A 144,179-nucleotide genomic window follows, 5' to 3' on the forward strand; every position below is an offset into this window, starting at 1 on the left:
GCACACCATATAAAGTCAAAGTGAGTCTGATAAACAGACATTGCATTCTCACCAATTAGATAAGCAGCTTGAACTTTGGCTCACTCAAAAAGTGGAAGAAATTACATATACTGTAGCCATCACTTTTTAGCACAGATAGTTGGATGAAATACAAACAAACCTTGCAAACATTTCTAAGCGAGGGCACATATTTCAGCCTTGTGGGAAAAAACGGACAATACAATGACTTCTGACAAATACATCATCAGCAACAGTTTCCCATGCAGCTATCCTACTAGCCACAATAAATACACAAAAGCTCTGGATGTTGAAAACCTATTGCATTGTTCTGTGCTAAGGAGGAACGCATGTATGGACAATTTCATATTGGAAGCGCATGACACATCATGACCGGGGGGGGGTTAGAGTGGCTTCTCAACTATCTCCTGATTGAAGTACCAGCGTGGCATAAATACAATGCTGCATTTCGCAACATAATGTTTCGACAAAATGCCAACAATGTTTTGCTACAAACAAATGTTTCCACCTTTCGATTGGTCCACAAAGTCTCTTTCACAACTGACTTCAAAGATCTCCATAAGCACAGTCAGTTGACTCAAGTCATCCTTAAGCCTGCCGCCAAGCAACGGTTTATCATTAACAAAGACATCAGGGTAAAGCGCAAACGACCACTACCATAAATTTTGCAATCGAGATTCCCACATTTGGAAAATTCACAAGGGGTCAGCACAGCCAGAGTGCAATGGCTGAGCCCCACACTGGGTGAACCACCTTCTTGATCACGGTATCTCTTCTGCTTAGTGGAGGGCAAGTCTCTCCAGTGCCAACATTTTCCGCTAACGGTAACCACTTTGTGTTCTGATAATATCATATCACATCGACCTGCGTTAAATGCCGTTTAGGAATGCACTTGCACACAGAGTGGTGAAAAAGTAGTTTATTTTGTTTACTAGATTATATCAGTGAACCACTAGATTCCCATCATGCAACACTGTCGAAAAAATCACCAATTACTTTTTAATATCTTAACCTATCTGATATCACAAATGTTTGCGATATGACGAAATACAATCACATTCAGACACACACACACACACACAGACAAATGCATGAAACCAATTGATTTATTATCGATAACATCTCAGATTCTCTTGTGCTTTTGATTTACTCCATAAAAGAAGGGTTGTAATTCCAACATGGAAAACACAGGGCCATCAGACACCAGTCCAGTTCCACTCCTCACCAGCATTATTTCCTTTGATCATTTGAACAGGGCGAGGGAGCACAGAGCACACACAAGCTGCATTCAGTAACAATATTCTTATTTGTCTTATAAATAAAAGGCAGTTGCTCCCTGACAACACAAGGAACTTTGATCGTATTAAAAGGGCAGGGGAGACTAGCCCATAGAAGCTGCATTTAGTCAATTCAGCATCAAATGCTTACTACAAGGCAGTGTTGCTGATGAAATAATGCCACACCCCCTAGTGGACAAAAGGCTTACAGCACCTGGTATTCCCAGGCGGTCTCCCATCCAAGTACTAACCAGGCCCGACCCTGCTTAGCTTCCGAGATCAGACGAGATCGGGCGTATTCAGGCTGGTATGGCCGTAAGCGAAGGTACATCTCTTGGTACACCATATAAAGTCAAAGTGAGTCTGATAAACAGACATTGCATTCTCACCAATTAGATAAGCAGCTTGAACTTTGGCTCACTCAAAAAGTGGAAGAAATTACATATACTGTAGCCATCACTTTTTAGCACAGATAGTTGGATGAAATACAAACAAACCTTGCTAACATTTCTAAAGCGAGGGCACATATTTCAGCCTTGTGGGAAAAAACGGACAAATACAATGACTTCTGACAAATACATCATCAGCAACAGTTTCCCATGCAGCTATCCTACTAGCCACAATAAATACACAAAAGCTCTGGATGTTGAAAACCTATTGCATTGTTCTGTGCTAAGGAGGAACGCATGTATGGACAATTTCATATTGGAAGCGCATGACACATCATGACCGGGGGGGGGGTTAGAGTGGCTTCTCAACTATCTCCTTGATTGAAGTACCAGCGTGGCATAAATACAATGCTGCATTTCGCAACATAATGTTTCGACAAAATGCCAACAATAGTTTTGCTACAAACAAATGTTTCCACCTTTCGATTGGTCCACAAAGTCTCTTTCACAACTGACTTCAAAGATCTCCATAAGCACAGTCAGTTGACTCAAGTCATCCTTAAGCCTGCCGCCAAGCAACGGTTTATCATTAACAAAGACATCAGGGTAAAGCGCAAACGACCACTACCATAAATTTTGCAATTCGAGATTCCCACATTTGGAAAATTCAAAAGGGGTCAGCACAGCCAGAGTGGAATGGCTGAGCCTCACACTGGGTGAACCAACTTCTTGATCACGGTATCTCTTCTGCTTAGTGGAGGGCAAGTCTCTCCAGTGCCAACATTTTCCGCTAACGGTAACCACTTTGTGTTCTGATAATATCATATCACATCGACCTGCGTTAAATGCCGTTTAGGAATGCACTTGCACACAGAGTAGGTGAAAAAGTAGTTTATTTTGTTTACTAGATTATATCAGTGAACCACTAGATTCCCATCATGCAACACTGTCGAAAAAATCACCAATTACTTTTTAATATCTTAACCTATCTGATATCACAAATGTTTGCGATATGACGAAATACAATCACATTCAGACACACACACACACACACAGACAAATGCATGAAACCAATTGATTTATTATCGATAACATCTCAGATTCTCTTGTGCTTTTGATTTACTCCATAAAAGAAGGGTTGTAATTCCAACATGGAAAACACAGGGCCATCAGACACCAGTCCAGTTCCACTCCTCACCAGCATTATTTCCTTTGATCATTTGAACAGGGCGAGGGAGCACAGAGCACACACAAGCTGCATTCAGTAACAATATTCTTATTTGTCTTATAAATAAAAGGCAGTTGCTCCCTGACAACACAAGGAACTTTGATCGTATTAAAAGGGCAGGGGAGACTAGCCCATAGAAGCTGCATTTAGTCAATTCAGCATCAAATGCTTACTACAAGGCAGTGTTGCTGATGAAATAATGCCACACCCCCTAGTGGACAAAAGGCTTACAGCACCTGGTATTCCCAGGCGGTCTCCCATCCAAGTACTAACCAGGCCCGACCCTGCTTAGCTTCCGAGATCAGACGAGATCGGGCGTATTCAGGCTGGTATGGCCGTAAGCGAAGGTACATCTCTTGGTACACCATATAAAGTCAAAGTGAGTCTGATAAACAGACATTGCATTCTCACCAATTAGATAAGCAGCTTGAACTTTGGCTCACTCAAAAGTGGAAGAAATTACATATACTGTAGCCATCACTTTTTAGCACAGATAGTTGGATGAAATACAAACAAACCTTGCTAACATTTCAAAGCGAGGGCACATATTTCAGCCTTGTGGGAAAAAACGGACAAATACAATGACTTCTGACAAATACATCATCAGCAACAGTTTCCCATGCAGCTATCCTACTAGCCACAATAAATACACAAAAGCTCTGGATGTTGAAAACCTATTGCATTGTTCTGTGCTAAGGAGGAACGCATGTATGGACAATTTCATATTGGAAGCGCATGGGGCGTATGACACATCATGACCGGGGGGGGGTTAGAGTGGCTTCTCAACTATCTCTTGATTGAAGTACCAGCGTGGCATAAATACAATGCTGCATTTCGCAACATAATGTTTCGACAAAATGCCAACAATGTTTTGCTACAAACAAATGTTTCCACCTTTCGATTGGTCCACAAAGTCTCTTTCACAACTGACTTCAAAGATCTCCATAAGCACAGTCAGTTGACTCAAGTCATCCTTAAGCCTGCCGCCAAGCAACGGTTTATCATTAACAAAGACATCAGGGTAAAGCGCAAACGACCACTACCATAAATTTTGCAATCGAGATTCCCACATTTGGAAAATTCACAAGGGGTCAGCACAGCCAGAGTGCAATGGCTGAGCCCCACACCGGGTGAACCACCTTCTTGATCACGTTTTCTCTTCTGCTTAGTGGAGGAAAAGTCTCTCCAGTGCCAACATTTTCCGCTAACGGTAACCACTTTGTGTTCTGATAATATCATATCACATCGACCTGCGTTAAATGCCGTTTAGGAATGCACTTGCACACAGAGTGGTGAAAAAGTAGTTTATTTTGTTTACTAGATTATATCAGTGAACCACTAGATTCCCATCATGCAACACTGTCGAAAAAATCACCAATTACTTTTTAATATCTTAACCTATCTGATATCACAAATGTTTGCGATATGACGAAATACAATCACATTCAGACACACACACACACACACACAGACAAATGCATGAAACCAATTGATTTATTATCGATAACATCTCACATTCTCTTGTGCTTTTGATTTACTCCATAAAAGAAGGGTTGTAATTCCAACATGGAAAACACAGGGCCATCAGACACCAGTCCAGTTCCACTCCTCACCAGCATTATTTCCTTTGATCATTTGAACAGGGCGAGGGAGCACAGAGCACACACAAGCTGCATTCAGTAACAATATTCTTATTTGTCTTATGAATAAAAGGCAGTTGCTCCCTGACAACACAAGGAACTTTGATCGTATTAAAAGGGCAGGGGAGACTAGCCCATAGAAGCTGCATTTAGTCAATTCAGCATCAAATGCTTACTACAAGGCAGTGTTGCTGATGAAATAATGCCACACCCCCTAGTGGACAAAAGGCTTACAGCACCTGGTATTCCCAGGCGGTCTCCCATCCAAGTACTAACCAGGCCCGACCCTGCTTAGCTTCCGAGATCAGACGAGATCGGGCGTATTCAGGCTGGTATGGCCGTAAGCGAAGGTACATCTCTTGGTACACCATATAAAGTCAAAGTGAGTCTGATAAACAGACATTGCATTCTCACCAATTAGATAAGCAGCTTGAACTTTGGCTCACTCAAAAGTGGAAGAAATTACATATACTGTAGCCATCACTTTTTAGCACAGATAGTTGGATGAAATACAAACAAACCTTGCTAACATTTCAAAGCGAGGGCACATATTTCAGCCTTGTGGGAAAAAACGGACAAATACAATGACTTCTGACAAATACATCATCAGCAACAGTTTCCCATGCAGCTATCCTACTAGCCACAATAAATACACAAAAGCTCTGGATGTTGAAAACCTATTGCATTGTTCTGTGCTAAGGAGGAACGCATGTATGGACAATTTCATATTGGAAGCGCATGGGGCGCGTATGACACATCATGACCGGGGGGGGGTTAGAGTGGCTTCTCAACTATCTCTTGATTGAAGTACCAGCGTGGCATAAATACAATGCTGCATTTCGCAACATAATGTTTCGACAAAATGCCAACAATGTTTTGCTACAAACAAATGTTTCCACCTTTCGATTGGTCCACAAAGTCTCTTTCACAACTGACTTCAAAGATCTCCATAAGCACAGTCATAAGCACAGTCGGTTGACTCAAGTCATCCTTAAGCCTGCCGCCAAGCAACGGTTTATCATTAACAAAGACATCAGGGTAAAGCGCAAACGACCACTACCATAAATTTTGCATTCGAGATTCCCACATTTGGAAAATTCAAAAGGGGTCAGCCCAGCCAGAGTGGAATGGCTGAGCCCCACACTGGGTCAACCACCTTCTTGATCACGGTATCTCTTCTGCTTAGTGGAGGGCAAGTCTCTCCAGTGCCAACATTTTCCGCTAACGGTAACCACTTTGTGTTGCTGATAATATCATATCACATCGACCTGCGTTAAATGCCGTTTAGGAATGCACTTGCACACAGAGTGGTGAAAAAGTAGTTTATTTTGTTTACTAGATTATATCAGTGAACCACTAGATTCCCATCATGCAACACTGTCGAAAAAATCACCAATTACTTTTTAATATCTTAACCTATCTGATATCACAAATGTTTGCGATATGACGAAATACAATCACATTCAGACACACACACACACACACACAGACAAATGCATGAAACCAATTGATTTATTATCGATAACATCTCACATTCTCTTGTGCTTTTGATTTACTCCATAAAAGAAGGGTTGTAATTCCAACATGGAAAACACAGGGCCATCAGACACCAGTCCAGTTCCACTCCTCACCAGCATTATTTCCTTTGATCATTTGAACAGGGCGAGGGAGCACAGAGCACACACAAGCTGCATTCAGTAACAATATTCTTATTTGTCTTATGCATAAAAGGCAGTTGCTCCCTGACAACACAAGGAACTTTGATCGTATTAAAAGGGCAGGGGAGACTAGCCCATAGAAGCTGCATTTAGTCAATTCAGCATCAAATGCTTACTACAAGGCAGTGTTGCTGATGAAATAATGCCACACCCCCTAGTGGACAAAAGGCTTACAGCACCTGGTATTCCCAGGCGGTCTCCCATCCAAGTACTAACCAGGCCCGACCCTGCTTAGCTTCCGAGATCAGACGAGATCGGGCGTATTCAGGCTGGTATGGCCGTAAGCGAAGGTACATCTCTTGGTACACCATATAAAGTCAAAGTGAGTCTGATAAACAGACATTGCATTCTCACCAATTAGATAAGCAGCTTGAACTTTGGCTCACTCAAAAAGTGGAAGAAATTACATATACTGTAGCCATCACTTTTTAGCACAGATAGTTGGATGAAATACAAACAAACCTTGCTAACATTTCAAAGCGAGGGCACATATTTCAGCCTTGTGGGAAAAAACGGACAAATACAATGACTTCTGACAAATACATCATCAGCAACAGTTTCCCATGCAGCTATCCTACTAGCCACAATAAATACACAAAAGCTCTGGATGTTGAAAACCTATTGCATTGTTCTGTGCTAAGGAGGAACGCATGTATGGACAATTTCATATTGGAAGCGCATGGGCGCGTATGACACATCATGACCGGGGGGGTTAGAGTGGCTTCTCAACTATCTCTTGATTGAAGTACCAGCGTGGCATAAATACAATGCTGCATTTCGCAACATAATGTTTCGACAAAATGCCAACAATGTTTTGCTACAAACAAATGTTTCCACCTTTCGATTGGTCCACAAAGTCTCCTTTCACAACTGACTTCAAAGATCTCCATAAGCACAGTCAGTTGACTCAAGTCATCCTTAAGCCTGCCGCCAAGCAACGGTTTATCATTAACAAAGACATCAGGGTAAAGCGCAAACGAGCACTACCATAAATTTTGCAATCGAGATTCCCACATTTGGAAAATTCACAAGGGGTCAGCACAGCCAGAGTGCAATGGCTGAGCCCCACACCGGGTGAACCACCTTCTTGATCACGGTATCTCTTCTGCTTAGTGGAGGAAAAGTCTCTCCAGTGCCAACATTTTCCGCTAACGGTAACCACTTTGTGTTCTGATAATATCATATCACATCGACCTGCGTTAAATGCCGTTTAGGAATGCACTTGCACACAGAGTGGTGAAAAAGTAGTTTATTTTGTTTACTAGATTATATCAGTGAACCACTAGATTCCCATCATGCAACACTGTCGAAAAAATCACCAATTACTTTTTAATATCTTAACCTATCTGATATCACAAATGTTTGCGATATGACGAAATACAATCACATTCAGACACACACACACACACACAGACAAATGCATGAAACCAATTGATTTATTATCGATAACATCTCAGATTCTCTTGTGCTTTTGATTTACTCCATAAAAGAAGGGTTGTAATTCCAACATGGAAAACACAGGGCCATCAGACACCAGTCCAGTTCCACTCCTCACCAGCATTATTTCCTTTGATCATTTGAACAGGGCGAGGGAGCACAGAGCACACACAAGCTGCATTCAGTAACAATATTCTTATTTGTCTTATGCATAAAAGGCAGTTGCTCCCTGACAACACAAGGAACTTTGATCGTATTAAAAGGGCAGGGGAGACTAGCCCATAGAAGCTGCATTTAGTCAATTCAGCATCAAATGCTTACTACAAGGCAGTGTTGCTGATGAAATAATGCCACACCCCCTAGTGGACAAAAGGCTTACAGCACCTGGTATTCCCAGGCGGTCTCCCATCCAAGTACTAACCAGGCCCGACCCTGCTTAGCTTCCGAGATCAGACGAGATCGGGCGTATTCAGGCTGGTATGGCCGTAAGCGAAGGTACATCTCTTGGTACACCATATAAAGTCAAAGTGAGTCTGATAAACAGACATTGCATTCTCACCAATTAGATAAGCAGCTTGAACTTTGGCTCACTCAAAAAGTGGAAGAAATTACATATACTGTAGCCATCACTTTTTAGCACAGATAGTTGGATGAAATACAAACAAACCTTGCTAACATTTCTAAAGCGAGGGCACATATTTCAGCCTTGTGGGAAAAAACGGACAAATACAATGACTTCTGACAAATACATCATCAGCAACAGTTTCCCATGCAGCTATCCTACTAGCCACAATAAATACACAAAAGCTCTGGATGTTGAAAACCTATTGCATTGTTCTGTGCTAAGGAGGAACGCATGTATGGACAATTTCATATTGGAAGCGCATGGGCGCGTATGACACATCATGACCGGGGGGGGTTAGAGTGGCTTCTCAACTATCTCTTGATTGAAGTACCAGCGTGGCATAAATACAATGCTGCATTTCGCAACATAATGTTTCGACAAAATGCCAACAATGTTTTGCTACAAACAAATGTTTCCACCTTTCGATTGGTCCACAAAGTCTCTTTCACAACTGACTTCAAAGATCTCCATAAGCACAGTCAGTTGACTCAAGTCATCCTTAAGCCTGCCGCCAAGCAACGGTTTATCATTAACAAAGACATCAGGGTAAAGCGCAAACGAGCACTACCATAAATTTTGCAATTCGAGATTCCCACATTTGGAAAATTCACAAGGGGTCAGCACAGCCAGAGTGGAATGGCTGAGCCCCACACTGGGTGAACCACCTTCTTGATCACAGGTATCTCTTCTGCTTAGTGGAGGGCAAGTCTCTCCAGTGCCAACATTTTCCGCTAACGGTAACCACTTTGTGTTCTGATAATATCATATCACATCGACCTGCGTTAAATGCCGTTTAGGAATGCACTTGCACACAGAGTAGGTGAAAAAGTAGTTTATTTTGTTTACTAGATTATATCAGTGAACCACTAGATTCCCATCATGCAACACTGTCGAAAAAATCACCAATTACTTTTTAATATCTTAACCTATCTGATATCACAAATGTTTGCGATATGACGAAATACAATCACATTCAGACACACACACACACACACACAGACAAATGCATGAAACCAATTGATTTATTATCGATAACATCTCAGATTCTCTTGTGCTTTTGATTTACTCCATAAAAGAAGGGTTGTAATTCCAACATGGAAAACACAGGGCCATCAGACACCAGTCCAGTTCCACTCCTCACCAGCATTATTTCCTTTGATCATTTGAACAGGGCGAGGGAGCACAGAGCACACACAAGCTGCATTCAGTAACAATATTCTTATTTGTCTTATGCATAAAAGGCAGTTGCTCCCTGACAACACAAGGAACTTTGATCGTATTAAAAGGGCAGGGGAGACTAGCCCATAGAAGCTGCATTTAGTCAATTCAGCATCAAATGCTTACTACAAGGCAGTGTTGCTGATGAAATAATGCCACACCCCCTAGTGGACAAAAGGCTTACAGCACCTGGTATTCCCAGGCGGTCTCCCATCCAAGTACTAACCAGGCCCGACCCTGCTTAGCTTCCGAGATCAGACGAGATCGGGCATATTCAGGCTGGTATGGCCGTAAGCGAAGGTACATCTCTTGGTACACCATATAAAGTCAAAGTGAGTCTGATAAACAGACATTGCATTCTCACCAATTAGATAAGCAGCTTGAACTTTGGCTCACTCAAAAAGTGGAAGAAATTACATATACTGTAGCCATCACTTTTTAGCACAGATAGTTGGATGAAATACAAACAAACCTTGCTAACATTTCTAAGCGAGGGCACATATTTCAGCCTTGTGGGAAAAAACGGACAAATACAATGACTTCTGACAAATACATCATCAGCAACAGTTTCCCATGCAGCTATCCTACTAGCCACAATAAATACACAAAAGCTCTGGATGTTGAAAACCTATTGCATTGTTCTGTGCTAAGGAGGAACGCATGTATGGACAATTTCATATTGGAAGCGCATGGGCGTATGACACATCATGACCGGGGGGGGGTTAGAGTGGCTTCTCAACTATCTCCTGATTGAAGTACCAGCGTGGCATAAATACAATGCTGCATTTCGCAACATAATGTTTCGACAAAATGCCAACAATATTTTGCTACAAACAAATGTTTCCACCTTTCGATTGGTCCACAAAGTCTCCTTCACAACTGACTTCAAAGATCTCCATAAGCACAGTCAGTTGACTCAAGTCATCCTTAAGCCTGCCGCCAAGCAACAGGTTTATCATTAACAAAGACATCAGGGTAAAGCGCAAACGAGCACTACCATAAATTTTGCAATCGAGATTCCCACATTTGGAAAATTCGCAAGGGGTCAGCACAGCCAGAGTGCAATGGCTGAGCCCCACACCTGGGTGAACCACCTTCTTGATCACGGTATCTCTTCTGCTTAGTGGAGGAAAGTCTCTCCAGTGCCAACATTTTCCGCTAACGGTAACCACTTTGTGTTCTGATAATATCATATCACATCGACCTGCGTTAAATGCCGTTTAGGAATGCACTTGCACACAGAGTAGTGAAAAAGTAGTTTATTTTGTTTACTAGATTATATCAGTGAACCACTAGATTCCCATCATGCAACACTGTCGAAAAAATCACCAATTACTTTTTAATATCTTAACCTATCTGATATCACAAATGTTTGCGATATGACGAAATACAATCACATTCAGACACACACACACACACACACAGACAAATGCATGAAACCAATTGATTTATTATCGATAACATCTCAGATTCTCTTGTGCTTTTGATTTACTCCATAAAAGAAGGGTTGTAATTCCAACATGGAAAACACAGGGCCATCAGACACCAGTCCAGTTCCACTCCTCACCAGCATTATTTCCTTTGATCATTTGAACAGGGCGAGGGAGCACAGAGCACACACAAGCTGCATTCAGTAACAATATTCTTATTTGTCTTATGCAATAAAAGGCAGTTGCTCCCTGACAACACAAGGAACTTTGATCGTATTAAAAGGGCAGGGGAGACTAGCCCATAGAAGCTGCATTTAGTCAATTCAGCATCAAATGCTTACTACAAGGCAGTGTTGCTGATGAAATAATGCCACACCCCCTAGTGGACAAAAGGCTTACAGCACCTGGTATTCCCAGGCGGTCTCCCATCCAAGTACTAACCAGGCCCGACCCTGCTTAGCTTCCGAGATCAGACGAGATCGGGCGTATTCAGGCTGGTATGGCCGTAAGCGAAGGTACATCTCTTGGTACACCATATAAAGTCAAAGTGAGTCTGATAAACAGACATTGCATTCTCACCAATTAGATAAGCAGCTTGAACTTTGGCTCACTCAAAAAGTGGAAGAAATTACATATACTGTAGCCATCACTTTTTAGCACAGATAGTTGGATGAAATACAAACAAACCTTGCTAACATTTCTAAGCGAGGGCACATATTTCAGCCTTGTGGGAAAAAACGGACAAATACAATGACTTCTGACAAATACATCATCAGCAACAGTTTCCCATGCAGCTATCCTACTAGCCACAATAAATACACAAAAGCTCTGGATGTTGAAAACCTATTGCATTGTTCTGTGCTAAGGAGGAACGCATGTATGGACAATTTCATATTGGAAGCGCATGACACATCATGACCGGGGGGGGGGTTAGAGTGGCTTCTCAACTATCTCCTGATTGAAGTACCAGCGTGGCATAAATACAATGCTGCATTTCGCAACATAATGTTTCGACAAAATGCCAACAATATTTTGCTACAAACAAATGTTTCCACCTTTCGATTGGTCCACAAAGTCTCCTTCACAACTGACTTCAAAGATCTCCATAAGCACAGTCAGTTGACTCAAGTCATCCTTAAGCCTGCCGCCAAGCAACAGGTTTATCATTAACAAAGACATCAGGGTAAAGCGCAAACGAGCACTACCATAAATTTTGCAATTCGAGATTCCCACATTTGGAAAATTCGCAAGGGGTCAGCACAGCCAGAGTGGCAATGGCTGAGCCCCACACCGGGTGAACCACCTTCTTGATCACGGTATCTCTTCTGCTTAGTGGAGGGCAAAGTCTCTCCAGTGCCAACATTTTCCGCTAACGGTAACCACTTTGTGTTCTGATAATATCATATCACATCGACCTGCGTTAAATGCCGTTTAGGAATGCACTTGCACACAGAGTAGTGAAAAAGTAGTTTATTTTGTTTACTAGATTATATCAGTGAACCACTAGATTCCCATCATGCAACACTGTCGAAAAAATCACCAATTACTTTTTAATATCTTAACCTATCTGATATCACAAATGTTTGCGATATGACGAAATACAATCACATTCAGACACACACACACACACACACAGACAAATGCATGAAACCAATTGATTTATTATCGATAACATCTCAGATTCTCTTGTGCTTTTGATTTACTCCATAAAAGAAGGGTTGTAATTCCAACATGGAAAACACAGGGCCATCAGACACCAGTCCAGTTCCACTCCTCACCAGCATTATTTCCTTTGATCATTTGAACAGGGCGAGGGAGCACAGAGCACACACAAGCTGCATTCAGTAACAATATTCTTATTTGTCTTATGCAATAAAAGGCAGTTGCTCCCTGACAACACAAGGAACTTTGATCGTATTAAAAGGGCAGGGGAGACTAGCCCATAGAAGCTGCATTTAGTCAATTCAGCATCAAATGCTTACTACAAGGCAGTGTTGCTGATGAAATAATGCCACACCCCCTAGTGGACAAAAGGCTTACAGCACCTGGTATTCCCAGGCGGTCTCCCATCCAAGTACTAACCAGGCCCGACCCTGCTTAGCTTCCGAGATCAGACGAGATCGGGCGTATTCAGGCTGGTATGGCCGTAAGCGAAGGTACATCTCTTGGTACACCATATAAAGTCAAAGTGAGTCTGATAAACAGACATTGCATTCTCACCAATTAGATAAGCAGCTTGAACTTTGGCTCACTCAAAAAGTGGAAGAAATTACATATACTGTAGCCATCACTTTTTAGCACAGATAGTTGGATGAAATACAAACAAACCTTGCTAACATTTCAAAGCGAGGGCACATATTTCAGCCTTGTGGGAAAAAACGGACAAATACAATGACTTCTGACAAATACATCATCAGCAACAGTTTCCCATGCAGCTATCCTACTAGCCACAATAAATACACAAAAGCTCTGGATGTTGAAAACCTATTGCATTGTTCTGTGCTAAGGAGGAACGCATGTATGGACAATTTCATATTGGAAGCGCATGGACACATCATGACCGGGGGGGGGGTTAGAGTGGCTTCTCAACTATCTCCTTGATTGAAGTACCAGCGTGGCATAAATACAATGCTGCATTTCGCAACATAATGTTTCGACAAAATGCCAACAATATTTTGCTACAAACAAATGTTTCCACCTTTCGATTGGTCCACAAAGTCTCCTTCACAACTGACTTCAAAGATCTCCATAAGCACAGTCAGTTGACTCAAGTCATCCTTAAGCCTGCCGCCAAGCAACGGTTTATCATTAACAAAGACATCAGGGTAAAGCGCAAACGAGCACTACCATAAATTTTGCAATTCGAGATTCCCACATTTGGAAAATTCAAAAGGGGTCAGCACAGCCAGAGTGGAATGGCTGAGCCTCACACTGGGTGAACCAACTTCTTGATCACGGTATCTCTTCTGCTTAGTGGAGGGCAAGTCTCTCCAGTGCCAACATTTTCCGCTAACGGTAACCACTTTGTGTTCTGATAATATCATATCACATCGACCTGCGTTAAATGCCGTTTAGGAATGCACTTGCACACAGAGTAGTGAAAAAGTAGTTTATTTTGTTTACTAGATTATATCAGTGAACCACTAGATTCCCATCATGCAACACTGTCGAAAAAATCACCAATTACTTTTTAATATCTTAACCTATCTGATATCACAAATGTTTGCGATATGACGAAATACAATCACATTCAGACACACACACACACACACACAGACAAATGCATGAAACCAATTGATTTATTATCGATAACATCTCAGATTCTCTTGTGCTTTTGATTTACTCCATAAAAGAAGGGTTGTAATTCCAACATGGAAAACACAGGGCCATCAGACACCAGTCCAGTTCCACTCCTCACCAGCATTATTTCCTTTGATCATTTGAACAGGGCGAGGGAGCACAGAGCACACACAAGCTGCATTCAGTAACAATATTCTTATTTGTCTTATAAATAAAAGGCAGTTGCTCCCTGACAACACAAGGAACTTTGATCGTATTAAAAGGGCAGGGGAGACTAGCCCATAGAAGCTGCATTTAGTCAATTCAGCATCAAATGCTTACTACAAGGCAGTGTTGCTGATGAAATAATGCCACACCCCCTAGTGGACAAAAGGCTTACAGCACCTGGTATTCCCAGGCGGTCTCCCATCCAAGTACTAACCAGGCCCGACCCTGCTTAGCTTCCGAGATCAGACGAGATCGGGCGTATTTTTTTTTTTTTCTCTTTTATTATGAAGAAACACATAACATTTACAACATTCAATCAACAATCAAAAGGTTGAACAATTCATCCTTTTACAAAATCAAAAAAAGAAAAGAAAATAAAACCTATTAGAAACACAATCATCCACCAAAACCAATTAATAATTAAAAACAAGTTTTCCATTCGACTCAATTTCAATAAAATTGCTCCCCCACACAAACAATTTTTCAAAATTACATCCACCATATTTATATATTACTTCTATATCTTTCTCTAACATACTTCTAAATAAAACCTCTACACTCACAATTTTCCCTTCATAATGTCCCAAATTCCTTCTTAGTCTTACAGCGTATCTGGCATGACTAAGAACAAAATTCATCAAATTAAAATTAATAACTTTGCTTTTCCCAGTTAAACCAAAAAGAAACAACCTCCTCCACTCAACCCCAGCAACAATCTCTTCTCCCCACTGTTGTACTAAAATCCCCTTTAAAAACTTATGAAACTCATCTAATCTACTACATTCAACAAAAAAGTGCATAAAATTTTCCACCCCCGTACCACAAATATCACATTCTCTTTTAATATCTCTATTTATTTGATGTAAAACCACGTTCGTAAAAATTCTATTATGTTTCATTTTAAAATCATTGTCTTCACATTCTATAGAATTATATTTTACATTTACATTCTTCCATATTGATTTTACATCTATATTTGCAAACACCCTAGACCACACTTTTTCCGAAGCAGGAGTTTTTATCTCTCTTAAAATACATTTTTCATAAACTTTTTTAACTTTCAAACCTGACAAATCATGCTTCTTCCCATTACCTTCATAATATAAAACCGGTAAACCCCTAGCTCTTGTTGCCACCTCTTTATTTATTAAAACACCCCACTCCCCAGGAAGACATCCTAATATTCTCTTATACATGTTCTCCACAGTAGTTCTACTTATTTCATCATTTTCTTCAACCACATTATCAAATATTGCCTGACTTGGAAGGAACCCCGGAATTACCTCATATAAGATGTCCCCAATCTGTCTCATCCCAGCCCTCATAAAATATTTACAAAACAACATCTTATTATTATACTGTATCTTGGGATTTAAAAAAATTGGCTGATTTAAAATATTGTCTAAAATGGTACACTCATAATAAATATTTGGTAAAAACTCCCCCCAAGCCTCAAACACTTCTCTATAAAACAAAGGTATATTACCTAACATTTCCTTTTTCATACACATCAATAAACCATTGTCCCCCATCCTCCCAACCTCCTGCAAATACTCCTTAAAAAATCTTTTCCATCCATAATCTAATTCCCCATATAAATATTTACGTACCATTTTGACTCTAATTGCTGTTTTCCTCACATTTAAATCCACCAACTTCAAGCCCCCCTCCTCATAACCTGCAATCAAAGTTTTAAAAGCTATTTTCACCCCCTTCCCTTCCCATAAAAAATCAACTACAATTTTATTCATTTCAGATAAAACCCATTCTGGCATATCCAAAACATTCATTACATAAATAAAAATTGACATCAACAATGAATTTATGACAATTACTTTCCCTTTTAATTTCAAAGACCTCCCCCTCCACATATTTACCACCTTCCTAACTTTGTTTATAACCCCACTCCATGTCATATCCCTAGCTTCCTGTTCCTTCACCCCTAAAAACACACCTAACACCTTAAAATAATCATTTACCATTTTAAAAGGAAAAATCTCCTCATTAATCTTCCCAACATACATTATTACTGACTTCTCCATATTCACTTTTGCTCCTGAGGCTTTCTCATATACTTTAAAACACTCCATCACCCTTTTAACACTTTCCTCATCTCTAACTGTTATTGTGGTATCGTCTGCATATTGATGAATTAAACTAAAACCTCCTTGCGGAGTCTCTACACAATTTATAAAATGATCTTTTTTAAGGTATGCCGCTAAGGGTTCTACCGATAAAACATACAAGTAATGCTGATAAAGGGCACCCCTGTCTCACTGATCTCTCAAGAATAAAAGAATCTGTTAAAACCCCATTACATTTTACCCTACTTTTTGCCTTTCTATATAATAATTTTATCCATCCTATTATTCTATTTCCAAACCCATATTTTTCCAGTACCCTAAACATAAAATCATGTTCCACCCTGTCAAAAGCTTTATTAAAATCTATACTTAAAACAATTCCCCCTCTCTTATCGCTATTCATTTTATTTATCACATCTCTAAGTGTAATGATGGTATCAGCTATGTCTCTTCCAGGCACACTATAATTTTGTGTAGGTGCTATAATATCATTTAAAACCATCTTCATCCTATTCGCCAATATCTTAGCTAAAATCTTATAATCTGAATTTAATAAACTAATTGGCCTATAATTTTCTAATTTCATTTTGCTCCCCTTATTTTTATATAAAACCGATATCAGTCCTGTCACCATGGAGTCTGAAACAGTATTATTATCTTCCATATATTGATACACTTCCATTAAAATCGGTGCTAAAAAACTTTCATACATTTTGTAAAACTCTGCAATTAGTCCATCTACTCCAGGACTTTTATTTATTTGTAATCCCTTAATTGCATCTTTCACTTCATCCACTGTTATCTTCCTATCACATATTTGCTTTTCCTCAACACCAATTTGCACATCCACACTACCTAAAATCTCCTTTACACACTCTTCATCCACCTCCCCTTTCTTAAATAAATCCTTATAAAAATTCTGTACAGTTTCTAATATCTCAACATAATCATTTACCACTTCACCCTTTACATTTTCTATCTCACTAATATATGATTTCGTCTGTTTAGTTTTCTCTAAACCAAGAAAAAAAGACGTACATTTCTCCCCTTCTAAAACATACTTTGCCCTACTTCTAATAGATGCCCCCTTACATTTATCTATTTCACATTTGCTCAATTGTGCCTTTAAATCTAAAAACCTTTCAATATTATAAATAGGATCAATATCACATTTCCTCATTTCTTCATTCAATTTTGCTCTTAAATAATTTTCTTCTCTTGTCATCCTACTCCTTTTCTTCCTTGCATATCTAATACTAAAATCTTTTATTTTTTTCTTAACATTTTCCCACCACTGGCACTTATCATTCCCTTTTTGCTTATCCTCCATTTCATGTTCTATCAAAGATTTAAGTTGTATTCCATATTCCTCATCACCTAGATACCTTGCATTCATACACCACACTCCCCCCCCTTTCCCCTCCCTATCTAACCCCACCGAAAATGTTAACCCAGCATGATCACTAAAAGTTGTAAAAATATACTTAATATCCTTCATAAAATTCCTTAACCCTTCATTTACTAAAACCAGATCTATCCGTGTCTGTTTCAACTCCCCTAAAACCACCTGCCTTCTAGAAAATTCTCTCTTGTACGGATTCTCATCCCTCCATATATCAATCATTCCTTTTTCTATCATCATCTTCTTTAAAACCCCCCTAGATACATCACTTCTAAAAATAGCTCCTCTTGTCATATCCAGTCTATCCATTTTAACATTAAAATCCCCAACTACAATACAGTTTCCCTCACACCATTTTCCTATTTCTAAAAATAAATCTTTGCGCTCTATTTCAGTATTAGGCGCATAAATATTTATAATTCTAAAAACCCTACTCATATATTCAAAATCTACAATTAAAATCCTCCCATTATTATCATTATATATCTGTTTCACATTATCCACCACATCCTTCCTCAATAAAATAGCAACCCCACTTGAATTCCCCCTGCCATTGTTAACAAAAATAAAATCTCTCCATATTTTTTTTACTTCTAAAATACATACATTGTCCCAATGTGTTTCTTGCAGGCATAAAATATCCGAATTCTTCATTTTAACTATTCTTTGAAATTTTTCCATTGTTCTTAAACCATTCGCATTGATTGACATACAATTAACCATTCCAATAAATAATAATAAGAAAATATATTTTCTCATTTTCCTCTACCTTTTGTCATGTTTTCTTCCTTTTTCGTCCTTTTTCACCTCCAACGCCACTTTCCTCTTCCTGTAGCTTACCCTTGCTCTATCAATCTTTTCCATGTCTTCTGAATCTGAAATTGCCTCTAAATCCATCTCTTCCAACCAACTCGAATTCATCTTTCCTGTGCCTGTTGTGCTGCTTGTATCCATTTGCGTCTCCTGTATAGTTGTCAGCATCCCACTCCCCTCCACTTCACCTCCTTCCGAAGCACCCACATAGCCCGAGGCCCCCCCCAAAAACTGTGAGTCCCCAGTGCCTCCACCCATCCCACTCCCGTCCTCCTCCTGAAAACTCCCTCTTCTTATCTCTGAATCCATACTGCCTCCTATTTCCTCCGTCTTCTGTTCCATCTTTCCCCTCTTCTTTTCTCCGTCTCTCCTCCCTCCACCACGTCTTCTCCTCCATCGTCTTCTTCTACTCGGGGTGATACATCAGCCTCCACAAAAAGATCCTGGCTCCCCTCCTCATTCACAACCTCTCCACATTTGCACTCGTCAGCTCTCATGCGACATCCTTCGCAAAATGCCCTTTCCTTTCCACCTACACATTCTCTTGCATAATGCCCTTGCTTCCCGCACTTATAACATTTAAATTCAGGGCAGTCCTTCACAATATGCCCAGGCTGAATACAAAGCCTACAAACTCTGACCTGCTTATCATGCATGACTCTAAAGTACTCTCCACCTTCAAGCGTATCAAACTTTGTAGAGTACGGCAGTGATTTCACAGTATCAGTGAATTTGACTTTGCAGTATCTCGTGCCATCTGCTATATCCGTGCCTGGCCAAACTCTCCTCCTGATTTCAGAGACTGCTGATACACCCCAGCTACATAGCTTGCCCAATATAGCACTGTCTTCCATGTATACAGGCAGATTCATGAACGACACCACCACTTCCTTCACATTAATATCTCTCGCCAGTATCTTGGTGTCCTTTATTCGTATTCCATCCATTAGCCGTTCTTTTCCTTTTTCATTCCTCATCGTAACTTCATACTTCTTTTCTCCTTTCATTCGGCATCCCACCACCTCTCCACACACCTCCTTAATTGCTCTTAGTAGTTCCATTGTCGTCACTTTGTCTTCTCCTTCCAACTCAATTGCCACCGTGTATTCTTTTCCATATTTCATTCCTTCTTTATCTTCATTTTTCTTCCGTTGCGCATTTTCGTTGTCCTTTTCCATTCCGTTTGTCGTTGCCATGTTGTCCGTCATAATATATCAAAAAATGGGTCCAAAAAAGGCTCTCCCCCAAGCAGAAAACCTGCAAGGGGGAAGACTAACCAAACTTTAAACTATTCAACTGAAGAAAATAATAAATTATATTGCAAAAACCAATTAATTAACAAAAATAGCTCTCGAGCAAACACTCTCCAGCAAACACTCACTCACAGCTCAAAACTCGCACCTGTCGTCACTTCTCCAATCAGGATGGGCGTATTCAGGCTGGTATGGCCGTAAGCAAAGGTGCATCTCTTGGCACACCATATAAAGTCAAAGTGAGTCTGATAAACAGACATTGCATTCTCACCAATTAGATAAGCAGCTTGAACTTTGGCTCACTCAAAAAGTGGAAGAAATTACATATACTGTAGCCATCACTTTTTAGCACAGATAGTTGGATGAAATACAAACAAACCTTGCAAACATTTCTAAGCGAGGGCACATATTTCAGCCTTGTGGGAAAAAACGGACAAATACAATGACTTCTGACAAATACATCATCAGCAACAGTTTCCCATGCAGCTATCCTACTAGCCACAATAAATACACAAAAGCTCTGGATGTTGAAAACCTATTGCATTGTTCTGTGCTAAGGAGGAACGCATGTATGGACAATTTCATATTGGAAGCGCATGACACATCATGACCGGGGTGGGGGGGGTTAGAGTGGCTTCTCAACTATCTCCTGATTGAAGTACCAGCGTGGCATAAATACAATGCTGCATTTCTCAACATAATGTTTTGACAAAATGCCAACAATATTTTGCTACAAACAAATGTTTCCACCTTTCGATTGGTCCACAAAGTCTCCTTCACAACTGACTTCAAAGATCTCCATAAGCACAGTCAGTTGACTCAAGTCATCCTTAAGCCTGCTGCCAAGCAACGGTTTATCATTAACAAAGACATCAGGGTAAAGCGCAAACGAGCACTACCATAAATTTTGCAATTGAGATTCCCACATTTAGAAAATTCACAAGGGGTCAGCACAGCCAGAGTGGAATGGCTGAGCCCCACACCGGGTGAACCACCTTCTTGATCACAGCATCTCTTCTGCTTAGTGGAGGAAAAGTCTCTCCAGTGCCAACATTTTCCGCTAACGGTAACCACTTTGTGTTCTGATAATATCATATCACATCGACCTGCGTTAACTTCTTGCAACTATAGGGGGTGCTGTTCCGCATTAGCATATTTTGGTCTCCAAATTAAACGGCCTATTGCTCAATTCTTGATCGTACAATATGCATATCCTTACTAATATTGGATAGAAAACACTGTCTAGTTTCTAAAACCGTTTTAATTATGTCTGTGGGTGACCCAGAACTCCCTCTACAGCAAAAATCCTGACATGACTTGCGAAGGTCTGAGAATTATCCTCTGATCTGGGTTCAGTTTTAAAGCCTGTGTATATCCTATGGCTGGAATTGAACTGCACCCGCCTTCCCCTGGATGTCAGTAACCAATGAGAAGTGGAATGGTCTGTCTGCGTAGCTGTCCGAGGTTATAAAGCCGGATGGAACGAGAGTACCTTTCTTTGTCTCGTTCGTCATGGCGCCTGGCAAGAAGTCAGGATGAAATTTTGGAACGCTCAGTTATCGACCAGAGATGTATCCGTCTGTAATTTAATTAAATATAGGTGTTAGAAACATCATAACGATGTTATTTGAAACCGATTTATATCAGTTTATGCGAGTATAGTGCTATTTTTCTGAATTTCCTTTGTATCTAGTTTGAGGATTTGGACATGTGTGTGCGACATAGCTAATGGTAGCAGCTAGTTCCAAAGGTGAAGAGGACGTTTTACAACAAAGCAACTATTCTTTTGAAGAAAAGACACATTGCCCAAGATACTGATGGAAGCTCGTCCAAAAGTAGGAACTATTTATGATGTTATTATGTATTTATGTGGAAAAATGTCATAGTGTTTGCGCGCCACTTTTGCAGGCACTGGTCTGGCTGCAACGCACACTATATGTCTAGTAACGTTAATTTTAAAAATCTAACATAGCGATTGCATTAAGAACTAATTTATCTTTCGATTGTTGTCCAACTTATATTTTTTTGTCAAGTTTATGAATAGTATTTTTATAAGAATAGGCGCTAATCCAAAATGGCGCCGGCCAGAATACATGCAATGTTTGTAGTGATTACATAGTATAACCACGATTTGTGCTGCTAAATATGCACATTTTCGAACAAAAGCTATATGCATTGTGTAATATGATGTTACAGGTCTGTCATCTGATGAAGTATATCAAGGTTAGTCAAATTATATATCTTTTGTTGGGTTGTTACGATCGCTAACATTTACAGCTGGTAAATGCGGTTGTGATTCTGGCTATTGTGGTACGCTCATATAATGCTATATTGTGTTTTCGCTGTAAAACACTTAGAAAATCTGAAATATTCTCTGGATTCACAAGATCTGTGTCTTTCGATTGCTGTAGGCTGTCTATTTTTCTGAAGTGTTTTAGGATGATTCTTTTGGTAATTGACGTCGGTCTCAGTAATTATTCCGGCTGCTTCCAACGCTATTTCAGATTGCAGCTGCAATGTAGAACTGTGATTTCTACCTGAAATATGCACTTTTTTCTAACAAAAACTATCCTATACCATGAATATGTTATCAGACTGTCATCTGAAGAGGTTTTTTCTTGGTTAGTGGCTATCAATATCTTAGTTTAGCCGAATTGGTGATAGCACCTGAAGTAGTAAGAAACTGATGGAGTTAGAAAAGTGGTGTATTTTGCTAACGTGTTTAGCTAATAGATTTACATATTGTGTCTTCCCTGTAAAACATTTTAAAAAACAGAAATGATGGGGTTATTCACAAGATCTGTATCTTTCATCTGGTGTCTTGGACTTGTGATTTAATGATATTTAGATGCTACTATTTAATTGTGACGCTATGCTAGCTATGCTAATCAGTGTGGGGGGGGTGGGGGGTGATCCCGGATCCGGGATTGAGGTTCGGTAAAGGTTAAATGCCGTTTAGGAATGCACTTGCACACAGAGTAGTGAAAAAGTAGTTTATTTTGTTTACTAGATTATATCAGTGAACCACTATATTCCCATCATGCAACACTGTCGAAAAAATCACCAATTACTTTTTAATATCTTAACCTATCTGATATCACAAATGTTTGCGATATGACGAAATACAATCACATTCAGACACACACACACACACACACACACAGACAAATGCATGAAACCAATTGATTTATTATCGATAACATCTCAGATTCTCTTGTGCTTTTGATTTACTCCATAAAAGAAGGGTTGTAATTCCAACATGGAAAACACAGGGCCATCAGACACCAGTCCAGTTCTACTCCTCACCAGCATTATTTCCTTTGATCATTTGAACAGGGCGAGGGAGCACAGAGCACACACAAGCTGCATTCAGTAACAATATTCTTATTTGTCTTATAAATAAAAGGCAGTTGCTCCCTGACAACACAAGGAACTTTGATCGTATTAAAAGGGCAGGGGAGACTAGCCCATAGAAGCTGCATTTAGTCAATTCATCATCAAATGCTTACTACAAGGCAGTGTTGCTGATGAAATAATGCCACACCCCCTAGTGGACAAAAGGCTTACAGCACCTGGTATTCCCAGGCGGTCTCCCATCCAAGTACTAACCAGGCCTGACCCTGCTTAGCTTCCGAGATCAGACGAGATCGGGCGTATTCAGGCTGGTATGGCCGTAAGCAAAGGTGCATCTCTTGGCACACCATATAAAGTCAAAGTGAGTCTGATAAACAGACATTGCATTCTCACCAATTAGATAAGCAGCTTGAACTTTGGCTCACTCAAAAAGTGGAAGAAATTACATATACTGTAGCCATCACTTTTTAGCACAGATAGTTGGATGAAATACAAACAAACCTTGCAAACATTTCTAAGCGAGGGCACATATTTCAGCCTTGTGGGAAAAAACGGACAAATACAATGACTTCTGACAAATACATCATCAGCAACAGTTTCCCATGCAGCTATCCTACTAGCCACAATAAATACACAAAAGCTCTGGATGTTGAAAACCTATTGCATTGTTCTGTGCTAAGGAGGAACGCATGTATGGACAATTTCATATTGGAAGCGCATGACACATCATGACCGGGGGGGGGTTAGAGTGGCTTCTCAACTATCTCCTGATTGAAGTACCAGCGTGGCATAAATACAATGCTGCATTTCGCAACATAATGTTTTGACAAAATGCCAACAATATTTTGCTACAAACAAATGTTTCCACCTTTCGATTGGTCCACAAAGTCTCCTTCACAACTGACTTCAAAGATCTCCATAAGCACAGTCAGTTGACTCAAGTCATCCTTAAGCCTGCTGCCAAGCAACGGTTTATCATTAACAAAGACATCAGGGTAAAGCGCAAACGAGCACTACCATAAATTTTGCAATTGAGATTCCCACATTTGGAAAATTCGCAAGGGGTCAGCACAGCCAGAGTGGAATGGCTGAGCCCCACACCGGGTGAACCAGCTTCTTGATCACGGTATCTCTTCTGCTTAGTGGAGGGCAAGTCTCTCCAGTGCCAACATTTTCCGCTAACGGTAACCACTTTGTGTTCTGATAATATCATATCACATCGACCTGCGTTAAATGCCGTTTAGGAATGCACTTGCACACAGAGTAGTGAAAAAGTAGTTTATTTTGTTTACTAGATTATATCAGTGAACCACTAGATTCCCATCATGCAACACTGTCGAAAAAATCACCAATTACTTTTTAATATCTTAACCTATCTGATATCACAAATGTTTGCGATATGACGAAATACAATCACATTCAGACACACACACACACACACACACAGACAAATGCATGAAACCAATTGATTTATTATCGATAACATCTCAGATTCTCTTGTGCTTTTGATTTACTCCATAAAAGAAGGGTTGTAATTCCAACATGGAAAACACAGGGCCATCAGACACCAGTCCAGTTCCACTCCTCACCAGCATTATTTCCTTTGATCATTTGAACAGGGCGAGGGAGCACAGAGCACACACAAGCTGCATTCAGTAACAATATTCTTATTTGTCTTATAAATAAAAGGCAGTTGCTCCCTGACAACACAAGGAACTTTGATCGTATTAAAAGGGCAGGGGAGACTAGCCCATAGAAGCTGCATTTAGTCAATTCAGCATCAAATGCTTACTACAAGGCAGTGTTGCTGATGAAATAATGCCACACCCCCTAGTGGACAAAAGGCTTACAGCACCTGGTATTCCCAGGCGGTCTCCCATCCAAGTACTAACCAGGCCCGACCCTGCTTAGCTTCCGAGATCAGGCGAGATCGGGCGTATTCAGGCTGGTATGGCCGTAAGCAAAGGTGCATCTCTTGGCACACCATATAAAGTCAAAGTGAGTCTGATAAACAGACATTGCATTCTCACCAATTAGATAAGCAGCTTGAACTTTGGCTCACTCAAAAAGTGGAAGAAATTACATATACTGTAGCCATCACTTTTTAGCACAGATAGTTGGATGAAATACAAACAAACCTTGCAAACATTTCTAAGCGAGGGCACATATTTCAGCCTTGTGGGAAAAAACGGACAAATACAATGACTTCTGACAAATACATCATCAGCAACAGTTTCCCATGCAGCTATCCTACTAGCCACAATAAATACACAAAAGCTCTGGATGTTGAAAACCTATTGCATTGTTCTGTGCTAAGGAGGAACGCATGTATGGACAATTTCATATTGGAAGCGCATGACACATGTAAGAAATTGTAATAGATACTGGAAACTTGTTATAACAACTTCTCAACATAAGCTATCCTTTGTACAAAATGCACCCACCCCCTCTTTTCTCTCAGACTCATTCTGCTTTCATCAGATACCAACCACAGACACACACACACGCAGAACAGGCCCCTGCAACAACAACACGCATACACATTCTTTTCAAGGTTGGGAATCGAAGACAAAGAACAATGTTAAGAGCCAATGGAACGTCGACACCAGGCCCGAACAGGACTACCCACGACCCAGATCGACCAATCCGACGAACAGACTCCCAGAATATACATACGTCATATACTGTATAAATGAACTGTACAACATGTTTCGGGCCTCCCTTCCGACGGTTCCATACGAGCTAGACGAACGGGGCCGTGCAGCATGCTTTGCCAGATATCTTTACCTTTGAATAAACTGCCTTTACTATACCTTATCCACCTCGTCCAATGTCTCAACTTGGCCTCCTGTGTCCAATAACGATTTATCAACAAACTTGGTAGCAGAGGATGGTTTGTTAAAACCTTTGAATTCGGTCCATAGAAAGTTGATAAGAGAAGAGACAAGTTGGAGAAAGATTCCAGAAGGAGGGGTGACCTGTAATCAGGAGCCATCGGGGATTCAACTCGCCTCAGGAAACTGATCAAAGAGCTCGACAATTAAAGGTAAGCAGAGCCTGTTAAATCAAAATCTGCATATTATATTATAGTCAATACCCAAATTAAGATCAGTGTTACTGAGCGTGAGTATGAATTGCTGTTAAATGAATGTGAAATTGTTATAAACCTAAGGCATTGTGTAAAGATATATGTGAAGTATAAGATCAAGTCGAATTAGTAATCTGGAACTAGTTGAATTGTTGTTCAACTAGGAGTATCGGTGAGAAATCTAAGCTTGATGAAGTGTTGAAATGTAATGTAATGTGTTCAAGTCGTATTAGTAATCTGGGGCTAGTGGAAATGGCACCCCACTAGGAGCATCGGTGAGAAATCTAAGCTTGACATTTCGGGATTCAAGTCGCATTAGTAATCTGGGACTAGTCGAACTATTCTTCGACTAGGAGCATCGGTGAGAAATCTAAGCTTGAGCTAGGAGTAATGGTATTAAACCTGAACTCGCCAAATTAATGTGAGTGATTGAACATTCCACGAGACTGATTGTTACTAATTACTGATATTCTAAATTGAGGCTGTGTTAAAAGTGACCGCCGAGTCAAAAAGTTTAGGCCGTTTTGCAGCCGCCGGGCTGGGTGATGACTTGATTTTTCCCTCTTGTGGTGTTGGTAATTCCTTAAGGGCTAGAATTAATTTGACAATTATTATAGAAGCGCTAGAGTTTATTACTATATTGTCCCAAAAGGACATTTCTGAAATATTTTGGCAAAATATTTAATTAATCGAATAAGTGAAAAACAATAATAACTTTTGGGAAAAAGTTCCTAAAATTATTATTCTAATTATTTTAGAAGCGCTAGAGTTTATTACTATATTGTTCCAAAAGGACATTTCTGAAATATTTTGGCAAAATATTTAATTAATCGAATAAGTGAAAAACAATAATAACTTTTGGGAAAAAGTTCCTAAAATTATTATTCCAATTATTTTAGGAGCGCTTGAATATACTAATATATTGTTCCAAAAAGATATAGCTGAAATATTGTTGGAAAACGGAAAAATAATTCATTGAATATACGGCAATAAAATTCTTTGTGTACGAGGGTGGGACACAAGAGATAGGTCTGTGTCAGCACCAAGGATACTTCGCTGGTTTCGACCAGTGACGGGCTAAGTATACTAAGATAGTAATAGACCCAGACATAGCTTAACGACAAAATGGCCACGACCACCGTCCCCAAACACAAATTCAATGAATACTTAGATCAGAGAATAAAGGACAGAGCAGGGGGAAAAATACAGTATAAAACAATAAAGAAGGTGTGGGAGGAAGTGAGGCTAAAATGGACACAGGCAGGTTACCTTAGTGGAGCTGCCCCATCAAAAGGGCAACTCCTCACTATGGAGAAAGAACTAGAGGAAGCAGTGAAGGAAGGGATAGAAAGTGAAGTTGAAAGGAATAAGAACCACTTATTCAAAAAGGAAGGTACAAAACATAGGGAAAGAGCAGAGGCAGAACTAAGAATAGGAACGTGGGCAATTGAAGAAACAAGAAGAGCACTCCCATACAAAAAACCTGACATGATGGGGGTGGTCACTGGAGCCCCAACTGACACCAAAGAGGGTATGTCCAACAATAATGACACCTCACCTGCCACCACAGCCGCCCCATCGGCCCCAACCCATCTATACCCGGAACTGCCACAGGGAGAGAAAACAACACCACCTCCCTATTCCCAAATACCATTCACCCACCTCCCTCAAAACCCTTTTCTGACCCCTGCTGTGGTACAGGCACCGGTGTTTGTGGTGCATGGAGGACACCTAAAAGGTAACATGACTTTGGGGATCCAAGAAGGGCAACTCATGTGTGAAGAGAGAACTGATCATCGAGAAAGGGAGGAAAGGGATAGATCTCACACACAAGGACGTGGTGAGGGTTCGAAACCAGCCTCACTACAGGGACATGGTGGCTCTCTACCAACCTACCCACAAGGACGGGGTGGTGGGTCTCAATCAGGCCCTTTGAAGAGAGAAGACAAAGATCTGATTCAGTTTTCTTCCACTCCAAACCCAGACTGGTTTAGAAGCAGAACACGGGGGGATAGTCAAACAGTCACTGAAGGGTCATGGTCGCCACCAGGACAATGTTCCTCTGGGGCCTCATTAAGAGGAATCCCCAGCAAGGACGATGAAGGTGAGAACAGATCAGGACAAGATGAAGAGGAGGTGGAGCGAGACATCAGGGACTCAGTGGCACTGGCCAAATCTATGTTAGAAGATGCTGAACGTGGAGGGGGCTCGTTCCATATAGAAGGAGTAATGATGGGGAAGGTGACGGATTTGATCGAACCTATCAGACGGTCCGTACGTCTCAGGGAACAGAGCAGCAGGGGTGTCTCGTCCAGGGCAGACTGGGATCCCCAACATGGAGGACGGGGAGGGTCAGAGATGCAGATGCCGTTGAGACCCACTCCCACTCCGCATGAAGAATACCAACCCTGGAAAATGACAGACCTTACCACTTTGATGGGACAACTACCCAGCCTGCATGGGGGTGCCTCTGCATGGCTCCTCCAACTGCAAACACTGACTTCAGGTCTACGGCTCTGTCTAGGTGACATGAGGGCCCTTCTGGCTAGAGCAACAGACCATACCACCATGACTGCTCTGATAAGAGATGCAGATCTTGCCACAGCCCCGGCAGCACTGGCCCAGGGAGTCTTCCGAACACAATTGTGGGCAGTGTTGAGAAGGGCATATCCCACAGAACGAAACCATGCAACCCTTTCATCATTCACCATCAATCCTGGGGAACAACCGGCAGCCTACCTCGACAGAGCAAAAACCACATGGAGAACTGTCCACGAAGAACCATATGACCACACTGCCACCACGGTCAGCATGTGGAAGGAGATGGTGGTGAGCGGAGCTCCAAACGAGGTCCGTACTAAACTCAGGGGCACTGTGGGGTTAATGGCACTTCCCCAGGCTCAGTTCAACTCCCATGTGCATCACCACATCACCCAATACAACAAGGATAAGGGAGGGGCTGAAACACAAGTCCAGTCCCTACAGGTACAACTTTTGAAACTACAACTGAAAGAGGCCCAGAAAGGGGAAAAACCCAAGAAACAGATGGTGGCTGAAGATCAACCAGACATCTCACAAATCATTGAAAAAACGGTTTCACAAATGATACAGCAACAACAACCACCCATGTCAACCCCACAGGGACCTCCCCTACCATCACAACTCCTGGATCAGCCGCTACCCATGGTCGCCCCACCATACTATCAACCAACACAACAAGGCTATCCTTCAACATGGGGACAACAACCACGTTACCCATCACCCTGGGGGACAGGTCAAGCACGACCAATGGACTGCTACAATTGTAAACAAACTGGACATATGGCACGTCAGTGCCCATACCCATTGACACCGACCCAACATTACTGGATGACCAATCGGGCACGACAAACCACCCCAAGAGGACGTGGAGGAGTCCGGCCACAGATGTACCAACCACGTGCGGGCCCTCAACCTGCATACAATCACCCAAACCCAGACCCAAATCAGCAACCTCCTCCTCCTTTCCAGGGCATGTCTGACGAATATGCCCCATGGCCCTGAAGTTGCCCACCACCACCAGACGGGAGAGGGGGGCAGCATTTTCCTCTCCACACAGAGCCAACAGTCCTGTGTGAGGTGGAAGGAGTGACCCACCAATTTCTAGTAGACACAGGGTGTACATACTCTGCTATCAGATCCCGTCAACAACTCTCTTCGGAATCCATACAGGTGGTGGGGGTATCAGGAACACCCGAAGCACAAAAGAAAACCATTCCGTTACTCTTCTCTTGGGGCCCATCTAATCTGAAGCATCAGTTCCTATACTGCCCCAACTGTCCTATCAATCTTCTTGGAAGGGATCTCCTGTGTAAACTGCAATGTTCGATATACCTTACAGAAAATGGCGTTGAGGTCTCCATTGATCCTATTCCCTCAACACCAGTTCATCCCGTCAAAATACTGATGTTACCTATCATCCCAACCCCTGTGTTGTCAGCAACACAAGAAATCTATTGGCTAAAATGCATTGAGACAGGTCCTGGGACCCCGGAGGTCCAGTTTAAGTTCAATCAACTGAAGCCACAGATCTATGCATTACACTCATACAAAACCCCGCAAGCTGAAATCCACTGTACACTGAATGTGACAGACAATGACGTGAACACATACACCGATGACTGGGATGAGAACATGATGCACCTAACGCCATCCGTCAGGTGTTGCACCATTGTGTGTGGACAAGAGGGGGTGGCAGCACCAGTCATCCTACCACCTCATCTGAAATCCTGGTACCTACTAGGGGAGGAGTCAGCTCCCCATGTTACACTGGCAGTGGGAAACGGTTTCGAAGCAAGGAGCCTGGGCCCTATGATCAGACGAGCATCCAAACTTCAGTGGGAACCCACCCAAACACCGGGAATACACAAGGCCACCACTGAAAACATGTGGAGGTTCATGACTGTTGACACGGAAGAACACTGTCTTCCAGAACGACTGACCCTGCCAAGACACCATGGTAAGCCATACACCGACCACCCATCTACCAAAGCATTGATCTCCACCATAGATGAAAGTATATGGACTCACACCCCTTTTGATGTGGGCCAACTACAGGTGGCACCGGTCACCATCACCCTACTGAACCCAGATCAAATACCTGTTTACCGAACTCAATACCGTTTGAAACCCGAACAGACCATGGGGATCAAACTGACCATTGATGGGTTACTGAGAGCACAGGTTATCTATCGAACTGTATCTCCATGGAACACGCCGATCCTACCAGTGCTGAAAGCTGGAGGAGAAACATACCGGATGGTTCAAGACTTCCGAGCAGTAAATGACGTTACTGCACCTATAGACCTACCTGTCCCTGACCCTCACATCACTCTGAGCAATCTGTCACCAAAACACCAATACTTCACGGTGGTGGATCTGGCTAATGCTTTCTTCAGCATCCCACTTGATGAAGCCTCTCAGCCACTCTTTGCTTTCACATACGAACATCAACAGTACACTTATTCGGTTCTCCCACAGGGTTACAGGTGTTCTCCCGGAATTTTCAACCACATCCTTAAAACACACCTGGCAGAGTTGAAAATCCCAGAAGGTGTGATACTGATCCAATATGTAGATGACCTTTTGCTGGGGGCTCCCACTTCTGATCTCTGCCTACAGATGACAAAAACATTACTGGACTTCCTGGCCGTCAAAGGATACAAAGTCAAAATGAGCAAAGTCCAGTCCTGTCGCAGAACTGTCCTTTTCCTTGGCAGAGAAATCTCGGGAGAAGGAGCAGGACTCTCCAAAACCCACAGAGACTCTATACTTCATCATCCACGCCCCATCACTGTGTCGGGAATGTTGTCTTTCCTTGGCTTGACAGGGTACAGCCGAACACACATCCCAGACTACACTGCCAGAACTGAGCCACTGAGAGAAATAGTGCGAGAGGCGGGACCAAGGAACCTACACTCGTCATTGACATGGACCACTGAAGCATCAAAGGCTTTTGCACTCTTGAAAACAGATCTCTCAGTGGCAGCAGCCTTGACATCACCTGACTACAAAAACAAATTCCATCTGGATGTTTCTGAAAAAGAAGGATTCACATCATCCATCCTTTTTCAGAAACAAGAGGGGGAGAGAAGAGTGTTGATGTATCACTCCTCCAAATTGGACCATATCGAAGTAGGACAAACCACATGTTCCAGGTATGTAGCTGCAGTGGCAAAAGCTATTGAAAAAACAGCCCACCTGGTAATGTGCCATCCATTGGAAATCCACACCCACCATGGGGTTGCAGCATATCTGATGAGCAAAGAATTCACGTTCAGCGCTGAAAGAAAAACGAAAATCCAGAATAAATGCACACAATCACACATCACATTTGTCAACACTGACAAAAACATGGCAGACGCACTCAATGCTGAAGAAGGTCTACCCCACTCCTGTGCAGAAAGAGCTGCACAAGAACTGAAACTGAGACCTGACTTGGGGAACGAACCACTCACCAACCCAGACTTATGGTTATACACAGATGGATGCTGCTATAGAGGAGAGGAAGGGAACATAGCAGCATACTCAGTGGTACAACAGCTTCCAGACGGGTCACACGTGACCTTGGAATCTGCCATCATCCCACAACCTGCATCGGCCCAACTGGCAGAAATCATAGGTTTAACACAAGCTTTGGAAAAGGCTGAAGGAAAGACTGTAAACATCTACACCGACTCAGCGTATGCTCATGGAGCAGTCCATACTGATGGACCACAATGGGTTAGACGCAACTTCACCACCACAGGAAACCTTCCAATCAAACACAAGACACAGATGGAAAAATTGATTAAATCAGTCTCACTACCTAAGAAGGTGGCCATCATGAAGTGTAAAGGACATCAACAACTGAAAAACAGAGTCAGCGAGGGAAATGATGCAGCTGACAAAGCAGCCAAGAAAGCTGGTGGATACACCCCGAGACAAATGATACTACAGACCCAACCAGCTCGGACTGAGCTCACAGAGCAACACATAAAATAACTCCAGTTCTCTGCAGGACCCTATGAACACTCAGTATGGGGACAGAAAGGTGCCACCAAGGGACCTGATGAATTGTGGAGATGCCATGATGGCAGACTAGTGGCCCCTGCAAACCTCTGTCCAGAACTAATACGAGAGGCTCATGGGCCCACACATGAAGGCAAACTAAAGACTTTACAGAAGGTGTCCCACATCTGGTGGCACCCCCATATGAAAGACATGACAGATTTGTTTTGTGACGAGTGTAGCATTTGTGGTAGCCACAATCCAAAGAAACCATATCAAACACCCATGGGTTCATACCCAGTCCCTAACGCTTGTTTTCAGGACATCAGCATAGATTACACAGATATGGGGCCAGACAATGTGACAAATGGAAAAAGGTACCTGTTAGTTATGGTAGACAGGTTCTCTAAATGGGTTGAGGCAATACCAACAGCAAGGGAGGATGCAAAATCGGTCATTAAGTGGCTGCAAACCGAACTCATACCAAGGTATGGAGTCCCCAGGCAAATCCGATCCGACAACGGATCCCATTTCAGTAACAAACACCTGAGACAGGTGGAGGAAAGATTTGGCATTGTACACAAATTTGGGTCAGTGTACAAGCCCCAATCTCAGGGCCTCGTGGAACGCTCAAATCAGACCCTTAAGGCTAAGATAGCTAAGGTATGTGCAGGTTCGAAGTTGACATGGGTCGAAGCCCTGCCCCTGGCGTTGATGGCCATGAGAGCCTCGCCAGGTGCAGGCACCCATCTCTCTCCTCATGAGATAATGACTGGTAGAGTCATGCCTGGTCCACCAAGGGAGGGAGGTCATATGCCCGCCCTTGATGTACAACAAATTGTAATGTCTGAATATGTGAGAAAACTGACGGAACTTTCTGCAGCTCTCTCCAAACAGATTCACAAGGTCCAAGAGGGGGAGCTGACGGGAGATCCGCCGCAATTGAAGGTAAAAGTTGGGGACTGGGTGAGGGTTAAGGTCCACAAGAGAAAGTGGCAGGAACCCAGGTGGACTGGACCGTACGAAGTGAAGGAGGTTACTTCACACTCAGTCCAGGTCAAAGGTAAATCGGGCGCACCTTGGCATCACCTTACACATTGCACACCAGCCCCAACGCCTTCCAGAACTCTGACTGAAGTCAGGGCTGATTTGGCCAATCTCAATTCGACTCCAACCAAACAAACCTTAGTCGGTGAAAATGGGACGCCAGCCCCAGTTTCCACGAACTAAGGCTACTCGCCTAGGACCGGGATATCTCAATCCCTGGGAGAAACTGGGAATTTCAGGTCCCTTGTTTGTTATTTTCATAATCATTACTGGAGTGTCACTAGGAACTTTCACATGGCTTATACAACAGCTCACACATCCACCCCTCTCACATCATACAACTACTAATGTCACGTCTAACATTACCCTCGATCTCACCAGTCCCGCCATACACAAACGTAGCACTACAACCACAGACCAACCATGCACTCCAACAAAGGTCAGAAGCACCACCTTATGTGTACCCGCTAATGTGACCACCACCATTACACTGCCTTGGGGGGTATTGGGAAAAGCTAGGAATGGCCTGGGAGGGCATGCTCTGGAGTACACCAGATTTAACTGGTATATGACAAAAGGGGGGTTTCAGGAGTGGTCATGGAAGAGCCTGGTCGCTGAGACTGGTCCTGACTGGTCCAGTTATTCATCAGGGCAAGCAGTTCTTGTCTGGCGACAAAGATTGTCACTGACTAGGACTGGATTGCATAATTGGGGACTATCACTAATTATCCGACCAGGTACTGGGACGGGTTGTCAGGATTTTATACTAGCACCACATGTAGATTCTAGCAAGGATCTACTCTACTGGCCATTAAAAATCTGCATTACACAACAGGCTCAGCCCTCTGCTATTTCTGACCGGTTTACTGTTTTAACATCTAAGGGGAAGGGTGATTGGGGTCCTATTATTATGGTCACCACTCCTACCACCCCTGATGATACCATTCTTACTGCCACCGGAATCTCAGGTTTCTCTAACAATTGGCTCCTATTGACCGAACAAGCAGCTAACACGACCCTGCAAAGCTGCGTCGTTTGCATGGGAGCTAGACCATTGCTCCGCATAGTCCCAGCCGCTATTAGCGGAGACTGTCTAATGCCCCTTATGGACAAAGACAACCCACCTGAGAAGTGTTCACAGTGGGACGCTGTTTATCCGGTAGTCATCACGGTGGTCAAGAAACCGATATTCTCCTCCAGTGTGGCTAGAGCTAACTTCACATGCATAACCATGACAGGTGGAGGGACATTGTTGGGTAAGCTCCCTGTTAGTTGGTGCTTGTACACTCACATGCTCACAGCAATCTTTAAACCAGTGTCTAGAGCTGATGTGTGGTGGTGGTGTGGGGGAACTAGTCTGTTTGACAGACTTCCCCACAATGCCACTGGTACCTGTGCACTTGTAACTCTTCTGTTGCCCATCTCTGTTTACCCCATAGGCATCCAAGATCTGCTCACCCGTATACAAGCCCTGGGTCCTGAATATTGGCCTAACAGGACCAAGCGCACGGTGGGCCCTTCTGCTGGGGACTCAACTTACATTGATGCAATTGGCGTCCCCAGGGGGGTACCAGATGAGTATAAATTGGTTGACCAAGTAGCCGCGGGGTTTGAATCATCATTTTGCTGGTGGTGTACAGTTAATAAAAATGTGGACAGAATTAATTACATTCATTTTAATGTCCAGAAACTGGGCAATTGGACTCAACAATGCTTCGAGGCGGTCCATGGACAATTGGCAGCTACATCCCTGATGGCATTTCAAAATAGAATCGCGGTTGATATGTTATTGGCTGAACGGGGGGGGTCTGTGCCATGTTTGGTGAGCAGTGTTGTACTTTCATTCCCAACAACACAGCTACGGATGGGAGTCTGACTGTAGCATTGGAGGGACTTCGTACCCTTAATGGTAAGATGAAACAACATTCTGGAGTGGACACTTCTATGTGGGACTCATGGATGGATGCTTTTGGTAAATATAAGACGCTGGTTTCCTCTATCCTAGTATCTATTTCCGTTTTTGCGGGCATTCTTGTACTTTGTGGATGCTGTTGCATTCCATGTGCGCGCACGCTTGCTAGCCGTGTTATCACTGCCGCCATAGACCCTAATCAGGAAAGGGCCCAAATGTTCCCATTGCTTGCTGATGGGGAAGCTGGACCTGTCTATCTATTTGATGACTAAGAAACTTTTATGTCACGTCTCTTGTGAGACGTGAAGAGGGGGAATCAAAAATTTGTCTTCTGACAAATTTTACCCAATTGCCTTTTTACTTTTATGTCACGTCTCTTGTGAGACGTGAAGAGGGGGAATTAAAAATTTGTCTTCTGACAAATTTTACCCATTTGCCTTTTTACTTTTATGTCACGTCTCTTGTGAGACGTGAAGAGGGGGAATCAAAAATTTGACTTCTGACAAATTTTACCCAATTGCCTTTTTACTTTTATGTCACGTCTCTTGTGAGACGTGAAGAGGGGGAATTAAAAATGTGTCTTCTGACAAATTTTACCCATTTGCCTTTTTACTTTTATGTCACGTCTCTTGTGAGACGTGAAGATGGGGAATTAAAATTTGTCTTCTGACAAATTTTATCTAGTTTATTCACGTCTATAAGACGTGAAGAGGGGGATTTGTAAGAAATTGTAATAGATACTGGAAACTTGTTATAACAACTTCTCAACATAAGCTATCCTTTGTACAAAATGCACCCACCCCCTCTTTTCTCTCAGACACATTCTGCTCTCATCAGATACCAACCACAGACACACACACACACACACGCAGAACAGGCCCCTGCAACAACAACACGCATACACATTCTTTTCAAGGTTGGGAAACGAAGACAAAGAACAATGTTAAGAGCCAATGGAATGTCGACACCAGGCCCGAACAGGACTACCCACGACCCAGATCGAGCAATCCGACGAACAGACTCCCAGAATATACATACGTCATATACTGCATAAATGAACTGCACAATATGTTTCGGGCCTCTCTTCCGACGGTTCCATACGAGCTAGGCGAACGGGGCCGTGCAGCACGATTTGCCAGATATCTTTACCTTTGAATAAACTGCCTTTACTATACCTTATCCACCTCGTCCAATGTCTCAACTTGGCCTCCTGTCTCCAATAACGTTTTATCAACATTATCTTCAGCGGAAAATGTTGGCACTGGAGAGACTTGCCCTCCACTAAGCAGAAGAGATACCGTGATCAAGAAGGAGGTTCACCCAGTGTGGGGCTCAGCCATTGCACTCTGGCTGTGCTGACCCCTTGCGAATTTTCCAAATGTGGGAATCTCGATTGCATAATTTATGGTAGTGGTCGTTTGCGCTTCACCCTGATGTCTTTGTTAATGATAAACCGTTGCTTGGCGGCAGGCGTAAGGATGACTTGAGTCAACTGACTGTGCTTATGGAGATCTTTGAAGTCAGTTGTGAAAGAGACTTTGTGGACCAATCGAAAGGTGGAAACATTTGTTTGTAGCAAAACATTGTTGGCACTTTGTCGAAACATTATGTTGCGAAATGCAGCATTGTATTTATGCCACGCTGGTACTTCAATCAAGAGATAGTTGAGAAGCCACTCTAACCCCCTCCCCCCGGTCATGATGTGTCATACGCGCCCCATGCGCTTCCAATATGAAGTTGTCCATACATGCGTTCCTCCTTAGCACAGAACAATGCAATAGGTTTTCAACATCCAGAGCTTTTGTGTATTTATTGTGGCTAGTAGGATAGCTGCATGGGAAACTGTTGCTGATGATGTATTTGTCAGAAGTCATTGTATTTGTCCGTTTTTTCCCACAAGGCTGAAATATGTGCCCTCGCTTTGAAATGTTAGCAAGGTTTGTTTGTATTTCATCCAACTATCTGTGCTAAAAAGTGATGGCTACAGTATATGTAATTTCTTCCACTTTTTGAGTGAGCCAAAGTTCAAGCTGCTTATCTAATTGGTGAGAATGCAATGTCTGTTTATCAGACTCACTTTGACTTTATATGGTGTACCAAGAGATGTGCCTTCGCTTACGGCCATACCAGCCTGAATACGCCTTTCCTGATTGGAGAAGTGACGACAGGTGCGAGTTTTGAGCTGTGAGTGAGTGTTTGCTGGAGAGTGTTTGCTCGAGAGCTATTTTTGTTAATTAATTGGATTTCGCAATATAATTTATTATTTTCTTCAGTTGAATAGTTTTAAGTTTGGTTAGTCTTCCCCCTTGCAGTTTTGCTGCTTGGGGGAGAGCTTTTTTGGATTCATTTTTTTACTATGACGGACAACATGGAAAAGACAAACGGAATGGACAAAGACAACGAAAAGGCGCAACGGAAGAAAAATGAAGATAAAGAAGGAATGAAATATGGCAAAGAATACACGGTGGCAATTGAGTTGGAAGGAGAAGACAAGGTGACGACAATGGAACTACTACGAGCAATTAAGGAGGTGTGTGGAGAGGTGGTGGGATGCCGAATGAAAGGGGATAAGAAGTATGAAGTTACGATGAGAAACGAAAAAGGAAAAGAACGTCTAATGGATGGAATACGGATAAAGGACACCAGGATTCTGGCGAGAGATATTAATGTGAAGGAATTGGTGGTGTCTTTCATGAATCTCCCAGTATACGTAGAAGATGGTGTGATACTGGGCAAGCTGAGTAGCTGGGGAGTGGCGGCCGTCTCGGAGATAAGGAGGAGAGTTTGGCCAGGAACAGAGGTGGTTGACGGGACACGTTTCTGCAAGGTCAAGTTCATAGAAAAAGTGACATCATTGCCTTATTCTACAAGAATTGAGACGTTGGAGGGAGCAGAATATTTCAGGGTCATTCATGACAAACAGGTCAGAGTGTGTTGTTTGTGTATTCAACCCGGGCACATAGTTAAAGACTGCCCGGAATTTAAGTGTTTCAAGTGTGGCAATCAAGGACACTATGCGAGAGAATGTGTCGGAGAGAAGGAAAGGAATTTTTGTGGTGGATGCAGAAAGAGATTGGCGGAGTGCAACTGTGGAGAGGTTAGGGCTGAAGAGGGGAGTCAAACACTATTCGAGGAAGCAGTTGTATTGTCGCAAGAAGGAGAAGAAGATGGAGGAGAGGACGTGGCAGAAGGTGGAGAGACGGAGGAAGGAAGAAGGGAGAAGGACCAGAAGATGAATGAAATTGGGAGCAGTGTATGGACTCAGAAATAAGAAGAGGGAGTTTTCAGGAGGAGGGGGGGAGTAGACTGGGGGGAAGCACGGGGGACTCACAGGTTTTGGGGGAAAGCACAGCACTAACAAGTACCACGGGGGGTGAAGAAATGGAGGGGGTTGTGGATTTGATGACAATAACAGAAACGGAGATGAACACGGGGAGCACAACGACGACAATACCAGAGACGGCGATGAGCACGGGGAGCACAACGACTATACCAGAAACGGAGATGAATACGGGGAGCACAACGGATGTGGGTGACAAGAAGTTGAGTTGGCTGGATAACATGGACTTGGAGGAGATATCGGACACGGATGATGGGGAAAAGATTGAAAGAACGAGGGAAGGATACAGGAAGAGGAAAGCGGGGGGAAGAGGGGGAGAGAAAGGGTGGAAGAGGAAAGAAACTGGATAACAGGTAGAGGATAATGAAATTATATTTTATTATTTTATTATTTATTAGAATGGTAAATATAATGTCAATAAATGCAAATGGTTTGAGAACAATGGGAAAATTTAATAGAATAGTACAAATGAAGAATTCAGATATTTTATGTATTCAAGAGACGCACTGGGATAATGCATGTGTTTTAGAAGTAAAACAAATATGGAGGGATTTTATTTATGTTAACAATGGCAGGGGAAATTCAAGTGGGGTTGCAATTTTATTAACTTCTTATGGCTGCAAGGCAAAGTGTTGAGTAGCCAGTGAAATCGTGCCCATTTCAAACGGCCTCCTACTCAAATCTTGCTTGTACAATATGAATATTATTATTCTTTTTGGATAGAAAACACTTTCTAGTTTCTAAAACAGTTGGAATTATTTCTCTGAGTGAAACACAAGTCCTTCTGCAGCACTTTTCCTGACCAGGAAGTGAAATGTCAGAAATCTATGCTCTTTTCAATCTGATGCCTATACATGGTCTTAACACCTACGAGTCTGCTGACAGTCTATACGCCTTCCTATTGGTGTAAAGAGGATGTCAGAGAAGAAATTTTTTTGCTCCTCTTGGTCTGTGGTGGAAAAAAACCTATTTCTTTGACCTGAGCGCCAACTTCCGGTATTCTGAAGGAAGTGGGATGGACTTCTGTTTTGCCTTCCTAACGAACGGCTAACGTCTCCGGCTCGAATTTTTTTGGATATATGTGACCATATCATCGTAATGTATGTTTTTTCAATATAGTTTAACTTCTTGCGACTACAGGGGGTGCTGTTCCGAATTAGCATTTTGTTGTCTCCAAATTAAACTGCCTAGTACTCAATTCTTGCTCGTACAATATGCATATTATTAATTATATTGGATAGAAAACACCTTCTAGTTTCATACAACGTTGAAATTATGTCTGTGGGTGACCCAGAACTCTTTCTACAGCGAAATCCATGACAGACAGTGAAAGGTCTGAGAGCGAAGCTCTGGTTTCAGATCAGTTTTTAAGGTCTCTGTCTATCCTATGGAACGACACGAACTGCACCCGCCTTCCCCTGGATGTCAGTAACCAATGAGAAGTGGAATGGGCCTTCTCCGTAGCTCTCAGAGGTTATAAAAGACCAAGGAGTGAGAGTAGCCCCCCTTTCGACGCTCGCCCTTACGCAGGAAGGGACCTCCGGACGCCATTTTCACAGGCTCGGTTATCAACTTGAAATGTATCCGTCTGTAATTTAATTCGATATAGGACTTAGAAACATCATAAGGTAGTTAATTTAAACCGTTTTATAGCAATTTATATCCGTTTAGTGCGATTTTGAGGAATTTCTTTGTTGTGCACTCTGAAACTTTGGACACGTTTTGGGGTCCCGTTCGATCGTTAGTGGATATTTCGAAGGACAGAGGACATCTATCGACCAAAAGACGTTTATAACATAGAAAGGATACATTGCCCAAGAATATGATGGAAGAACAGCTCAAAGTAAGCAATATTTAATATGATAAATTGTTGTTCTGTCGAAATATTTTAAACGCATATTTCGCCATTTTGTTTGGTATAGCTTCACTTGGCGAACCCTGTATTGAAAAGTAAGGATAATTTTACAAATGTAAATCAGCGGTTGCATTAAGAACTAATTTGTCTTTCGATTCCTGTCAACCCTGTATTTTTTAGTCAAGTATATGATTAGCTTTCAATTAAACTAGATCACTCTGATAGATGACGTCAGACATATTGAGGCTTGATTTCCTAGTATTTTTATTGTGTAACCACGGTTTTGTATGGCTAAATATGCACCTTTTCGAACAAACTGTATATGTATGTTGTAAAATGATGTTACAGGAGTGTCATCGGAAGAATTCTGAGAAGGTTAGTGAAAAAATTAATATCTTTTGGCGGTGATTACGTTATAGCGCTCTTTGGCTGGAATCGATGCTCTGGTAACGTTTGCACATGTAGTATGCTAACTTATCGATTTATTGTGTTTTCGCTGAAAAACGCTTAGAAAATCTGAAATATGGTCTGAAATCACAAGAACTGGGTCTTTCCATTGCTATGCTTTGTCTATTTTTATGAAATGTTTTATGATGAGTAAATTGGTCATACACGTTGCTCTATCTAGTAATTCTAGTCGATTTGTGATGGTCGGTGCAATTGTAAACTGTGATTTCTACCTGAAATATGCACTTTTTTCTAACAAAAACTATCCTATACCATGAATATGTTATCAGACTGTCATCTGATGGGTTTTTTTATAGGTTATTGGCTATCAATATCTTAGTTGAGCCGAATTGGTGATAGCACCTGAAGGAGTAAGAAACTGATGGAGTTAGAATAGTGGTGTATTTTGCTAACGTGTTTAGCTAATAGATTTACATATTTTGTCTTCCCTGTAAAACATTTTAAAAATCTGAAATGGTGGCTTTATTCACAAGATCTGTATCTTTCATCTGGTGTCTTGGACTTGTGATTTAATGATATTTAGATGCTACTATCTACTTGTGAAGCTATGCTAGCTATGCTAATCAGTGTGTGGGGGGTGGGGGGTGATCCCGGATACGGGGTTGAGGTTCGGTAAAGGTTAATCAGATTATTGAAACTTTATTCGGGAGTTTTGCCGTGTTCCGTCGTATGACTGTGTTTACGTTGGGCCACGGCTACTGGAAATGGTAAATTAACAGGGATATTTCTCATTCTGAAACGAAACAACGACTCATCTGGACAGAGGACGCCTGTTTCAACATTCTGATGAAAGATCAGCCAAAGTAAGACTCATTTTATGATGTTATTTCATATATCTGTCGTGCATGTGAACGGGTCGTGGGCGCCCAAATGTGTCTCTCTATTGTGGCTACGCTAATATAGCGATACATTTTGTTTTCGCTGTAAAACATTTAATAAATCGGAAATATTGTTTGGAATCACAAGTTGCCTATCTTTCAATTGCTGCAAACTATATATTTTTCGGAAATGTTTTATGATGAGTAATAAGCTATTTGACGTTGGTGTCTGTTGGTGTCTGTAAATATTATGGCTGCTTTCGGTGCACTTTCTGATTTGTAGCTGAAATGTAAAATATGATTTATACCTGAAATATGCACATTTTTCGAAAAAAAATATGCTATACAATAAATATGTTATCAGACTGTCATCTGATGAATTTGTTTCTTGGTTAGTGGCTATTTATATCTTTATTTGGTCGAATTTGTGATAGCACCTGATGGAGTAAGAAACTGATGCAGTTAGAAAAGTGGTGTCATTTGCTAACGTGGTTAGCTAATAGATTTACATATTTTGTCTTCCCTGTAAAACATTTTAAAAATCGGACATGTTGGTTTGATTCACAAGAAGTTTATCTTTCATCTGGTGTCTTGGACTTGTTAATGTGTGAAAGTTAAATATTTTTAAAAACTAGCTTTTGAATGTCGCGCCCTGCACTTTGAGCTGGATGTTGTCATAGTGTGGGCGGTGTCGGGCTTGCAGCCCAAACAGGTTAAGGAAGGATGTAGTAGAAAATGTGAAGAAGATATATAATGATAATAATGGGAGGATTTTAATTTTGGATTTTGAATATATGAATAGGGTTTTTAGGATTATAAATATTTATGCGCCGAATAATGAGATAGAGCGAAAGAATTTATTTTTAGAATTAGGGAAATGGTGCAAGGGTAACTGTATTTTAGTAGGGGATTTTAATGTTAAAATGAATAGACTAGATATGAAAAGGGGAGCTATTTTTAGAAATGACGTATCTAGGGGGGTCTTAAGGAAGATTATGTTTGAAAACAGTTTGATTGATATATGGAGGGATGAGAATCCGAACAAGAGAGGAATTTCTAGAAGGCAGGTGGTTTTAGGGGAGTTGAAACAGACACGAATAGATCTGGTTTTAGTAAATGAAGGTTTAAGGGATTTTATGAAAGAAATTAAGTATGTTTTTACAACTTTTAGTGATCATGCTGCGTTGGTATTTTCTTGTGGAGTAAGGACACCTACTAAATCTGGTGGGCTGTGGTGTTTAAATAATAGCTTGCTAGAGGAGGAAAATTATATTGAGATGATATCAGAATGTATTGGGAAGGCCAAAAGACAACAGTTAATGGAGGAGAATATGGGGTTGTGGTGGGAGGAGCTGAAAACCAAATGTAAGGAATTGACTATAAAATATGCTGTTAAGAGGAATTATTTTTTGAAAAAGAAGGAGAGGGAACTACGTAAGAAGGTTCAACATGAACTTGAGTGTATAGAAAAGGATGAAGGTCATGGGGTGGAGGATTATTTACTGGCTAAGGATGCACTTGATGAATATGAGAAGAAGAAATGTTATGCGGCGATTGTAAGGAGTAGAGTGCAATATGCGATAGAGGGGGAAAGGTGTACTTCATTTTTCTTGAATTTAGAAAAAAGAAGACAAGAGAAGATTTATATTACGGAGTTAATTAATGATAAAGGGGAAAAGGTAAATGATTTGGTGGGGATTCTGGATACGGTCGAGAGATATTATGAATGCTTATTTAAAAAAGAAGAGGTTAATGATTCCTGTATGGATAAGGTGCTTGAACATGTGGATACTAAGTTAACGGAAGGGGAAAAAAACATGTGTGACGAAGATATGAGTCTAACTGACATTAAGGAGGCCATATTAGCTGCTAATTGCAATAGGAGTCCGGGGTCTGATGGTCTAACTGCGGAATTTTATAAATCTTTTGCAGATTTGTTGGCTCCAATTTTAAGAAAACTGTATGAATATATTGAAAAGACTCAAGTGGTGCCAGATTCGCTGGCCACAGGAGTTGTAACCATACTGTATAAAAATAAAGGGAGTCGTGTAAATTTGGATAATTATTGACCGTTGACACTTTTAAATTGTGATTATAAGATCTTAGCCAAGGTCTTAGCTAATAGAGTTAAAAAAGTTATGGGAGAAGTAATAGCAGAGACACAAGGATATAGTGTACCAGGGAGGGATATTTCTGACACAGTGGGAACAATAAGGGATGTGATAAAGCATATGGGGGAGGAAGGGGGGTTTGTGATGAGTTTGGATCTAAATAAGGCTTTTGATAGAGTTGATCATTCCTTTTTATTGCGTACACTTGGGAAATTTGGTTTTGGTGAAAGAATGATAGGTTGGATTAGATTACTGAATGGATCTGCAAGGAGCAGAGTAAAATGTAATGGGATTTTAACAGATTCTTTTCCTCTGGAGAGATCTGTTAGGCAGGGATGTCCGTTATCAGCTGCTCTTTATAGTTTATCGGTGGAGCCGCTTGCAGCAATGATTAAAGCAAACAAATTAATTAGAGGTATACGGATACCGGATGGGGGGGAGAGTGTTATACAGCAATATGCGGATGATACTACATGTACTGTGATAGATGTTGAAAGTGTGAAGAATGTAATGGAGTGTTTTGAGGTATATGGCAAGGCATCAGGGGCAAAACTTAATGTTGAAAAATCTGAAATAATGTATATGGGGATAGATGAAAAAGTGGACTGTGGATTCCCTTTCAAAAAGGCTGAAGGTTATATAAAGACTTTAGGGGTGGTTTTGGGGGTGGATAAAGAAGGGACGAGAGATGAGACATGGACTGGGGTTTTGAATAAAATAAAACATACTCTATCCTATTGGAAGGCAAGAAAACTGTTTTTGAGGGGGAAAGTGGTGGTGATTAATTCATTGGTGGCATCCAAATGTATCTATGTTTTAGGTTCGTTGGATATGCCACAATGGGTGTTAAAAGAATTCAATGGTTTGGTTACAGATTTCCTATGGGAGGGGAAGGGGACTAGGATTGCAAGGGCAACTCTTATCTCGGATTTAAAGGATGGGGGGTTGAAATTGGTGGATTTGGATGTGAAGAGAAAAGCAATGAGAATAAAAACTGTGCAAAAATACTTATATGGGGAGGTAGATTATGGATGGAAAAGGTTTTTAAAAAAAAATTTGTACAGAAGTGGGGGTTGTGAAGAAAGTGGATTATTGATGTCATGGAAGAAGGATATGTTGGAGGGTTTGCCTGAGTTCTATAAAGAGGTGTTCTTGGCATGGGGGGAATTTCTTCCTCAGATTGAGTACACATGTACAAATAAGGACAACATATTTAATCAGCCTGTGTTTTTGAATCCGAAAATAGAGAGTGGTGGGAAGGTGCTGTACAACAAAATGTTTATGAAGGCTGGGTTAATATTGGTAAAAGATTTTCTTTACGAGGTTATACCGGGTTTTTTAAGGGGGCAGGCAATTCTGGATACTGTGTGGGAGTTTGATGATACAGTGGAGAGAAAATTAGTATTACAGATATACGAAAGAATTAAATTATGCATTACGGGTGAGTGGATAAAAGTGATAAATGGGGAGGGGGAATATGAGGACTTGTATGTGCTGCCAAGTCTCTATGTGGGTAAAGGATCGGGGAAACAATTATTATCAAAAGTAACACAGAAAAGATTGTACAAGTGTATGTTGAAGTCTGTGTGTGTGAGGCCTGCGGCTGAGAGGATGTGGAGAAAAATGTTTATTGATTTGGATGTTTCTTTGATGTGGGAGAATTTGGTTTTGTTTGGGAATAAACGAAATTGTAAGAACATGGATTTTATGTTACGGCATAATCGTATATACACAAATATTATTTTACATCAGATAAACCGCGATGTACGGCGGGAATGTGATGTGTGTATGATGAAGCGAGTCTTTGTTGCATTTATTTGTTGAATGTCCATGTCTGACAGATTTTTTCAATGAAGTAAAACTTTTGTTGTGGAGGCACTGGAGAAAAGAGTTTTTAGAAAGTTTTGCATGGGATAGGTTAATATTATTTGGAGTGGTGGGGAAATGTTTGGGTGTGAATGTGTACCTGTTGAATATTGTTTTGAGTTTTGTGAGGTATGCAATTTACTGTAGAAGGAATATGAAACATTTTGAAGGGAAAAAGGTGAATGTCTGGGTAATCTTTAAAGCAGGTTTAAGAAAGCAGGTGGAATTAATGTATAATGCAAAACTAGAGAAATTTGAAAGTATGTTTATAAAGGGGAGTACTTTAGTGTCTATGGAGGAGGGAGGAGAGGGAGTTAGGGTTAACTTCTGAAATGGTGTATGTCTAATGTCTATATTAGATTATGTATTTTATGTTGATTAGTGAATAAGGATGGTGTAATTATGTTTTATTTGTTGTATTGTTTTGTTGATTTTTTTTTTTGTTATTTGGGTTGTTGGTGTTTTGGAAAATGTTTTTTTTTTTGCTGATGTACAAGGATTGTTAGTATTAATGTGAATTGGTTGTAAATTACTTTGACATTATTATAATTAAAAAAATAAAATAAAAAAAAAATTAAAAAAATACGCCCATTCTCGTCTGATCTCGGAAGCTAAGCAGGCTCGGGCCTGGTTAGTACTTGGATGGGAGACCGCCTGGGAATACCAGGTGCTGTAAGCCTTTTGTCCACTAGGGGGTGTGGCATTATTTCATCAGCAACACTGCCTTGTAGTAAGCATTTGATGCTGAATTGACTAAATGCAGCTTCTATGGGCTAGTCTCCCCTGCCCTTTTAATACGATCAAAGTTCCTTGTGTTGTCAGGGAGCAACTGCCTTTTATTTACAAGACAAATAAGAATATTGTTACTGAATGCAGCTTGTGTGTGCTTTGTGCTCCCTCGCCCTGTTCAAATGATCAAAGGAAATAATGCTGGTGAGGAGTGGAACTGGACTGGTGTCTGATGGCCCTGTGTTTTCCATGTTGGAATTACAACCCTTCTTTTATGGAGTAAATCAAAAGCACAAGAGAATCTGAGATGTTATCGATAATAAATCAATTGGTTTCATGCATTTGTCTGTGTGTGTGTGTGTGTGTCTGAATGTGATTGTATTTCGTCATATCGCAAACATTTGTGATATCAGATAGGTTAAGATATTAAAAAGTAATTGGTGATTTTTTCGACAGTGTTGCATGATGGGAATCTAGTGGTTCACTGATATAATCTAGTAAACAAAATAAACTACTTTTTCACCACTCTGTGTGCAAGTGCATTCCTAAACGGCATTTAACGCAGGTCGATGTGATATGATATTATCAGAACACAAAGTGGTTCCCGTTAGCGGAAAATGTTGGCACTGGAGAGACTTGCCCTCCACTAAGCAGAAGAGATACTGTGATCAAGAAGTTGGTTCACCCAGTGTGGGGCTCAGCTATTCCACTCTGGCTGGGCTGACCCCTTGCGAATTTTCCAAATGTGGGAATCTCGATTGCAAAATTTATGGTAGTGGTTGTTTGCGCTTTACCCTGATTTCTTTGTTAATGATAAACCGTTGCTTGGCGGCAGGCTTAAGGATGACTTGAGTCAACTGACTGTGCTTATGGAGATCTTTGAAGTCAGTTGTGAAAGAGACTTTGTGGACCAATCGCAAGGTGGAAACATTTGTTTGTAGCAAAACCTTGTTGGCATTTTGTCGAAACATTATGTTGCGAAATGCAGCATTGTATTTATGCCACGCTGGTACTTCAATCAAGAGATAGTTGAGAAGCCACTCTAACCCCCCCGGTCATGATGTGTCATACGCGCCCCATGCGCTTCCAATATGAAATTGTCCATACATGCGTTCCTCCTTAGCACAGAACAATGCAATAGGTTTTCAACATCCAGAGCTTTTGTGTATTTATTGTGGCTAGTAGGATAGCTGCATGGGAAACTGTTGCTGATGATGTATTTGTCAGAAGTCATTGTATTTGTCCGTTTTTTCCCACAAGGCTGAAATATGTGCCCTCGCTTTGAAATGTTAGCAAGGTTTGTTTGTATTTCATCCAACTATCTGTGCTAAAAAGTGATGGCTACAGTATATGTAATTTCTTCCACTTTTTGAGTGAGCCAAAGTTCAAGCTGCTTATCTAATTGGTGAGAATGCAATGTCTGTTTATTTTACATTTACATTTAAGTCATTTAGCAGACGCTCTTATCCAGAGCGACTTACAAATTGGTGCATTCACCTTATGATATCCAGTGGAACAGCCACTTTACAATAGTGCATCTAAATCTTTTAAGGGGGGGGGGGGTTAGAAGGATTACTTCATCCTATCCTAGGTATTCCTTAAAGAGGTGGGGTTTCAGGTGTCTCCGGAAGGTGGTGATTGACTCCGCTGTCCTGGCGTCGTGAGGGAGTTTGTTCCACCATTGGGGTGCCAGAGCAGCGAACAGTTTTGACTGGGCTGAGCGGGAACTGTACTTCCTCAGAGGTAGGGAGGCGAGCAGGCCAGAGGTGGATGAACGCAGTGCCCTTGTTTGGGTGTAGGGCCTGATCAGAGCCTGAAGGTACGGAGGTGCCGTTCCCCTCACAGCTCCGTAAGCAAGCACCATGGTCTTGTAGCGGATGCGAGCTTCAACTGGAAGCCAGTGGAGAGAGCGGAGGAGCGGGGTGACGTGAGAGAACTTGGGAAGGTTGAACACCAGACGGGCTGCGGCGTTCTGGATGAGTTGTAGGGGTTTAATGGCACAGGCAGGGAGCCCAGCCAACAGCGAGTTGCAGTAATCCAGACGGGAGATGACAAGTGCCTGGATTAGGACCTGCGCCGCTTCCTGTGTGAGGCAGGGTCGTACTCTGCGAATGTTGTAGAGCATGAACCTACAGGAACGGGTCACCGCCTTGATGTTGGTTGAGAACGACAGGGTGTTGTCCAGGATCACGCCAAGGTTCTTAGCGCTCTGGGAGGAGGACAAAATGGAGTTGTCAACCGTGATGGCGAGATCATGGAACGGGCAGTCCTTCCCCGGGAGGAAGAGCAGCTCCGTCTTGCCGAGGTTCAGCTTGAGGTGGTGATCCGTCATCCACACTGATATGTCTGCCAGACATGCAGAGATGCGATTCGCCACCTGGTTATCAGAAGGGGGAAAGGAGAAGATTAATTGTGTGTCGTCTGCATAGCAATGATAGGAGAGACCATGTGAGGTTATGACAGAGCCAAGTGACTTGGTGTATAGCGAGAATAGGAGAGGGCCTAGAACAGAGCCCTGGGGGACACCAGTGGTGAGAGCACGTGGTGAGGAGACAGATTCTCGCCACGCCACCTGGTAGGAGCGACCTGTCAGGTAGGACGCAACCAAGCGTGGGCCGCGCCGGAGATGCCCAACTCGGAGAGGGTGGAGAGGAGGATCTGATGGTTCACAGTATCAAAGGCAGCCGATAGGTCTAGAAGGATGAGAGCAGAGGAGAGAGAGTTAGCTTTAGCAGTGCGGAGCGCCTCCGTGACACAGAGAAGAGCAGTCTCAGTTGAATGACTAGTCTTGAAACCTGACTGATTTGGATCAAGAAGGTCATTCTGAGAGAGATAGCAGGAGAGCTGGCCAAGGACGGCACGTTCAAGAGTTTTGGAGAGAAAAGAAAGAAGGGATACTGGTCTGTAGTTGTTGACATCGGAGGGATCGAGTGTAGGTTTTTTCAGAAGGGGTGCAACTCTCGCTCTCTTGAAGACGGAAGGGACGTAGCCAGTGGTCAGGGATGAGTTGATGAGCGAGGTGAGGTAAGGGAGAAGGTCTCCGGAAATGGTCTGGAGAAGAGAGGAGGGGATAGGGTCAAGCGGGCAGGTTGTTGGGCGGCCGGCCGTCACAAGACGCGAGATTTCATCTGGGGAGAGAGGGGAGAAAGAGGTCAAAGCACAGGGTAGGGCAGTGTGAGCAGAACCAGCGGTGTCGTTTGACTTAGCAAACGAGGATCGGATGTCGTCAACCTTCTTTTCAAAATGGTTGACGAAGTCATCCGCAGAGAGGGAGGAGGGGGGGGAGGGGGAGGAGGATTCAGGAGGGAGGAGAAGGTGGCAAAGAGCTTCCTAGGGTTAGAGGCAGATGCTTGGAATTTAGAGTGGTAGAAAGTGGCTTTAGCAGCAGAGACAGAAGAGGAAAATGTAGAGAGGAGGGAGTGAAAGGATGCCAGGTCCGCAGGGAGGCGAGTTCTCCTCCATTTCCGCTCGGCTGCCCGGAGCCCTGTTCTGTGAGCTCGCAATGAGTCGTCGAGCCACGGGACAGGAGGGGAGGACCGAGCCGGCCTGGAGGATAGGGGACATAGAGAGTCAAAGGATGCAGAAAGGGAGGAGAGGAGGGTTGAGGAGGCAGAATCAGGAGATAGGTTGGAGAAGGTTTGAGCAGAGGGAAGAGATGATAGGATGGAAGAGGAGAGAGAAGCGGGGGAGAGAGAGCGAAGGTTTGGACGGCGCGATACCATCCGAGTAGGGGCAGAGTGGGAAGTGTTGGATGAGAGCGAGAGGGAAAAGGATACAAGGTAGTGGTCGGAGACTTGGAGGGGAGTTGCAATGAGATTAGTGGAAGAACAGCATCTAGTAAAGATGAGGTCAAGCGTATTGCCTGCCTTGTGAGTAGGGGGGGAAGGTGAGAGGGTGAGGTCAAAAGAGGAGAGGAGTGGAAAGAGGGAGGCAGAGAGGAATGAGTCAAAGGTAGACGTGGGGAGGTTAAAGTCACCCAGAACTGTGAGAGGTGAGCCATCCTCAGGGAAGGAACTTATCAAGGCGTCAAGCTCATTGATGAACTCTCCAAGGGAACCTGGAGGGCGATAAATGATAAGGATTTTAAGCTTGAAAGGGCTGGTAACTGTGACAGCATGGAATTCAAAGGAGGCGATAGACAGATGGGTCAGGGGAGAAAGAGAGAATGTCCACTTGGGAGAGATGAGGATCCCAGTGCCACCACCCCGCTGACCAGAAGGTCTCGGGGTGTGCAAGAACACGTGGGCAGACGAGGAGAGAGCAGTAGGAGTAGCAGTGTTATCTGTGGTAATCCATGTTTCCGTCAGTGCCAAGAAGTCGAGGGACTGGAGGGAAGCATAGGCTGAGATGAACTCTGCCTTGTTGGCCGCAGATCGGCAGTTCCAGAGGCTGCCGGAGACCTGGAACTCCACGTGGGTCGTGCGCGCTGGGACCACCAGGTTAGGGTGGCAGCGGCCACGCGGTGTGAAGCGTTTGTATGGTCTGTGCAGAGAGGAGAGAACAGGGATAGACAGACACATAGTTGACAGGCTACAGAAGAGGCTACGCTAATGCAAAGGAGATTGGAATGACAAGTGGACTACACGTCTCGAATGTTCAGAAAGTTAAGCTTACGTAGCAAAAATCTTATTGACTAAAATGATTAAAATGATGCAGTACTGCTGACTGGTGAAGTAGGCTAGCTAGCAGTGGCTGCGTTGTTGACTATGTTTGAAAGTGTTGCTGGCTAGGTAGCCTCGATAACTGGCTAGGTAACCTCGATAACTGGCTAGATAATTACTCTAAACTACACAATTATCTTAGATACAAGGACAGCAAAGACAACTATGTATCTAGCTAACACTACACTAATCAAATCGTTCCGTTGTACTGTTTCGGTAGAAGTTGGCTGGCTGGCTAGCTAGCAGTGTTGACAACGTTAGGACGGCGAAAATAGCTGGCTAGCTGACTTTGTTTAAAAGTGGAGCTGGCTAGGTAACCTCGATAACTGGCTAGGTAATTACTCTAAACTACACAATTATCTTAGATACAAAGACAGCGAAGACAACTATGTAGCTAGCTAACACTACACTAATCAAATCGTTCCGTTGTACTGTTTCGGTAGAAGTTGGCTAGCTGGCTAGCTAGCAGTGTAGCACTTGCTAGCTAGCAGTGTTGACAGCGAAAATAGCTGGCTAGCTGACTTTGTTAAAAAGTGGAACTGGCTAGGTAACCTCGATAACTGGCTAGATGATTACTCTAAACTACACAATTATCTTAGATGCAAAGACAACTATGTAGCTAGCTAACACTACACTAATCAAATCGTTCCGTTGTAATGATTCGGTAGAAGTTGGCTAGCTGGCTAGCTAGCAGTGTTGACAAGACTCACTTTATCAGACTCACTTTGACTTTATATGGTGTACCAAGAGATGTGCCTTCGCTTACGGCCATACCAGCCTGAATGCGCATTTCCTGATTGGAGAAGTGACGACAGGTGCGAGTGTCTGAGCTGTGAGTGAGTGTTTGCTGGAGAGTGTTTGCTCGAGAGCTATTTTTGTTAATTAATTGGTTTTTGCAATATAATTTATTATTTTCTTCAGTTGAATAGTTTTAAGTTTGGTTAGTCTTCCCCCTTGCAGTTTTTCTGCTTGGGGGAGAGTTTTTTTGGATTCATTTTTTACTATGATGGACAACATGGAAAAGACAAACGGAATGGACAAAGACAACGAAAAGGCGCAACGGAAGAAAAATGAAGATAAAGAAGGAATGAAATATGGAAAAGAATACACGGTGGCAATTGAGTTGGAAGGAGAAGACAAAGTGACGACAATGGAACTACTACGAGCAATTAAGGAGGTGTGTGGAGAGGTGGTGGGATGCCGAATGAAAGGAGAAAAGAAGTATGAAGTTACGATGAGGAATGAAAAAGGAAAAGAACGGCTAATGGATGGAATACGGATAAAGGACACCAAGATACTGGCGAGAGATATTAATGTGAAGGAAGTGGTGGTGTCGTTCATGAATCTCCCAGTATATGTAGAAGATGGTGTGATACTGGGCAAGCTGAGTAGCTGGGGAGTGGCGGCTGTCTCGGAGATAAGGAGGAGAGTTTGGCCAGGAACGGAGGTGGTTGACGGGACACGTTTCTGCAAGGTCAAGTTCACAGAAAAAGTGACATCATTACCTTATTCTACAAGAATTGAGACGCTGGAGGGAGCAGAATATTTCAGGGTCATTCATGACAAACAGGTCAGAGTGTGTCGTATGTGTATTCAACCCGGGCACATAGTTAAAGACTGCCCGGAATTTAAGTGTTTTAAGTGTGGCAATCAAGGACACTATGCGAGAGAATGTGATGGAGAGAAGGAAAGGAATTTTTGTGGTGGATGCAGAAAGAGATTGGCGGAGTGCAACTGTGGAGAGGTTAGGGCTGAAGAGGGGAGTCAAACAATATTCGAGGAAGCAGTGGTATTGTCGCAAGAAGGAGAAGAAGATGGAGGAGAGGACGTGGTGGAAGGTGGAGAGACGGAGGAAGGAAGAAGGAAGAAGGACCAGAAGATAAATGAAATTGGGAGCAGTATGGACTCAGAAATAAGAAGAGGGAGTTTTCAGGAGGAGGGGGGGAGTGGACTGGGGGGAAGCACGGGGGACTCACAGGTTTTGGGGGAAAGCACAGCACTAACAAGTAGCTCGGGGGGTGAAGAAATGGAGGGGGTTATGGAGTTGATGACAATACCAGAGACGGCGATGAGCACGGGGAGCACAACGGATGTGGAGGTCAAGAAGGGGAGTTGGCTGGAAAACATGGACTTGGAAGAGATATCGGATACGGATGATGGAGAAAAGATTGAAAGAACGAGGGAAGGATACAGGAAGAGGAAAGCGGGGGGAAGAGGGGGAGAGAAAGGGTGGAAGAGGAAAGAAACTGGATAACAGGTAGAGGATAATGAAATTATATTTTTTTATTTTTTTATTTATTAGAATGGTTAATATAATGTCAATAAATGCAAATGGTTTGAGGACAATGGGGAAATTTAATAGAATAGTAAAAATGAAGAATTCAGATATTTTATGTATTCAAGAGACGCTTTGGGATAATGTATGTGTTTTAGAAGTAAAAAAAATATGGAGGGATTTTATTTATGTAAACAATGGCAGAGGGAATTCAAGTGGGGTTGCTATTTTATTGAGGAAGGATGTGGTGGATAATGTGAAACAGATATATAATGATAATAATGGGAGGATTTTAATTGTAGATTTTGAATATATTAGTATGGTTTTTAGAATTATAAATATTTATGCGCCTAATACTGAAATAGAGCGCAAAGATTTATTTTTAGAAATAGGGAAATGGTGTGAGGGAAACTGTATTGTAGTTGGGGATTTTAATGTTAAAATGGATAGACTGGATATGACAAGAGGAGCTATTTTTAGAAGTGATGTATCTAGGGGGGTTTTAAAGAAGATGATGTTAGAAAAAGGAATAATTGATATATGGAGAGAGGAAAATCCAGAAAAAATAGAATTTTCTAGAAGGCAGGTGGTTTTAGGGGATTTGAAACAAACAAGGATAGATCTGGTTTTAGTAAAAGAAGGTTTAAGGAATTTTATGAAAGATATTAAGTATGTTTTTACAACTTTTAGTGATCATGCAGGTTTAACATTTTCAGTGGGATTAGATAAGGAAAGAACAGGGGGTGGAATATGGTGTATGAATGCAGGGTATTTGGGAGATGAGGAATATGGGAAACAACTTAAATCTTTGATAGCATGTGAAATGGAGGATAAGCAGAAAGAGAATGATAAGTGTTCATGGTGGGATAAGGTTAAGGAAAAAATAAAAGTTTTTAGTATAGGATATGCAAGGAAAAAGAGAGGTAGGATGAAAAGAGAAGGAAATGAGTTGAGAGCTAAATTGGATAAAGAAATGAGGAAGTGTGACAGTGAACCTAATTATAATATAGGAAAGTTTTTGGAATTAAAAGCACAATTGACTAAATATGAAATAGATAAGTGTAAGGGTGCAATTATAAGAAGTAAGGCAAAGTATGTTTTGGAGGGGGAGAAATGTACTTCATTTTTTCTTGGTTTAGAGAAGAATAAACAGAGGAGAACATATATTAGAGAGATCGAAAATATAAAGGGTGAAGTTGTCAATGATTATGTAGAGGTTTTAGAAACAGTGCAGAATTTTTATAAGGATTTATTTAAGAAAGGGGAGGTGGATGAGGGTTGTGTAAAGGAGATATTGGATAGTGTGGATGTGCAAATTAATGTAGAGGATAAACAAATGTGTGATGGGAAGATAACATTGACTGAAGTTAAAGATGCGATTAAGGGTTTACAAGTAAATAAGAGTCCTGGAGTAGATGGAATAATTGCAGAGTTTTATAAAATATATGCCAGTTTTTTAGCACCTATTTTATTGGAAGTTTATCAATATATGGAGGATAATGATAGTATTTCTGAATCTATGGTGACAGGGCTGATAACGATTTTATATAAAAATAAGGGGAGTAAATTAAAATTGGAGAATTATAGGCCAATTAGTTTATTAAATTCAGATTATAAGATTTTAGCAAAGATACTGGCAAATAGAATGAAGCAAGTTTTAAATGATATTATAGCACCTACACAGAATTATAGTGTGCCTGGTAGAGATATTGCGGATACAATTAATACAATTAGAGATGTGATAAATAAAATGAATCATGATAAGATGGGGGGAATTGTTTTAAGCATAGATTTAAATAAAGCTTTTGATAGGGTGGAACATGATTTTATGTTTAGGGTAATGGATAAATATGGTTTTGGTAATAGAATAATAGGATGGATAAAATTATTATATAAGAAGGCAAAAAGTAGGGTGAAATGTAATGGGGTTTTAACCGATTCTTTTATTCTTGAGAGATCTGTGAGACAGGGGTGTCCTTTATCAGCTTTATTATTCGTTTTATCGGTAGAACTTTTAGCAGCATTTCTTAAAAGAGATAATCTTATAAATTGTGTAGAGACTCCGCAAGGAGGTTTTAGTTTGATACATCAATACGCAGATGATACCACTATAACAGTTAGAGATGAGGGTAGTGTAAAAAGGGTGATGGAGTGTTTTAAAGTATATGGACAAGCATCGGGTGCAAAGGTTAACATGGAGAAGTAAGTAGTAATGTATATTGGGAAGATTAATGAGGGGAATTTTCCTTTTAAAGTGGTTAAAGATTATTTTAAGGTATTAGGAGTGTTTTTAGGGGTGAAAGAAATGGAAGCTAGGGATTTGACATGGAGTGGTGTAATAAATAAAGTTAGAAAGGTGGTAAATATGTGGAGGGGGAGGTCTTTGAAATTAAAAGGGAAAGTAATTGTCATAAATTCATTGTTGATGTCAATTTTTATTTATGTAATGAATGTTTTGGATATGCCAGAATGGGTTTTATCTGAAATGAATAAAATTGTAGTTGATTTTTTATGGGAAGGGAAGGGGGTGAAAATAGCTTTTAAAACTTTGATTGCAGGTTATGAGGAGGGGGGTTTGAAGTTGGTAGATTTAAGTGTAAGGAAAACAGCAATTAGAGTAAAAATGGTACGGAAATATTTATTTGGTGAATTGGATTATGGGTGGAAAAGGTTTTTTAAAGAGTATTTGCAGGAGGTTGGGAGGATGGGGGACAATGGTTTATTGATGAGTATGAAGAAGGAAATGTTAGGTAATATACCTTTGTTTTACAGAGAAGTGTTTGAGGCTTGGTGGCGGTTTTTACCAAATATTTATTATGAATGTACCAGTTTAGAAAATATTTTAAATCAGCCGATATTTTTAAATCCAAAGATAAAGTGCAATAATATGATGTTGTTTTGTAAATATTTTATGAGGGCTGGGATGAGGCAGATAGGTGACATAGCATATGAGGTAATTCCTGGGTTTCTTCCATTTCAGGCTATATATGACAATGTGGTTGAAGTAGATGAAGAAATAAGTAAAACTACTGTGGAGAATATGTACAAGAAAATATTAGGATGTATTCCCGGGGAGTGGGTGATTTTAATAAACAAGAGGTGGTCAAAAGATCTAGGGCTTTACCAGTTTTATATTATGAAAGTAATGGGGAGAAACATGATTTATCAGGTCTAAAAGTTAAAATGGTTTATAGAAAATGTATTTTAAAAGAGATAAAAAGTCCTGCTGCGGAGAAAGTGTGGTCTAGGGTGTTTCCAAACATGGATGTAAAATCAATATGGAAGAATGTAAATGTAAAATATAATTTTATAGAATGTGAAGACAATGATTTTAAATTGAAACATAATAGGATTTTTACAAATGTGGTTTTGCATCAAATAAATAGGGATATTAAAGAGAATGTGATATTTGTGGTACGGGGGTGGAACATTTGATGCACTTTTTTATTGAATGTAGTAGGTTGAAAGATTTTCACGAGTTTTTTAAAAGGACTTTTAGTAAAACATTGGGGAGAAGAGATTTTTACTGGGGTGGAGTGGAGGAGGTTGTTTCTTTTTGGTTTAAATGGGAAAAGTAAAGTTTTAAATATTAATTTGGTGAATTTTGTAATAAGTCATGCTAGATATGCGATAAGATTAAGAAGGAATTTAGGTCATTATGAAGGGAAAATTGTGAGTGTGGAAGTTTTTTTTTAGGAGCATATTAGAGAGAGATATAGAGATAATATATAGATACGGTGGAGGAAATTTTGAAAAATTGTTTGTGTGGGGGAGTACTCTTATTGAAATTCTGTCAAATGGGAAACTTGTATTTCATTATTAAATGGATTTAGTGGATGATTGTGTTTTTTTAATAGGTTTTATTTTATTTATTTTTGATTTTTTGATTTTGTAAAATGATGAATTGTTCATCCTTTTTTATTATTGATTGAATGTTGTAAATATTATGTGTTTCTTTCATAATAAAAGATAAAAAAAAAAAAAATACACCCGATCTCGTCTGATCTCGGAAGCTAAGCAGGGCTCGGGCTTGGTTAGTACTTGGATGGGAGACCGCCTTGGAATACCAGGTGCTGTAAGCCTTTTGTCCACTAGGGGGTGTGGCATTATTTCATCAGCAACACTGCCTTGTAGTAAGCATTTGATGCTGAATTGACTAAATGCAGCTTCTATGGGCTAGTCTCCCCTGCCCTTTTAATACGATCAAAGTTCCTTGTGTTGTCAGGGAGCAACTGCCTTTTATTTATAAGACAAATAAGAATATTGTACTGAATGCAGCTTGTGTGTGCTTTGTGCTCCCTCGCCCTGTTCAAATGATCAAAGGAAATAATGCTGGTGAGGAGTGGAACTGGACTGGTGTCTGATGGCCCTGTGTTTTCCATGTTGGAATTACAACCCTTCTTTTATGGAGTAAATCAAAAGCACAAGAGAATGTGAGATGTTATCGATAATAAATCAATTGGTTTCATGCATTTGTCTGTGTGTGTGTTGTGTGTCTGAATGTGATTGTATTTCGTCATATCGCAAACATTTGTGATATCAGATAGGTTAAGATATTAAAAGTAATTGGTGATTTTTTCGACAGTGTTGCATGATGGGAATCTAGTGGTTCACTGATATAATCTAGTAAACAAAATAAACTACTTTTTCACCCACTCCAAGTGCAAGTGCATTCCTAAACGGCATTTAACGCAGGTCGATGTGATATGATATTATCAGAACACAAAGTGGTTCCCGTTAGCGGAAAATGTTGGCACTGGAGAGACTTGCCCTCCACTAAGCAGACGAGATACTGTGATCAAGAAGTTGGTTCACCCAAGTGTGGGGCTTAGCCATTCCACTCTGGCTTCCAAATGTGGGAATCTCGATTGCAAAATTTATGGTACTGGTCGTTTGCGCTTTACCCTGATTTCTTTGTTAATGATAAACCGTTGCTTGGCGGCAGGCTTAAGGATGACTTGAGTCAACCGACTGTGCTTATGGAGATCTTTGAAGTCAGTTTTGAAAGAGACTTTGTGGACCAATCGAAAGGTGGAAACATTTGTTTGTAGAAAAACATTGTTGGCATTTTGTCGAAACATTATGTTGCGAAATGCAGCATTGTATTTATGCCACACTGGTACTTCAATCAAGAGATAGTTGAGAAGCCACTCTAACCCCCCCGGTCATGATGTGTCATACGCGCCCCATGCGCTTCCAATATGAAATTGTCCATACATGCGTTCCTCCTTAGCACAGAACAATGCAATAGGTTTTCAAACATCCAGAGCTTTTGTGTATTTATTGTGGCTAGTAGGATAGCTGCATGGGAAACTGTTGCTGATGATGTATTTGTCAGAAGTCATTGTATTTGTCCGTTTTTTTCCCACAAGGCTGAAATATGTGCCCTCGCTTTGAAATGTTAGCAAGGTTTGTTTGTATTTCATCCAACTATCTGTGCTAAAAAGTGATGGCTACAGTATATGTAATTTCTTCCACTTTTTGAGTGAGCCAAAGTTCAAGCTGCTTATCTAATTGGTGAGAATGCAATGTCTGTTTATCAGACTCACTTTGACTTTATATGGTGTACCAAGAGATGTGCCTTCGCTTACGGCCATACCAGCCTGAATACGCCTTTCCTGATTGGAGAAGTGACGACAGGTGCGAGTTTTGAGCTGTGAGTGAGTGTTTGCTGGAGGAGTGTTTGCTCGAGAAGCTATTTTTGTTAATTAATTGGATTTTGCAATATAATTTATTATTTTCTTCAGTTGAATAGTTTTAAGTTTGGTTAGTCTTCCCCCTTGCAGTTTTCTGCTTGGGGGAGAGTTTTTTGGATTCATTTTTTTACTATGACGGACAACATGGAAAAGACAAACGGAATGGACAAAGACAACGAAAAGGCGCAACGGAAGAAAAATGAAGATAAAGAAGGAATGAAATATGGCAAGAATACACGGTGGCAATTGAGTTGGAAGGAGAAGACAAGGTGACGACAATGGAACTACTAAGAGCAATTAAGGAGGTGTGTGGAGAGGTGGTGGGATGCCGAATGAAAGGGGAAAGAAGTACGAAATTACGATGAGAAATGAAAAAGGAAAAGAACGTCTAATGGATGGATAGAATAAAGGACAAGATTCTGGCGAGAGATATTAATGTGAAGGAAGTGGTGGTGTCTTTCATGAATCTCCCAGTATATGTAGAAGATGGTGTGATACTGGGCAAGCTGAGTAGCTGGGGAGTGGCGGCGTCTCGGAGATAAGGAGGAGAGTTTGGCCAGGAACAGAGGTGGTTGACGGGACACGTTTCTGCAAGGTCAAGTTCACAGAAAAAGTGACATCATTACCTTATTCTACAAGAATTGAGACGTTGGAGGGAGCAGAATATTTCAGGTCATTCATGACAAACAGGTCAGAGTGTGTCGTTGTGTATTCAACCCGGGCACATAGTTAAAGACTGCCCGGAATTTAAGTGTTTTAAGTGTGGCAATCAAGGACACTATGCGAGAGAATGTGTGGAGAGAAGGAAAGGAATTTTTGTGGTGGATGCAGAAAGAGATTGGCGGAGTGCAACTGTGGAGAGGTTAGGGCTGAAGAGGGGAGTCAAACACTATTCGAGGAAGCAGTTGTTTTGTCGCAAGAAGGAGAAGAAGATGGAGGAGAGGACGTGGAGAAGGTGGAGAGACGGAGGAAGGAAGAAGGAAGAAGGACCAGAAGAATGAAATTGGGAGCAGTATGGACTCAGAAATAAGAAGAGGGAGTTTTCAGGAGGAGGGGGGGAGTGGACTGGGGGGAAGCACGGGGGACTCACAGGTTTTGGGGGAAAGCACAGCACTAACAAGTACCTCGGGGGGTGAAGAAATGGAGGGGGTTTGGATTGATGACAATAACAGAAACGGAGATGACACGGGGAGCACAACGACGACAATACAGAAACGGAGATGAACACGGGGAGCACAACGACTATACCAGAAACGGAGATGAATACGGGGAGCACAACGGATGTGGGTGACAAGAAGTTGAGTTGGCTGGATAACATGGACTTGGAGGAGATATCGGACACGGATGATGGGGAAAAGATTGAAAGAACGAGGGAAGGATACAGGAAGAGGAAAGCGGGGGGAAGAGGGGGAGAGAAAGGGTGGAAGAGGAAAGAAACTGGATAACAGGTAGAGGATAATGAAATTATATTTTATTATTTTATTATTTATTAGAATGGTAAATATAATGTCAATAAATGCAAATGGTTTGAGAACAATGGGAAAATTTAATAGAATAGTACAAATGAAGAATTCAGATATTTTATGTATTCAAGAGACGCACTGGGATAATGCATGTGTTTTAGAAGAAAAAAAATATGGAGGGATTTTATTTATGTAACAATGGCAGGGGAAATTCAAGTGGGGTTGCAATTTTATTAAGGAAGGATGTAGTAGAAAATGTGAAGAAGATATATAATGATAATAATGGGAGGATTTTAATTTTGGATTTTGAATATATGAATAGGGTTTTTAGGATTATAAATATTTATGCGCCGAATAATGAGAGAGAGCGAAAATTTATTTTTAGAATTAGGGAAATGTGCAAGGGTAACTGTATTTTAGTAGGGGATTTTAATGTTAAAATGAATAGACTAGATATGAAAAGGGGAGCTATTTTTAGAAATGACGTATCTAGGGGGGTCTTAAGGAAGATTATGTTTGAAAACAGTTTGATTGATATATGGAGGGATGAGAATCCGAACAAGAGAGGAATTTCTAGAAGGCAGGTGGTTTTAGGGGAGTTGAAACAGACACGAATAGATCTGGTTTTAGTAAATGAAGGTTTAAGGGATTTTATGAAAGAAATTAAGTATGTTTTTACAACTTTTAGTGATCATGCTGCGTTGGTATTTTCTTGTGGAGTAAGGACACCTACTAAATCTGGTGGGCTGTGGTGTTTAAATAATAGCTTGCTAGAGGAGGAAACTTATATTGAGATGATATCAGAATGTATTGGGAAGGCCAAAAGACAACAGTTAATGGAGGAGAATATGGGGTTGTGGTGGGGGAGGCTGAAAACCAAATGTAAGGAATTGACTATAAAATATGCTGTTAAGAGGAATTATTTTTGAAAAAGAAGGAGAGGGAACTACGTAAGAAGGTTCAACATGAACTGAGTGTATAGAAAGGATGAAGGTCATGGGGTGGAGGATTTATTACTGGCTAAGGATGCACTTGATGAATAGTGAGAAGCAAGAAAATTGTTATGCGGCGATTGTAAGGAGGTAAGAGTGCAATATGCGATAGAGGGGGAAAGGTGTACTTCATTTTTCTTGAATTTAGAAAAAGAAGACAAAGAAGATTTATATGTACGGAGTTAATTAATGATAAAGGGGAAAAGGTAAATGATTTGGTGGGATTCTGGATACGGTCGAGAGATATTATTGATGCTTATTTAAAAAGAAGAGGTTTAATGATTCCTGTATGGATAAGGTGCTTGAACATGTGGATACTAAGTTAACGGAAGGGGAAAAAAACATGTGTGACGAAGATATGAGTCTAACTGACATTAAGGAGGCCATATTAGCTGCTAATTGCAATAGGAGTCCGGGGTCTGATGGTCTAACTGCGGAATTTTATAAATCTTTGCAGATTTGTTGGCTCCAATTTTAAGAAAACTGTATGAATATATTGAAAGACTCAAGTGGTGCCAGATTCGCTGGCCACAGGAGTTGTAACCATACTGTATAAAATAAAGGGAGTCGTGTAAATTTGGATAATTATTGACCGTTGACACTTTTAAATTGTGATTATAAGATCTTAGCCAAGGTCTTAGCTAATAGAGTTAAAAAAGTTATGGGAGAAGTAATAGCAGAGACACAAGGATATAGTGTACCAGGGAGGGATATTTCTGACACAGTGGGAACAATAAGGATGTGATAAAGCATATGGGGGAGGAAGGGGGGTTTGTGATGAGTTTGGATCTAAATAAGGCTTTTGATAGAGTTGATCATTCCTTTTTATTGCGTACACTTGGGAAATTTGGTTTTGGTGAAAGAATGATAGGTTGGATTAGATTACTGAATGGATCTGCAAGGAGCAGAGTAAAATGTAATGGGATTTTAACAGATTCTTTTCCTCTGGAGAGATCTGTTAGGCAGGGATGTCCGTTATCAGCTGCTCTTTATAGTTTATCGGTGGAGCCGCTTGCAGCAATGATTAAAGCAAACAAATTAATTAGAGGTATACGGATACCGGATGGGGGGGAGAGTGTTATACAGCAATATGCGGATGATACTACATGTACTGTGATAGATGTTGAAAGTGTGAAGAATGTAATGGAGTGTTTTGAGGTATATGGCAAGGCATCAGGGGCAAAACTTAATGTTGAAAAAATCTGAAATAATGTATATGGGGATAGATGAAAAAAGTGGACTGTGGATTCCCTTTCAAAAAGGCTGAAGGTTATATAAAGACTTTAGGGGTGGGTTTGGGGGTGGATAAAGAAGGGACGAGAGATGAGACATGGACTGGGGTTTTGAATAAAATAAAACATACTCTATCCTATTGGAAGGCAAGAAAAACTGTTTTTGAGGGGGAAAGTGGTGGTGATTAATTCATTGGTGGCATCCAAATGTATCTATGTTTTAGGTTCGTTGGATATGCCACAATGGGTGTTAAAGAATTCAATGGTTTGGTTACAGATTTCCTATGGGAGGGGAAGGGGACTAGGATTGCAAGGGCAACTCTTATCTCGGATTTAAAGGATGGGGGTTGAAATTGGTGGATTTGGATGTGAAGAGAAAAGCAATGAGAATAAAAACTGTGCAAAAATACTTATATGGGGAGGTAGATTATGGATGGAAAAGGTTTTTAAAAAATTTTTGTACAGAAGTGGGGGTTGTGAAGAAAGTGGATTATTGATGTCATGGAAGAAGGATATGTTGGAGGGTTTGCCTGAGTTCTATAAAGAGGTGTTCTTGGCATGGGGGAATTTCTTCCTCAGATTGAGTACACATGTACAAATAAGGACAACATATTTAATCAGCCTGTGTTTTTGAATCCGAAATAGAGAGTGGTGGGAAGGTGCTGTACAACAAAATGTTTATGAAGGCTGGGTTATATTGGTAAAGATTTTCTTTACGAGGTTATACCGGGTTTTTTAAGGGGGCAGGCAATTCTGGATACTGTGTGGGAGTTTGATGATACAGTGGAGAGAAATTAGTATTACAGATATACGAAAGAATTAAATTATGCATTACGGGTGAGTGGATAAAAGTGATAAATGGGGAGGGGGAATATGAGGACTTGTATGTGCTGCCAAGTCTCTATGTGGGTAAAGGATCGGGGAAACAATTATTATCAAAAGTAACACAGAAAAGATTGTACAAGTGTATGTTGAAGTCTGTGTGTGTGAGGCCTGCGGCTGAGAGGATGTGGAGAAAAATGTTTATTGATTTGGATGTTTCTTTGATGTGGGAGAATTTGGTTTTGTTTGGGAATAAACGAAATTGTGAGAACATGGATTTTATGTTACGGCATAATCGTATATACACAAATATTATTTTACATCAGATAAACCGCGATGTACGGCGGGAATGTGATGTGTGTATGATGAAGCGAGTCTTTGTTGCATTTATTTGTTGAATGTCCATGTCTGACAGATTTTTTCAATGAAGTAAAACTTTTGTTGTGGAGGCACTGGAGAAAAGAGTTTTTAGAAAGTTTTGCATGGGATAGGTTAATATTATTTGGAGTGGTGGGGAAATGTTTGGGTGTGAATGTGTACCTGTTGAATATTGTTTTGAGTTTTGTGAGGTATGCAATTTACTGTAGAAGGAATATGAAACATTTTGAAGGGAAAAAGGTGAATGTCTGGGTAATCTTTAAAGCAGGTTTAAGAAAGCAGGTGGAATTAATGTATAATGCAAAACTAGAGAAATTTGAAAGTATGTTTATAAAGGGGAGTACTTTAGTGTCTATGGAGGAGGGAGGAGAGGAGTTAGGGTTAACTTCTGAAATGGTGTATGTCTAGATGTCTATATTAGATTATGTATTTATGTTGATTAGTGAATAAGGATGGTGTAATTATGTTTTATTTGTTGTATTGTTTTGTTGATTTTTTTTTTGTTATTTGGGTTGTTGGTGTTTTGGAAAATGTTTTTTTGTTTTGCTGATGTACAAGGATTGTTAGTATTAATGTGAATTGGTTGTAAATTACTTTGACATTATTATAATTAAAAAAATAAAATAAAAAAAAAATTAAAAAAATACGCCCATTCTCGTCTGATCTCGGAAAGCTAAGCAGGCTCGCGGCCTGGTTAGTACTTGGATTGGGAGACCGCCTGGGAATACCAGGTGCTGTAAGCCTTTTTGTCCACTAGGGGGTGTGTACATTATTTCATCAGCAACACTGCCTTGTAGTAAGCATTTGATGCTAGAATTGACTAAATGCAGCTTCTATGGGCTAGTCTCCCCTGCCCTTTTTAATACGATCAAGTTCCTTGTGTTGTTCAGGGAGCAACTGCCTTTTATTTACAAGACAAATAAGAATATTGTTACTGAATGCAGCTTGTGTGTGCTTTGTGCTCCCTCGCCCTGTTCAAATGATCAAAGGAAATAATGCTGGTGAGGAGTGGAACTGGACTGGTGTCTGATGGCCCTGTGTTTTCCATGTTGGAATTACAACCCTTCTTTTATGGAGTAAATCAAAAGCACAAGAGAATCTGAGATGTTATCGATAATAAATCAATTGGTTTCATGCATTTGTCTGTGTTGTGTGTGTGTGTCTGAATGTGATTGTATTTCGTCATATCGCAAACATTTGTGATATCAGATAGGTTAAGATATTAAAAAGTAATTGGTGATTTTTTCGACAGTGTTGCATGATGGGAATCTAGTGGTTCACTGATATAATCTAGTAAACAAAATAAACTACTTTTTCACCACTCTGTGTGCAAGTGCATTCCTAAACGGCATTTAACGCAGGTCGATGTGATATGATATTATCAGAACACAAAGTGGTTCCCGTTAGCGGAAAATGTTGGCACTGGAGAGACTTGCCCTCCACTAAGCAGAAGAGATACTGTGATCAAGAAGTTGGTTCACCCAGTGTGGGGCTCAGCTATTCCACTCTGGCTGGGCTGACCCCTTGCGATTTTCCAAATGTGGGAATCTCGATTGCAAAATTTATGGTAGTGGTTGTTTGCGCTTTACCCTGATTTCTTTGTTAATGATAAACCGTTGCTTGGCGGCAGGCTTAAGGATGACTTGAGTCAACTGACTGTGCTTATGGAGATCTTTGAAGTCAGTTGTGAAAGAGACTTTGTGGACCAATCGCAAGGTGGAAACATTTGTTTGTAGCAAAACCTTGTTGGCATTTTGTCGAAACATTATGTTGCGAAATGCAGCATTGTAATTTATGCCACGCTGGTACTTCAATCAAGAGATAGTTGAGAAGCCACTCTAACCCCCCCGGTCATGATGTGTCATACGCGCCCCATGCGCTTCCAATATGAAATTGTCCATACATGCGTTCCTCCTTAGCACAGAACAATGCAATAGGTTTTCAACATCCAGAGCTTTTGTGTATTTATTGTGGCTAGTAGGATAGCTGCATGGGAAACTGTTGCTGATGATGTATTTGTCAGAAGTCATTGTATTGTCCGTTTTTTCCCACAAGGCTGAAATATGTGCCCTCGCTTTGAAATGTTAGCAAGGTTTGTTTGTATTTCATCCAACTATCTGTGCTAAAAAGTGATGGCTACAGTATATGTAATTTCTTCCACTTTTTGAGTGAGCCAAAGTTCAAGCTGCTTATCTAATTGGTGAGAATGCAATGTCTGTTTATTTTACATTTACATTTAAGTCATTTAGCAGACGCTCTTATCCAGAGCGACTTACAAATTGGTGCATTCACCTTATGATATCCAGTGGAACAGCCACTTTACAATAGTGCAATCTAAATCTTTTAAGGGGGGGGGGGTTAGAAGGATTACTTCATCCTATCCTAGGTATTCCTTAAAGAGGTGGGGTTTCAGGTGTCTCCGGAAGGTGGTGATTGACTCCGCTGTCCTGGCGTCGTGAGGGAGTTTGTTCCACCATTGGGGTGCCAGAGGCAGCGAACAGTTTTGACTGGCTGAGCGGGAACTGTACTTCCTCAGAGGTAGGGAGGCGAGCAGGCCAGAGGTGGATGAACGCAGTGCCCTTGTTTGGGTGTAGGGGCCTGATCAGAGCCTGAAGGTACGGAGGTGCCGTTCCCCTCACAGCTCCGTAAGCAAGCACCATGGTCTTGTAGCGGATGCGAGCTTCAACTGGAAGCCAGTGGAGAGAGCGGAGGAGCGGGGTGACGTGAGAGAACTTGGGAAGGTTGAACACCAGACGGGCTGCGGCGTTCTGGATGAGTTGTAGGGGGTTTAATGGCACAGGCAGGAGCCCAGCCAACAGCGAGTTGCAGTAATCCAGACGGGAGATGACAAGTGCCTGGATTAGGACCTGCGCCGCTTCCTGTGTGAGGCAGGGTCGTACTCTGCGAATGTTGTAGAGCATGAACCTACAGGAACGGGTCACCGCCTTGATGTTGGTTGAGAACGACAGGGTGTTGTCCAGGATCACGCCAAGGTTCTTAGCGCTCTGGGAGGAGGACAAAATGGAGTTGTCAACCGTGATGGCGAGATCATGGAACGGGCAGTCCTTCCCCGGGAGGAAGAGCAGCTCCGTCTTGCCGAGGTTCAGCTTGAGGTGGTGATCCGTCATCCACACTGATATGTCTGCCAGACATGCAGAGATGCGATTCGCCACCTGGTTATCAGAAGGGGGAAAGGAGAAGATTAATTGTGTGTCGTCTGCATAGCAATGATAGGAGAGACCATGTGAGGTTATGACAGAGCCAAGTGACTTGGTGTATAGCGAGAATAGGAGAGGGCCTAGAACAGAGCCCTGGGGACACCAGTGGTGAGAGCACGTGGTGAGGAGACAGATTCTCGCCACGCCACCTGGTAGGAGCGACCTGTCAGGTAGGACGCAACCAAGCGTGGGCCGCGCCGGAGATGCCCAACTCGGAGAGGGTGGAGAGGAGGATCTGATGGTTCACAGTATCAAAGGCAGCCGATAGGTCTAGAAGGATGAGAGCAGAGGAGAGAGAGTTAGCTTTAGCAGTGCGGAGCGCCTCCGTGACACAGAGAAGAGCAGTCTCAGTTGAATGACTAGTCTTGAAACCTGACTGATTTGGATCAAGAAGGTCATTCTGAGAGAGATAGCAGGAGAGCTGGCCAAGGACGGCACGTTCAAGAGTTTTGGAGAGAAAAGAAAGAAGGGATACTGGTCTGTAGTTGTTGACATCGGAGGGATCGAGTGTAGGTTTTTTCAGAAGGGGTGCAACTCTCGCTCTCTTGAAGACGGAAGGGACGTAGCCAGTGGTCAGGGATGAGTTGATGAGCGAGGTGAGGTAAGGGAGAAGGTCTCCGGAAATGGTCTGGAGAAGAGAGGAGGGGATAGGGTCAAGCGGGCAGGTTGTTGGGCGGCCGGCCGTCACAAGACGCGAGATTTCATCTGGGGAGAGAGGGGAGAAAGAGGTCAAAGCACAGGGTAGGGCAGTGTGAGCAGAACCAGCGGTGTCGTTTGACTTAGCAAACGAGGATCGGATGTCGTCAACCTTCTTTCAAAATGGTTGACGAAGTCATCCGCAGAGAGGGAGGAGGGGGGGGGGGGGGGGGGGGGGGGGGGGGGGGGGGGGGGGGGGGGGGGGGGGGGGGGGGGGGGAGGGGGGGGGGGGGGGGGGGGGGGGGGGGAGGGGGGGGGGGGGGTTGGGGGGGGGGGGGGGGGGGGGGGGGGGGGAGGGGGGGGCGAGGGGGAGAGGATTCAGGAGGGAGAGAAGGTGGCAAAGAGCTTCCTAGGGGTTAGAGGCAGATGCTTGGAATTTAGAGTGGTAGAAAGTGGCTTTAGCAGCAGAGACAGAAGAGGAAATGTAGAGAGGAGGGAGTGAAAGGATGCCAGGTCCGCAGGGAGGCGAGTTCTCCTCCATTTCCGCTCGGCTGCCCGGAGCCCTGTTCTGTGAGCATCGCAATGAGTCGTCGAGCCACGGGACAGGAGGGGAGGACCGAGCCGGCCTGGAGGATAGGGGACATAGAGAGTCAAAGGATGCAGAAAGGGAGGAGAGGAGGGTTGAGGAGGCAGAATCAGGAGATAGGTTGGAGAAGGTTTGAGCAGAGGGAAGAGATGATAGGATGGAAGAGGAGAGAGTAAGCGGGGGAGAGAGAGCGAAGGTTTGGACGGCGCGATAACCATCCGAGTAGGGGCAGAGTGGGAAGTGTTGGATGAGAGCGGAGAGGGAAAGGATACAAGGTAGTGGTCGGAGACTTGGAGGGGGAGTTGCAATGAGATTAGTGGAAGAACAGCATCTAGTAAAGATGAGGTCAAGCGTATTGCCTGCCTTGTGAGTAGGGGGGGAAGGTGATAGGGTGAGGTCAAAAGAGGAGAGGAGTGGAAAGAGGGAGGCAGAGAGGAATGAGTCAAAGGTAGACGTGGGGAGGTTAAAGTCACCCAGAACTGTGAGAGGTGAGCCATCCTCAGGGAAGGAACTTATCAAGGCGTCAAGCTCATTGATGAACTCTCCAAGGGAACCGGAGGGCGATAAATGATAAGGATTTTAAGCTTGAAAGGGCTGGTAACTGTGACAGCATGGAATTCAAAGGAGCGATAGACAGATGGGTCAGGGGAGAAGAGAGAATGTCCACTTGGGAGAGATGAGGATCCCAGTGCCACCACCCCGCTGACCAGAAGGTCTCGGGTGTGCAAGAACACGTGGGCAGACGAGGAGAGAGCAGTAGGAGTAGCAGTGTTATCTGTGGTAATCCATGTTTCCGTCAGTGCCAAGAAGTCGAGGGACTGGAGGAAGCATAGGCTGAGATGAACTCTGCCTTGTTGGCCGCAGATCGGCAGTTCCAGAGCTGCCGGAGACCTGGAACTCCACGTGGGTCGTGCGCGCTGGGACCACCAGGTTAGGGTGGCAGCGGCCACGCGGTGTGAAGCGTTTGTATGGTCTGTGCAGAGGAGAGAACAGGGATAGACACACATAGTTGACAGGCTACAGAAGAGGCTACGCTAATGCAAAGGAGATTGGAATGACAAGTGGACTACACGTCTCGAATGTTCAGAAAGTTAAGCTTACGTAGCAAAAATCTTATTGACTAAAATGATTAAAATGATGCAGTACTGCTGACTGGTGAAGTAGGCTAGCTAGCAGTGGCTTGCGTTGTTGACTATGTTTGAAAAGTGTTGCTGGCTAGGTAGCCTCGATAACTGGCTAGGTAACCTCGATAACTGGCTAGATAATTACTCTAAACTACACAATTATCTTAGATACAAGGACAGCAAAGACAACTATGTATCTAGCTAACACTACACTAATCAAATCGTTCCGTTGTACTGTTTCGGTAGAAGTTGGCTGGCTGGCTAGCTAGCAGTGTTGACAACGTTAGGACGGCGAAAATAGCTGGCTAGCTGACTTTGTTTAAAAGTGGAGCTGGCTAGGTAACCTCGATAACTGGCTAGGTAATTACTCTAAACTACACAATTATCTTAGATACAAAGACAGCGAAGACAACTATGTAGCTAGCTAACACTACACTAATCAAATCGTTCCGTTGTACTGTTTCGGTAGAAGTTGGCTAGCTGGCTAGCTAGCAGTGTAGCACTTGCTAGCTAGCAGTGTTGACAGCGAAAATAGCTGGCTAGCTGACTTTGTTAAAAAGTGGAACTGGCTAGGTAACCTCGATAACTGGCTAGATGATTACTCTAAACTACACAATTATCTTAGATGCAAAGACAACTATGTAGCTAGCTAACACTACACTAATCAAATCGTTCCGTTGTAATGATTCGGTAGAAGTTGGCTAGCTGGCTAGCTAGCAGTGTTGACAAGACTCACTTTATCAGACTCACTTTGACTTATATGGTGTACCAAGAGATGTGCCTTCGCTTACGGCCATACCAGCCTGAATGCGCATTTCCTGATTGGAGAAGTGACGACAGGTGCGAGTGTCTGAGCTGTGAGTGAGTGTTTGCTGGAGAGTGTTTGCTCGAGAGCTATTTTTGTTAATTAATTGGTTTTTGCAATATAATTTATTATTTTCTTCAGTTGAATAGTTTTAAGTTTGGTTAGTCTCCCCCTTGCAGTTTTTCTGCTTGGGGGAGAGAGTTTTTTTTGGATTCATTTTTTACTATGATGGACAACATGGAAAAGACAAACGGAATGGACAAAGACAACGAAAAGGCGCAACGGAAGAAAAATGAAGATAAAGAAGGAATGAAATATGGAAAAGAATACACGGTGGCAATTGAGTTGGAAGGAGAAGACAAAGTGACGACAATGGAACTACTACGAGCAATTAAGGAGGTGTGTGGAGAGGTGGTGGGATGCCGAATGAAAGGAGAAAAGAAGTATGAAGTTACGATGAGGAATGAAAAAGGAAAAGAACGGCTAATGGATGGAATACGGATAAAGGACACCAAGATACTGGCGAGAGATATTAATGTGAAGGAAGTGGTGGTGTCGTTCATGAATCTCCCAGTATATGTAGAAGATGGTGTGATACTGGGCAAGCTGAGTAGCTGGGGGAGTGGCGGCTGTCTCGGAGAATAAGGAGGAGAGTTTGGCCAGGAACGGAGGTGGTTGACGGGACACTTTTCTGCAAGGTCAAGTTCACAGAAAAAGTGACATCATTACCTTATTCTACAAGAATTGAGACGCTGGAGGGAGCAGAATATTTCAGGGTCATTCATGACAAACAGGTCAGAGTGTGTCGTATGTGTATTCAACCCGGGCACATAGTTAAAGGACTGCCCGGAATTTAAGTGTTTTAAGTGTGGCAATCAAGGACACTATGCGAGAGAATGTGATGGAGAGAAGGAAAGGAATTTTTGTGGTGGATGCAGAAAGAGATTGGCGGAGTGCAACTGTGGAGAGGTTAGGGCTGAAGAGGGGAGTCAAACAATATTCGAGGAAGCAGTGGTATTGTCGCAAGAAGGAGAAGAAGATGGAGGAGAGGACGTGGTGGAAGGTGGAGAGACGGAGGAAGGAAGAAGGAAGAAGGACCAGAAGATAAATGAAATTGGGGAGCAGTATGGACTCAGAAATAAGAAGAGGGAGTTTTCAGGAGGAGGGGGGGAGTGGACTGGGGGGAAGCACGGGGGAACTCACAGGTTTTGGGGGAAAGCACAGCACTAACAAGTAGCTCGGGGGGTGAAGAAATGGAGGGGGTTATGGAGTTGATGACAATACCAGAGACGGCGATGAGCACGGGGAGCACAACGGATGTGGAGGTCAAGAAGGGGAGTTGGCTGGAAAACATGGACTTGGAAGAGATATCGGATACGGATGATGGAGAAAAGATTGAAAGAACGAGGGAAGGATACAGGAAGAGGAAAGCGGGGGAAGAGGGGGAGAGAAAGGGTGGAAGAGGAAAGAAACTGGATAACAGGTAGAGGATAATGAAATTATATTTTTTATTTTTTATTTATTAGAATGGTTAATATAATGTCAATAAATGCAAATGGTTTGAGGACAATGGGAAAATTTAATAGAATAGTAAAAATGAAGAATTCAGATATTTTATGTATTCAAGAGGACGCTTTGGGATAATGTATGTGTTTTAGAAGTAAAAAAATATGGAGGGATTTTATTTATGTAAACAATGGCAGAGGGAATTCAAGTGGGGTTGCTATTTTATTGAGGAAGGATGTGGTGGATAATGTGAAACAGATATATAATGATAATAATGGGAGGATTTTAATTGTAGATTTTGAATATATTAGTATGGTTTTTAGAATTATAAATATTTATGCGCCTAATACTGAAATAGAGCGCAAAGATTTATTTTTAGAAATAGGGAAATGGTGTGAGGGAAACTGTATTGTAGTTGGGGATTTTAATGTTAAAATGGATAGACTGGATATGACAAGAGGAGCTATTTTTAGAAGTGATGTATCTAGGGGGGTTTTAAAGAAGATGATGTTAGAAAAAGGAATAATTGATATATGGAGAGAGGAAAATCCAGAAAAAATAGAATTTTCTAGAAGGCAGGTGGTTTTAGGGGATTTGAAACAACAAGGATAGATCTGGTTTTAGTAAAAGAAGGTTTAAGGAATTTTATGAAAGATATTAAGTATGTTTTTACAACTTTTAGTGATCATGCAGGTTTAACATTTTCAGTGGGATTAGATAAGGAAAGAACAGGGGGTGGAATATGGTGTATGAATGCAGGGTATTTGGGAGATGAGAATATGGGAAACAACTTAAATCTTTGATAGCATGTGAAATGGAGGATAAGCAGAAAGAGAATGATAAGTGTTCATGGTGGGATAAGGTTAAGGAAAAAAATAAAAGTTTTTAGTATAGGATATGCAAGGAAAAAGAGAGGTAGGATGAAAGAGAAGGAAATGAGTTGAGAGCTAAATTGGATAAAGAAATGAGGAAGTGTGACAGTGAACCTAATTATAATATAGGAAAGTTTTTGGAATTAAAAGCACAATTGACTAAATATGAAATAGATAAGTGTAAGGGTGCAATTATAAGAAGTAAGGCAAAGTATGTTTTGGAGGGGGAGAAATGTACTTCATTTTTTCTTGGTTTAGAGAAGAATAAACAGAGGAGAACATATATTAGAGAGATCGAAAATATAAAGGGTGAAGTTGTCAATGATTATGTAGAGGTTTTAGAAACAGTGCAGAATTTTTATAAGGATTTATTTAAGAAAGGGGAGGTGGATGAGGGTTGTGTAAAGGAGATATTGGATAGTGTGGATGTGCAAATTAATGTAGAGGATAAACAAATGTGTGATGGGAAGATAACATTGACTGAAGTTAAAGATGCGATTAAGGGTTTACAAGTAAATAAGAGTCCTGGAGTAGATGGAATAATTGCAGAGTTTTATAAAATATATGCCAGTTTTTTAGCACCTATTTTATTGGAAGTTTATCAATATATGGAGGATAATGATAGTATTTCTGAATCTATGGTGACAGGGCTGATAACGATTTTATATAAAAATAAGGGGAGTAAATTAAAATTGGAGAATTATAGGCCAATTAGTTTATTAAATTCAGATTATAAGATTTTAGCAAAGATACTGGCAAATAGAATGAAGCAAGTTTTAAATGATATTATAGCACCTACACAGAATTATAGTGTGCCTGGTAGAGATATTGCGGATACAATTAATACAATTAGAGATGTGATAAATAAAATGAATCATGATAAGATGGGGGAATTGTTTTAAGCATAGATTTAAATAAAGCTTTTGATAGGGTGGAACATGATTTTATGTTTAGGGTAATGGATAAATATGGTTTTGGTAATAGAATAATAGGATGGATAAAATTATTATATAAGAAGGCAAAAAGTAGGGTGAAATGTAATGGGGTTTTAACCGATTCTTTTATTCTTGAGAGATCTGTGAGACAGGGGTGTCCTTTATCAGCTTTATTATTCGTTTTATCGGTAGAACCTTTTAGCAGCATTTCTTAAAAGAGATAATCTTATAAATTGTGTAGAGACTCCGCAAGGAGGTTTTAGTTTGATACATCAATACGCAGATGATACCACTATAACAGTTAGAGATGAGGGTAGTGTAAAAAGGGTGATGGAGTGTTTTAAAGTATATGGACAAGCATCGGGTGCAAAGGTTAACATGGAGAAGTCAGTAGTAATGTATATTGGGAAGATTAATGAGGGGAATTTTCCTTTTAAAGTGGTTAAAGATTATTTTAAGGTATTAGGAGTGTTTTTAGGGGTGAAAGAAATGGAAGCTAGGGATTTGACATGGAGTGGTGTAATAAATAAAGTTAGAAAGGTGGTAAATATGTGGAGGGGGAGGTCTTTGAAATTAAAAGGGAAAGTAATTGTCATAAATTCATTGTTGATGTCAATATTTATTTATGTAATGAATGTTTTGGATATGCCAGAATGGGTTTTATCTGAAATGAATAAAATTGTAGTTGATTTTTTATGGGAAGGGAAGGGGGTGAAATAGCTTTTAAAACTTTGATTGCAGGTTATGAGGAGGGGGGTTTGAAGTTGGTAGATTTAAGTGTAAGGAAAACAGCAATTAGAGTAAAAATGGTACGGAAATATTTATTTGGTGAATTGGATTATGGGTGGAAAAGGTTTTTTAAAGAGTATTTGCAGGAGGTTGGGAGGATGGGGGACAATGGTTTATTGATGAGTATGAAGAAGGAAATGTTAGGTAATATACCTTTGTTTTACAGAGAAGTGTTTGAGGCTTGGTGGCGGTTTTTACCAAATATTTATTATGAATGTACCAGTTTAGAAAATATTTTAAATCAGCCGATATTTTTAAATCCAAAGATAAAGTGCAATAATATGATGTTGTTTTGTAAATATTTTATGAGGGCTGGGATGAGGCAGATAGGTGACATAGCATATGAGGTAATTCCTGGGTTTCTTCCATTTCAGGCTATATATGACAATGTGGTTGAAGTAGATGAAGAAATAAGTAAAACTACTGTGGAGAATATGTACAAGAAAATATTAGGATGTATTCCCGGGGAGTGGGTGATTTTAATAAACAAAGAGGTGGTCAAAAGATCTAGGGCTTTACCAGTTTTATATTATGAAAGTAATGGGGAGAAACATGATTTATCAGGTCTAAAGTTAAAATGGTTTATAGAAATGTATTTTAAAAGAGATAAAAAGTCCTGCTGCGGAGAAAGTGTGGTCTAGGGTGTTTCCAAACATGGATGTAAAATCAATATGGAAGAATGTAAATGTAAAATATAATTTTATAGAATGTGAAGACAATGATTTTAAATTGAAACATAATAGGATTTTTACAAATGTGGTTTTGCATCAAATAAATAGGGATATTAAAAGAGAATGTGATATTTGTGGTACGGGGGTGGAACATTTGATGCACTTTTTTATTGAATGTAGTAGGTTGAAAGATTTTCACGAGTTTTTAAAAGGACTTTAGTAAAACATTGGGGAGAAGAGATTTTTACTGGGGTGGAGTGGAGGAGGTTGTTTCTTTTTGGTTTAAATGGGAAAAGTAAAGTTTTAAATATTAATTTGGTGAATTTTGTAATAAGTCATGCTAGATATGCGATAAGATTAAGAAGGAATTTAGGTCATTATGAAGGGAAAATTGTGAGTGTGGAAGTTTTTTTTAGGAGCATATTAGAGAGAGATATAGAGATAATATATAGATACGGTGGAGGAAATTTTGAAAAATTGTTTGTGTGGGGGAGTACTCTTATTGAAATTCTGTCAAATGGGAAACTTGTATTTCATTATTAAATGGATTTAGTGGATGATTGTGTTTTTTTTAATAGGTTTTATTTTATTTATTTTTGATTTTTTTGATTTTGTAAAATGATGAATTGTTCATCCTTTTTTATTATTGATTGAATGTTGTAAATATTATGTGTTTCTTTCATAATAAAAGATAAAAAAAAAAAATACACCCGATCTCGTCTGATCTCGGAAGCTAAGCAGGCTCGGGCTTGGTTAGTGCTTGGATGGGAGACTGCCTGGGAATACCAGGTGCTGTAAGCCTTTTGTCCACTAGGGGGTGTGGCATTATTTCATCAGCAACACTGCCTTGTAGTAAGCATTTGATGCTGAATTGACTAAATGCAGCTTCTATGGGCTAGTCTCCCCTGCCCTTTTAATACGATCAAAGTTCCTTGTGTTGTCAGGGAGCAACTGCCTTTTATTTATAAGACAAATAAGAATATTGTTACTGAATGCAGCTTGTGTGTGCTTTGTGCTCCCTCGCCCTGTTCAAATGATCAAAGGAAATAATGCTGGTGAGGAGTGGAACTGGACTGGTGTCTGATGGCCCTGTGTTTTCCATGTTGGAATTACAACCCTTCTTTTATGGAGTAAATCAAAAGCACAAGAGAATGTGAGATGTTATCGATAATAAATCAATTGGTTTCATGCATTTGTCTGTGTGTGTGTGTGTGTCTGAATGTGATTGTATTTCGTCATATCGCAAACATTTGTGATATCAGATAGGTTAAGATATTAAAAAGTAATTGGTGATTTTTTCGACAGTGTTGCATGATGGGAATCTAGTGGTTCACTGATATAATCTAGTAAACAAAATAAACTACTTTTTCACCACTCCAAGTGCAAGTGCATTCCTAAACGGCATTTAACGCAGGTCGATGTGATATGATATTATCAGAACACAAAGTGGTTCCCGTTAGCGGAAAATGTTGGCACTGGAGAGACTTGCCCTCCACTAAGCAGACGAGATACTGTGATCAAGAAGTTGGTTCACCCAAGTGTGGGGCTTAGCCATTCCACTCTGGCTTCCAAATGTGGGAATCTCGATTGCAAAATTTATGGTACTGGTCGTTTGCGCTTTACCCTGATTTCTTTGTTAATGATAAACCGTTGCTTGGCGGCAGGCTTAAGGATGACTTGAGTCAACCGACTGTGCTTATGGAGATCTTTGAAGTCAGTTTTGAAAGAGACTTTGTGGACCAATCGAAAGGTGGAAACATTTGTTTGTAGAAAAACATTGTTGGCATTTTGTCGAAACATTATGTTGCGAAATGCAGCATTGTATTTATGCCACACTGGTACTTCAATCAAGAGATAGTTGAGAAGCCACTCTAACCCCCCCGGTCATGATGTGTCATACGCGCCCCATGCGCTTCCAATATGAAATTGTCCATACATGCGTTCCTCCTTAGCACAGAACAATGCAATAGGTTTTCAACATCCAGAGCTTTTGTGTATTTATTGTGGCTAGTAGGATAGCTGCATGGGAAACTGTTGCTGATGATGTATTTGTCAGAAGTCATTGTATTTGTCCGTTTTTTCCCACAAGGCTGAAATATGTGCCCTCGCTTTGAAATGTTAGCAAGGTTTGTTTGTATTTCATCCAACTATCTGTGCTAAAAAGTGATGGCTACAGTATATGTAATTTCTTCCACTTTTTGAGTGAGCCAAAGTTCAAGCTGCTTATCTAATTGGTGAGAATGCAATGTCTGTTTATCAGACTCACTTTGACTTTATATGGTGTACCAAGAGATGTGCCTTCGCTTACGGCCATACCAGCCTGAATACGCCTTTCCTGATTGGAGAAGTGACGACAGGTGCGAGTTTTGAGCTGTGAGTGAGTGTTTGCTGGAGAGTGTTTGCTCGAGAGCTATTTTTGTTAATTAATTGGATTTCGCAATATAATTTATTATTTTCTTCAGTTGAATAGTTTTAAGTTTGGTTAGTCTTCCCCCTTGCAGTTTTGCTGCTTGGGGGAGAGCTTTTTTGGATTCATTTTTTTACTATGACGGACAACATGGAAAAGACAAACGGAATGGACAAAGACAACGAAAAGGCGCAACGGAAGAAAAATGAAGATAAAGAAGGAATGAAATATGGCAAAGAATACACGGTGGCAATTGAGTTGGAAGGAGAAGACAAGGTGACGACAATGGAACTACTACGAGCAATTAAGGAGGTGTGTGGAGAGGTGGTGGGATGCCGAATGAAAGGGGATAAGAAGTATGAAGTTACGATGAGAAACGAAAAAGGAAAAGAACGTCTAATGGATGGAATACGGATAAAGGACACCAGGATTCTGGCGAGAGATATTAATGTGAAGGAATTGGTGGTGTCTTTCATGAATCTCCCAGTATACGTAGAAGATGGTGTGATACTGGGCAAGCTGAGTAGCTGGGGAGTGGCGGCCGTCTCGGAGATAAGGAGGAGAGTTTGGCCAGGAACAGAGGTGGTTGACGGGACACGTTTCTGCAAGGTCAAGTTCACAGAAAAAGTGACATCATTGCCTTATTCTACAAGAATTGAGACGTTGGAGGGAGCAGAATATTTCAGGGTCATTCATGACAAACAGGTCAGAGTGTGTTGTTTGTGTATTCAACCCGGGCACATAGTTAAAGACTGCCCGGAATTTAAGTGTTTCAAGTGTGGCAATCAAGGACACTATGCGAGAGAATGTGTCGGAGAGAAGGAAAGGAATTTTTGTGGTGGATGCAGAAAGAGATTGGCGGAGTGCAACTGTGGAGAGGTTAGGGCTGAAGAGGGGAGTCAAACACTATTCGAGGAAGCAGTTGTATTGTCGCAAGAAGGAGAAGAAGATGGAGGAGAGGACGTGGCAGAAGGTGGAGAGACGGAGGAAGGAAGAAGGGAGAAGGACCAGAAGATGAATGAAATTGGGAGCAGTATGGACTCAGAAATAAGAAGAGGGAGTTTTCAGGAGAAGGGGGGGAGTAGACTGGGGGGAAGCACGGGGGACTCACAGGTTTTGGGGGAAAGCACAGCACTAACAAGTACCACGGGGGGTGAAGAAATGGAGGGGGTTGTGGATTTGATGACAATAACAGAAACGGAGATGAACACGGGGAGCACAACGACGACAATACCAGAGACGGCGATGAGCACGGGGAGCACAACGACTATACCAGAAACGGAGATGAATACGGGGAGCACAACGGATGTGGGTGACAAGAAGTTGAGTTGGCTGGATAACATGGACTTGGAGGAGATATCGGACACGGATGATGGGGAAAAGATTGAAAGAACGAGGGAAGGATACAGGAAGAGGAAAGCGGGGGGAAGAGGGGGAGAGAAAGGGTGGAAGAGGAAAGAAACTGGATAACAGGTAGAGGATAATGAAATTATATTTTATTATTTTATTATTTATTAGAATGGTAAATATAATGTCAATAAATGCAAATGGTTTGAGAACAATGGGAAAATTTAATAGAATAGTACAAATGAAGAATTCAGATATTTTATGTATTCAAGAGACGCACTGGGATAATGCATGTGTTTTAGAAGTAAAAAAAAATATGGAGGGATTTTATTTATGTTAACAATGGCAGGGGAAATTCAAGTGGGGTTGCAATTTTATTAAGGAAGGATGTAGTAGAAAATGTGAAGAAGATATATAATGATAATAATGGGAGGATTTTAATTTTGGATTTTGAATATATGAATAGGGTTTTTAGGATTATAAATATTTATGCGCCGAATAATGAGAGAGAGCGAAATAATTTATTTTTAGAATTAGGGAAATGATGCAAGGGTAACTGTATTTTAGTAGGGGATTTTAATGTTAAAATGAATAGACTAGATATGAAAAGGGGAGCTATTTTTAGAAATGACGTATCTAGGGGGGTCTTAAGGAAGATTATGTTTGAAAACAGTTTGATTGATATATGGAGGGATGAGAATCCGAACAAGAGAGGAATTTCTAGAAGGCAGGTGGTTTTAGGGGAGTTGAAACAGACACGAATAGATCTGGTTTTAGTAAATGAAGGTTTAAGGGATTTTATGAAAGAAATTAAGTATGTTTTTACAACTTTTAGTGATCATGCTGCGTTGGTATTTTCTTGTGGAGTAAGGACACCTACTAAATCTGGTGGGCTGTGGTGTTTAAATAATAGCTTGCTAGAGGAGGAAAATTATATTGAGATGATATCAGAATGTATTGGGAAGGCCAAAAGACAACAGTTAATGGAGGAGAATATGGGGTTGTGGTGGGAGGAGCTGAAAACCAAATGTAAGGAATTGACTATAAAATATGCTGTTAAGAGGAATTATTTTTTGAAAAAGAAGGAGAGGGAACTACGTAAGAAGGTTCAACATGAACTTGAGTGTATAGAAAAGGATGAAGGTCATGGGGTGGAGGATTATTTACTGGCTAAGGATGCACTTGATGAATATGAGAAGAAGAAATGTTATGCGGCGATTGTAAGGAGTAGAGTGCAATATGCGATAGAGGGGGAAAGGTGTACTTCATTTTTCTTGAATTTAGAAAAAAGAAGACAAGAGAAGATTTATATTACGGAGTTAATTAATGATAAAGGGGAAAAGGTAAATGATTTGGTGGGGATTCTGGATATGGTCGAGAGATATTATGAATGCTTATTTAAAAAATAAGAGGTTAATGATTCCTGTATGGATAAGGTGCTTGAACATGTGGATACTAAGTTAACGGAAGGGGAAAAAAACATGTGTGACGAAGATATGAGTCTAACTGACATTAAGGAGGCCATATTAGCTGCTAATTGCAATAGGAGTCCGGGGTCTGATGGTCTAACTGCGGAATTTTATAAATCTTTTGCAGATTTGTTGGCTCCAATTTTAAGAAAACTGTATGAATATATTGAAAAGACTCAAGTGGTGCCAGATTCGCTGGCCACAGGAGTTTTAACCATACTGTATAAAAATAAAGGGAGTCGTGTAAATTTGGATAATTATCGACCGTTGACACTTTTAAATTGTGATTATAAGATCTTAGCCAAGGTCTTAGCTAATAGAGTTAAAAAAGTTATGGGAGAAGTAATAGCAGAGACACAAGGATATAGTGTACCAGGGAGGGATATTTCTGACACAGTGGGAACAATAAGGGATGTGATAAAGCATATGGGGGAGGAAGGGGGGTTTGTGATGAGTTTGGATCTAAATAAGGCTTTTGATAGAGTTGATCATTCCTTTTTATTGCGTACACTTGGGAAATTTGGTTTTGGTGAAAGAATGATAGGTTGGATTAGATTACTGAATGGATCTGCAAGGAGCAGAGTAAAATGTAATGGGATTTTAACAGATTCTTTTCCTCTGGAGAGATCTGTTAGGCAGGGATGTCCGTTATCAGCTGCTCTTTATAGTTTATCGGTGGAGCCGCTTGCAGCAATGATTAAAGCAAACAAATTAATTAGAGGTATACGGATACCGGATGGGGGGGAGAGTGTTATACAGCAATATGCGGATGATACTACATGTACTGTGATAGATGTTGAAAGTGTGAAGAATGTAATGGAGTGTTTTGAGGTATATGGCAAGGCATCAGGGGCAAAACTTAATGTTGAAAAATCTGAAATAATGTATGTGGGGATAGATGAAAAAGTGGACTGTGGATTCCCTTTCAAAAAGGCTGAAGGTTATATAAAGACTTTAGGGGTGGTTTTGGGGGTGGATAAAGAAGGGACGAGAGATGAGACATGGACTGGGGTTTTGAATAAAATAAAACATACTCTATCCTATTGGAAGGCAAGAAAACTGTTTTTGAGGGGGAAAGTGGTGGTGATTAATTCATTGGTGGCATCCAAATGTATCTATGTTTTAGGTTCGTTGGATATGCCACAATGGGTGTTAAAATAATTCAATGGTTTGGTTACAGATTTCCTATGGGAGGGGAAGGGGACTAGGATTGCAAGGGCAACTCTTATCTCGGATTTAAAGGATGGGGGGTTGAAATTGGTGGATTTGGATGTGAAGAGAAAAGCAATGAGAATAAAAACTGTGCAAAAATACTTATATGGGGAGGTAGATTATGGATGGAAAAGGTTTTTTAAACATTTTTTGTACAGAAGTGGGGGTTGTGAAGAAAGTGGATTATTGATGTCATGGAAGAAGGATATGTTGGAGGGTTTGCCTGAGTTCTATAAAGAGGTGTTCTTGGCATGGGGGGAATTTCTTCCTCAGATTGAGTACACATGTACAAATAAGGACAACATATTTAATCAGCCTGTGTTTTTGAATCCGAAAATAGAGAGTGGTGGGAAGGTGCTGTACAACAAAATGTTTATGAAGGCTGGGTTAATATTGGTAAAAGATTTTCTTTACGAGGTTATACCGGGTTTTTTAAGGGGGCAGGCAATTCTGGATACTGTGTGGGAGTTTGATGATACAGTGGAGAGAAAATTAGTATTACAGATATACGAAAGAATTAAATTATGCATTACGGGTGAGTGGATAAAAGTGATAAATGGGGAGGGGGAATATGAGGACTTGTATGTGCTGCCAAGTCTCTATGTGGGTAAAGGATCGGGGAAACAATTATTATCAAAAGTAACACAGAAAAGATTGTACAAGTGTATGTTGAAGTCTGTGTGTGTGAGGCCTGCGGCTGAGAGGATGTGGAGAAAAATGTTTATTGATTTGGATGTTTCTTTGATGTGGGAGAATTTGGTTTTGTTTGGGAATAAACGAAATTGTGAGAACATGGATTTTATGTTACGGCATAATCGTATATACACAAATATTATTTTACATCAGATAAACCGCGATGTACGGCGGGAATGTGATGTGTGTATGATGAAGCCAGAGTCTTTGTTGCATTTATTTGTTGAATGTCCATGTCTGACAGATTTTTTCAATGAAGTAAAACTTTTGTTGTGGAGGCACTGGAGAAAAGAGTTTTTAGAAAGTTTTGCATGGGATAGGTTAATATTATTTGGAGTGGTGGGGAAATGTTTGGGTGTGAATGTGTACCTGTTGAATATTGTTTTGAGTTTTGTGAGGTATGCAATTTACTGTAGAAGGAATATGAAACATTTTGAAGGGAAAAAGGTGAATGTCTGGGTAATCTTTAAAGCAGGTTTAAGAAAGCAGGTGGAATTAATGTATAATGCAAAACTAGAGAAATTTGAAAGTATGTTTATAAAGGGGAGTACTTTAGTGTCTATGGAGGAGGGAGGAGAGGGAGTTAGGGTTAACTTCTGAAATGGTGTATGTCTAATGTCTATATTAGATTATGTATTTTATGTTGATTAGTGAATAAGGATGGTGTAATTATGTTTTATTTGTTGTATTGTTTTGTTGATTTTGTTTTTTGTTATTTGGGTTGTTGGTGTTTTGGAAAATGTTTTTTTTTTTGCTGATGTACAAGGATTGTTAGTATTAATGTGAATTGGTTGTAAATTACTTTGACATTATTATAATTTAAAAATTAAAAAAAAAAAAAAATTAAAAAAATACGCCCATTCTCGTCTGATCTCGGAAGCTAAGCAGGCTCGGGCCTGGTTAGTACTTGGATGGGAGACCGCCTGGGAATACCAGGTGCTGTAAGCCTTTTGTCCACTAGGGGGTGTGGCATTATTTCATCAGCGTGGCGTGGCGAGAATCTGTCTCCGCACCACGTGCTCTCACCACTGGTGTCCCCCAGGGCTCTGTTCTAGGCCCTCTCCTATTCTCGCTATACACCAAGTCACTTGGCTCTGTCATATCCTCACATGGTCTCTCCTATCATTGCTATGCAGACGACACACAATTAATCTTCTCCTTTCCCCCCTCTGATAACCAGGTGGTGAATCGCATCTCTGCATGTCTGGCAGACATATCAGTGTGGATGACGGATCACCACCTCAAGCTGAACCTCGGCAAGACGGAGCTGCTCTTCCTCCCGGGGAAGGACTGCCCGTTCCATGATCTCGCCATCACGGTTGACAACTCCATTGTGTCCTCCTCCCAGAGTGCTAAGAACCTTGGCGTGATCCTGGACAACACCCTGTCGTTCTCAACTAACATCAAGGCGGTGACCCGTTCCTGTAGGTTCATGCTCTACAACATTCGCAGAGTACGACCCTGCCTCACGCAGGAAGCGGCGCAGGTCCTAATCCAGGCACTTGTCATCTCCCGTCTGGATTACTGCAACTCGCTGTTGGCTGGGCTCCCTGCCTGTGCCATTAAACCCCTACAACTCATCCAGAACGCCGCAGCCCGTCTGGTGTTCAACTTTCCCAAGTTCTCTCACGTCACCCCGCTCCTCCGCTCTCTCCACTGGCTTCCAGTTGAAGCTCGCATCCGCTACAAGACCATGGTGCTTGCCTACGGAGCTGTGAGGGGAACGGCACCTCCGTACCTTCAGGCTCTGATCAGGCCCTACACCCAAACAAGGGCACTGCGTTCATCCACCTCTGGCCTGCTCGCCTCCCTACCTCTGAGGAAGTACAGTTCCCGCTCAGCCCAGTCAAAACTGTTCGCTGCTCTGGCACCCCAATGGTGGAACAAACTCCCTCACGACGCCAGGTCAGCGGAGTCAATCACCACCTTCCGGAGACACCTGAAACCCCACCTCTTTAAGGAATACCTAGGATAGGATAAAGTAATCCTTCTAACCCCCCCCTCCCCCCCCTTAAAAGAGTTAGATGCACTATTGTAAAGTGGTTGTTCCACTGGATATCATAAGGTGAATGCACCAATTTGTAAGTCGCTCTGGATAAGAGCGTCTGCTAAATGACTTAAATGTAAATGTAAATGTAATCAGCAACACTGCCTTGTAGTAAGCATTTGATGCTGAATTGACTAAATGCAGCTTCTATGGGCTAGTCTCCCCTGCCCTTTTAATACGATCAAAGTTCCTTGTGTTGTCAGGGAGCAACTGCCTTTTATTTACAAGACAAATAAGAATATTGTTACTGAATGCAGCTTGTGTGTGCTTTGTGCTCCCTCGCCCTGTTCAAATGATCAAAGGAAATAATGCTGGTGAGGAGTGGAACTGGACTGGTGTCTGATGGCCCTGTGTTTTCCATGTTGGAATTACAACCCTTCTTTTATGGAGTAAATCAAAAGCACAAGAGAATGTGAGATGTTATCGATAATAAATCAATTGGTTTCATGCATTTGTCTGTGTGTGTGTGTGTGTGTCTGAATGTGATTGTATTTCGTCATATCGCAAACATTTGTGATATCAGATAGGTTAAGATATTAAAAAGTAATTGGTGATTTTTTCGACAGTGTTGCATGATGGGAATCTAGTGGTTCACTGATATAATCTAGTAAACAAAATAAACTACTTTTTCACCACTCTGTGTGCAAGTGCATTCCTAAACGGCATTTAACGCAGGTCGATGTGATATGATATTATCAGAACACAAAGTGGTTCCCGTTAGCGGAAAATGTTGGCACTGGAGAGACTTGCCCTCCACTAAGCAGAAGAGATACTGTGATCAAGAAGTTGGTTCACCCAGTGTGGGGCTTAGCCATTCCACTCTGGCTGGGCTGACCCCTTGCGAATTTTCCAAATGTGGGAATCTCGATTGCAAAATTTATGGTAGTGGTCGTTTGCGCTTTAGCCTGATTTCTTTGTTAATGATAAACCGTTGCTTGGTGGCAGGCTTAAGGATGACTTGAGTCAACCGACTGTGCTTATGGAGATCTTTGAAGTCAGTTGTGAAAGAGACTTTGTGGACCAATCGAAAGGTGGAAACATTTGTTCGTAGCAAAACCTTGTTGGCATTTTGTCGAAACATTATGTTGCGAAATGCAGCATTGTATTTATGCCACGCTGGTACTTCAATCAAGAGATAGTTGAGAAGCCACTCTAACCCCCCCGGTCATGATGTGTCATACGCGCTTCCAATATGAAATTGTCCATACATGCGTTCCTCCTTAGCACAGAACAATGCAATAGGTTTTCAACATCCAGAGCTTTTGTGTATTTATTGTGGCTAGTAGGATAGCTGCATGGGAAACTGTTGCTGATGATGTATTTGTCAGAAGTCATTGTATTTGTCCGTTTTTTCCCACAAGGCTGAAATATGTCAGATCATTGAAGTCAGAGTCAGAGCCTGCTTAGCTTCCGAGATCAGACGAGATTGGGCGTATTCAGGCTGGTATGGCCGTAAGCGAAGGCACATCTCTTGGTACACCATATAAAGTCAAAATGAGTCTGATAAACAGACATTGCATTCTCACCAATTAGATAAGCAGCTTGAACTTTGGCTCACTCAAAAAGTGGAAGAAATTACATATTCTGTAGCCATCACTTTTTAGCACAGATAGTTGGATGAAATACAAACAAACCTTGTATACATTTCAAAGCGAAGGCATATATTTCGGCCTTGTGGGAAAAAACGGACAAATACAATGACTTCTGACAAATACATCATCAGCAACAGTTTCCCATGCAGCTATCCTACTAGCCACAATAAATACACAAAAGCTCTGGATGTTGAAAACGTATTGCATTGTTCTGTGCTAAGAAGGAACGCATGTATGGACAATTTCATATTGGAAGCGCATGGGGCGCGGGGGGGGGGGGGGGGGGGATTAGAGTGGCTTCTCAACTATCTCCTGATTGAAGTACCAGCGTGGCATAAATACAATGCTGCATTTCGCAACATAATGCTTCGACAAAATGCCAACAATATTTTGCTACAAACAAATGTTTCCACCTTTCGATTGGTCCACAAAGTCTCTTTCACCACTGACTTCAAAGATCTCCATAAGCACAGTGAGTTGACTAAAGTCATCCTTAAGCCTGCCGCCAAGCAACGGCTTATCATTAACAAAGACATCAGGGTAAAGCGCAATCGAGATTCCCAAATTTGGAACATTCGCAAGGGGTCAGCACAGCCAGAGTGCAATGGCTGAGCCCCACACTGGGTGAACCAACTTCTTGATCACAGTGTCTCTTCTGCTTAGTGGAGGGCAAGTCTCTCCAGTGCCAACATTTTCCGCTAACGGGAACCACTTTGTGTTCTGATAATATCATATCACATCGACCTGCGTTAAATGCCGTTTAGGAATGCACTTGCACACAGAGTGGTGAAAAAGTAGTTTATTTTGTTTACTAGATTATATCAGTGAACCACTAGATTCCCATCATGCAACACTGTCGAAAAAATCACCAATTACTTTTTAATATCTTAACCTATCTGATATCACAAATGTTTGCGATATGACGAAATACAATCACATTCAGACACACACACACACACAGACAAATGCATGAAACCAATTGATTTATTATCGATAACATCTCACATTCTCTTGTGCTGTGGATTTACTCCATAAAAGAAGGGTTGTAATTCCAACATGGAAAACACAGGGCCATCAGACACCAGTCCAGTTCCACTCCTCACCAGCATTATTTCCTTTGATCATTTGAACAGGGCGAGGGAGCACAAAGCACACACAAGCTGCATTCAGTAACAATATTCTTATTTGTCTTATAAATAAAAGGCAGTTGCTCCCTGACAACACAAGGAACTTTGATCGTATTAAAAGGGCAGGGGAGACTAGCCCATAGAAGCTGCATTTAGTCAATTCAGCATCAAATGCTTACTACAAGGCAGTGTTGCTGATGAAATAATGCCACACCCCCTAGTGGACAAAAGGCTTACAGCACCTGGTATTCCCAGGCGGTCTCCCATCCAAGTACTAACCAGGCCCGAGCCTGCTTAGCTTCCGAGATCAGATGAGATCAGCCGTATTTTTTTTTTTTCTCTTTTATTATGAAAAAACACATAATATTTACAACATTCAATCAATAATCAAAAAGGATGAACAATTCATCCTTTTACAAAATCAAAAAAAAAGAAAAGAAAATAAAACCCATTAAAAAAACACAATCATCCACCAAAACCAATTAATAATTAAAAACAAGTTTTCCATTCGACTCAATTTCAATAAAAGTACTCCCCCACACAAACAATTTTTCAAAATTACATCCACCATATTTATATATTACTTCTATATCTTTCTCTAAAATACTTCTAAATAAAACCTCCACACTCACAATTTTCCCTTCATAATGTCCCAAATTCCGTCTTAGTCTTACAGCGTATCTGGCATGACTAAGAACAAAATTCATCAAATTAAAATTAAAAACTTTGCTTTTCCCAGTTAACCCAAAAAGAAACAACCTCCTCCACTCAACCCCATCAACAATCTCTTCTCCCCAATGTTGTACTAAAATCCCCTTTAAAAACTTATGAAACTCTTCTAATCTACTACATTCAACGAAAAAGTGCATAAAATTTTCCACCCCCGTATCACAAATATCACATTCTCTTTTAATATCTCTATTTATTTGATGTAAAACCACGTTCGTAAAAATCCTATTATGTTTCAATTTAAAATCATTGTCTTCACATTCTATAGAATTATATTTTACATTTACATTCTTCCATATTGATTTCACATCTATATTTGCAAACACCCTAGACCACACTTTTTCCGAAGCAGGAGTTTTTATCTCTCTTAAAATACATTTTTCATAAACTTTTTTAACTTTCAAACCTGACAAATCATACTTCTTCCCATTACCTTCATAATATAAAACCGGTAAACCCCTAGCTCTTGTTGCCACCTCTTTATTTATTAAAACACCCCACTCCCCAGGAAGACATCCTAATATTCTCTTATACATGTTCTCCACAGTAGTTCTACTTATTTCATCATTTTCTTCAACCACATTATCAAATATTGCCTGACATGGAAGGAACCCCGGAATGACCTCATATAAGATGTCCCCAATCTGTCTCATCCCAGCCCTCATAAAATATTTACAAAACAACATCTTATTATTATACTGTATCTTGGGATTTAAAAAAATTGGCTGATTTAAAATATTGTCTAAAATGGTACACTCATAATAAATCTTTGGTAAAAACTCCCCCCAAGCCTCAAACACTTCTCTATAAAACAAAGGTATATTACCTAACATTTCCTTTTTCATACACATCAATAAACCATTGTCCCCCATCCTCCCAACCTCCTGCAAATACTCCTTAAAAAATCTTTTCCATCCATAATCTAATTCCCCATATAAATATTTACGTACCATTTTGACTCTAATTGCTGTTTTCCTCACATTTAAATCCACCAACTTCAAACCCCCCTCCTCATAACCTGCAATCAAAGTTTTAAAAGCTATTTTCACCCCCTTCCCTTCCCATAAAAAATCAACTACAATTTTATTCATTTCAGATAAAACCCATTCTGGCATATCCAAAACATTCATTACATAAATAAAAATTGACATCAACAATGAATTTATGACAATTACTTTCCCTTTTAATTTCAAAGACCTCCCCCTCCACATATTTACCACCTTCCTAACTTTGTTTATCACTCCACTCCATGTCATATCCCTAGCTTCCTGTTCCTTCACCCCTAAAAACACACCTAACACCTTAAAATAGTCATTTACCATTTTAAAAGGAAAAATCTCCTCATTAATCTTTCCAACGTACATTATTACTGACTTCTCCATATTCACTTTTGCTCCTGAGGCTTTCTCATATACTTTAAAACACTCCATCACCCTTTTAACACTTTCCTCATCTCTAACTGTTATTGTGGTATCGTCTGCATATTGATGAATTAGACTAAAACCTCCTTGCGGAGTCTCTACACAATTTATAAAATGATCTTTTTTAAGGTATGCCGCTAAGGGTTCTACCGATAAAACAAACAATAATGCTGATAAAGGGCACCCCTGTCTCACTGATCTCTCAAGAATAAAAGAATCTGTTAAAACCCCATTACATTTTACCCTACTTTTTGCCTTTCTATATAATAATTTTATCCATCCTATTATTCTATTTCCAAACCCATATTTTTCCAGTACCCTAAACATAAAATCATGTTCCACCCTGTCAAAAGCTTTATTAAAATCTATACTTAAAACAATTCCCCCTCTCTTATCGCTATTCATTTTATTTATCACATCTCTAAGTGTAATGATGGTATCAGCTATGTCTCTTCCAGGCACACTATAATTTTGTGTAGGTGCTATAATATCATTTAAAACCATCTTCATCCTATTCGCCAATATCTTAGCTAAAATCTTATAATCTGAGTTTAATAAACTAATTGGCCTATAATTTTCTAATTTCATTTTGCTCCCCTTATTTTTATATAAAACCGATATCAGTCCTGTCACCATGGAGTCTGAAACAGTATTATTATCTTCCATGTATTGATACACTTCCATTAAAATCGGTGCTAAAAAACTTTCATACATTTTGTAAAACTCTGCAATTAGTCCATCTACTCCAGGACTTTTATTTATTTGTAATCCCTTAATTGCATCTTTCACTTCATCCACTGTTATCTTCCTATCACACATTTGCTTATCCTCAACACCAATTTGCACATCCACACTACCTAAAATCTCCTTTACACACTCTTCATCCACCTCCCCTTTCTTAAATAAATCCTTATAAAAATTCTGTACAGTTTCTAATATCTCAACATAATCATTTACCACTTCACCCTTTACATTTTCTATCTCACTAATATATGATTTCGTCTGTTTAGTTTTCTCTAAACCAAGAAAAAAAGACGTACATTTCTCCCCTTCTAAAACATACTTTGCCCTACTTCTAATAGATGCCCCCTTACATTTATCTATTTCCCATTTGCTCAATTGTGCCTTTAAATCTAAAAACCTTTCAATATTATAAATAGGATCAATATCACATTTCCTCATTTCTTTATTCAATTTTGCTCTTAAATAATTTTCTTCTCTTGTCATCCTACTCCTCTTCTTCCTTGCATATCTAATACTAAAATCTTTTATTTTTTTCTTAACATTTTCCCACCACTGGCACTTATCATTCCCTTTTTGCTTATCCTCCATTTCATGTTCTATCAAAGATTTAAGTTGTATTCCATATTCCTCATCACCTAGATACCTTGCATTCATACACCACACTCCCCCCCCTTTCCCCTCCCTATCTAACCCCACCGAAAATGTTAACCCAGCATGATCACTAAAAGTTGTAAAAATATACTTAATATCCTTCATAAAATTCCTTAACCCTTCATTTACTAAAACCAGATCTATCCGTGTCTGTTTCAACTCCCCTAAAACCACCTGCCTTCTAGAAAATTCTCTCTTGTTCGGATTCTCATCCCTCCATATATCAATCAAATTTTTTTCCAACATAATCTTCCTTAAAACCCCCCTAGATACGTCACTTCTAAAAATAGCTCCCCTTGTCATATCTAGTCTTTTCATTTTAACATTAAAATCCCCAACTAAAATACAGTTACCCTTGCACCATTTCCCTAATTCTAAAAATAAATCCCTCCGCTCTATCTCATTATTCGGCGCATAAATATTTATAATCCTAAAAACCCTATTCATATATTCAAAATCTACAATTAAAATCCTCCCATTATTATCATTATATATGTGTTTCACATTATCCACCACATCCTTCCTCAATAAAATAGCAACCCCACTTGAATTCCCTCTGCCATTGTTTACATAAATAAAATCCCTCCATATTTTTTTTACTTCTAAAACACATACATTATCCCAGTGCGTCTCTTGAATACATAAAATATCTGAATTCTTCATTTGTACTATTCTATTAAATTTTCCCATTGTTCTCAAACCATTTGCATTTATTGACATTATATTGACCATTCTAATAAATAAAAAAATAAATAAATATAATTTCATTATCCTCTACCTGTTATCCAGTTTCTTTCCTCTTCCACCCTTTCTCTCCTCCTTTTCCCGCCGCTTTCCTCTTCCTGTATCCTTCCCTCGTTCTTTCAATCTTTTCCCCATCATCCGTATCCGATATCTCCTCCAAGTCCATGTTATCCATCCAACTCACACTCTTGACATCCACTTCCGTTGTGCTCCCCGTGCTCATCTCCGTCTCTGGTATTGTCGTCGTTGTGCTCCCCGTGTTCATTTCCGTTTCTGTTATTGTCATCAAATCCCCAACCCCCTCCATTTCTTCACCCCCCGTGGTACTTGTTAGTGCTGTGCTTTCCCCCAAAACCTGTGAGTCCCCCGTGCTTCCCCCCAGTCTACTTCCCCCCTCCTCCTGAAAACTCCCTCTTCTTATTTCTGCGTCCATACTGCTCCCAATTTCATTCATCTTCTGGTCCTTCTCCCTTCTTCCTTCCTCCGTCTCTCCACCTTCTGCCACGTCCTCTCCTCCATCTTCTTCTCCTTCTTTCGACAATACACCTTCTTCCTCGAATAGTGTTTTACTCCCCTCTTCAACCCTAACCTCTCCACAGTTGCACTCCGCCAATCTCTTTCTGCATCCACCACAAAAATTCTTCTCTCCGACACATTCTCTCGCGTAGTGTCCTTGATTGCCACACTTGAAACACTTAAATTCCGGGCAGTCTTTAACTATGTGCCCGGGTTGAATACACAAACGACACACTCTGACCTGTTTGTCATGAATGACCCTAAAATATTCTGCTCCCTCCAACGTCTGAATTCTTGTAGAGTAAGGCAATGATGTCACTTTTTCTGTGAACTTGACTTTGCAAAAACGTGTCCCGTCAACCACCTCCGTTCCTGGCCAAACTCTCCTCCTTATCTCCGAGACGGCCGCCACTCCCCAGCTACTCAGCTTGCCCAGTATCACACCATCTTCTACGTATACTGGGAGATTCATAAAAGATACCACCAATTCCTTCACATTAATATCTCTCGCCAGAATCCTGGTGTCCTTTATCCGTATTCCATCCATTAAACGTTCTTTTCCTTTTTCGTTTCTCATCGTAACTTCATACTTCTTTTCTCCTTTCATTCGGCATCCCACCACCTCTCCACACACCTCCTTAATTGCTCGTAGTAGTTCCATTGTCGTCACTTTGTCTTCTCCTTCCAACTCAATTGCCACCGTGTATTCTTTGCCATATTTCATTCCTTCTTTATCTTCATTTTTCTTCCGTTGCGCCTTTTCGTTGTCTTTGTCCATTCCGTTTGTCTTTTCCATGTTGTCCGTCATAGTAAAAAATGAATCCAAAAAAACTCTCCCCCAAGCAGCAAAACTGCAAGGGGGAAGACTAACCAAACTTAAAACTATTCAACTGAAGAAAAAAATTAATTATATTGCGAAATCAACATACTTAACAAAAATAGCTCTCGAGCAAACACTCTCCAGCAAACACTCACTCAGCTCAGACACTCGCACCTGTCGTCACTTCTCCAATCAGGAAAGGCGTATTCAGGCTGGTATGGCCGTAAGCAAATGACTAACTCTTGGTACACCATATAAAGTCAAAGTGAGTCTGATAAACAGACATTTTCACCAATTAGATAAGCAGCCTGAACTTTGGGTCACTCAGTAAGTGGAAGAAATTACATATACTGTCGCCATCACTTTTTAGCACAGATAGTTGGATGAAATACAAACCAACCTTGCTAACATTTCAAAGCGAGGGCACATATTTCAGCCTTGTGGGAAAAAACGGACAAATACAATGACTTCTGACAAATACATCATTAGCAACAGTTTCCCATGCAGCTATCCTACTAGCCAGAATAAATACACAAAATCTCTGAATGTTGAAAACCTATTGCATTGTTCTGTGCCAAGGAGGAGCGCATGTATGGACAATTTCATATTGTAAGCGCATGGGCGTATGACACATCATGACCATGGGGGTTAGAGCGGCTTCTCAACTATCTCTTGATTGAAGTACCAGCGTGGCATAAATACCATGCTGCATTTCGCAACATGATGTTTCCACAAAATGTCAACAATGTTTGGCTACAAACAAATGTTTCTACCTTTCAATTGGTCCACAAAGTGTCTTTCACAACTGACTTCAAAGATCTCCATAAGCACGGGCAATTGACTCAAGTCATCCTCAAGCTTGCCGCCAAGCAACGGTTTGTCATTAAACAAGACATCAGGGGAGAGCGCGGACGCAGTCCCCCACTAGCATAAATTATGCAATCGAGATTTCCACATTTGGGAAATTCACAGGGGTCAGCATAGCTGGCGTGCAATGGCTAAGCCTCGCCCTGTGTGAACCGCCTTTCTTGACCACGGTATCTCCCTTACCAGGTAAGTATGAGTTATACTCATCGGTGGAGGGCAAGTGTCTCCAGTGCCAACATTTTCGGCTAATGGTAACCACTTTGTGTTCCGATAATATCACATCACATCGACCTGCGTTAAATGCCGTTTAGGAATGCACTTGCAGACAGAGTGGTGAAAAAGTAGTTCATTTTGTTTACTAGATTATATCAGTGAACCACTAGATTCCCATCATGCAACACTGTAGAAAAATCACCAATGACTTTTTAATATCTTAACCTGTCTGATATCACAAATGTATGCGATATGACGAAATAAAATCACATTCAGACACACACACACACACACACACACAGACAAATGCATGAAAGCAATTGATTTATTATCGATAACATCTCACATTCTCTTGTACTTTTGATTTACGCCGTAAAAGAAGGGTTGTAATTCCACCATGGAAAACACAGGGCCATCAGACACCAGTCCAGTTCCACTCCTCACCAGCATTATTTCCTTTGATCATTTGAACAGGGCGAGGGAGCACAAAGCACACACAAAATGCATTCAGTAACAATATTCTTATTTGTCTTATGCATAAAAGGCAGTTGCTCCCTGACAACACAAGGAACTTTGATTGTATTAAAAGGGCAGGGGAGACTAGCCCATAGAAGCGGCATTTAGTCAATTCAGCATCAAATGCTTACTACAAGGCAGTGTTGCTGATGAAATAATGTCAGAGCACACCCTAGTGGACAAAATGCTTACAGCACCTGGTATTCCCAGGCAGTCTCCCATCCAAATACTAACCAGGCCCTACCCTGCTTAGATTCCGAGATTGGGCGTATTCAGGCTGGTATGGCCGTAAGCAAATGACTAACTCTTGGTACACCATATAAAGTCAAAGTGAGTCTGATAAACAGACATTTTCACCAATTAGATAAGCAGCCTGAACTTTGGGTCACTCAGTAAGTGGAAGAAATTACATATACTGTAGCCATCACTTTTTAGCACAGATAGTTGGATGAAATACAAACCAACCTTGCTAACATTTCAAAGCGAGGGCACATATTTCAGCCTTGTGGGAAAAAACGGACAAATACAATGACTTCTGACAAATACATCATTAGCAACAGTTTCCCATGCAGCTATCCTACTAGCCAGAATAAATACACAAAATCTCTGAATGTTGAAAACCTATTGCATTGTTCTGTGCCAAGGAGGAGCGCATGTATGGACAATTTCATATTGTAAGCGCATGGGCGTATGACACATCATGACCATGGGGGTTAGAGCGGCTTCTCAACTATCTCTTGATTGAAGTACCAGCGTGGCATAAATACCATGCTGCATTTCGCAACATGATGTTTCCACAAAATGTCAACAATGTTTGGCTACAAACAAATGTTTCTACCTTTCAATTGGTCCACAAAGTGTCTTTCACAACTGATTTCAAAGATCTCCATAAGCACGGGCAATTGACTCAAGTCATCCTCAAGCTTGCCGCCAAGCAACGGTTTGTCATTAAACAAGACATCAGGGGAGAGCGCGGACGCAGTCCCCCACTCCCATAAATTATGCAATCGAGATTTCCACATTTGGGAAATTCACAGGGGTCAGCATAGCTGGCGTGCAATGGCTAAGCCTCGCCCTGTGTGAACCGCCTTTCTTGATCACGGTATCTCCCTTACCAGGTAAGTATGAGTTTTACTCATCGGTGGAGGGCAAGTGTCTCCAGTGCCAACATTTTCGGCTAATGGTAACCACTTTGTGTTCCGATAATATCACATCACATCGACCTGCGTTAAATGCCGTTTAGGAATGCACTTGCAGACAGAGTGGTGAAAAAGTAGTTCATTTTGTTTACTAGATTATATCAGTGAACCACTAGATTCCCATCATGCAACACTGTAGAAAAATCACCAATGACGTTTTAATATCTTAACCTGTCTGATATCCCAAATGTATGCGATATGACGAAATAAAATCACATTCAGACACACACACACAGACAAATGCATGAAAGCAATTGATTTATTATCGATAACATCTCACATTCTCTTGTACTTTTGATTTACGCCGTAAAAGAAGGGTTGTAATTCCACCATGGAAAACATAGGGCCATCAGACACCAGTCCAGTTCCACTCCTCACCAGCATTATTTCCTTTGATCATTTGAACAGGGCGTGGGAGCACAAAGCACACACAAGCTGCATTCAGTAACAATATTCTTATTTGTCTTATGCATAAAAGGCAGTTGCTCCCTGACAACACAAGGAACTTTGATTGTATTAAAAGGGCAGGGGAGACTAGCCCATAGAAGCGGCATTTAGTCAATTCAGCATCAAATGCTTACTACAAGGCAGTGTTGCTGATGAAATAATGCCAGAGCACACCCTAGTGGACAAAATGCTTACAGCACCTGGTATTCCCAGGCAGTCTCCCATCCAAGTACTAACCAGGCCCGACCCTGCTTAGCTTCCGAGATCAGACGAGATCGGGCATATTTTTTTTTTTTTTTTTTTTATCTTTTATTATGAAAAAACACATAATATTTACAACATTCAATCAATAATAAAAAAGGATGAACAATTCATCCTTTTACAAAATAAAAAAAAATAAAAAATAAAACCTATTAAAAAACACAATCATCCACTAAATCCACTTAATAATGAAATACAAGTTTCCCATTTGACAGAATTTCAATAAGAGTACTCCCCCACAAAAACAATTTTTCAAAATTTCCTCCACCGTATCTATATATTATCTCTATATCTCTCTCTAAAATACTTCTAAATAAAACCTCCACACTCACAATTTTCCCTTCATAATGTCCCAAATTCCGTCTTAGTCTTACAGCGTATCTGGCATGACTAAGAACAAAATTCATCAAATTAAAATTAAAAACTTTGCTTTTCCCAGTTAACCCAAAAAGAAACAACCTCCTCCACTCAACCCCATTAACAATCTCTTCTCCCCAATGTTGTACTAAAATCCCCTTTAAAAACTTATGAAACTCTTCTAATCTACTACATTCAACAAAAAAGTGCATAAAATTTTCCACCCCCGTATCACAAATATCACATTCTCTTTTAATATCTCTATTTATTTGATGTAAAACCACGTTCGTAAAAATCCTATTATGTTTCAATTTAAAATCATTGTCTTCACATTCTATAAAATTATATTTTACATTTACATTCTTCCATATTGATTTCACATCTATATTTGCAAACACCCTAGACCACACTTTTTCCGAAGCAGGAGTTTTTATCTCTCTTAAAATACATTTTTCATAAACCTTTTTAACTTTCAAACCTGACAAATCATACTTCTTCCCATTACTTTCATAATATAAAACCGGTAAACCCCTAGCTCTTGTAGCCACCTCTTTATTTATTAAAACACCCCACTCCCCAGGAAGACATCCTAATATTCTCTTATACATGTTCTCCACAGTAGTTCTACTTATTTCATCATTTTCTTCAACCACATTATCAAATATTGCCTGACATGGAAGGAACTCCGGAATGACCTCATATAAGATGTCCCCAATCTGTCTCATCCCAGCCCTCATAAAATATTTACAAAACAACATCTTATTATTATACTGTATCTTGGGATTTAAAAAAATTGGCTGATTTAAAATATTGTCTAAAATGGTACACTCATAATAAATCTTTGGTAAAAACTCCCCCCAAGCCTCAAACACTTCTCTATAAAACAAAGGTATATTACCTAACATTTCCTTTTTTATACACATCAATAAACCATTGTCCCCCATCCTCCCAACCTCCTGCAAATACTCCTTAAAAAATCTTTTCCATCCATAATCTAATTCCCCATATAAATATTTACGTACCATTTTGACTCTAATTGCTGTTTTCCTCACATTTAAATCCACCAACTTCAAACCCCCCTCCTCATAACCTGCAATCAAAGTTTTAAAAGCTATTTTCACCCCCTTCCCGTCGAATAAAAAATCAACTACAATTTTATTCATTTCAGATGAAACCCATTCTGGCATATCCAAAACATTCATTACATAAATAAAAATTGACATCAACAATGAATTTATGACAATTACTTTCCCTTTTAATTTCAAAGACCTCCCCCTCCACATATTTACCACCTTCCTAACTTTGTTTATAACTCCACTCCATGTCATATCCCTAGCTTCCTGTACCTTCACCCCTAAAAACACACCTAACACCTTAAAATAATCATTTACCATTTTAAAAGGAAAAATCTCCTCATTAATCTTCCCAACGTACATTATTACTGACTTCTCCATATTCACTTTTGCTCCTGAGGCTTTCTCATATACTTTAAAACACTCCATCACCCTTTTAACACTTTCCTCATCTCTAACTGTTATTGTGGTATCGTCTGCGTATTGATGAATTAAACTAAAACCTCCTTGCGGAGTCTCTACACAATTTATAAAATGATCTTTTTTAAGGTATGCCGCTAAGGGTTCTACCGATAAAACAAACAATAATGCTGATAAAGGGCACCCCTGTCTCACTGATCTCTCAAGAATAAAAGAATCTGTTAAAACCCCATTACATTTTACCCTACTTTTTGCCTTTCTATATAATAATTTTATCCATCCTATTATTCTATTTCCAAACCCATATTTTTCCAGTACCCTAAACATAAAATCATGTTCCACCCTGTCAAAAGCTTTATTAAAATCTATACTTAAAACAATTCCCCCTCTCTTATCGCTATTCATTTTATTTATCACATCTCTAAGTGTAATGATGGTATCAGCTATGTCTCTTCCAGGCACACTATAATTTTGTGTAGGTGCTATAATATCATTTAAAACCATCTTCATCCTATTCGCCAATATCTTAGCTAAAATCTTATAATCTGAGTTTAATAAACTAATTGGCCTATAATTTTCTAATTTCATTTTGCTCCCCTTATTTTTATATAAAACCGATATCAGTCCTGTCACCATGGAGTCTGAAACAGTATTATTATCTTCCATATATTGATACACTTCCATTAAAATCGGTGCTAAAAAACTTTCATACATTTTATAAAACTCTGCAATTAGTCCATCTACTCCAGGACTTTTATTTATTTGTAATCCCTTAATTGCATCTTTCACTTCATCCACTTATCTTCCTATCACATATTTGCTTATCCTCAACACCAATTTGCACATCCACACTACCTAAAATCTCCTTTACACACTCTTCATCCACCTCCCCTTTCTTAAATAAATCCTTATAAAAATTCTGTACAGTTTCTAATATCTCAACATAATCATTTACCACTTCACCCTTTACATTTTCTATCTCACTAATATATGATTTCGTCTGTTTAGTTTTCTCTAAACCAAGAAAAAAAGACGTACATTTCTCCCCTTCTAAAACATACTTTGCCCTACTTCTAATAGATGCCCCCTTACATTTATCTATTTCACATTTGCTCAATTGTGCCTTTAAATCTAAAAACCTTTCAATATTATAAATAGGATCAATATCACATATCCTCATTTCTTCATTCAATTTTGCTCTTAAATAATTTTCTTTTCTTGTCATCCTACTCCTCTTCTTCCTTGCATATCTAATACTAAAATCTTTTATTTTTTTCTTAACATTTTCCCACCACTGGCACTTATCATTCCCTTTTTGCTTATCCTCCATTTCATGTTCTATCAAAGATTTAAGTTGTATTCCATATTCCTCATCACCTAGATACCTTGCATTCATACACCACACTCCCCCCCCCTTTCCCCTCCCTATCTAACCCCACCGAAAATGTTAACCCAGCATGATCACTAAAAGTTGTAAAAATATACTTAATATCCTTCATAAAATTCCTTAACCCTTCATTTACTAAAACCAGATCTATCCGTGTCTGTTTCAACTCCCCTAAAACCACCTGCCTTCTAGAAAATTCTCTCTTGTTCGGATTCTCATCCCTCCATATATCAATCAAATTATTTTCAAACATAATCTTCCTTAAAACCCCCCTAGATACGTCACTTCTAAAAATAGCTCCCCTTGTCATATCTAATCTATTCATTGTAACATTAAAATCCCCAACTAAAATACAGTTACCCTTGCACCATTTCCCTAATTCTAAAAATAAATCCCTCCGCTCTATCTCATTATTCAGCGCATAAATATTTATAATCCTAAAAACCCTATTCATATATTCAAAGTCCAAAATTAAAATCCTCCCATTATTATCATTATATATCTTCTTCACATTTTCTACTACATCCTTCCTTAATAAAATTGCAACCCCACTTGAATTCCCTCTGCCATTGTTTCCATAAATAAAATCCCTCCATATTTTTTTTACTTCTAAAACACATACATTATCCCAGTGCGTCTCTTGAATACATAAAATATCTGAATTCTTCATTTGTACTATTCTATTAAATTTTCCCATTGTTCTCAAACCATTTGCATTTATTGACATTATATTGACCATTCTAATAAATAAAAAAATAAAAAAATATAATTTCATTATCCTCTACCTGTTATCCAGTTTCTTTCCTCTTCCACCCTTTCTCTCCTCCTTTTCCCGCCGCTTTCCTCTTCCTGTATCCTTCCCTCGTTCTTTCAATCTTTTCCCCATCATCCGTATCCGATATCTCCTCCAAGTCCATGTTATCCATCCAACTCACACTCTTGACATCCACTTCCGTTGTGCTCCCCGTGCTCATCTCCGTCTCTGGTATTGTCGTCGTTGTGCTCCCCGTGTTCATCTCCGTTTCTGTTATTGTCATCAAATCCCCAACCCCCTCCATTTCTTCACCCCCCGTGGTACTTGTTAGTGCTGTGCTTTCCCCCAAAACCTGTGAGTCCCCCGTGCTTCCCCCCAGTCTACTCCCCCCCTCCTCCTGAAAACTCCCTCTTCTTATTTCTGCGTCCATACTGCTCCCAATTTCATTCATCTTCTGGTCCTTCTCCCTTCTTCCTTCCTCCGTCTCTCCACCTTCTGCCACGTCCTCTCCTCCATCTTCTTCTCCTTCTTTCGACAATACACCTTCTTCCTCGAATAGTGTTTTACTCCCCTCTTCAACCCTAACCTCTCCACAGTTGCACTCCGCCAATCTCTTTCTGCATCCACCACAAAAAATCTTCTCTCCGACACATTCTCTCGCGTAGTGTCCTTGATTGCCACACTTGAAACACTTAAATTCCGGGCAGTCTTTAACTATGTGCCCGGGTTGAATACACAAACGACACACTCTGACCTGTTTGTCATGAATGACCCTAAAATATTCTGCTCCCTCCAACGTCTCAATTCTTGTAGAGTAAGGCAATGATGTCACTTTTTCTGTGAACTTGACTTTGCAAAAACGTGTCCCGTCAACCACCTCCGTTCCTGGCCAAACTCTCCTCCTTATCTCCGAGACGGCCGCCACTCCCCAGCTACTCAGCTTGCCCAGTATCACACCATCTTCTACGTATACTGGGAGATTCATAAAAGACACCACCAATTCCTTCACATTAATATCTCTCGCCAGAATCCTTGTGTCCTTTATTCGTAATCCATCCATTAGACGTTCTTTTCCTTTTTCATTTCTCATCGTAATTTCGTACTTCTTCTCCCCTTTCATTCGGCATCCCACCACCTCTCCACACACCTCCTTAATTGCTCGTAGTATTTCCATTGTCGTCACCTTGCCTTCTCCTTCCAACTCAATTGCCACCGTGTATTCTTTGCCATATTTCATTCCTTCTTTATCTTCATTTTTCTTCCGTTGCGCCTTTTCGTTGTCTTTGTCCATTCCGTTTGTCTTTTCCATGTTGTCCGTCATAGTAAAAAAAATGAATCCAAAAAAACTCTCCCCCAAGCAGCAAAACTGCAAGGGGGAAGACTAACCAAACTTAAAACTATTCAACTGAAGAAAAAAATAAATTATATTGCGAAATCCAATTAATTAACAAAAATAGCTCTCGAGCAAACACTCTCCAGCAAACACTCACTCACAGCTCAGACACTCGCACCTGTCGTCACTTCTCCAATCAGGAAAGGCGTATTCAGGCTGGTATGGCCGTAAGCGAAGAAGCTACTCCTGGTACACCATATAAAGTCAAAGTGAGTCTGATAAACAGACATTGCATTTTCACCAATTAGATAAGCAGCTTGAACTTTGGGTCACTCAAAAAGTGGAAGATATTACATGTACTTTATACATTGCTTACCACAAGGCAATGTTGCTGATGAAATAATGCAAGAGCACACCCTAGTGGACAAAATGCTTACAGCCCCTGGTATTCCCAGGTGGTCTCCCATCCAAGTACTAACCAGGCCCGACCCTGCTTAGCTTCCAAGATCAGACGAGATTGGGAGTATTTTTTTATTTTTTATCTTTTATTATGAAAAAACACATAATATTTACAACATTCAATCAATAATAAAAAAGGTTGAACAATTCATCCTTTTACAAAATCAAAAAAAAAAATAATAATAAAATAAAACCTATTAAAAACACAATCATCCACCAAAACCAAATAATAATTATAACAAGTTTTCCATTCGACTCAATTTCAATAAAAGTGCTCCCCCACACAAACAATTTTTCAAAATTACATCCAGCATATTTATATATTACTTCTATATCTTTCTCTAAAATACTTCTAAATAAAACCTCTACACTCACAATTTTCCCTTCATAATGTCCCAAATTCCTTCTTAGTCTTACAGCGTATCTGGCATGACTAAGAACAAAATTCATCAAATTAAAATTAAAAACTTTGCTTTTCCCAGTTAACCTGTTTGGGCTGCAAGCCCGACACCGCCCACAATATGACAACATCCAGCTCAAAGTGCAGGGCGCGAAATTCAAAAGCTAGTTTTTAAAAATATTTAACTTTCACACATTAACAAGTCCAAGACACCAGATGAAAGATAAACTTCTTGTGATTCAAACCAACATGTCCGATTTTTAAAATGTTTTACAGGGAAGACAAAATATGTACATCTATTAGCTAACCACGTTAGCAAATGACACCACTTTTCTAACTCCATCAGTTTCTTACTCCATCAGGTGCTATCACAAATTCGACCAAATAAAGATATAAATAGCCACTAACCAAGAAACAAATTCATCAGATGACAGTCTGATAACATATTTATTGTATAGCATATTTTTTTTCGAAAAATGTGCATATTTCAGGTATAAATCATATTTTACATTTCAGCTACAAATCAGAAAGTGCACCGAAAGCAGCCATAATATTTACAGACACCAACAGACACCAACGTCAAATAGCTTATTACTCATCATAAAACATTTCCGAAAAATATATAGTTTGCAGCAATTGAAAGATAGGCAACTTGTGATTCCAAACAATATTTCCGATTTATTAAATGTTTTACAGCGAAAACAAAATGTATCGCTATATTAGCGTAGCCACAATAGAGACACACATTTGGGCGCCCACGACCCGTTCACATGCACGACAGATATATGAAATAACATCATAAAATGAGTCTTACTTTGGCTGATCTTTCATCAGAATGTTGAAACAGGCGTCCTCTGTCCAGATGAGTCGTTGTTTCGTTTCAGAATGAGAAATATCCCTGTTCATTTAGCATTTCCAGTAGCCGTGGTCCAACGTAAACACAGTCATACGACGGAACACGGCAAAACTCCCGAATAAAGTTTCAATAATCTGATTAAACTATATTGAAAAAACATACATTACGATGATATGGTCACATATATCCAAAAAAAATCGAGCCGGAGACGTTAGCCGTTCGTTAGGAAGGCAAAACAGAAGTCCATCCCACTTCCTTCAGAATACCGGAAGTGGGCGCTCAGGTCAAAGAAATAGGTTTTTTTCCACCACAGACCAAGAGGAGCAAAAAAATTTCTTCTCTGACATCCTCTTTACACCAATAGGAAGGCGTATAGACTGTCAGCAGACTCCTAGGTGTTAAGACCATATATAGGCATCAGATTGAAAAGAGCATAGATTTCTGACATTTCACTTCCTGGTCAGGAAAAGTGCTGCAGAAGGACTTGTGTTTCACTCAGAGAAATAATTCCAACTGTTTTAGAAACTAGAAAGTGTTTTCTATCCAAAAAGAATAATAATATTCATATTGTACGAGCAAGATTTGAGTAGGAGGCCGTTTGAAATGGGCACGATTTCACTGGCTACTCAACACTTTGCCTTGCAGCCATAAGAAGTTAAACCAAAAAGAAACAAGCTCCTCCACTCAACCCCAGCAACAATCTCTTCTCCCCACTGTTGTACTAAAATCCCCTTTAAAACTTATGAAACTCTTCTAATCTACTACATTCAACAAAAAAGTGCATAAAATTTTCCACCCCCGTACCACAAATATCACATTCTCTTTTAATATCTCTATTTATTTGATGTAAAACCACGTTCGTAAAAATCCTATTATGTTTCAATTTAAAATCATTGTCTTCACATTCTATAGAATTATATTTTACATTTACATTCTTCCATATTGATTTCACATCTATATTTGCAAACACCCTAGACCACACTTTTTCCGAAGCAGGAGTTTTTATCTCTCTTAAAATACATTTTTCATAAACCTTTTTAACTTTCAAACCTGACAAATCATACTTCTTCCCATTACTTTCATAATATAAAACCGGTAAACCCCTAGCTCTTGTAGCCACCTCTTTATTTATTAAAACACCCCACTCACTAGGAAGACATCCTAATATTCTCTTATACATGTTCTCTACAGTAGTTCTACTTATTTCATCATTTTCTTCAACCACATTATCAAATATTGCCTGACATGGAAGGAACCCCGGAATGACCTCATATAAGATCTCCCCAATCTGTCTCATCCCAGCCCTCATAAAATATTTACAAAACAACATCTTATTATTATACTGTATCTTGGGATTTAAAAAAATTGGCTGATTTAAAATATTGTCTAAAATGGTACACTCATAATAAATATTTGGTAAAAACTCCCCCCAAGCCTCAAACACTTCTCTATAAAACAAAGGTATATTACCTAACATTTCCTTTTTCATACACATCAATAAACCATTGTCGCCCATCCTCCCAACCTCCTGCAAATACTCCTTAAAAAATATTTTCCATCCATAATCTAATTCACCATATAAATATTTACGTACCATTTTGACTCTAATTGCTGTTTTCCTCACATTTAAATCCACCAACTTCAAACCCCCCTCCTCATAGCCTGCAAACAAAGTTTTAAAAGCTATTTTCACCCCCTTCCCTTCCCATAAAAAATCAACTACAATTTTATTCATTTCAGATAAAACCCATTCTGGCATATCCAAAACATTCATTACATAAATAAAAATTGACATCAACAATGAATTTATGACAATTACTTTCCCTTTTAATTTCAAAGACCTCCCCCTCCACATATTTACCACCTTCCTAACTTTGTTTATAACTCCACTCCATGTCATATCCCTAGCTTCCTGTTCCTTCACCCCTAAAAACACACCTAACACCTTAAAATAATCATTTACCATTTTAAAAGGAAAAATCTCCTCATTAATCTTCCCAACATACATTATTACTGACTTCTCCATATTCACTTTTGCTCCTGAGGCTTTCTCATATACTTTAAAACACTCCATCACCCTTTTAACACTTTCCTCATCTCTAACTGTTATTGTGGTATCATCTGCATATTGATGAATTAAACTAAAACCTCCTTGCGGAGTCTCTACACAATTTATAAGATTATCTCTTTTAAGAAATGCTGCTAAAGGTTCTACCGATAAAACAAACAATAATGCTGATAAAGGGCACCCCTGTCTCACAGATCTCTCAAGAATAAAAGAATCGGTTAAAACCCCATTACATTTCACCCTACTTTTTGCCTTCTTATATAATAATTTTATCCATCCTATTATTCTATTACCAAACCCATATTTTTCCAGTACCCTAAACATAAAATCATGTTCCACCCTGTCAAAAGCTTTATTAAAATCTATACTTAAAACAATTCCCCCTCTCTTATCGCTATTCATTTTATTTATCACATCTCTAAGTGTAATGATGGTATCAGCTATGTCTCTTCCAGGCACACTATAATTTTGTGTAGGTGCTATAATATCATTTAAAACCATCTTCATCCTATTCGCCAATATCTTAGCTAAAATCTTATAATCTGAGTTTAATAAACTAATTGGCCTATAATTTTCTAATTTCATTTTGCTCCCCTTATTTTTATATAAAACCGATATCAGTCCTGTCACCATGGAGTCTGAAACACTATTATTATCTTCCATATATTGATACACTTCCATTAAAATCGGTGCTAAAAAACTTTCATACATTTTGTAAAACTCTGCAATTAGTCCATCTACTCCAGGACTTTTATTTATTTGTAATCCCTTAATTGCATCTTTCACTTCATCCACTGTTATCTTCCTATCACATATTTGCTTATCCTCAACACCAATTTGCACATCCACACTACCTAAAATCTCCTTTACACACTCTTCATCCACCTCCCCTTTCTTAAATAAATCCTTATAAAAATTCTGTACAGTTTCTAATATCTCAACATAATCATTTACCACTTCACCCTTTACATTTTCTATCTCACTAATATATGATTTCGTCTGTTTAGTTTTCTCTAAACCAAGAAAAAAAGACGTACATTTCTCCCCTTCTAAAACATACTTTGCCCTACTTCTAATAGATGCCCCCTTACATTTATCTATTTCACATTTGCTCAATTGTGCCTTTAAATCTAAAAATCTTTCAATATTATAAATAGGATCAATATCACATTTCCTCATTTCTTCATTCAATTTTGCTCTTAAATAATTTTCTTCTCTTGTCATCCTACTCCTCTTCTTCCTTGCATATCTAATACTAAAATATTTTATTTTTTTCTTAACATTTTCCCACCACTGGCACTTATCATTCCCTTTTTGCTTATCCTCCATTTCATGTTCTATCAAAGATTTAAGTTGTATTCCATATTCCTCATCACCTAGATACCTTGCATTCAACACCACACTCCCCCCCCTTTCCCCTCCCTATCTAACCCCACCGAAAATGTTAACCCAGCATGATCACTAAAAGTTGTAAAAATATACTTAATATCCTTCATAAAATTCCTTAACCCTTCATTTACTAAAACCAGATCTATCCGTGTCTGTTTCAACTCCCCTAAAACCACCTGCCTTCTAGAAAATTCTCTCTTGTTCGGATTCTCATCCCTCCATATATCAATCAAATTATTTTCAAACATAATCTTCCTTAAAACCCCCCTAGATACGTCACTTCTAAAAATAGCTCCCCTTGTCATATCTAATCTATTCATTTTAACATTAAAATCCCCAACTAAAATACAGCACCATTTCCCTAATTCTAAAAATAAATCCCTCCGCTCTATCTCATTATTCGGCGCATAAATATTTATAATCCTAAAAACCCTATTCATATATTCAAAGTCCAAAATTAAAATCCTCCCATTATTATCATTATATATCTTCTTCACATTTTCTACTACATCCTTCCTTAATAAAATTGCAACCCCACTTGAATTCCCTCTGCCATTGTTTCCATAAATAAAATCCCTCCATATTTTTTTTACTTCTAAAACACATACATTATCCCAGTGCGTCTCTTGAATACATAAAATATCTGAATTCTTCATTTGTACTATTCTATTAAATTTTCCCATTGTTCGCAAACCATTTGCATTTATTGACATTATATTGACCATTCTAATAAATAAAAAAATAAAAAAATATAATTTCATTATCCTCTACCTGTTATCCAGTTTCTTTCCTCTTCCACCCTTTCTCTCCTCCTTTTCCCGCCGCTTTCCTCTTCCTGTATCCTTCCCTCGTTCTTTCAATCTTTTCCCCATCATCCGTATCCGATATCTCCTCCAAGTCCATGTTATCCATCCAACTCACACTCTTGACATCCACTTCCGTTGTGCTCCCCGTGCTCATCTCCCTCTCTGGTATTGTCGTCGTTGTGCTCCCCGTGTTCATCTCCGTTTCTGTTATTGTCATCAAATCCCCAACCCCCTCCATTTCTTCACCCCCCGTGGTACTTGTTAGTGCTGTGCTTTCCCCCAAAACCTGTGAGTCCCCCGTGCTTCCCCCCAGTCTACTCCCCCCCTCCTCCTGAAAACTCCCTCTTCTTATTTCTGCGTCCATACTGCTCCCAATTTCATTCATCTTCTGGTCCTTCTCCCTTCTTCCTTCCTCCGTCTCTCCACCTTCTGCCACGTCCTCTCCTCCATCTTCTTCTCCTTCTTTCGACAAGACAACTTCTTCCTCGAATAGTGTTTTACTCCCCTCTTCAACCCTAACCTCTCCACAGTTGCACTCCGCCAATCTCTTTCTGCATCCACCACAAAAATTCCTTTCCTTCTCTCCGACACATTCTCTCGCGTAGTGTCCTTGATTGCCACACTTGAAACACTTAAATTCCGGGCAGTCTTTAACTATGTGCCCGGGTTGAATACACAAACGACACACTCTGACCTGTTTGTCATGAATGACCCTAAAATATTCTGCTCCCTCCAACGTCTCAATTCTTGTAGAGTAAGGCAATGATGTCACTTTTTCTGTGAACTTGACTTTGCAAAAACGTGTCCCGTCAACCACCTCCGTTCCTGGCCAAACTCTCCTCCTTATCTCCGAGACGGCCGCCACTCCCCAGCTACTCAGCTTGCCCAGTATCACACCATCTTCTACGTATACTGGGAGATTCATAAAAGACACCACCAATTCCTTCACATTAATATCTCTCGCCAGAATCCTGGTGTCCTTTATCCGTATTCCATCCATTAAACGTTCTTTTCCTTTTTCGTTTCTCATCGTAACTTCATACTTCTTTTCTCCTTTCATTCGGCATCCCACCACCTCTCCACACACCTCCTTAATTGCTCGTAGTAGTTCCATTGTCGTCACTTTGTCTTCTCCTTCCAACTCAATTGCCACCGTGTATTCTTTGCCATATTTCATTCCTTCTTTATCTTCATTTTTCTTCCGTTGCGCCTTTTCGTTGTCTTTGTCCATTCCGTTTGTCTTTTCCATGTTGTCCGTCATAGTAAAAAATGAATCCAAAAAAACTCTCCCCCAAGCAGCAAAACTGCAAGGGGGAAGACTAACCAAACTTAAAACTATTCAACTGAAGAAAAAAATTAATTATATTGCGAAATCCAATTAATTAACAAAAATAGCTCTCGAGCAAACACTCTCCAGCAAACACTCACTCACAGCTCAGACACTCGCACCTGTCGTCACTTCTCCAATCAGGAAAGGCGTATTCAGGCTGGTATGGCCGTAAGCAAATGACTAACTCTTTGTACACCATATAAAGTCAAAGTGAGTCTGATAAACAGACATTTTCACCAATTAGATAAGCAGCCTGAACTTTGGGTCACTCAGTAAGTGGAAGAAATTACATATACTGTCGCCATCACTTTTTAGCACAGATAGTTGGATGAAATACAAACCAACCTTGCTAACATTTCAAAGCGAGGGCACATATTTCAGCCTTGTGGGAAAAAACGGACAAATACAATGACTTCTGACAAATACATCATTAGCAACAGTTTCCCATGCAGCTATCCTACTAGCCAGAATAAATACACAAAATCTCTGAATGTTGAAAACCTATTGCATTGTTCTGTGCCAAGGAGGAGCGCATGTATGGACAATTTCATATTGTAAGCGCATGGGCGTATGACACATCATGACCATGGGGGTTAGAGCGGCTTCTCAACTATCTCTTGATTGAAGTACCAGCGTGGCATAAATACCATGCTGCATTTCGCAACATGATGTTTCCACAAAATGTCAACAATGTTTGGCTACAAACAAATGTTTCTACCTTTCAATTGGTCCACAAAGTGTCTTTCACAACTGACTTCAAAGATCTCCATAAGCACGGGCAATTGACTCAAGTCATCCTCAAGCTTGCCGCCAAGCAACAGTTTGTCATTAAACAAGACATCAGGGGAGAGCGCGGACGCAGTCCCCCACTACCATAAATTATGCAATCGAGATTTCCACATTCGGGAAATTCACAGGGGTCAGCATAGCTGGCGTGCAATGGCTAAGCCTCGCCTTGGGTGAACCACCTTTCTTGATCACGGTATCTCCCTTACCAGGTAAGTATGAGTTATACTCATCGGTGGAGGGCAAGTGTCTCCAGTGCCAACATTTTCGGCTAATGGTAACCACTTTGTGTTCCGATAATATCACATCACATCGACCTGCGTTAAATGCCGTTTAGGAATGCACTTGCAGACAGAGTGGTGAAAAAGTAGTTCATTTTGTTTACTAGATTATATCAGTGAACCACTAGATTCCCATCATGCAACACTGTAGAAAAATCACCAATGACTTTTTAATATCTTAACCTGTCTGATATCACAAATGTATGCGATATGACGAAATAAAATCACATTCAGACACACACACACACACACACACAGACAAATGCATGAAAGCAATTGATTTATTATCGATAACATCTCACATTCTCTTGTACTTTTGATTTACGCCGTAAAAGAAGGGTTGTAATTCCACCATGGAAAACACAGACACCAGTCCAGTTCCACTCCTCACCAGCATTATTTCCTTTGATCATTTGAACAGGGCGAGGGAGCACAAAGCACACACAAGCTGCATTCAGTAACAATATTCTTATTTGTCTTATGCATAAAAGGCAGTTGCTCCCTGACAACACAAGGAACTTTGATCGTATTAAAAGGGCAGGGGAGACTAGCCCATAGAAGCGGCATTTAGTCAATTCAGCATCAAATGCTTACTACAAGGCAGTGTTGCTGATGAAATAATGCCAGAGCACACCCTAGTGGACAAAATGCTTACAGCACCTGGTATTCCCAGGCAGTCTCCCATCCAAGTACTAACCAGGCCCGACCCTGCTTAGCTTCCGAGATCAGACGAGATCGGGTGTATTTTTTTTTTAAATCTTTTATTATGAAAAAACACATAATATTTACAACATTCAATCAATAATAAAAAAGGATGAACAATTCATCCTTTTACAAAATAAAAAAATAAAAAATAAATAAAATAAAACCTATTAAAAAACACAATCATCCACTAAATCCACTTAATAATGAAATACAAGTTTCCCATTTGACAGAATTTCAATAAGAGTACTCCCCCACACAAACAATTTTTCAAAATTTCATCCACCGTATCTATATATTATCTCTATATCTCTCTCTAATATGCTCCTAAAAAAACCTTCCACACTCACAATTTTCCCTTCATAATGACCTAAATTCCTTCTTAATCTTAACGCATATCTAGCATGACTTATTACAAAATTCACCAAATTAATATTTAAAACTTTACTTTTCCCATATAAACCAAAAAGAAACAACCTCCTCCACTCCACCCCAGTAAAAATCTCTTCTCCCCAATGTTTTACTAAAAGTCCTTTTAAAAACTCGTGAAAATCTTTCAACCTACTACATTCAATAAAAAAGTGCATCAAATTTTCCACCCCCGTACCACAAATATCACATTCTCTTTTAATATCCCTATTTATTTGATGCAAAACCACATTTGTAAAAATCCTATTATGTTTCAATTTAAAATCATTGTCTTCACATTCTATAAAATTATATTTTACATTTACATTCTTCCATATTGATTTTACATCCATGTTTGGAAACACCCTAGACCACACTTTCTCCGCAGCAGGACTTTTTATCTCTTTTAAAATACATTTTCTATAAACCATTTTAACTTTTAGCCCTGATAAATCATGTTTCTCCCCATTACTTTCATAATATAAAACCGGTAAAGCCCTAGATCTTTTGACCACTTCTTTGTTTATTAAAATCACCCACTCCCCTGGAATACATCCTAATATTTTCTTGTACATATTCTCCACAGTAGTTTTACTTATTTCTTCATCTACTTCAACCACATTGTCATATATAGCCTGAAATGGAAGAAACCCAGTAATTACCTCATATGCTATGTCACCTATCTGCCTCATCCCAGCCCTCATAAAATATTTACAAAACAACATCATATTATTGCACTTTATCTTTGGATTTAAAAATATCGGCTGATTTAAAATATTTTCTAAACTGGTACATTCATAATAAATATTTGGTAAAAACTGCCCCCAAGCCTCAAACACTTCTCTGTAAAACAAAGGTATATTACCTAACATTTCCTTCTTCATACTCATCAATAAACCATTGTCCCCCATCCTCCCAACCTCCTGCAAATACTCTTCAACCTCTTCTGGCTGCAAGCCCGAAGCCGGGCACAATATGACAACAGCCACTTCAAGTTCAGGGCGCGAAATTCAAAATATATTTTTTTAAAATATTTAACTTTCACACATTAACAAGTCCAATACAGCATTTGAAAGATAAACATCTTGTCAATCCGGCCAACATGTCCGATTTTTTAAATGTTTTACAGAGAAAACACCACATATATTTATGTTAGCTCACCACCAAATAAAAAAGAGGAAAGACATTTTTCACAGCACAAGTAGGATGCAAGTAGCATGCACAAGCCAACCTAACTAACCTAGAACCAACCTAAATAACCTAGAAAAAACTACCTCAGATGACAGTCCTATAACATGTTACACAATAAATCTATGTTTTGTTCAAAAAATGTGCATATTTTAGTTATAAATCAGTTTTACATTACTGCTCCCATCATAGCTACAGTCTGAAATCGCACGGGAGTAGCCAGAGAAAATACAGACACCAACGTCAACTACTAATTACACCTCATAAAACATTTCAGAAAAACATATGGTGGATAGCTAATGAAAGACAAAGATCGTGTGAATAGAGCCAATATTTCCGATTTTTGAAGTGTTTTACAGCGAAAACACAATATATCGTTATATTAGCTTACAACATTAGCTAGCATACGGCAGCATTGATTCTAGTCAAACGCTAGCATAGCACAGTTCGACAGATATATGAAAAAGCATCCCAAATTGGGTCCTTATCTTTGTTGATATTCCATCAGAATGTTGTAAAGGGGTCCATTGTCCAGTACAGTCTTTAGTTGGGTTCCAGAACGAACTATTTCCCTCTTGGGTTAGCAAGCACAATGGCCGTGCGGCGCTAATCTCTCTTTCTTCAAAAAATTCTTCCAAAGCATCACGTCTAAAGTCCAGAATAAATTGCAATAATATAATTAAAGTATATTGAAAAAACATACTTTAGGATGATTTTGTGACATGTATCAAATAATATCGTAGCCAGAGGTCATATTCACCTTTAACGAGCGTATTCCAGGAGCCGAGTCCAGGTTCTACCTCGCGCCCAGAAAAAAAATTAAAATGCGCAGGTCTCACTAGAAGATGTTGTGTTCAGCCCCTGGAAGAGATATTCAACTGCTTTTTTCTCTCACTTCCGCATTACACCCAGATGAAGGCGTATGACGTGTTTCTACGGTCCTAAGTGACATGACCTTTTATAGACAAGGTCTTAAAGAGAGACATCGCATTTGGAAATCTCAATTCTGGATAGGAAATGGGCTGTAAAAATAGTTCTGTTCAACTTAGAGAAATAATTCAAACGTTTTTAGAAACTATAGACTGTTTTCTATCCAATAGTAGTAAATATATGCATATTGTAAGATCAAAAATTTCTTAAGAGGCCGTTTGAAAGTGTGCGCATATTTTCCAGTTTTTTCAATATTCACCCTGCAGCCAGAAGAGGTTAACCATTCTAATAAATAAAAAAATAATAAAATATAATTTCATTATCCTCTACCTGTTATCCAGTTTCTTTCCTCTTCCACCCTTTCTCTCCCCCTCTTCCCCCCGCTTTCCTCTTCCTGTATCCTTCCCTCGTTCTTTCAATCTTTTCTCCATCATCCGTATCCGATATCTCTTCCAAGTCCATGTTTTCCAGCCAACTCCCCTTCTTGACATCCACATCCGTTGTGCTCCCCGTGCTCATCGCCGTCTCTGGTATTGTCATCAACTCCATAACCCCCTCCATTTCTTCACCCCCCGAGCTACTTGTTAGTGCTGTGCTTTCCCCCATAACCTGTGAGTCCCCCGTGCTTCCCCCCAGTCCACTCCCCCCTCCTCCTGAAAACTCCCTCTTCTTATTTCTGAGTCCATACTGCTCCCAATTTCATTTATCTTCTGGTCCTTCTTCCTTCTTCCTTCCTCCGTCTCTCCACCTTCCACCACGTCCTCTCCTCCATCTTCTTCTCCTTCTTGCGACAATACCACTGCTTCCTCGAATATTGTTTGACTCCTCTCTTCAGCCCTAACCTCTCCACAGTTGCACTCCGCCAATCTCTTTCTGCATCCACCACAAAAATTCCTTTCCTTCTCTCCAACACATTCTCTCGCATAGTGTCCTTGATTGCCACACTTAAAACACTTAAATTCCGGGCAGTCTTTAACTATGTGCCCGGGTTGAATACACATACGACACACTCTGACCTGTTTGTCATGAATGACCCTGAAATATTCTGCTCCCTCCAACGTCTCAATTCTTGTAGAATAAGGTAATGATGTCACTTTTTCTGTGAACTTGACCTTGCAGAAACGTGTCCCGTCAACCACCTCCGTTCCTGGCCAAACTCTCCTCCTTATCTCCGAGACAGCCGCCACTCCCCAGCTACTCAGCTTGCCCAGTATCACACCATCTTCTACATATACTGGGAGATTCATGAACGACACCACCACTTCCTTCACATTAATATCTCTCGCCAGAATCTTTGTATCCTTTATTCTTAATCCATCCATTAGACGTTCTTTTCCTTTTTCATTTCTCATCGTAATTTCGTACTTCTTCTCCCCTTTCATTCGGCATCCCACCACCTCTCCACACACCTCCTTAATTGCTCTTAGTAGTTCCATTGTCGTCACCTTGTCTTCTCCTTCCAACTCAATTGCCACCGTGTATTCTTTGCCATATTTCATTTCTTCTTTATCTTCATTTTTCTTCCGTTGCGCCTTTTCGTTGTCTTTGTCCATTCCGTTTGTCTTTTCCATGTTGTCCGTCATAGTAAAAAAATGAATCCAAAAAAAACTCTCCCCCAAGCAGCAAAACTGCAAGGGGGAAGACTAACCAAACTTAAAACTATTCAACTGAAGAAAATAATAAATTATATTGCGAAATCCAATTAATTAACAAAAATAGCTCTCGAGCAAACACTCTCCAGCAAACACTCACTCACAGCTCAAAACTCGCACCTGTCGTCACTTCTCCAATCAGGAAAGGCGTATTCAGGCTGGTATGGCCGTAAGCAAATGACTAACTCTTGGTACACCATATAAAGTCAAAGTGAGTATGATAAACAGACATTTTCACCAATTAGATAAGCAGCCTGAACTTTGGGTCACTCAGTAAGTGGAAGAAATTACATATACTGTCGCCATCACTTTTTAGCACAGATAGTTGGATGAAATACAAACCAACCTTGCTAACATTTCAAAGCGAGGGCACATATTTCAGCCTTGTGGGAAAAAACGGACAAATACAATGACTTCTGACAAATACATCATTACCAACAGTTTCCCATGCAGCTATCCTACTAGCCAGAATAAATACACAAAATCTCTGAATGTTGAAAACCTATTGCATTGTTCTGTGCCAAGGAGGAGCGCATGTATGGACAATTTCATATTGTAAGCGCATGGGCGTATGACACATCATGACCATGGGGGTTAGAGCGGCTTCTCACCTATCTCTTGATTGAAGTACCAGCGTGGCATAAATACCATGCTGCATTTCGCAACATGATGTTTCCACAAAATGTCAACAATGTTTGGCTACAAACAAATGTTTCTACCTTTCAATTGGTCCACAAAGTGTATTTCACAACTGACTTCAAAGATCTCCATAAGCACGGGCAATTGACTCAAGTCATCCTCAAGCTTGCCGCCAAGCAACGGTTTGTCATTAAACAAGACATCAGGGGAGAGCACGGACGCAGTCCCCCACTACCATAAATTATGCAATCGAGATTTCCACATTCGGGAAATTCACAGGGGTCAGCATAGCTGGTGTGCAATGGCTAAGCCTCGCCCTGGGTGAACCGCCTTTCTTGATCACGGTATCTCCCTTACCAGGTAAGTATGAGTTATACTCATCGGTGGAGGGCAAGTGTCTCCAGTGCCAACATTTTCGGCTAATGGTAACCACTTTGTGTTCCGATAATATCACATCACATCGACCTGCGTTAAATGCCGTTTAGGAATGCACTTGCAGACAGAGTGGTGAAAAAGTAGTTCATTTTGTTTACTAGATTATATCAGTGAACCACTAGATTCCCATCATGCAACACTGTAGAAAAATCACCAATGACTTTTTAATATCTTAACCTGTCTGATATCACAAATGTATGCGATATGACGAAATAAAATCACATTCAGACACACACACACACACACACACAGACAAATGCATGAAAGCAATTGATTTATTATCGATAACATCTCACATTCTCTTGTACTTTTGATTTACGCCGTAAAAGAAGGGTTGTAATTCCACCATGGAAAACACAGACACCAGTCCAGTTCCACTCCTCACCAGCATTATTTCCTTTGATCATTTGAACAGGGCGAGGGAGCACAAAGCACACACAAGCTGCATTCAGTAACAATATTCTTATTTGTCTTATGCATAAAAGGCAGTTGCTCCCTGACAACACAAGGAACTTTGATTGTATTAAAAGGGCAGGGGAGACTAGCCCATAGAAGCGGCATTTAGTCAATTCAGCATCAAATGCTTACTACAAGGCAGTGTTGCTGATGAAATAATGCCAGAGCACACCCTAGTGGACAAAATGCTTACAGCACCTGGTATTCCCAGGCAGTCTCCCATCCAAGTACTAACCAGGCCTAACTCTGCTGAGCTTCCGAGATCAGACGAGATCGGGGGTATTTTTTTTTTTTTTTTTTTTATGAAAATACACATAATATTTACAACATTCAATCAATAATCAAAAAGGATGAACAATTCATCCTTTTACAAAATCAAAAAATGAAAAATGAATCCTATTATTAAAAAAACACAATCATCCACCAAAACCAATTAATAATTAAAAACAAGTTTTCCATTCGACTCAATTTCAATAAAAGTGCTCCCCCACACAAACAATTTTTCAAAATTACATCCACCATATTTATATATTACTTCTATATCTTTCTCTAAAATACTTCTAAATAAAACCTCCACACTCACAATTTTCCCTTCATAATGTCCCAAATTCCGTCTTAGTCTTACAGCGTATCTGGCATGACTAAGAACAAAATTCATCAAATTAAAATTAAAAACTTTGCTTTTCCCAGTTAACCCAAAAAGAAACAACCTCCTCCACTCAACCCCATCAACAATCTCTTCTCCCCAATGTTGTACTAAAATCCCCTTTAAAAACTTATGAAACTCTTCTGATCTACTACATTCAACAAAAAAGTGCATAAAATTTTCCACCCCCGTATCACAAATATCACATTCTCTTTTAATATCTCTATTTATTTGATGTAAAACCACGTTCGTAAAAATCCTATTATGTTTAAATTTAAAATCATTGTCTTCACATTCTATAGAATTATATTTTACATTTACATTCTTCCATATTGATTTCACATCTATATTTGCAAACACCCTAGACCACACTTTTTCCGAAGGAGGAGTTTTTATCTCTCTTAAAATACATTTTTCATAAACCTTTTTAACTTTCAAACCTGACAAATCATACTTCTTCCCATTACTTTCATAATATAAAACCGGTAAACCCATAGCTCTTGTAGCCACCTCTTTATTTATTAAAACACCCCACTCCCCAGGAAGACATCCTAATATTCTCTTATACATGTTCTCCACAGTAGTTCTACTTATTTCATCATTTTCTTCAACCACATTATCAAATATTGCCTGACATGGAAGGAACCCCGGAATGACCTCATATAAGATGTCCCCAATCTGTCTCATCCCAGCCCTCATAAAATATTTACAAAACAACATCTTATTATTATACTGTATCTTGGGATTTTAAAAAATTGGCTGATTTAAAATATTGTCTAAAATGGTACACTCATAATAAATCTTTGGTAAAAACTCCCCCCAAGCCTCAAACACTTCTCTATAAAACAAAGGTATATTACCTAACATTTCCTTTTTCATACACATCAATAAACCATTGTCCCCCATCCTCCCAACCTCCTGCAAATACTCCTTAAAAAATCTTTTCCATCCATAATCTAATTCCCCATATAAATATTTACGTACCATTTTGACTCTAATTGCTGTTTTCCTCACATTTAAATCCACCAACTTCAAACCCCCCTCCTCATAACCTGCAATCAAAGTTTTAAAAGCTATTTTCACCCCCTTCCCGTCCCATAAAAAATCAACTACAATTTTATTCATTTCAGATAAAACCCATTCTGGCATATCCAAAACATTCATTACATAAATAAAAATTGACATCAACAATGAATTTATGACAATTACTTTCCCTTTTAATTTCAAAGACCTCCCCCTCCACATATTTACCACCTTCCTAACTTTGTTTATAACTCCACTCCATGTCATATCCCTAGCTTCCTGTTCCTTCACCCCTAAAAACACACCTAACACCTTAAAATAATCATTTACCATTTTAAAAGGAAAAATCTCCTCATTAATCTTCCCAACGTACATTATTACTGACTTCTCCATATTCACTTTTGCTCCTGAGGCTTTCTCATATACTTTAAAACACTCCATCACCCTTTTAACACTTTCCTCATCTCTAACTGTTATTGTGGTATCGTCTGCGTATTGATGAATTAAACTAAAACCTCCTTGCGGAGTCTCTACACAATTTATAAAATTATCTTTTTTAAGGTATGCCGCTAAGGGTTCTACCGATAAAACAAACAATAATGCTGATAAAGGGCACCCCTGTCTCACTGATCTCTCAAGAATAAAATAATCTGTTAAAACCCCATTACATTTTACCCTACTTTTTGCCTTTCTATATAATAATTTTATCCATCCTATTATTCTATTTCCAAACCCATATTTTTCCAGTACCCTAAACATAAAATCATGTTCCACCCTGTCAAAAGCTTTATTAAAATCTATACTTAAAACAATTCCCCCTCTCTTATCGCTATTCATTTTATTTATCACATCTCTAAGTGTAATGATGGTATCAGCTATGTCTCTTCCAGGCACACTATAATTTTGTGTAGGTGCTATAATATCATTTAAAACCATCTTCATCCTATTCGCCAATATCTTAGCTAAAATCTTATAATCTGAGTTCAAAAACTAATTGGCCTATAATTTTCTAATTTCATTTTGCTCCCCTTATTTTTATATAAAACCGATATCAGTCCTGTCACCATGGAGTCTGAAACACTATTATTATCTTCCATATATTGATACACTTCCATTAAAATCGGTGCTAAAAAACTTTCATACATTTTATAAAACTCTGCAATTAGTCCATCTACTCCAGGACTTTTATTTATTTGTAATCCCTTAATTGCATCTTTCACTTCATCCACTTATCTTCCTATCACATATTTGCTTATCCTCAACACCAATTTGCACATCCACACTACCTAAAATCTCCTTTACACACTCTTCATCCACCTCCCCTTTCTTAAATAAATCCTTATAAAAATTCTGTACAGTTTCTAATATCTCAACATAATCATTTACCACTTCACCCTTTACATTTTCTATCTCACTAATATATGATTTCGTCTGTTTAGTTTTCTCTAAACCAAGAAAAAAAGACGTACATTTCTCCCCTTCTAAAACATACTTTGCCTTACTTCTAATAGATGCCCCCTTACATTTATCTATTTCACATTTGCTCAATTGTGCCTTTAAATCTAAAAACCTTTCAATATTATAAATAGGATCAATATCACATATCCTCATTTCTTCATTCAATTTTGCTCTTAAATAATTTTCTTCTCTTGTCATCCTACTCCTCTTCTTCCTTGCATATCTAATACTAAAATCTTTTATTTTTTTCTTAACATTTTCCCACCACTGGCACTTATCATTCCCTTTTTGCTTATCCTCCATTTCATGTTCTATCAAAGATTTAAGTTGTATTCCATATTCCTCATCACCTAGATACCTTGCATTCATACACCACACTCCCCCCCCCTTTCCCCTCCCTATCTAACCCCACCGAAAATGTTAACCCAGCATGATCACTAAAAGTTGTAAAAATATACTTAATATCCTTCATAAAATTCCTTAACCCTTCATTTACTAAAACCAGATCTATCCGTGTCTGTTTCAACTCCCCTAAAACCACCTGCCTTCTAGAAAATTCTCTCTTGTTCGGATTCTCATCCCTCCATATATCAATCAAATTATTTTCAAACATAATCTTCCTTAACTTCTTGAGAATACAGGGGGTGCTATTTTCCCATTAGCATAATTTGCTCAACAGATTAAACTGCCTCTTATTCAATTATTGCTCTTACTACATGCATATAAATAATACCATTGGAAAGAAAACAATCTCTAGTTTCTAAAACCGTTTCAATTTTGTCTCTGAGTGATACAGAAGTCATTTCACAGCACTTTCCATGACCAAGAACATAAAATCAAGATGTGTTATGCTGGCTTCAAAGCTCTGCCTATATATGGTCGTGCCCCCTATGACCCGAAACACACCTCATTCGCCTTCCTCTGGGTGTCAAGAGGACGTCAGAGGAGAAATTCTTTGTTTATCTGGTACTGACGTGAAATAAGACCTATTTCTTTGGCGTGACCGACAACTTCCGGTTTGCTGATTCGCACGAGTTGGAGCTGCGATTGTGTACTGTTTTGCTGGCGTTATGGATGAAAACTATCTCCGTGTCGAATTTTGTTTGATACATGTGACCATATCATCGTAATGTATGTTTTTTCAATATAGTTTAATCAGATTATTTGAATTTTTTTGGGAGTTTTGCGGTGTTCCGTTGTCACAATTTATTTACATTTGAGAGATCTGTGCCACTCGACCGGTACCTGTGCTAAATGGAGTGGGAAAGGAAGATTTCTGAACGGAACCAACGACTCATCTTGACAAAGGACACTTTGATCAACATTCTGATGAAAGATCAGCCATAGTAAGACCCAATTTACGATGTTATATCATATCTGTTGTGCATGTGAACTGACCGTGGGCGCCTAGCCGAATCTGCCTTGTATAGCTATGCTAATTTAGCGCTACATTTTGTTTTCGTTATAAAACATTTAATAAATCTGAAATATTGTTTGGATTCACCAGATGTTGGGCTTTCAATATCTGTACGCTGTGTATTTTTCTGAAATGTTTTAAGATGAGTAATTCGTTATATGACGTTGGTCTCTGTAATTGTTCTGGCTGGGTCAGCACTATTTCAGATTGCAGCTGCAATGTAGAACTGTGATTTATACCTGAAAAATGCACATTTTTCCCAAAAAAAACTATGCTATACCATAAATATGTTATCAGACTGTCATATTATGAAGTTGTTTCTTGGTTAGTGGCTATATATATTTTTATCTAGTCGAATTAGTGATAGCTACTGACGCAGGAAAAAGCTGTTGGGAGTAAAAAAATCGTGTCCTTTGCTAACGTGGTTAGCTAATAGATTTACATATTGTGTCTTCCCTGTAAAACATTTTAAAAATCTGAAATGGTGGCTTTATTCACAAGATCTGTATCTTTCATTAGGTGGCTTGGACTTGTGATTTAATGATATTTAGATGCTACTATTTAATTGTGACGCTATGCTAGCGATGCTAATCAGTGTGGGGGGGGTGGGGGGTGATCCCGGATCCGGGGTTGAGGCTCGTTAGAGGTTAAAACCCCCCTAGATACGTCACTTCTAAAAATAGCTCCCCTTGTCATATCTAATCTATTCATTTTAACATTAAAATCCCCAACTAAAATACAGTTACCCTTGCACCATTTCCCTAATTCTAAAAATAAATCCCTCCGCTCTATCTCATTATTCGGCGCATAAATATTTATAATCCTAAAAACCCTATTCATATATTCAAAGTCCAAAATTAAAATCCTCCCATTATTATCATTATATATCTTCTTCACATTTTCTACTACATCCTTCCTTAATAAAATTGCAACCCCACTTGAATTCCCTCTGCCATTGTTTACATAAATAAAATCCCTCCATATTTTTTTTACTTCTAAAACACATACATTATCCCAGTGCGTCTCTTGAATACATAAAATATCTGAATTCTTCATTTGTACTATTCTATTAAATTTTCCCATTGTTCTCAAACCATTTGCATTTATTGACATTATATTGACCATTCTAATAAATAAAAAAATAAATAAATATAATTTCATTATCCTCTACCTGTTATCCAGTTTCTTTCCTCTTCCACCCTTTCTCTCCTCCTTTTCCCGCCGCTTTCCTCTTCCTGTATCCTTCCCTCGTTCTTTCAATCTTTTCCCCATCATCCGTATCCGATATCTCCTCCAAGTCCATGTTATCCATCCAACTCACACTCTTGACATCCACTTCCGTTGTGCTCCCCGTGCTCATCTCCGTCTCTGGTATTGTCGTCGTTGTGCTCCCCGTGTTCATCTCCGTTTCTGTTATTGTCATCAAATCCCCAACCCCCTCCATTTCTTCACCCCCCGTGGTACTTGTTAGTGCTGTGCTTTCCCCCAAAACCTGTGAGTCCCCCGTGCTTCCCCCCAGTCTACTCCCCCCCTCCTCCTGAAAACTCCCTCTTCTTATTTCTGCGTCCATACTGCTCCCAATTTCATTCATCTTCTGGTCCTTCTCCCTTCTTCCTTCCTCCGTCTCTCCACCTTCTGCCACGTCCTCTCCTCCATCTTCTTCTCCTTCTTTCGACAATACACCTTCTTCCTCGAATAGTGTTTTACTCCCCTCTTCAACCCTAACCTCTCCACAGTTGCACTCCGCCAATCTCTTTCTGCATCCACCACAAAAATTCTTCTCTCCGACACATTCTCTCGCGTAGTGTCCTTGATTGCCACACTTGAAACACTTAAATTCCGGGCAGTCTTTAACTATGTGCCCGGGTTGAATACACAAACGACACACTCTGACCTGTTTGTCATGAATGACCCTAAAATATTCTGCTCCCTCCAACGTCTGAATTCTTGTAGAGTAAGGCAATGATGTCACTTTTTCTGTGAACTTGACTTTGCAAAAACGTGTCCCGTCAACCACCTCCGTTCCTGGCCAAACTCTCCTCCTTATCTCCGAGACGGCCGCCACTCCCCAGCTACTCAGCTTGCCCAGTATCACACCATCTTCTACGTATACTGGGAGATTCATAAAAGACACCACCAATTCCTTCACATTAATATCTCTCGCCAGAATCCTGGTGTCCTTTATCCGTATTCCATCCATTAAACGTTCTTTTCCTTTTTCGTTTCTCATCGTAACTTCATACTTCTTTTCTCCTTTCATTCGGCATCCCACCACCTCTCCACACACCTCCTTAATTGCTCGTAGTAGTTCCATTGTCGTCACTTTGTCTTCTCCTTCCAACTCAATTGCCACCGTGTATTCTTTGCCATATTTCATTCCTTCTTTATCTTCATTTTTCTTCCGTTGCGCCTTTTTGTTGTCTTTGTCCATTCCGTTTGTCTTTTCCATGTTGTCCGTCATAGTAAAAATGAATCCAAAAAAACTCTCCCCCAAGCAGCAAAACTGCAAGGGGGAAGACTAACCAAACTTAAACTATTCAACTGAAGAAAAAAATAAATTATATTGCGAAATCAACATACTTAACAAAAATAGCTCTCGAGCAAACACTCTCCAGCAAACACTCACTCACAGCTCAGACACTCGCACCTGTCGTCACTTCTCCAATCAGGAAAGGCGTATTCAGGCTGGTATGGCCGTAAGCAAATGACTAACTCTTGGTACACCATATAAAGTCAAAGTGAGTCTGATAAACAGACATTTTCACCAATTAGATAAGCAGCCTGAACTTTGGGTCACTCAGTAAGTGGAAGAAATTACATATACTGTAGCCATCACTTTTTAGCACAGATAGTTGGATGAAATACAAACCAACCTTGCTAACATTTCAAAGCGAGGGCACATATTTCAGCCTTGTGGGAAAAAACGGACAAATACAATGACTTCTGACAAATACATCATTAGCAACAGTTTCCCATGCAGCTATCCTACTAGCCAGAATAAATACACAAAATCTCTGAATGTTGAAAACCTATTGCATTGTTCTGTGTCAAGGAGGAGCGCATGTATGGACAATTTCATATTGTAAGCGCATGGGCGTATGACACATCATGACCATGGGGGTTAGAGCGGCTTCTCAACTATCTCTTGATTGAAGTACCAGCGTGGCATAAATACCATGCTGCATTTCGCAACATGATGTTTCCACAAAATGTCAACAATGTTTGGCTACAAACAAATGTTTCTACCTTTCAATTGGTCCACAAAGTGTCTTTCACAACTGACTTCAAAGATCTCCATAAGCACGGGCAATTGGCTCAAGTCATCCTCAAGCTTGCCGCCAAGCAACGGTTTGTCATTAAACAAGACATCAGGGGAGAGCGCGGACGCAGTCCCCCACTACCATAAATTATGCAATCGAGATTTCCACATTTGGGAAATTCACAGGGGTCAGCATAGCTGGCGTGCAATGGCTAAGCCTCGCCCTGGGTGAACCGCCTTTCTTGATCACGGTATCTCCCTTGCCAGGTAAGTATGAGTTATAGTCATCGGTGGAGGGCAAGTGTCTCCAGTGCCAACATTTTCGGCTAATGGTAACCACTTTGTGTTCCGATAATATCACATCACATCGACCTGCGTTAAATGCCGTTTAGGAATGCACTTGCAGACAGAGTGGTGAAAAAGTAGTTCATTTTGTTTACTAGATTATATCAGTGAACCACTAGATTCCCATCATGCAACACTGTAGAAAAATCACCAATGACTTTTTAATATCTTAACCTGTCTGATATCACAAATGTATGCGATATGACGAAATAAAATCACATTCAGACACACACACACACACACACACACACAGACAAATGCATGAAAGCAATTGATTTATTATCGATAACATCTCACATTCTCTTGTACTTTTGATTTACGCCGTAAAAGAAGGGTTGTAATTCCACCATGGAAAACACAGGGCCATCAGACACCAGTCCAGTTCCACTCCTCACCAGCATTATTTCCTTTGATCATTTGAACAGGGCGAGGGAGCACAAAGCACACACAAGCTGCATTCAGTAACAATATTCTTATTTGTCTTATGCATAAAAGGCAGTTGCTCCCTGACAACACAAGGAACTTTGATTGTATTAAAAGGGCAGGGGAGACTAGCCCATAGAAGCGGCATTTAGTCAATTCAGCATCAAATGCTTACTACAAGGCAGTGTTGCTGATGAAATAATGCCAGAGCACACCCTAGTGGACAAAATGCTTACAGCACCTGGTATTCCCAGGCAGTCTCCCATCCAAGTACTAACCAGGCCCAACCCTGCTTAGCTTCCGAGATCAGACGAGATCGGGCGTATCCAGGCTGGTATGGCCGTAAGCAAATGACTAACTCTTGGTACACCATATAAAGTCAAAGTGAGTCTGATAAACAGACATTTTCACCAATTAGATAAGCAGCCTGAACTTTGGGTCACTCAGTAAGTGGAAGAAATTACATATACTGTAGCCATCACTTTTTAGCACAGATAGTTGGATGAAATACAAACCAACCTTGCTAACATTTCAAAGCGAGGGCACATATTTCAGCCTTGTGGGAAAAAACGGACAAATACAATGACTTCTGACAAATACATCATTAGCAACAGTTTCCCATGCAGCTATCCTACTAGCCAGAATAAATACACAAAATCTCTGAATGTTGAAAACCTATTGCATTGTTCTGTGTCAAGGAGGAGCGCATGTATGGACAATTTCATATTGTAAGCGCATGGGCGTATGACACATCATGACCATGGGGGTTAGAGCGGCTTCTCAACTATCTCTTGATTGAAGTACCAGCGTGGCATAAATACCATGCTGCATTTCGCAACATGATGTTTCCACAAAATGTCAACAATGTTTGGCTACAAACAAATGTTTCTACCTTTCAATTGGTCCACAAAGTGTCTTTCACAACTGACTTCAAAGATCTCCATAAGCACGGGCAATTGGCTCAAGTCATCCTCAAGCTTGCCGCCAAGCAACGGTTTGTCATTAAACAAGACATCAGGGGAGAGCGCGGACGCAGTCCCCCACTACCATAAATTATGCAATCGAGATTTCCACATTTGGGAAATTCACAGGGGTCAGCATAGCTGGCGTGCAATGGCTAAGCCTCGCCCTGGGTGAACCGCCTTTCTTGATCACGGTATCTCCCTTGCCAGGTAAGTATGAGTTATAGTCATCGGTGGAGGGCAAGTGTCTCCAGTGCCAACATTTTCGGCTAATGGTAACCACTTTGTGTTCCGATAATATCACATCACATCGACCTGCGTTAAATGCCGTTTAGGAATGCACTTGCAGACAGAGTGGTGAAAAAGTAGTTCATTTTGTTTACTAGATTATATCAGTGAACCACTAGATTCCCATCATGCAACACTGTAGAAAAATCACCAATGACTTTTTAATATCTTAACCTGTCTGATATCACAAATGTATGCGATATGACGAAATAAAATCACATTCAGACACACACACACACACACACACACACAGACAAATGCATGAAAGCAATTGATTTATTATCGATAACATCTCACATTCTCTTGTACTTTTGATTTACGCCGTAAAAGAAGGGTTGTAATTCCACCATGGAAAACACAGGGCCATCAGACACCAGTCCAGTTCCACTCCTCACCAGCATTATTTCCTTTGATCATTTGAACAGGGCGTGGGAGCACAAAGCACACACAAGCTGCATTCAGTAACAATATTCTTATTTGTCTTATGCATAAAAGGCAGTTGCTCCCTGACAACACAAGGAACTTTGATTGTATTAAAAGGGCAGGGGAGACTAGCCCATAGAAGCGCATTTAGTCAATTCAGCATCAAATGCTTACTACAAGGCAGTGTTGCTGATGAAATAATGCCAGAGCACACCCTAGTGGACAAAATGCTTACAGCACCTGGTATTCCCAGGCAGTCTCCCATCCAAGTACTAACCAGGCCCGACCCTGCTTAGCTTCCGAGATCAGACGAGATCGGGCATATTTTTTTTTTTTTTTCTTTTATTATGAAAAACACATAATTTACAACATTCAATCAATAATCAAAAGGATGAACAATTCATCCTTTTACAAAATAAAAAAAAAAAAAAATAAAATAAAACCTATTAGAAAAACACAATCATCCACCAAACCAATTAATAATTTAAAACAAGTTTTCCATTCGACAATTTCAATAAAAGTGCTCCCCCACAAAACAATTTTTCAAAATTCCATCCACCATATATATATTACTCTATATCTCTCTCTAAATACTTCTAAATAAAACCTCACACTCACAATTTTCCCTTCATAATGTCCCAAATTCCTTCTTAGTCTTACAGCGTATCTGGCATGACTAAGAACAAAATTCATCAAATTAAAATTAAAACTTTGCTTTTCCCAGTTAAACCAAAAAGAAACAACCTCCTCCACTCAACCCCAGCAACAATCTCTTCTCCCCATGTTGTACTAAAATCCCCTTTAAAAACTTATGAAACTTCTAATCTACTACATTCAACAAAAAAGTGCATAAAATTTTCCACCCCCGTACCACAAATATCACATTCTCTTTTAATATCTCTATTTATTTGATGTAAAACCACGTTCGTAAAAATCCTATTATGTTTCATTTAAAATCATTGTCTTCACATTCTATAAATTATATTTTACATTTACATTCTTCCATATTGATTTTACATCTATATTTGCAAACACCCTAGACCACACTTTTTCCGAAGCAGGAGTTTTTATCTCTCTTAAAATACATTTTTCATAAACTTTTTAACTTTCAAACCTGACAAATCATGCTTCTTCCCATTACTTCATAATATAAAACCGGTAAACCCCTAGCTCTTGTGCCACCTCTTTATTTATTAAAACACCCCACTCCCCAGGAAGACATCCTAATATTCTCTTATACATGTTCTCCACAGTAGTTCTACTTATTTCATCATTTTCTTCAACCACATTATCAAATATTGCCTGACTTGGAAGGAACCGGAATTACCTCATATAAGATGTCCCCAATCTGTCTCATCCCAGCCCTCATAAAATATTTACAAAACAACATCTTATTATTATACTGTATCTTGGGATTTAAAAAAATTGGCTGATTTAAAATATTGTCTAAAATGGTACACTCATAATAAATTTGGTAAAAACTCCCCCCAAGCCTCAAACACTTCTCTATAAAACAAAGGTATATTACCTAACATTTCCTTTTTCATACACATCAATAAACCATTGTCCCCCATCCTCCCAACCTCCTGCAAATACTCCTTAAAAAATCTTTTCCATCCATAATCTATTCCCCATATAAATATTTACGTACCATTTTTGACTCTAATTGCTGTTTTCCTCACATTTAAATCCACCAACTTCAAACCCCCCTCCTCATAACCTGCAATCAAAGTTTAAAAGCTATTTTCACCCCCTTCCCTTCCCATAAAAAATCAACTACAATTTTATTCATTTCAGATAAAACCCATTCTGGCATATCCAAAACATTCATTACATAAATAAAAATTGACATCAACAATGAATTTATGACAATTACTTTCCCTTTTAATTTCAAAGACCTCCCCTCCACATATTTACCACCTTCCTAACTTTGTTTATAACTCCACTCCATGTCATATCCCTAGCTTCCTGTTCCTTCACCCCTAAAAACACACCTAACACCTTAAAATAATCATTTACCATTTTAAAAGGAAAAATCCCCTCATTAATCTTCCCAACGTACATTATTACTGACTTCTCCATATTCACTTTTGCTCCTGAGGCTTTCTCATATACTTTAAAACACTCCATCACCCTTTTAACACTTCCTCATCTCTACTGTTATTGTGGTATCGTCTGCATATTGATGAATTAAACTAAAACCTCCTTGCGGAGTCTCTACACAATTTATAAAATGATCTTTTTTAAGGTATGCCGCTAAGGGTTCTACCGATAAAACAAACAATAATGCTGATAAAGGGCACCCCTGTCCTCACTGATCTCTCAAGAATAAAAGAATCTGTTAAAACCCATTACATTTTACCCTACTTTTTGCCTTTCTATATAATAATTTTATCCATCCTATTATTCTATTTCCAAACCCATATTTTTCCAGTACCCTAAACATAAAATCATGTTCCACCCTGTCAAAAGCTTTATTAAAATCTATACTTAAAAACAATTCCCCTCTCTTATCGCTATTCATTTTATTTATCACATCTCTAAGTGTAATGATGGTATCAGCTATGTCTCTTCCAGGCACACTATAATTTTGTGTAGGTGCTATAATATCATTTAAAACCATCTTCATCCTATTCGCCAATATCTTAGCTAAAATCTTATAATCTGAGTTTAATAAACTAATTGGCCTATAATTTTCTAATTTCATTTTGCTCCCCTTATTTTATATAAAACCGATATCAGTCCTGTCACCATGGAGTCTGAAACAGTATTATTATCTTCCATATATTGATACACTTCCATTAAAATCGGTGCTAAAAAACTTTCATACATTTTGTAAAACTCTGCAATTAGTCCATCTACTCCAGGACTTTTATTTATTTGTAATCCCTTAATTGCATCTTTCACTTCATCCACTGTTATCTTCCTATCACATATTTGCTTATCCTCAACACCAATTTGCACATCCACACTACCTAAAATCTCCTTTACACACTCTTCATCCACCTCCCCTTTCTTAAATAAATCCTTATAAAAATTCTGTACAGTTTCTAATATCTCAACATAATCATTTACCACTTCACCCTTTACATTTTCTATCTCACTAATATATGATTTCGTCTGTTTAGTTTTCTCTAAACCAAGAAAAAAAAGACGTACATTTCTCCCCTTCTAAAACATACTTTGCCCTACTTCTAATAGATGCCCCCTTACATTTATCTATTTCACATTTGCTCAATTGTGCCTTTAAATCTAAAAACCTTTCAATATTATAAATAGGATCAATATCACATTTCCTCATTTCTTCATTCAATTTTGCTCTTAAATAATTTTCTTCTCTTGTCATCCTACTCCTCTTCTTCCTTGCATATCTAATACTGAACACTTATTTTTTTCTTAACATTTTCCCACCACTGGCACTTATCATTCCCTTTTTGCTTATCCTCCATTTCATTTTCTATCAAAGATTTAAGTTGTATTCCATATTCCTCATCACCTAGATACCTTGCATTCATACACCACACTCCCCCCCCTTTCCCCTCCTATCTAACCCCACCGAAAATGTTAACCCAGCATGATCACTAAAAGTTGTAAAAATATACTTAATATCCTTCATAAAATTCCTTAACCCTTCATTTACTAAAACCAGATCTATCCGTGTCTGTTTCAACTCCCCTAAAAACTACCTGCCTTCTAGAAAATTCTCTCTTGTTCGGATTCTCATCCCTCCATATATCAATCAAATTATTTTCAAACATAATCTTCCTTAAAACCCCCCTAGATACGTCACTTCTAAAAATAGCTCCCCTTGTCATATCTAATCTATTCATTTTAACATTAAAATCTCCAACTAAAATACAGTTACCCTTGCACCATTTCCCTAATTCTAAAAATAAATCCCTCCGCTCTATCTCATTATTCGGCGCATAAATATTTATAATCCTAAAAACCCTATTCATGTATTCAAAGTCCAAAATTAAAAATCCTCCCATTATTATCATTATATATCTTCTTCACATTTTCTACTACATCCTTCCTTAATAAAATTGCAACCCCACTTGAATTCCCTCTGCCATTGTTTACATAAATAAAATCCCTCCATATTTTTTTTACTTCTAAAACACATACATTATCCCAGTGCGTCTCTTGAATACATAAAATATCTGAATTCTTCATTTGTACTATTCTATTAAATTTTTCCATTGTTCTCAAACCATTTGCATTTATTGACATTATATTGACCATTCTAATAAATAAAAAATAAAAAAATATAATTTCATTATCCTCTACCTGTTATCCAGTTTCTTTCCTCTTCCACCCTTTCTCCCCTCTTCCCGCCGCTTTCCTCTTCCTGTATCCTTCCCTCGTTCTTTCAATCTTTTCCCCATCATCCGTATCCGATATCTCCTCCAAGTCCATGTTATCCATCCAACTCACACTCTTGACATCCACATTCGTTGTGCTCCCCGTGCTCATCGCCGTCTCTGGTATTGTCGTCGTTGTGCTCCCCGTGTTCATCTCCGTTTCCGTTATTGTCATCAAATCCACAACCCCCTCCATTTCTTCACCCCCCGTGGTACTTGTTAGTGCTGTGCTTTCCCCCAAAACCTGTGAGTCCCCCGTGCTTCCCACAGTCTACTCCCCCCCTCCTCCTGAAAACTCCCTCTTCTTATTTCTGAGTCCATACTGCTCCCAATTTCATTCATCTTCTGGTCCTTCTCCCTTCTTCCTTCCTCCGTCTCTCCACCTTCTGCCACGTCCTCTCCTCCATCTTCTTCTCCTTCTTGCGACAATACAACTGCTTCCTCGAATAGTGTTTGACTCCCCTCTTCAGCCCTAACCTCTCCACAGTTGCACTCCGCCAATCTCTTTCTGCATCCACCACAAAAATTCCTTTCCTTCTCTCCGACACATTCTCTCGCATAGTGTCCTTGATTTCCACACTTGAAACACTTAAATTCCGGGCAATCTTTAACTATGTGCCCGGGTTGAATACACAAACGACACACTCTGACCTGTTTGTCATGAATGACCCTGAAATATTCTGCTCCCTCCAACGTCTCAATTCTTGTAGAGTAAGGCAATGATGTCACTTTTTCTGTGAACTTGACTTTGCAAAAACGTGTCCCGTCAACCACCTCCGTTCCTGGCCAAACTCTCCTCCTTATCTCCGAGACGGCCGCCACTCCCCAGCTACTCAGCTTGCCCAGTATCACACCATCTTCTACGTATACTGGGAGATTCATGAAAGACACCACCAATTCCTTCACATTAATATCTCTCGCCAGAATCCTGGTGTCCTTTATCCGTATTCCATCCATTAGACGTTCTTTTCCTTTTTCGTTTCTCATCGTAACTTCATATTTCTTATCCCCTTTCATTCGGCATCCCACCACCTCTCCACACACCTCCTTAATTGCTCGTAGTAGTTCCATTGTCGTCACCTTGTCTTCTCCTTCCAACTCAATTGCCACCGTGTATTCTTGCCATATTTCATTCCTTCTTTATCTTCATTTTTCTTCCGTTGCGCCTTTTCGTTGTCTTTGTCCATTCCGCTTGTCTTTTCCATGTTGTCCGTCATAGTAAAAAATGAATCCAAAAAAGCTCTCCCCCAAGCAGAAAAACTGCAAGGGGGAAGACTAACCAAACTTAAAACTATTCAACTGAAGAAAATAATAAATTATATTGCAAAAACCAATTAATTAACAAAAATAGCTCTCGAGCAAACACTCTCCAGCAAACACTCACTCACAGCTCAGACACTCGCACCTGTCGTCACTTCTCCAATCAGGAAATGCGTATTCAGGCTGGTATGGCCGTAAGCGAAGGTACAACTCTTGGCACACCATATAAAGTCAAAGTGAGTCTGATAAACAGACATTGCATTTTCACCAATTAGATAAGCAGCTTGAACTTTGGGTCACTCAAAAAGTGGAAGAAATTACACATACTGTAGCATCAAATGCATACGACAAGGCAGTGTTGCTGAAGAAATAATGCAAGAGCACACCCTTGTGGACAAAATGCTTACAGCACCTGGTATTCCCAGACAGTCTCCCATCCAAGTACTAACCAGGCCCAAACCTGCTTAGCTCCCAAGATCAGACGAGCTCAGGCGTATTTTTTTTTCTTCTCTTTTATTATGAAAAAACACATAATATTTACAACATTCAATCAATAATCAAAAAGGTTGAACAATTCATCCTTTTACAAAATCAAAAAAAAAGAAAAGAAAATAGAACCTATTAAAAACACAATCATCCACCAAAACCAATTAATAATTAAAAACAAGTTTTCCATTCGACTCAATTTCAATAAAATTGCTCCCCCACACAAACAATTTTTCAAAATTACATCCACCATATTTATATATTACTTCTATATCTTTCTCTAAAATACTTCTAAATAAAACCTCTACACTCACAATTTTCCCTTCATAATGTCCCAAATTCCTTCTTAGTCTTACAGCGTATCTGGCATGACTAAGAACAAAATTCATCAAATTAAAATTAAAAACTTTGCTTTTCCCAGTTAAACCAAAAAGAAACAACCTCCTCCACTCAACCCCAGCAACAATCTCTTCTCCCCACTGTTGTACTAAAATCCCCTTTAAAAACTTATGAAACTCATCTAATCTACTACATTCAACAAAAAAGTGCATAAAATTTTCCACCCCCGTACCACAAATATCACATTCTCTTTTAATATCTCTATTTATTTGATGTAAAACCTCGTTCGTAAAAATTCTATTATGTTTCATTTTAAAATCATTGTCTTCACATTCTATAGAATTATATTTTACATTTACATTCTTCCATATTGATTTACATCTATATTTGCAAACACCCTAGACCACACTTTTTCCGAAGCAGGAGTTTTTATCTCTCTTAAAATACATTTTTCATAAACTTTTTTAACTTTCAAACCTGACAAATCATACTTCTTCCCATTACCTTCATAATATAAAACCGGTAAACCCCTAGCTCTTGTTGCCACCTCTTTATTTATTAAAACACCCCACTCCCCAGGAAGACATCCTAATATTCTCTTATACATGTTCTCCACAGTAGTTCTACTTATTTCATCATTTTCTTCAACCACATTATCAAATATTGCCTGACTTGGAAGGAACCCCGGAATTACCTCATATAAGATGTCCCCAATCTGTCTCATCCCAGCCCTCATAAAATATTTACAAAACACATCTTATTATTATACTGTATCTTGGGATTTAAAAAAATTGGCTGATTTAAAATATTGTCTAAAATGGTACACTCATAATAAATATTTGGTAAAAACTCCCCCCAAGCCTCAAACACTTCTCTATAAAACAAAGGTATATTACCTAACATTTCCTTTTTCATACACATCAATAAACCATTGTCCCCCATCCTCCCAACCTCCTGCAAATACTCCTTAAAAAATCTTTTCCATCCATAATCTAATTCACCATATAAATATTTACGTACCATTTTGACTCTAATTGCTGTTTTCCTCACATTTAAATCCACCAACTTCAAACCCCCCTCATAACCTGCAATCAAAGTTTTAAAAGCTATTTTCACCCCCTTCCCTTCCCATAAAAAATCAACTACAATTTTATTCATTTCAGATAAACCCATTCTGGCATATCCAAAACATTCATTACATAATAAAAATTGACATCAACAATGAATTTATGACAATTACTTTCCCTTTTAATTTCAAAGACCTCCCCCTCCACATATTTACCACCTTCCTAACTTTGTTTATAACTCCACTCCATGTCATATCCCTAGCTTCCTGTTCCTTCACCCCTAAAAACACACCTAACACCTTAAAATAATCATTTACCATTTTAAAAGGAAAAATCCCCTCATTAATCTTCCCAACGTACATTATTACTGACTTCTCCATATTCACTTTTGCTCCTGAGGCTTTCTCATATACTTTAAAACACTCCATCACCCTTTTAACACTTTCCTCATCTCTAACTGTTATTGTGGTATCGTCTGCATATTGATGAATTAAACTAAAACCTCCTTGCGGAGTCTCTACACAATTTATAAAATGATCTTTTTTAAGGTATGCCGCTAAGGGTTCTACCGATAAAACAAACAATAATGCTGATAAAGGGCACCCCTGTCTCACTGATCTCTCAAGAATAAAAGAATCTGTTAAAACCCAATTACATTTTACCCTACTTTTTGCCTTTCTATATAATAATTTTATCCATCCTATTATTCTATTTCCAAACCCATATTTTTCCAGTACCCTAAACATAAAATCATGTTCCACCCTGTCAAAAGCTTTATTAAAATCTATACTTAAAACAATTCCCCCTCTCTTATCGCTATTCATTTTATTTATCACATCTCTAAGTGTAATGATGGTATCAGCTATGTCTCTTCCAGGCACACTATAATTTTGTGTAGGTGCTATAATATCATTTAAAACCATCTTCATCCTATTCGCCAATATCTTAGCTAAAATCTTATAATCTGAGTTTAATAAACTAATTGGCCTATAATTTTCTAATTTCATTTTGCTCCCCTTATTTTTATATAAAACCGATATCAGTCCTGTCACCATGGAGTCTGAAACAGTATTATTATCTTCCATATATTGATACACTTCCATTAAAATCGGTGCTAAAAACTTTCATACATTTTGTAAAACTCTGCAATTAGTCCATCTACTCCAGGACTTTTATTTATTTGTAATCCCTTAATTGCATCTTTCACTTCATCCACTGTTATCTTCCTATCACATATTTGCTTATCCTCAACACCAATTTGCACATCCACACTACCTAAAATCTCCTTTACACACTCTTCATCCACCTCCCCTTTCTTAAATAAATCCTTATAAAAATTCTGTACAGTTTCTAATATCTCAACATAATCATTTACCACTTCACCCTTTACATTTTCTATCTCACTAATATATGATTTCGTCTGTTTAGTTTTCTCTAAACCAAGAAAAAAAGACGTACATTTCTCCCCTTCTAAAACATACTTTGCCCTACTTCTAATAGATGCCCCCTTACATTTATCTATTTCACATTTGCTCAATTGTGCCTTTAAATCTAAAAACCTTTCAATATTATAAATAGGATCAATATCACATTTCCTCATTTCTTCATTCAATTTTGCTCTTAAATAATTTTCTTCTCTTGTCATCCTACTCCTCTTCTTCCTTGCATATCTAATACTGAACACTTATTTTTTTCTTAACATTTTCCCACCACTGGCACTTATCATTCCCTTTTTGCTTATCCTCCATTTCATTTTCTATCAAAGATTTAAGTTGTATTCCATATTCCTCATCACCTAGATACCTTGCATTCATACACCACACTCCCCCCCCTTTCCCCTCCCTATCTAACCCCACCGAAAATGTTAACCCAGCATGATCACTAAAAGTTGTAAAAATATACTTAATATCCTTCATAAATTCCTTAACCCTTCATTTACTAAAACCAGATCTATCCGTGTCTGTTTCAACTCCCCTAAAACTACCTGCCTTCTAGAAAATTCTCTCTTGTTCGGATTCTCATCCCTCCATATATCAATCAAATTATTTTCAAACATAATCTTCCTTAAAACCCCCCTAGATACGTCACTTCTAAAAATAGCTCCCTTGTCATATCTAATCTATTCATTTTAACATTAAAATCTCCAACTAAAATACAGTTACCCTTGCACCATTTCCCTAATTCTAAAAATAAATCCCTCCGCTCTATCTCATTATTCGGCGCATAAATATTTATAATCCTAAAAACCCTATTCATGTATTCAAAGTCCAAAATTAAAATCCTCCCATTATTATCATTATATATCTTCTTCACATTTTCTACTACATCCTTCCTTAATAAAATTGCAACCCCACTTGAATTCCCTCTGCCATTGTTTACATAAATAAAATCCCTCCATATTTTTTTTACTTCTAAAACACATACATTATCCCAGTGCGTCTCTTGAATACATAAAATATCTGAATTCTTCATTTGTACTATTCTATTAAATTTTTCCATTGTTCTCAAACCATTTGCATTTATTGACATTATATTGACCATTCTAATAAATAAAAAAATAAAAAAATATAATTTCATTATCCTCTACCTGTTATCCAGTTTCTTTCCTCTTCCACCCTTTCTCCCCTCTTCCCGCCGCTTTCCTCTTCTGTATCCTTCCCTCGTTCTTTCAATCTTTTCCCCATCATCCGTATCCGATATCTCCTCCAAGTCCATGTTATCCATCCAACTCACACTCTTGACATCCACATTCGTTGTGCTCCCCGTATTCATCTCCGTTTCTGGTATAGTCGTTGTGCTCCCCGTGCTCATCGCCGTCTCTGGTATTGTCGTCGTTGTGCTCCCCGTGTTCATCTCCGTTTCCGTTATTGTCATCAAATCCACAACCCCCTCCATTTCTTCACCCCCCGTGGTACTTGTTAGTGCTGTGCTTTCCCCCAAAACCTGTGAGTCCCCCGTGCTTCCCACAGTCTACTCCCCCCCTCCTCCTGAAAACTCCCTCTTCTTATTTCTGAGTCCATACTGCTCCCAATTTCATTCATCTTCTGGTCCTTCTCCCTTCTTCCTTCCTCCGTCTCTCAACCTTCTGCCACGTCCTCTCCTCCATCTTCTTCTCCTTCTTGCGACAATACAACTGCTTCCTCGAATAGTGTTTGACTCCCCTCTTCAGCCCTAACCTCTCCACAGTTGCACTCCGCCAATCTCTTTCTGCATCCACCACAAAAATTCCTTTCCTTCTCTCCGACACATTCTCTCGCATAGTGTCCTTGATTTCCACACTTGAAACACTTAAATTCCGGGCAATCTTTAACTATGTGCCCGGGTTGAATACACAAACGACACACTCTGGACCTGTTTGTCATGAATGACCCTGAAATATTCTGCTCCCTCCAACGTCTCAATTCTTGTAGAGTAAGGCAATGATGTCACTTTTTCTGTGAACTTGACTTTGCAAAAACGTGTCCCGTCAACCACCTCCGTTCCTGGCCAAACTCTCCTCCTTATCTCCGAGACGGCCGCCACTCCCCAGCTACTCAGCTTGCCCAGTATCACACCATCTTCTACGTATACTGGGAGATTCATGAAAGACACCACCAATTCCTTCACATTAATATCTCTCGCCAGAATCCTGGTGTCCTTTATCCGTATTCCATCCATTAGACGTTCTTTTCCTTTTTCGTTTCTCATCGTAACTTCATATTTCTTATCCCCTTTCATTCGGCATCCCACCACCTCTCCACACACCTCCTTAATTGCTCGTAGTAGTTCCATTGTCGTCACCTTGTCTTCTCCTTCCAACTCAATTGCCACCGTGTATTCTTTGCCATATTTCATTCCTTCTTTATCTTCATTTTTTTCCGTTGCGCATTTTCATTGTCCTTTTCCATTCCGTTTGTCGTTTCCATGTTGTCCGTCATAGTAATTCAAAAAATGAATCCGAAAAAAAAACTCTCCCCCAAGCAGCAAAACTGCAAGGGGGGAAGACTAACCAAACTTAAAACTATTCAACTGAAAAAAAAACAATAAATTATATTGCGAAATCCAAATAATTAACAAAAATAGCTCTCGAGCAAACACTCTCCAGCAAACACTCACTCACAGCTCAAAACTCGCACCTGTCGTCACTTCTCCAATCAGGATGGGCGTATTCAGGCTGGTATGACCATAAGCGAAGGAACAACTCTTGGTACACCATATAAATCAAAGTGAGTCTGATAAACAGACATTGCATTTTCACCAATTAGATTAGCAGCTTGAACTTTGGGTCCACTCAAAAAGTGGAAGAAATTACATATACTGTAGCAGCAAATGCTTACGACAAGGCAGTGTTGCTGATGAAATAATGCAAGAGCACAACCAGGTGGACAAAATGCTTACAGCACCTTGTATTCCCAGGCGGTCTCCCATCCAAGTACTAACCAGGCCCGACCCTGCTAAGCTTCCAAGATCAGACGAGATCGGGCGTATTTTTTTTTTTTTAATCTTTTATTATGAAAAAAACACATAATATTTACAACATTCAATCAATAATAAAAAAGGTTGAACAATTCATCCTTTTACAAAATCAAAAAAAAAAGAAAAGAAAATAAAACCTATTAAAAAAACACAATCATCCACCAAAACCAATTAATAATTAAAAACAAGTTTTCCATTCGACTCAATTTCAATAAAAGTGCTCCCCCACACAAACAATTTTTCAAAATTACATCCACCATATTTATATATTACTTCTATATCTTTCTCTAAAATACTTCTAAATAAAACCTCTACACTCACAATTTTTCCCTTCATAATGTCCCAAATTCCTTCTTAGTCTTACAGCGTATCTGGCATGACTAAGAACAAAATTCATCAAATTAAAATTAAAAACTTTGCTTTTCCCAGTTAAACCAAAAAGAAAACAACCTCCTCCACTCAACCCCATCAACAATCTCTTCTCCCCAATGTTGTACTAAAATCCCCTTTAAAAACTTATGAAACTCTTCTAATCTACTACATTCAACAAAAAAGTGCATAAAATTTTCCACCCCCGTATCACAAATATCACATTCTCTTTTAATATCTCTATTTATTTGATGTAAAACCACGTTCGTAAAAATCCTATTATGTTTCATTTAAAATCATTGTCTTCACATTCTATAGAATTATATTTTACATTTACATTCTTCCATATTGATTTCACATCTATATTTGCAAACACCTAGACCACACTTTTTCCGAAGCAGGAGTTTTTATCTCTCTTAAAATACATTTTTCATAAACCTTTTTAACTTTCAAACCTGACAAATCATACTTCTTCCCATTACTTTCATAATATAAAACCGGTAAAACCCCTAGCTCTTGTAGCCACCTCTTTATTTATTAAAACACCCCACTCCCCAGGAAGACATCCTAATATTCTCTTATACATGTTCTCCACAGTAGTTCTACTTATTTCATCATTTTCTTCAACCACATTATCAAATATTGCCTGACATGGAAGGAACCCCGGAATGACCTCATATAAGATGTCCCCAATCTGTCTCATCCCAGCCCTCATAAAATATTTACAAAACAAACATCTTATTATTATACTGTATCTTGGGATTTAAAAAAATTGGCTGATTTAAAATATTGTCTAAAATGGTACACTCATAATAAATCTTTGGTAAAAACTCCCCCCAAGCCTCAAACACTTCTCTATAAAACAAAGGTATATTACCTAACATTTCCTTTTTCATACACATCAATAAACCATTGTCCCCCATCCTCCCAACCTCCTGCAAATACTCCTTAAAAAATATTTTCCATCCATAATCTAATTCCCCATATAAATATTTACGTACCATTTTGACTCTAATTGCTGTTTTCCTCACATTTAAATCCACCAACTTCAAACCCCCCTCCTCATACCTGCAATCAAAGTTTAAAAGCTATTTTCACCCCCTTCCCTTCCCCATAAAAAAATCAACTACAATTTTATTCATTTCAGATAAAACCCATTCTGGCATATCCAAAACATTCATTACATAAATAAAAATTGACATCAACAATGAATTTATGACAATTACTTTCCCTTTTAATTTCAAAGACCTCCCCCTCCACATATTTACCACCTTCCTAACTTTGTTTATAACTCCACTCCATGTCATATCCCTAGCTTCCTGTTCCTTCACCCCTAAAAACACACCTAACACCTTAAAATAATCATTTACCATTTAAAAGGAAAAATCTCCTCATTAATCTTCCAACGTACATTATTACTGACTTCTCCATATTCACTTTTGCTCCTGAGGCTTTCTCATATACTTTTAAAACACTCATCACCCTTTTAAACACTTTCCTCATCTCTAACTGTTATTGTGGTATCGTCTGCGTTATTGATGAAATTAAACTAAAACCTCCTTGCGGAGTCCTCTACACAATTTATAAATGATCTTTTTAAGGTATGCCGCTAAGGGTTCTACCGATAAAACAAACAATAATGCTGATAAAGGGCACCCCTGTCTCACTGATCTCTCAAGAATAAAAGAATCTGTTAAAACCCCATTACATTTTACCTACTTTTGCCTTTCTATATAATAATTTTATCCATCCTATTATTCTATTTCCAAACCCATATTTTTCCAGTACCCTAAACATAAAATCATGTTCCACCCTGTCAAAAGCTTTATTAAAATCTATACTTAAAACAATTCCCCCTCTCTTCTCGCTATTCATTTTATTTATCACATCTCTAAGTGTAATGATGGTATCAGCTTTGTCTCTTCCAGGCACACTATAATTTTGTGTAGGTGCTATAATATCATTTAAAACCATCTTCATCCTATTCGCCAATATCTTAGCTAAAATCTTATAATCTGAGTTTAATAAACTAATTGCCTATAATTTTCTAATTTCATTTTGCTCCCCTTATTTTTATATAAACCGATATCAGTCCTGTCACCATGGAGTCTGAAACAGTATTATTACTTCCATATATTGATACACTTCCATTAAAATCGGTGCTAAAAAAACTTTCATACATTTTGTAAAACTCTGCAATTAGTCCATCTACTCCAGGACTTTTTATTTATTTGTAATCCCTTAATTGCATCTTTCACTTCATCCACTGTTATCTTCCTATCACATATTTGCTTAATCCTCAACACCAATTTGCACATCCACACTACCTAAAATCTCCTTTACACACTCTTCATCCACTCCCCTTTCTTAAATAGAATCCTTATAAAAATTCTGTACAGTTTCTAATATCTCAACATAATCATTTACCACTTCACCCTTTACATTTTCTATCTCACTAATATATGATTTCGTCTGTTTAGTTTTCTCTAACCAAGAAAAAAAGACGTACATTTCTCCCCTTCTAAAACATACTTTGCCCTACTTCTAATAGATGCCCCCTTACATTTATCTATTCACATTTGCTCAATTGTGCCTTTAAATCTAAAACCTTTCAATATTATAAATAGGATCAATATCACATTTCCTCATTCTTCATTCAATTTGCTCTTAAATAATTTTCTTCTCTTGTCATCCTACTCCTCTTCTTCCTTGCATATCTAATACTAAAATCTTTTATTTTTTTCTTAACATTTTCCCACCACTGGCACTTATCATTCCCTTTTTCTTATCCTCCATTTCATGTTCTATCAAAGATTTAAGTTGTATTCCATATTCCTCATCACCTAGATACCTTGCATTCATACACCACACTCCCCCCCCCTTTCCCCTCCCTATCTAACCCCACTGAAATGTTAACCCAGCATGATCACTAAAAGTTGTAAAAATATACTTAATATCCTTCATAAAATTCCTTAACCCTTCATTTACTAAAACCAGATCTATCCGTGTCTGTTTTCAACTCCCCTAAAACTACCTGCCTTCTAGAAAATTCTCTCTTGTTCGGATTCTCATCCCTCCATATATCAATCAAATTATTTTCAAACATAATCTTCCTTAAAACCCCCCTAGATACGTCACTTCTAAAAATAGCTCCCCTTGTCATATCTAAATCTATTCATTTTAACATTAAAATCTCCAACTAAAATACAGTTACCCTTGCACCATTTCCCTAATTCTAAAAATAAATCCCTCCGCTCTATCTCATTATTCGGCGCATAAATATTTATAATCCTAAAAACCCTATTCATGTATTCAAAGTCCAAAATTAAAATCCTCCCATTATTATCATTATATATCTTCTTCACATTTGTCTACTACATCCTTCCTTAATAAAATTGCAACCCCACTTGAATTCCCTCTGCCATTGTTTACATAAATAAAATCCCTCCATATTTTTTTTACTTCTAAAACACATACATTATCCCAGTGCGTCTCTTGAATACATAAAATATCTGAATTCTTCATTTGTACTATTCTATTAAATTTTTCCATTGTTCTCAAACCATTTGCATTTATTGACATTATATTGACCATTCTAATAAATAAATAAATAAATAAATATAATTTCATTATCCTCTACCTGTTATCCAGTTTCTTTCCTCTTCCACCCTTTCCTCCCCTCTTCCCGCCGCTTTCCTCTTCCTGTATCCTTCCCTCGTTCTTTCAATCTTTTCCCCATCATCCGTATCCGATATCTCCTCCAAGTCCATGTTATCCATCCAACTCACACTCTTGACATCCACATCCGTTGTGCTCCCCGTATTCATCTCCGTTTCTGGTATAGTCGTTGTGCTCCCCGTGCTCATCGCCGTCTCTGGTATTGTCGTCGTTGTGCTCCCCGTGTTCATCTCCGTTTCTGTTATTGTCATCAAATCCACAACCCCCTCCATTTCTTCACCCCCCGTGGTACTTGTTAGTGCTGTGCTTTCCCCCAAACCTGTGAGTCCCCCCGTGCTTCCCCCAGTCTACTCCCCCCCTCCTCCTGAAAACTCCCTCTTCTTATTTCTGAGTCCATACTGCTCCCAATTTCATTCATCTTCTGGTCCTTCTCCCTTCTTCCTTCCTCCGTCTCTCCACCTTTGCCACGTCCTCTCCTCCATCTTCTTCTCCTTCTTGCGACAATAACTGCTTCCTCGAATAGTGTTTGACTCCCCTCTTCAGCCCTAACCTCTCCACAGTTGCACTCCGCCAATCTCTTTCTGCATCCACCACAAAAATTCCTTTCCTTCTCTCCGACACATTCTCTCGCATAGTGTCCTTGATTGCCACACTTGAAACACTTAAATTCCGGGCAGTCTTTAACTATGTGCCCGGGTTGAATACACAAACGACACACTCTGACCTGTTTGTCATGAATGACCCTGAATATTCTGCTCCCTCCAACGTCTCAATTCTTGTAGAATAAGGCAATGATGTCACTTTTTCTGTGAACTTGACTTGCAGAAACGTGTCCCGTCAACCACCTCCGTTCCTGGCCAAACTCTCCTCCTTATCTCCGAGACGGCCGCCACTCCCCAGCTACTCAGCTTGCCCAGTATCACACCATCTTCTACGTATACTGGGAGATTCATGAAAGACACCACCAATT

At 39.8% G+C, this 144,179-nt stretch overlaps 17 non-coding genes and 17 pseudogenes across 17 annotated transcripts; 4 read left to right on the forward strand and 30 right to left on the reverse strand.

Moving 5' to 3' along the window:
• Positions 1 to 654: 654 nt before the first annotated feature.
• Positions 655 to 804, reverse strand: LOC120042093 (annotated as a pseudogene).
• A 693-nt stretch (positions 805 to 1,497) lies between these two features.
• LOC120042073 lies at positions 1,498 to 1,616 on the reverse strand. The gene has a single exon (XR_005476018.1). It is a non-coding gene; the product is annotated as a 5S ribosomal RNA (ribosomal RNA).
• A 675-nt stretch (positions 1,617 to 2,291) lies between these two features.
• LOC120042100 lies at positions 2,292 to 2,442 on the reverse strand (annotated as a pseudogene).
• A 694-nt stretch (positions 2,443 to 3,136) lies between these two features.
• Positions 3,137 to 3,255, reverse strand: LOC120042082. Its single transcript, XR_005476025.1, has one exon. It is a non-coding gene; the product is annotated as a 5S ribosomal RNA (ribosomal RNA).
• A 679-nt stretch (positions 3,256 to 3,934) lies between these two features.
• On the reverse strand, positions 3,935 to 4,084 carry LOC120042095 (annotated as a pseudogene).
• A 695-nt stretch (positions 4,085 to 4,779) lies between these two features.
• LOC120042083 lies at positions 4,780 to 4,898 on the reverse strand. The gene has a single exon (XR_005476026.1). It is a non-coding gene; the product is annotated as a 5S ribosomal RNA (ribosomal RNA).
• A 693-nt stretch (positions 4,899 to 5,591) lies between these two features.
• Positions 5,592 to 5,741, reverse strand: LOC120042104 (annotated as a pseudogene).
• A 696-nt stretch (positions 5,742 to 6,437) lies between these two features.
• LOC120042091 lies at positions 6,438 to 6,556 on the reverse strand. The gene has a single exon (XR_005476033.1). It is a non-coding gene; the product is annotated as a 5S ribosomal RNA (ribosomal RNA).
• Positions 6,557 to 7,236: 680 nt separating this feature from the next.
• Positions 7,237 to 7,386, reverse strand: LOC120042094 (annotated as a pseudogene).
• Positions 7,387 to 8,079: 693 nt separating this feature from the next.
• On the reverse strand, positions 8,080 to 8,198 carry LOC120042103. The gene has a single exon (XR_005476034.1). It is a non-coding gene; the product is annotated as a 5S ribosomal RNA (ribosomal RNA).
• A 681-nt stretch (positions 8,199 to 8,879) lies between these two features.
• Positions 8,880 to 9,031, reverse strand: LOC120042108 (annotated as a pseudogene).
• A 696-nt stretch (positions 9,032 to 9,727) lies between these two features.
• LOC120042076 lies at positions 9,728 to 9,846 on the reverse strand. Its single transcript, XR_005476021.1, has one exon. It is a non-coding gene; the product is annotated as a 5S ribosomal RNA (ribosomal RNA).
• A 680-nt stretch (positions 9,847 to 10,526) lies between these two features.
• On the reverse strand, positions 10,527 to 10,677 carry LOC120042090 (annotated as a pseudogene).
• Positions 10,678 to 11,372: 695 nt separating this feature from the next.
• On the reverse strand, positions 11,373 to 11,491 carry LOC120042074. The gene has a single exon (XR_005476019.1). It is a non-coding gene; the product is annotated as a 5S ribosomal RNA (ribosomal RNA).
• A 673-nt stretch (positions 11,492 to 12,164) lies between these two features.
• Positions 12,165 to 12,316, reverse strand: LOC120042098 (annotated as a pseudogene).
• A 697-nt stretch (positions 12,317 to 13,013) lies between these two features.
• Positions 13,014 to 13,132, reverse strand: LOC120042075. The gene has a single exon (XR_005476020.1). It is a non-coding gene; the product is annotated as a 5S ribosomal RNA (ribosomal RNA).
• A 674-nt stretch (positions 13,133 to 13,806) lies between these two features.
• Positions 13,807 to 13,957, reverse strand: LOC120042105 (annotated as a pseudogene).
• Positions 13,958 to 20,917: 6,960 nt separating this feature from the next.
• LOC120042101 lies at positions 20,918 to 21,067 on the reverse strand (annotated as a pseudogene).
• Positions 21,068 to 23,599: 2,532 nt separating this feature from the next.
• LOC120042079 lies at positions 23,600 to 23,718 on the reverse strand. The gene has a single exon (XR_005476024.1). It is a non-coding gene; the product is annotated as a 5S ribosomal RNA (ribosomal RNA).
• A 671-nt stretch (positions 23,719 to 24,389) lies between these two features.
• Positions 24,390 to 24,539, reverse strand: LOC120042106 (annotated as a pseudogene).
• Positions 24,540 to 25,236: 697 nt separating this feature from the next.
• Positions 25,237 to 25,355, reverse strand: LOC120042078. The gene has a single exon (XR_005476023.1). It is a non-coding gene; the product is annotated as a 5S ribosomal RNA (ribosomal RNA).
• Positions 25,356 to 37,246: 11,891 nt separating this feature from the next.
• On the forward strand, positions 37,247 to 37,396 carry LOC120042092 (annotated as a pseudogene).
• Positions 37,397 to 47,798: 10,402 nt separating this feature from the next.
• On the forward strand, positions 47,799 to 47,952 carry LOC120042102 (annotated as a pseudogene).
• An 18,161-nt stretch (positions 47,953 to 66,113) lies between these two features.
• On the forward strand, positions 66,114 to 66,266 carry LOC120042099 (annotated as a pseudogene).
• Positions 66,267 to 85,744: 19,478 nt separating this feature from the next.
• On the forward strand, positions 85,745 to 85,894 carry LOC120042097 (annotated as a pseudogene).
• Positions 85,895 to 87,130: 1,236 nt separating this feature from the next.
• Positions 87,131 to 87,242, reverse strand: LOC120042109 (annotated as a pseudogene).
• A 6,989-nt stretch (positions 87,243 to 94,231) lies between these two features.
• LOC120042089 lies at positions 94,232 to 94,396 on the reverse strand. Its single transcript, XR_005476032.1, has one exon. It is a non-coding gene; the product is annotated as a U1 spliceosomal RNA (small nuclear RNA).
• A 720-nt stretch (positions 94,397 to 95,116) lies between these two features.
• On the reverse strand, positions 95,117 to 95,225 carry LOC120042081 (annotated as a pseudogene).
• A 667-nt stretch (positions 95,226 to 95,892) lies between these two features.
• Positions 95,893 to 96,057, reverse strand: LOC120042088. Its single transcript, XR_005476031.1, has one exon. It is a non-coding gene; the product is annotated as a U1 spliceosomal RNA (small nuclear RNA).
• A 14,254-nt stretch (positions 96,058 to 110,311) lies between these two features.
• Positions 110,312 to 110,476, reverse strand: LOC120042087. The gene has a single exon (XR_005476030.1). It is a non-coding gene; the product is annotated as a U1 spliceosomal RNA (small nuclear RNA).
• Positions 110,477 to 116,259: 5,783 nt separating this feature from the next.
• LOC120042086 lies at positions 116,260 to 116,424 on the reverse strand. The gene has a single exon (XR_005476029.1). It is a non-coding gene; the product is annotated as a U1 spliceosomal RNA (small nuclear RNA).
• Positions 116,425 to 124,860: 8,436 nt separating this feature from the next.
• LOC120042084 lies at positions 124,861 to 125,025 on the reverse strand. Its single transcript, XR_005476027.1, has one exon. It is a non-coding gene; the product is annotated as a U1 spliceosomal RNA (small nuclear RNA).
• Positions 125,026 to 125,747: 722 nt separating this feature from the next.
• Positions 125,748 to 125,866, reverse strand: LOC120042077. The gene has a single exon (XR_005476022.1). It is a non-coding gene; the product is annotated as a 5S ribosomal RNA (ribosomal RNA).
• A 667-nt stretch (positions 125,867 to 126,533) lies between these two features.
• On the reverse strand, positions 126,534 to 126,698 carry LOC120042085. The gene has a single exon (XR_005476028.1). It is a non-coding gene; the product is annotated as a U1 spliceosomal RNA (small nuclear RNA).
• Between the last annotated feature and the right edge of the window lie 17,481 nt (positions 126,699 to 144,179).

This window comes from Salvelinus namaycush, unplaced genomic scaffold (assembly GCF_016432855.1).
Source record: "Salvelinus namaycush isolate Seneca unplaced genomic scaffold, SaNama_1.0 Scaffold610, whole genome shotgun sequence".
In the NCBI taxonomy this organism is placed as follows: domain Eukaryota; kingdom Metazoa; phylum Chordata; class Actinopteri; order Salmoniformes; family Salmonidae; genus Salvelinus; species Salvelinus namaycush.